Raw genomic sequence first — 144179 nt, 5'->3', positions numbered from 1 at the left:
AAGAAATCTTAGATTTAAACTCAACCATTCAACATCTGGACTTAACAGACATCTGCAGAACATTTCATCCCAACAAAACTGAATACACATTCTTCTCATCAGCCCATGGAACATACTCCAAAATCGACCACCTCCTGGGCCACAAATCTAACCTCAGCAACTTTAAAAAAATAGAAATTATTCCTTGCATCTTCTCAGACCATCATGGAATAAAAGTTGAACTTAATAACAACAGGAACCTGCATAACTATACATAAACATGGAAGCTAAACAACCTTATGTTGAAGGATAGATAGGTTATAGACAAGATTAAGAAGAAAATCACCAAATTTTTGGAACAAAACAACAATCAAGACATGAATTACCGGAACCTCTGGGATACTGCAAAGGCAGTCCTAAGAGGGAAATTTATAGCACTGCAAGCCTTCCTCAAGAAAACGGAAAGAGAGGAAGTTAATCACTTAATGGGACATCTCAAGCAACTGGAGAAGGAAGAACTCTCCAACCCCAAACCCAGTAGAAGAAAAGAAATAACCAAAATCAGAGCAGAACTAAATGAAATTGGAAACAAAAGAATTATACAACAGATCAATAAATCCAAAAGTTGGTTTTTTGAAAAGATCAATAAAATAGATAAACCTTTGGCCAACCTAACCATGAAAAAAAGAGTAAAATCTCTAATTTCATCAATCAGAAATGGTAATGATGAAATAACAACAGACCCCTCAGAAATTCAAAAAATCCTTAACGAATACTACAAGAAACTCTACTCTCAAAAATATGAAAATCTGAAAGAAATAGACCAATACTTGGCAGTATGCCATCTACCAAGACTTAGCCAGAACAAAATGGAAATGTTGACCAGGCCTATATCAAGTTCTGAAATAGCATCAACTATACAAAATCTCCCTAAAAAGAAAAGCCCAGGACCAGATGGCTTTACATCAGAATTCTACCAAACCTTTAAAGAAGAACTACTACCTATACTACTAAACCGCTTCCATAATATAGAAAAAGAAGGAATATTACCCAACACATTCTACAAAGCAAACATCACCTTGATCCCCAAACCAGGGAAAGACCCAACAAGAAAAGAAAATATAGACCAATATCACTAATGAATATTGATGCTAAAATACTCAATAAGATCCTAACAAACGGAATCCAACAACACATCAAAAAAATTATACACCATGACCAAGTCAGATTTATCCCAGGCTCTCAAGGCTGGTTCAATATACATAAATCTATAAATGTAATTCAACACATAAACAAACTAAAAAATAAGGACCATATGATTCTTTCAATTGATGCAGAAAAAGCTTCTGATAATATCCAGTATCCCTTCATGATCAGAACACTAAAGAAAATTGGTATAGAAGGGACATTTCTTTTTTTTTTTTTTTGTAGAGACAGAGTCTCACTGTACTGCCCTCAGGTAGAGTGCTATGATGTCACATGGCTCACAGCAACCTCCAACTCCTGGGCCTACGTGATTCTCTCGCCTCAGCCTCCAAAGCAGCTGGGACTACAGGTGCCCGCCACAATGCCCGGATATTTTTTTGTTGCAGTTTGGCTGGGGCTGGGTTTGAACTGGCCACTCTTGGCCTATGGGGCCAGTGCCCTACTCACTGAGCCACAGGTGCCGCCCAGAAGGGACATTTCTTATACTAATAGAAGCCATCTACAGCAAACCCACAGCCATTATCGTATTGAATGGAGTTAAATTGAAATCATTTCGACTTAGATCAGGAACCAGGCAAGGTTGCCAATTGTCTCCATTGCTCTTTAACATTGTAATGGAAGTTTTAGCCATTGCAATTAGGGAAGAAAAGGCGATCAAGGGTATCCACATAGGGTCAGAAGAGATCAAATTTTCACTCTTCGCAGATGATATGATCATATATATGGAAAACACTAGGGATTCTACTACAAAACTTTTAGAAGTGATCAAGGAATACAGCAATGTCTCAGGCTACAAAATCAACACTCATAAATCTGTAGCCTTTATATATACCAATAATAACAAAGCTGAAAAAACAGTCAAGGACTCTATTCCTTTCACAGTAGTGCCAAAGAAGATGAATATTTGGGAGTATACCTAACAAAGGATGTGAAAGATCTCTACAAAGAGAACTATGAAACTTTAAGAGAAGAAATAGCTGAAGATGTTAACAGATGGAAAAACATACCATGCTCATGTCTGGGAAGAATCAACATTGTTAAAATGTCCATACTGCCCAAAGCAATATAAAATTTTAATGCAATTCCTATTAAAGCTCCATTGTCATATTTTAAAGATCTTGAAAAAATAATACTTCATTTTATATGGAATCAGAAAAAAACCTTTAATAGCCAAAACACTACTCAGCAATAAAAACAGAGCAGGAGGAATCACGCTACCAGACCTGAGACTATACTATAAATCGATAGTGATCAAAACAGCATGGTTCTGGCACAAAAGCAGAGAAGTAGATGTCTGGAACAGAATAGACAACCAGGAGATGAATCCAGCTACTTACCATTATTTGATCTTTGACAAGCCAATTAAAAACATTCAGTGGGGAAATGATTCCCTATTTAACAAATGGTGCTGGGTGAACTGGCTGGCAACCTGTAGAAGATTGAAACTGGACCCACACCTTTCACCATTAACTAAGATAGATTCTCACTGGATAAAAGATTTAAACTTAAGACATGAAACTATAAAAATACTTGAAGAAAGTGCAGGGAAAACTCTGCAGGAATCAGCCTGGGTGAATATTTTATGAGGAGTACTCTCCAGGCAATTGAAGCAGTATCAAAAATACACTACTGGGACCTAATCAAACTAAAAAGTTTCTGCACAGCCAAGAACATTGTAAGTAAAACAAGCAGACAGCCCTCAGAATGGGAGAAAATATTTGCAGGTTATACCTCTGATAAAGGTCTAATAACCAGAATCCACAGAGAACTCAAACGTATTAGCAAGAAAAGAACACGTGACCCCATCTCAGGGTGGGCAAGGGACTTGAAGAGAAACTTCTCCAAAGGAGACAGACGCACAATCTACAAACACATAAAAAATGCTCATCATCCTTAATCATCAGAGAAATGCAAATCAAAACTACTTTGAGATATCACCTAACCCCAGTAAGAGTAGCCCACATAACAAAATCCCAAAACCAGAGATGTTGGCGTGGATGTGGAGAAAAGGGCACACTTCTACACTGTTCGTCAGAATGGAAGGATGTTTGGAGAATACTTAGGGACCTAAAAATAGACCTGCCATTCGATCTTATAATTCCTTTACTAGGTTTATACCCAGAAGACCAAAAGTCACAATATAACAAAGACATCTGTACCAGAATGTTTATTGCAGCCCAATTCATAATTGCTAAGTCATGGAAGGAGCCCAAGTGTCCATTGACCCACGAATGGACTAGCAAATTGTGGTACATGTATACTATGGAATATTATGCAGCCTTAAAGAAAGATGGAGACTTTACCTCTTTCATGTTTACATGGATGGAGCTGGAACATATTCTTCTTAGCAAAGTATCTCAGGAATGGAAGAACAGTATCCAATGTACTCAGCTCTACTATGAAGCTAAATTATAGCTTTCACATGAAGGCTATAACCCAACTATAGCACAAGACTATGGGGAAAGGGCCAAGGAAGGGGAAGGGAGGGGGGAGGTTTTGGCGAAGGAAGGGTAATGGGTGGGGCCACACCTACGGTGCATCTTAGAATGGGTACAGGCAAAACTTATAAATGCAGAATAGAAATGCCTACATACAGTAACTAAGAAAATGCCATGAAGGTAGCTACATTGAACAGTTTGATGAGAATATTTCAGATTGTATATGAAACCCGCACATTGTACCCCTTGATTGCACTAATGTACACAGCTATGATTTAACAATAAAAATAAATAAATTTAAAAAAGTTATATTTACTTTGAAACCTTAAGACTCAGCAAGTTACCTGTTGGCTATACTGGAAAACTTGTGCAGTATTAAATGTTATCTATAATTTCTTAGTAAATGATATAACTGTAAACACTGCATTCTACTTTGCTGAATCTGCTGCCAGCAGAAGCCAAGTGTCCCACTTGTCTGAACTTAAAAGAGGCCATTTTCAGTGTAAGGCTGGCTCTAGGAAGCCAGAAGCTATTTGCTTTCCAGTGAAAGAGACCAGACATAGAAACAGTACACATGGACCAAATTGCCACAGGGGTTCAAAACACCCACGAATTAAAAAAAGAAAAAAAAAAAGTGCTGAATCGTGACCTCCAGAAATTCCTGACTGAAGGATCATCAGAATGTGTGCTGTTCCAATATGTCAATGACCTCCTTTCAGGACACCCTACCCAGGAGGGCTGTGCCCAAGGCATGGACTGTCTTTTATGACATCTAGAGGTATGTGGCTATAAAATGTCTAAGTGGAAGTCCCAGGTCTGCCAGCAGCAAGTACATTATCTAAGATTTACTATTCAGCAAGGGGAAAGAATCTAGGCATGGAACAGAGGCAGGTCATTAATCGCCTCCCCACCTCCAAGAGCCAAAAGCAGGTTCAGGAATTCTTAGGCCTGGTCGGCTTCTTTCCTCTTTAAATCCCCAACCTTGAGGTCTTAGCTAAGCCCTTGTATGAGGCAACTAAAAGAGAGGAGGGAGAGCTCTTAGAGTGAGAAGGAAAACAAGAACATGCCTTCTCCCAGCTAAAGATGAGACTGATAGCTGCACCTGCATTAAAAATACCGGACTTGACCAAGCCCTTTACTCTATATGTCTCAGAGAAAAATAAAATGGCTGAGGGTGTGTCAACCCAGCTTGTTGAGTCCTGGAGAAGGCCTGTAACCTACCTCTCTAAGCAGTTAAATGAAGTGGCAAGAGGATGGCCACCCTGTTTACGGGCTCTAGCCTCTACTGCTCTCCTTGTGCAAGAAGCCAATAAGCTGACTCTAGGGCAGTATCTCAGAGTGAAAGTACTGCACTCTGTGGTCAATTTAATGGACACTAAAGGACATTTTTGGCTCTCTAATGCAACACTCTGAACCAAGCCACGCACCTTCCAGTCAGTGGAAGAGAGACTAAGCATGACTGTACAAAAGTTATAGATAATGTGTACTCTAACAGACCTGACTTGCATGACCAGCCCTGGACAGATGCAGACTAGAACTTGTATGTAGATGGAAGCAGTTACCTGACAGCACAAGTTGAGCGGCAGGCTGGGTATGCAGTGGTCACCTTAACAGAGACTGTGGAGGCTAAGCCCCTCCCTCAAGGGACATTGACTCAGAAGCCTGAGCTAATTGCCTTGACTGGAACCTTAGAACTAAGTCAAGGGAACAATTTAAATGCTTTTCTGACTCTCTGAGTACACAGGACATTGTACAAGGAGAAGGAACTATTAAATTTTGGGAAAAAAATGAAGACATTAAGTATCAGCAGGAGACAACTTCAGTTGTTAGAGGCAGTATAGAAACCCCAGGAAGTGGCAGTTATGCACTGTTGTGGACATCAAAGAAATGCTTCCACCATTGCTAAAGAGAACACTAGGGTTAGTACTGAGGCAAAAAGGGCTGCATCCCAGCCTTACCAGGTGTCACGAGTAGCTCCCCTCATCCCATGGGTTCCGGAGCTCACCCCTATCTACTCCCGGGAGGAAAAGGAATATTTAGCAGCAGAAAGGAGCCAGGAAACAGAGAGAGGATAAATAAAGATGCCAGACGGACGAGTAGCAATCTCCCAGATTCTAGGAGCCACCGTACTGACAGGAGTATTCAATGAAGTTGCTGGGCAAGTACTTCTACATCTCCCACCTGCCAGTCCTGGCCAAAACTGTCAGTCTACAGTGTGTCACCAGCAGCCAGTTCAATGCATGCCATGGACAAGAAGTACCCCCAGGAATCCAATTGTATAGAGCAATGCCCTTTGAGGAATTTCAGTTTTTTGTGTCTGTACCTCTTGTCTCTCCGGAAGATCAAGAGGACCAAGTCTACATCTAGAACCAGAACCTGGTCCCCCTGAAACCAAGGTAGAAAAAACTTTACACCATCATCCTGACATCCAACATGCCCTGCTCCAGCCACATACTGGGACCTGGCTGGTCAACGCACAGATGAAGCCTGAGGAAACTCCTCGAGGAATTTGCCTTAATTAAACTTTGAACTTTAGGAAAAAAAAAAAAAAAGGGTTGTGTGCCACTCTAAGTAAAAAATGCTATTTTTACATTGATCACTCAGGAATAAAAGAATCAATGGCCCTTGTGCGAGAGAGCTTGCACAAGCGTAAATTAGAAAGAGAAAATAATCAGAGCTGGTATAAGTCTCTTTTGGCTAACGACTCTGATATCAGCCCTGGCTGGTCCCTTGGTGTTATTACTCCTACCCCTGACTGTGGGCCCTTGCATTATCAATAAGCTCATCACTTTTGTATAGGACCGTGTAAGAGCCGTACAACTGCTGGTCTTAAGAGGCCAATATCAGCCCCTTTCAGACAGAAAGCTAGAGATCACACACACAGTACTGGACCCATGATTGGGTCCTTGAATTTACAAGAAGAGGGGGGAATGAAAGAACCAGACCAGCGCCATCTTAGGAGTTAAGTTTCACTCCCCCCCACCATTTCACTCAGTAAGTTTAACTTTCCAGGCAAGCCCAGGCAATTTCCCCAAATCATGAGACAACTGCCCACCAATCAGGGATTCCTCCCACCTGACCAATCCAGAAGCGACCCCTTTGTTTCAAGCTGTGCATGCCCACCTGCTTCACGGGATCATAAAACCCCCCTGCTCCAGAGCTCGGGGCTTCTGGCTTAGATCCGTTGTAGCGGAGACCCCAGGAGCCCAAGTTCGAACTTGCAATAAATGGCCCTTTTGCTTTTGCATTGGACTCGGCTCCCTGGTGGTCTTTGTGGGGGATTTCAAGATCTGGGCACAACACTAGCAACTCAGTTTTAGGGATCCCTTTGGTCAAGAGGGGGTCTAGTCAGTCAATCACCAGGGAAGGAGGGGGACCCTAAAATTTTATTTTAGTTCACAAGGTTTGTAGTCTAGAAGCAATAGACTATTATATATATATATATATTTTTTGACACATGAAACAATTTTATTTACTGAACATATGTATCAAAACACTTTATGTAAATAGTTTGTGTTTACAGAATTTTGCCAGAAGTATTAAGTTCCTTTCCATGACATTTCATAATTCTTTTTTTTTTTTCTTTCTTTTTTTTTTTTTTTATTGTTGGGGATTCATTGAGGGTACAATAAGCCAGTTACACTGATTGCAATTGTTAGGTAAAGTCCCTCTTGCAATCATGTCTTGCCCCCATAAAGTGTGACACACACTAAGGCCCCACCCTCCTCCCTCCATCCCTCTTTCTGCTTCCCCCCCCCATAAACTTAATTGTCATTAATTGTCCTCATATCAAGATTGAGTAAATAGGATTCATGCTTCTCCATTTTTGTGATGCTTTACTAAGAATAATGTCTTCCACTTCCATCCAGGTTAATACGAAGGATGTAAAGTCTCCATTTTTTTTAATAGCTGAATAGTATTCCATGGTATACATATACCACAGCTTGTTAATCAATTCCTGGGTTGGTGGGCATTTAGGCTGTTTCCACATTTTGGCAATGGTAAACTGAGCTGCAATAAACAGTATAGTACAAGTGTCCTTATGATAAAAGGATTTTTTTCCTTCTGGGTAGATGCCCAGTAATGGGATTGCAGGATCGAATGGGAGGTCTAGGTTGAGTGCTTTGAGGTTTCTCCATACTTCCTTCCAGAAAGGTTGTACTAGTTTGCAGTCCCACCAGCAGTGTAAAAGTGTTCCCTTCTTTCCACATCCATGCCAGCATCTGCAGTTTTGAGATTTTGTGATGTGGGCCATTCTCACTGGGGTTAGATGATATCTCAGGGTTGTTTTGATTTGCATTTCTCTAATATATAGAGATGATGAACATTATTTCATGTGTTTGTTAGCCATTCATCTGTCATCTTTAGAGAAAGTTCTATTCATGTCTCTTGCCCATTGATATATGGGATTGTTGGCTTTTTTCATGTGGATTAATTTGAGTTCTCTATAGATCCTGGTTATCAAGCTTTTGTCTGATTGAAAATATGCAAATATCCTTTCCCATTGTGTAGGTTGTCTGTTTGCTTTGGTAATTGTGTCCTTAGCTGTACAGAAGCTTTTCAGTTTAATGAAGTCCCATTTGTTTATTTTTGTTGTTGTTGCAATTGCCATGGCAGTCTTCTTCATGAAGTCTTCCCCCAGGCCAATATCTTCCAATGCTTTTCCTATGTTTACTTTGAGGATTTTTATTGTTTCATGCCTTAAATTTAAGTCCTTTATCCATCTTGAATCAATTTTTGTGAGTGGGGAAAGGTGTGGGTCCAGTTTCAGTCTTTTACATGTAGACATCCAGTTCTCCCAACACCATTTATTGAATAGGGAGTCTTTCCCCCAAGGTATGTTCTTGTTTGGTTTATCAAAGATTAGGTGGTTGTAAGATGTTAGTTTCATTTCTTGGTGTTCAAATTGATTCCAAGTGTCTATGTCTCTGTTTTTGTGCCAGTACCATGCTGTCTTGACCACTATGGCTTTGTAGTACAGACTAAAATCTGGTATGCTGATGCCCCCAGCTTTATTTTTGTTACTAAGAACTGCCTTAGCTATACGGGATTTTTTCCAGTTCCATACAAAACGCAGAATCATTTTTTCCAAATCTTGAAAGTACGATGTAGGTACTTTGATAGGAATGGCATTGAATAGGTAGATAGCTTTGGGAAGTATAGACATTTTAACAATGTTGATTCTTCCCATCCATGAGCATGGTGTGTTCTTCCATTTGTTAATATCCTCTGCTATTTCCTTTCTGAGGAGTTCATAGTTTTCTTTATAGAGGTCCTTCACCTCCTTCGTTAGGTATATTCGTAGGTATTTCATTTTCTTTGAAACTATGGTGAAGGGAGTTGTGTCCTTAATTAGCTTCTCATCTTGACTGTTATTGGTGTATACAAAGGCTACTGACTTGTGGACATTGATTTTATATCCTGAAACATTACTGTATTTTTTGATGACTTCTAGGAGTCTTGTGTTGAGTCTTTGGGGTTCTCTAAGTATAAGATCATGTCATCAGCAAAGAGGGACAGTTTGACCTCCTCTGCTCCCATTTGGATTCCCTTTATTTCCTTGTCTTGCCTAATTGTATTGGCTAGAACTTCCAGCACTATGTTGAATAGTAAAGGTGACAGAGGACAACCTTGTCTGGTTCCAGTTCTAAGAGGAAAAGCTTTCAGTTTTACTCCATTCAGTAAAATCTTGGCTGTGGGTTTGTCATAGATAGCTTCAATCAGTTTTAGAAATGTGCCACCTATGCCTATACTCTTCAGAGTTCTAATTAGAAAAGGATGCTGGATTTTATCAAATGCTTTTTCTGCATCTATTGAGAGGATCATGTGATCTTTATTTTTGCCACTGTTAATATGGTGGGTAACGTTTATGGACTTGCGTATGTTAAACCAGCCTTGCATCCCTGGGATGAAGCCTACTTGATCATGATGAATGACTTTTTTGATGATAAGCTGTAATCTATTGGCTAGGATTTTGTTGAGAATTTTTGCGTCTATGTTCATGAGTGAGATTGGTCTGAAATTCTCCTTTTTGTTTGGGTCTTTTCCTGGTTTTGGTATCAGGGTGATGTTTGCTTCATAGAATGTGTTGGGGAAGATTCCTTCTTCCTCAGTTTTTTGGAATAATTTCTGCAGTACAGGAATAAGCTCTTCCTTGAAGGTTTGATAGAATTCTGGAGCGAAGCCATCTGGACCAGGGCATTTTTTGGTTGGAAGATTTTTTATTGTTTCTTTGATCTCAGTGCTTGAAATTGGTCTGTTCAGGAGCTCTGTTTCTTCCTGGCTGAGTCTAGGGAGAGGGTGTGATTACAAATATTGATCCATTTCCTTCACATTGTCAAATTTCTGAGCATAGAGTTTCTGGTAGTATTCAGAGATGATTTCTTGTATCTCTGTGGGATCAGTTGTTATTTCCCCTTTATCGTTTCTGATTGAGGTTATTAGAGATTTTACTTTTCTATTTCTACTTAGTCTGGCCAATGGTTTATCTATTTTATTTATTTTTTCAAAAAACCAACTTCTTGTTTCATTAATTTTCTGAATGATTCTTTTGTTTTCAATTTCATTGATCTCTGATTTGATTTTGGAGATTTCTTTTTTTCTACTGAGTTTAGGCTTAGATTGTTCTTCTTTTTCCAATTCCATAAGATCTCTTGTGAGATTGTTGATGTGCTCTCTTTCTGTTTTTTGAATGTAGGCATCTAAAGCGATGAATTTTCCTCTCAAAACTGCTTTTGCAGTATCCCACAGGTTTTGGTAGCTTGTGTCTTCATTGTTGTTATGCTCAAGGAAGTTAATGATTTCCTGTTTTATTTCTTCCTTCACCCATCTGTTATTCAACAGAAGATTGTTTAATTTCCATGCCTTTGGATGGGCTTGAGCATTTTTGTTAGAGTTGAGTTCCACCTTTAGTGCCTCATGGTCTGAAAAGATACAAGGTAAAATTTCAATTCTTTTGATTCTGTTGATATTTGTTTTGTGTCCCAGGATATGATCAATTTTGGAGAATGTTCCATGGGGTGATGAGAAGAATGTATATTCTTTATCTTTGGGGTGGAGTGTTCTATATGCGTCTATCAAGCATAGTTGTTCTAGGGTCTCATTTAAATCTCTTTGATCTTTGTTTAATTTCTGTTTAGAGGATCTGTCCAGCTCTCTAAGAGGTGTGTTAAAGTCCCCTGTTATGATGGTATTATCAGATATCATATTGCTCAGACTGAGTAAGGTCTGCTTCAAGAATCTGGGAGCATTTAAATTGGGTGCATAAATATTTAGAATGGAAATGTCTTCTTGTTGTAGTTTTCCCTTGACCAATATAAAGTGACCATCTTTGTCTTTTTAGACTTTAGTTGCTTTAAATCCACATGTATCTGAAAATAAGATTGCAACTCCTCTTTTCTTCTGAATTCCATTTGCCTGAAAAATTGTCTTCCAACCCTTGACTCGGAGCTTTAATTTGTCTTTTGAAGCCAGGTGTGTTTCTTGCAGACAGCAAATGGATGGCTTGTGTTTTTTAATCCAGTCAGCCAATCTATGTCTCTTCAGTGGGGAATTCAAGCCATTAACATTTATTGAGATAATTGATAAGTGTGGTAGTATTCTATTCGTCTTATTTGGTGAGAGTCCATTGCTTAGTTTTATCTTTTGCATCAGTGTGGAGGTTAGGTTCTGTCCTTTGATTTCTGAGTTCTTACTTTGCTGCTGATCCATTGTGGTGGTCAGTGTGCAGAACAGGTTGAAGTATTTCCTGTAGAGCTGGTCTTGTTGTGGCGAATTTCCTCAATGATTGTATATCTGTAAATGATTTGATTTCTCCGTCAATTTTGAAGCTTAGCTTAGCAGGGTACAGAATTCTGGGCTGAAAATTGTTCTGTTTAAGTAGATTAAAGGTAGATGACCATTGTCTTCTTGCTTGGAAAGTTTCATTACAGAAGTCTGCGGTAACTCTGATGGATTTGCCCCTGTAGGTCAACTGGCGCTTACTCCTGGCAGCTTGCAGAATCTTTTCTTTTGTCTTGACTTTGGACACGTTCATCACAATGTGTCTTGGAGAAGCTCGGTTAGAGTTGAGGCGACCCGGGGTCCGATATCCCTCTGAAAGCAGTGTGTCAGAATCTTTGGTGATGTTTTGGGAAATTTTCTTTTATAATATTCTCTAGTATGACTTCCATTCCTCTGGGGCATTCTTCTTCCCCTTCTGGAATTCCTATAACTCGTATGTTGGAACGCTTCATAAAGTCCCATAATTCTGACAGTGAACGTTCTGCTTTCTCTCTCTTCTTTTCTGCCTCTTTTACTGTCTGAGTTATCTCAAGAACTTTGTCTTCTACCTCTGAAATTCTTTCTTCTGCATGGTCTAACCTGTTGCTGATACTTTCCATTGTATCTTTAAGTTCCCTAATTGACTGTTTCAGTTCCTTCAGGTCTGCTATATCCTTTTTATATTCTTCATATCTTTCATCTCTTATTTGATTCTGTTTTTGATTTCCTTTTGGTTATTTTCCACTTTATTAGCAATTTCCTTCATTGTTTCCATCATTTCTTTCATTGTTTTCAACATGTGTATTCTAAATTCCCTTTCTGTCATTCCTAACATTTCTATACTGGTGGAATCATCTGCAGTAGCTACATCATGGTCCCTTGGTGGGGTTGTTCTAGACTGGTTCTTCATGTTGCCTGGAGTTTTCTGCTGATTCTTCCTCATGACTGATTTCTTTTATCTGTTTCCTTGCCCTAATTTTCCTTTCACTTCCTCTTGCTCTTTAAGTTCTTGTGCCTGTGGACTAAGGGTTACAGGACCAGAAGGGTGAGAAGTTTGAAGAGCAAAAAAAGGGGATGAAAGAAAGGAGGACCGAGTGATAAGAAAAAAAGAAAGATAGAGAAAGGAGAGGGGGTGGGTATAAGGAATATTGACAAAAAGAAGAGAGGCACAGAAAGAGGGAGACAGGGCAATATAGGTGTACAGTAGGGTACTTTGACACAACCTTAAAAAACCCCACCTTCTGGGGGTGCCCAGTTGCGTGGTTCCCTTGAGGTCAGCAGCTCTTTGCTAACCTGATCAGACACAGTACCCCACCTCCACCAAGTAGAGAGGAAAGACAAAAATGCTATAAATCAAACCAAAACAAGCAAACAGAAAACTTTACGGGGATAAAATTGGGTGAAAAACCAAATTATATCGGTAGAAACACTAGCAAAAATGAAGTTGAAGTTATTAAAAATGGCAGCAATGGGAAATTATAATTAAACTAGGAAAATTGAGAAAGAAAAAGGGATCTGTGTGGAAAAGATTGAAATTAAAAAAACGAAAGAACATCAGCAAAGTCAAAATAAACAAACAAAAAAACCAACCAAACAAAAAAAAAAAAAGAAAAAAAAATACACAACCAAAAACAAAGCAGTTTGTATATGTTATTGAATATTGTCTGGGCAACACGTGGTCTTCTGGGGTATGAGATGTTAGTCACAGTTCTGATACGACTGGAGGCTGCTGATTTCTCAAACCCCAGCAGGTAGACACCCTAAATCTCTCTTCAGCCTACTTAAAAGGCACTTTGAACTTGAAAACTTGCTGAGCAGAAGCTTTCCCAGCTTTCTCGCTGGAATCGCTGCTGAAGTGGCTATCCACTTACTCAGTGTGCCAAAACCGGTCTCACTCTGCCCCTGAGGGTTAGGGCTGCAAGGCGGCTCAGACCCCACCCTTAGGCTACTTGGTTGCTGGGTTACCAGCTCCCACCCGTTTCTAGCTCTGCGACCCTGAGGGCGGAGCTTGCCGGGGCAGATCACTGACAATGGATCCGTGTGACCCACCGCCAAACACTATTAGCTCCGTCTGGCTCAGCGGCTCAGACTGGGGCACTAGACAACGGCCAAAGTTCTCTGCACTCCCGCTCAGGCCTTCCCCAAGGCAGTTCAACTCAGTGCCAAGTCCAAGGACATCAAAACAGTTCACAGGTAAGGCCTTTCTGGTTTGCAGTCTCGCTGCTACTGAACTTACAGTTGTGGGCGGGTTTAGACGGATTGAACACACGCGACCACTTGCCGGTTTTCCACGGTTTTAGTCCTCCTCTTGGGGTCCAGAAGTCTCTCGCTGACTCCCTGTATCTTCATAGGAGTGATGATAGGCAGTTCCCACCAGCCAGAGTGCCTGGAGTCCTATCTCCCCAGACTCACGGTGCCCAGATGCAAGGAAGCTGCTACTCGGCTGCCATCTTGCTCCCTCACTGCTCTATATATATATATTTTTTTTCCTTTGAGACAGAGTCTTATTATGTTGCCTTCAGTAAAGTGCTCTGATGTCACAGCTCACAACAACCTCAAACTCTTGGGCTTAAGTAATTCTCTTGCCTCAGCCTCCCAAGTAGCTGGGACTAAAGGTGCCCACCACAATGCCTGGCTATTTATTGTTGCAGTTGTCATTGTTGTTTAGCTGGTCTGGGCCAGGTTCAAACCCGCCAGCCTCAGTGTATGTGGCTGGTGCTGTAACCACTGTGCTACCAGTGCCAAGCCCGCAATAGACTATATTGAGAGAGGGTACCTGAGAAGGGTGAGGTCCAGGAGAATAGGTCTTCTCAAGGAGATGAAGGTGCTAAGAAAATTTTACCCCAAAATATGATTCCTTGGTATAAAGATTATTTTGAATTAAAGGCTATTCATAATCAGGGAACTTTGAACAAAGACTTTCCTCTATCTTAAAGGGCTGCTAGACTACTTATCACATGCTAATACACCTGTGATAAGGTTATTTGAAGCACAATAACTGTCCCTCAGGTTAATTCACAAATCAATCTGTTTTCCCTCAATCTACCCATCCCCCCTTAGCAACCACTTACTGCAGGTATTGAGAGACAATACCCAAGAATGGTGAGGTCTAGAAGAACACATCTTCTCAAGGAGACCACAAGGATACACATACAGGGTCCTCCCCACAGTGACTCAGCTCTTGGGAATTTGTAAACTTAACTTCCTGAACTTGGAAATTTCCAAGTTCTGTGAAATTCTGTAGTTCTGTAGGGGCAGGAATAGCATCTCCTGCTTGATTCGAACTGGCCAATGGGAAGGGTACCTGTGGGATGGAACTTTTTGACTGTCAATAAAAAGGGAAAGACCAAGGCAGTCGTTGGAATTCTTCTATGCTATAAGCTCCCGGCTGGTGAATAAATCCCTTCCTCTTATAAATGTGGTGTTCGGGTGCTTTTCTCTCCATTGGCCCTTGTTTTCCTGCAACATTTTTGGTTCCCTGACTGGGAAGCGAGATTACCCTTGGAGAGAACACGCACCTGGTAGTTGCTGCCAATCCTCTGGACACCCACGTGGGGGCCCCTGATTGGCCTGGCCGACGTGAACTACTGAGTGAGCCAGGGAGGCAATTTGGCCTCCCTGCGTGGACGCCATGACTGGGCTGAGAAAGGACCCCATCAGCGGGTCTTCAAGGAGTCAAACACCGGGAGGAACTGGCATGTGGGAACAGGTACCTACACAGGGAGAGGTCTAAGGCAAGGTATGATCGATCTGGGGATTCCTCTACAGTTTTAGTGAGAGAAGGAGCCTGATCAACTCCTCGGGCATTAGATCACTGGCATGTCTGTTGAGAGGTGTGTGAGGGTATGTGGATGTGGTGTAACTGAAAGAACTCTGAGGATGGAGTTGGACCTCCCTTCACAGGGTCTAGGGGAGTGTTGGTTTGCCTCCTATGGCTACATGGCAGCTTCAGTGGGAATTGTGTGCATGTGAGTGCTTTGAGAAGTGAGTTGGAATTGTGTGCATGTGAATGCTTTGAGAATGACTGAGATGGGTGTAACAATAGGCGGGGTTTCACCCCCTCCCTGCCATTCATGAGGTAAAATGAATGTGTGAGTGTGCCCTTCTTTCCTGCTCCAACTTTGCCCCCTGGCTATTCTGAGAGAAACTGGAAGTTCCGGGCTTTCTGCTTTCTGTCTTTGGTGCATGTGGCCATGTGGGACTTGGGGGAAAATGAAAAGACATTAGAAAGAATGTTGTAGTTTTGTTACTGGAATGTCTTCAGTGAGTGTTTGGTCACAGCAATTAGAGAATTGAGCCCACGGGCCACAGATCAGTGATAAAATGGCATTTTGTTAGACTGAGGAGCATGCAGAGAGAGTGGAGAGTGCCAGAGCTATTGGCAGAGGGGTTGTGCCTTGGAAAGTGTTGCAGTTCAGGAGTCCAGTGAACTCTCAGTGGCCCTTGAAAATCTGGGGAAGAGAGTGTAAATCTCATTCTGGACAAGGCTGTATCCATATAAGCAACAGGTCTCCAAGGTGAACAGCCTCTGGAAGGGGAGAGGAGGCCCAAATCAGAGGTTTCCTGCATAAGTCCTTTTTCTAGGGGTAAATAATTGGCCCTGAGAGATATTTTGGCCAGGACTTGGTAGATGGAAAAATACCTTTACAAACTGAAGGGGTGTTCTAGCAAATGAATGAATGCAGTGCCTCACCTTGGACAAGGTTATTAGGTCTTTGCTGCAGTTTTTGTCTGGGGAGGGGATTAGGGTGTGTGCTCCTTAGTCAGGGTGGAGCTGTCCAAAAGATTTTGGGCTGCTTTGTCCATTACCTTGCTGGGGCTCAGAGGGTTTGTGCCTGGACATGGGAGTCTGATGTCTAAGCTCACCTGAGCCTGAGAAATGGGGGTTCCCTGTCCATCCCTGAGTAGGAAAATCCTGTATCAATGTTACATCTCATAAAATGTCTCTCATTTGTAAAATGTAATAATTTGGTTGTTTAAATTATTGGGGAAACTGAATCTTTGTCAAAGGATAAGATTCTTGCTTTTTAAACCTTCTAATTATCAAGTTGGCCAAGTGAATGGGTGTCTTCATAGTAAACTGAGATCCTGTTTTGTGGGAAGTGAGTTTTTGAGAGTAAGAGAAATTAGACAGAAAGGAGAATGGCATTGTGAAAAGAAAGAGTCTTGTGTGATAAACTTTGCCCTGAAACAGAATGGTTGTGTAAGAAAGTGGAAGGCAGGGCAAAAGTTAAAGAAAGTTTAGAATGTTTGTAGATGGTCTGTGCAGGTTAAATGAAGCTCATAAAAGAGAATTTGTGAAAGAATTCACATGTGATCCAGTTGACTATGTATTTCCTTTAAAATATTTTGGCTTGTAATTTTGTTTAAACAAATGTTTTAGGCCTTTGATATTTGACAAACCCTCCAAAATAAGAACTCTAAATCTGGGGCTTGGCACCCGTAGGGCAGTGGTTGCAATGCTGGCCACACGCACCAAGTCTGGCAGGTTCAAACTTGGCCCAGGCCAACAAAAAAAAAAAAAAAAAAAAAAAGAACAACTCTAGATTTGGTCTTCTTGAAATATTAAGACCACTGAAAGTCATGGGAAAACAAATTAAACTCATTTGATTTATTAAAAATGTATAGGAAACAGTGTCAAGTATGAAATGGTGATTAATTTTGTATGGATTATGTTTATATATATGTTCCAATATTATAAAGCATTTGTCTCTTCTAGTGTATAAAACATTGGTCTGTCCTAACCTATAAAGCATTGGTCTGTCCTAACATATAAGACATTGGTCTGTCCTAACATATATTGTCAGTAATAATTTTAATTCATCTAAAAAAGAAAGTGTTTTTTATGTAACTGGCTGAGATCAAAGTTTATCCTAAAAAGAAAAAGAAATATTAAGAGAGGCTGACAAATTCTCTCGAATTCAAATTCCTGATGTCTTTGAAAATTGAATACCTTTGGACTAAAAGCAGATTTTTAGAATTTTCATTGGAAAGTTAACATGTCTATGAGTATTGCTAACCTAACTTCAATAGAACAGAAATCAGTTACGTGGAACTGGGCTAGTTTGTAATGGCTTTTTGTTCGAAATATTGTTGATTCTTTCTGTGTTCTGTTTTCCAGAAGTCAAGAAAATAATTTTCTGTCTTTTGAGCTATTTGTAGCTTTTCAAGCAACGTATGTACTTATAAGCAGAGTTTGAAACATGTATTTTTCTCTCTCCTTCATTTCTCGGGAATCTGAAAGCCATTTGTAAGTATTCTTAATTTGTGACAATACAGTTGTTTGCATAAGTTCAATAAGAATCTGTTTTGTTCTATAGGACATGATGATGGCCCTGGTTATTTTACCAAGGCTTTGGCTGGAATAGCATTTCCAGAGGTGTCTAGACTGCATTAAGGAGTTAAGGTTGACTTTTAAGGCCAATAAAAAAAGTCCTTTGGAAAACTGGCCAGATACCCATCAGTAACATTTCCTGATCTATGATAAGTAACGAAGGTTGCTTGCTGACCTTTCCAGGAATAGAATTGTGGTTGGGGACCTCAAGAGGAGAGGGATTTACCCAATGCATACAGGTATCTAATGGCACAGATGAAACCTGGGCTCTGAAAGGCTTTCAAAAAGTCCAGCCTGAGATTCCTTATAAAAGCTTCCAGCAAAGCCAATTTTAAAGAAAGAAGAGCCTAGATGGCTAATAATTATTCTTATTGCACTTTATGCAAATAATCAGACCCCGTATACTGAAGGTACAGTTTATTTTGGCAAATAAGTTAGTTCTACTATAATTTGCCTTTAGTAAAGAGAGAAATTGGAGAGAGAAAAATGATTCAAAGAGAAAAGAGGCTGTGGGCTACCTGTATTAAATCTCAGCCTTGTCTGCACTGTCAACTCATAAAATGAGACATAACTGTTTTACTAAATTGATCTGTTAAATGGCACTAACAGACTGGCCGAAGAGTACAGAATTATATACAGTAATTATATTTACTCTGAAGTCTTAAAACTCCACAAAGGTCGCCTGTTGGCTACCCTGGAAAAACTTGTGCAGTATTAAATGTTATCTAGAATTTCCCAGTAAATGGTATAACTGTAAAACTGCATCCTACTAATCCATATACTCTGCTGAGTCTGCTGCCAGAAGAAGCCAAGTGGCCCACTTGTCTGGACTTAAAAGACGCCTTTTTCAGTATAAGGTTGGCTCTGAGAAGCCAGAGGCTGTTTGCTTTCTAGTGGGAGAGACAAGACATGGAAACTTAGATCCAGTACACATGGAACAGGTTGTCACAGAGGTTCAAAACTCCCATAATTTTTGGAGAAGCTCTGGCTCGTGACCTCCAGAAATTCCTGGCTAAGGAATTAGAATGTGTGCTGTTCCAATATGTCAATGACCTCCTTTCAGGACACCCTACCCAGGAGGGCTGCGCCCGAGGTATGGACTGTCTTTTATGACATCTAGAGGTATGTGGCTATAAAGTATCCAAACCTAAGGTCCAGATTTTCCATCTGCAAGTACGTTATCTAAGATTTACTATCCAGCAGGGGTATAGGTATCTAGGCATGAAATTGAGGCAGTTCATTAATTTCCTCCTCAGCCCCATGAGCCAAACGCTGGTTCGGAAATTCTTAGGTCCAGTTGGCTTCTGTTGCCTTTGGATTCCCAACTTTGACATCTTGGCTGTCTTGGCTAAGCCCTTGTGTGAGGCAACTAAAGAAGAGAAAGGAGAACCCTTAGAATGGGAAGGAGAACAGCAATGTGCCTTCTCCCAGCTAAAGATGAGGCTGATGACTGCACCTGCATTGGGACTTCCAGACTTGGCCAAGCCCTTTACTCTGTATGTCTCAGAGAGAGATAAAATTGCTGTGGGTGTGTTAACCCAGCTGGTTGGGTTCTGGCCAAGGCCTGTAGCCTACCTCTCTAAGCAGTTGGATGGAGTGGCTAAAGGATGGCCACCTTATTTACAGGCTCTAGCCACAACTGCTGTCCTTGTGCAAGAAGCCAGTAAGCTGACTCTAGGGCAGGATCTCAGTACCCTAATCTATGGTCCCTTTGATGAACACAAAGGGAAATTTTTGGCTCTCTAATGTAAGAACACCCTGAACCAAGCCATGCTCCTTCCAGTCAGTGAAAGAGAGACTGGAACATGACTGTATGGAAGTTATAGATAATGTGTATTCTAGCAGACCTGACTTGTGTCCAGCCCTGGACAGTTGCAAACTGGGACTTGTATGTAGACTGAAGCAGTTACATGATGGCACAAAGTTAGTGGTGGGCTGGGTATGCAGTGGTTGCCTTAACAGAGACTGTAGAGCCAAAGCCCCTACCCCAAGAACATTGGCTCAGAAGGCTGAGTTAATTGCCTTGACTCAAGCCTTGGAACTAAGTAAAGGGAAAAATTTGAATGCTTTTCTAACTCTCCAAGTATGTGGGACATTGTACAAGGAGAAGGGACTATTAAATTCTGGGGAAAAAGATATTAAGTATCAGCAGGAGACAACTTCAGTTGCTAGAGGCAGTATGGAAACCCCAGAAAGTGGCAGTGATACACTGTTGTGGACATCAAAAAGATGCTTCCACCATCGCTAAGGGGAACACCAGAGCTGATACTGAGGCAAAGAGGGCTGCTTCCCAGCCATACCAGGTGTTGTGAGTGGCTCCCCTCATCCCATGGGTTCTGGAGCTCACCCCTATCTACTCCCGGGAAGAGAAGGAATGGTTGGCAGCAGAGGGGAGCCAGGAAGCAGAGGGAGGATGAATAAAGATGCCAGATGGACGAGTAGCAGTCCCCCAGATTCTAGGAGCCACTGTGATGACAGGAGTATTTGATGAAGTTGCTGTGCCAGTACTTCTACCTCTCCCACCTGGCAGCCCTAGCCAAAACTGTCAGTCTACAGTGTGTCACCAGCAGCCAGTTCAACACGTGCCACAAACGAATGGTACTCCCTGAATCCAGTCGAATGGAGCACCGCCCTTCGAGGACTTCCAGGTAGACTTTACTAAAATGCCCAGGTTTAGAGGGAACAAGTACTTGCTGATGATGGTCTATCAGACTTGAAAAAGGTAAAAGCCTTCCCCACCGGGATAAAAAGGACTCCTAAAGTAGTAAAAATATTGCCCAGAGAAATCGTCCCATGATTTGGGTTGCCACTGTGTTTTAAATTTGACAATGGGCTAGCCTTCATAACAGAGCTAGTGCAAATAACAAGCTAAAGCTTTGAATAATTTATAGGCCTCAAAGCTTAGACAGGATAAAGTGCATAAACAGGACCATAAGAGCAGAAATTGGTAAACTCTGCCAGGAATCAAAGCTTAACTGGATGCAGGCCTTGCCACTGGTGTTGTTCAAAGAGGCCTCTGTCAATTCTCTGCAATTTAGCAGGAACTCCTAAAAGAACTGGGAAAGACTGAACTGAATAGACAAAAACCCTAGAAAGAGTAACAAGGAAAATCTTCACTGGGGTAATTAACTGTGTTCTGTTTAGTCTTTTGTGTCTGTACATCTTTTCTCTCTGGAAAATCAAGGGGACCAAGTCTAGGTCTGGAATCAGAACCTGGTCCCCCTGAAACCAAGGTAGAAAGGACTTTAAACCATCATTCTGACCACACGCACAGCAGTGAAGGTGGAAAGAACCCTCACCTGGAGTCATCATAGCTGGCTGAATAGGGCTTCACTGCCCCTTGGAAAGTAAAAGTAACTTTTAAGACAATCAACATGCCCTGCTCCAGCCACATACTGGGAGCTGGCTAGTCAATGCACAGCTGAAGTCTGAGGAAACTCCTCGAGGGACTTGTCTTAATTGGACTTTGAACTTTGGGAAAAGGGAGGAAATATGACAGGGAAAAGTAAAAACTTGTATGTATATTAGCCTACCACCATGGTACTATTAAGGCCTGAATAGGGAACCCAAGAAGTCACAGTCCCTAAAACCTCAGTGGTGAAACGTAATTAATATTGGCACCTGCAGAAACAAGCTGATATTAAGACCCCAAATTAAAATATTTTGGAGTCTCAAAAGGGGAAAATGAGAGAGGATACCCAAGAAGGGTGAGGTCTAGAAGAACAGGTCTTCTCAAGGAGACCACAAGAATACACATGAAGGGACCTCTCCATGGTGACTCAGCTCTTGGGAATTTGTAAACTTAACTTCCTGAAATTTGGAAATTTCCAAGTTCTGTGAAATCCTGTAGTTCTGTAGGGGTGGGAATAGCATCTCCTGCTTGATTCAAACTGGCCAATGAGAAGGGTACCTGTGGGATGGAACTTTTTGACTGTCAGTAAAAAGGGAAAGACCAAGGCAGTCGGGGAGTGCGGCCATTTGGAATTCTTCTATGCTGTAAGCTCCCGGCTGGTGAATAAATCCCTTCCTCTTATAAATGTAGTGTTAGGGTGCTCTTTCTCTCTGTTGGGCCTTATCTTCCTGCATAAGTATACTTTCCAGTTTCTCTCCCCCTTCCCTTCTAAAAAGCATCTTTAAAAGCCACTATCACTGAAACTTTGGGAGATCATTCTTATGGTTCTCCCCATGTGCATGGTATTTGAAAAATAAACCTTTCTCTTATTAATCTACTATAACTATGAGTTGATCTTTTCAGCACACCAACTTAGGGGAAAAGGGCAGCTTTCCCTAAGACTCCCTTTCAGAGACACAAGTATACACCTGTTGGGTCCTCTGCCCAATAACCCAGGTCTTGGGAATTTGCAGACTTGACTTCCTGGAACCTGGAAATTTCCACTTCTGTGAAATTCTATAGTTCTGTGGGGGCTGGAACACATCTCCGGCTTGATTCAAACTGACCAATGAGAAAGGTACCTGTGGGTTGGAAATTTTTTGACTGGAGATAAAAAGAGAAAGATGGAGCCAGTCCAGGAGCACAACCGTTTATAATTCTTCTATGCTGTAAGTTCCACTGGCTGAAAAACAGAGCTTTTCCTCTTATAAACATGGTGTTTGGGTGCTCTTTCTCTCCATTGTGCAACAATATCAGATAGCCTAGATGTGTAGTAGGCATCTGGGTTTGTGTAAATCACTCTATGAAGTTTGCAAAACAAAATCACCCAAGAGAAAAGATGTTTGGTTTTGATAGTGAAATACAGAAAAATCATTAATTTATAGTTTTTCAGTAAGAGCTAAAAATCAAATTCACTCTGTGCTCTCTGCTTTTTCAGCCTAGCAGGGTTTTAGTGGGCACCCTGTGGACTTCCATTTTCACAAACCACTGAAAAGAACAGAAAAGAAATGCTCCTGGTTAAGCAGTAGGATGTGTTCCCTGTTCTAGGAGGGGAAGTCCAGAGGAGATACCAATCAAGTTTCTTTGTGGCCTGCAAAGAACTGGTTTGTGCCTAGAGGTGGGGGTTTGTGATCAGACTGATTTCTGAGCTTACCCAGGCCTAGAAAATGGGGGTTCCCTGTCCAGCCCTGAGCTGGGGAATCCTATATCAGCAGTACCTCCCAGGGCATTTGTGTGAAACCCCTAGCACAATGTCCAGCATGTGGTGGTAGCTCAACAAATATTCATTCCTTTCCTTTTTACAGTTCCAAACGATTTTCAGAAATATGAAGAATTTCAGATTAAAGCTAAGATTAGGAGAATATGATGAAACAAAACCAATCCTTCTTACAAATGCTAGTGAAGATCTGAATGTGTGCCAATTTTGCCATATGCCTGCTACATGAACCCTCTAGATACTTATTTATTTATTTATTGAGACAGAGTCCCACTCTGCTGCCCTGACTAGAGTGCACTGGCTTCAGCCTAGCTCACAGCTTATCCTGTCTCTGATTGTGGAAACCGCTCAGATTCTTCTTTACCTCGGGCTTTTTTCGAGAACGAAGTTCCATGGCAACAGCCCTCTTGGGGCCCCGAAACAATCCTACTGAAAGGGGGGCACTGGACTGGCAAACATCTCACAGACCACCAAGGCTTGTATGAAAGATCTTTATTGGCCAGGGATGCTGCAGAGCAGCACCATGGAGGAGAGAAAGGAGAGAGAGCTAATAGAAGAGCGCACTCTTTTTATTTATTTATTTATTTATTTATTTATTTATTTATTTATTTTATTGTTAAATCATAGCTGTGTACATTAGTGCAATCAAGGGGTACAATGTGCGGGTTTCATATATATATATAAGCTCGGTTAGGGGAAGTCTTAGAATGGTGGAGGGATGGTAGAATAGCCAATAAGGAGTTATTGCTTTATTGGGAAGAGTTGTTAGGGGCAGGCCATAAGTTTGAAATTTTCAGTGGGTAATTGGGATACGGAGATAAGTTTTGCGATTGGGAGATAGGAGATGTTTAGTAGGCCACTCCCTGTGCTTGGAAAAGAAACTTGTAACTTAAAGAGTGAGACAGCTAGTTTTGGTTTGTTGAAAGCAGGTAGGGGCTTTCTCTGGGGCAATTACCTAACACCTACTGGGATCGCCTGGAACAACAGCTCAGTGGGCGCACGCGGTTACCCAAGGTCGGGGGGCGGAGGCGGGGGACGGCAGGCGGCAAGCGGCGGGAGACGCTGTAGCTACAGATGCGGCTGACAGGAGAACAGCGGCTGCGGAGGGAGCACCGCGGGCGCTATGGGCTTGACCCTCCTCCGGCTCGGGCTCGACTGGCGCCCGCCGTCCCCTCAGGGCCGCTCTGAGCCGGCTGTCACTAGCGCCTTGGGAGGGACTGGCGGAGGCCCGGGCACGCGGGCCGGGTCGTTGCCCTCTGACTGGCTGCTACCCCTCCGGGCATGAAAAAGAGCCGCACCTGAATGCCGCAAGAACAGCACAGCCTGGACCACCACGACAACCTGGACATCACCGGTGAGCCGGAGAGTGAGCACGCGGAGGGGCACCCGGGACGGCTGCACCCCGCGCCGGGGTCCTACAAACTCAGCGAGGCGCAGAGGCGCCTCTGGGAGTCCGACTGACTCGCTTCCACCCTGACTCCTTAAAAGCCGCAGCCACCACCCCTCCTTTAGGATTCAGTCTCCCTGGGAGCGCCCCCTGCCGCGAGTTTCTAGCTGCGTTTGCTGCGAGCTGCAACTTGTGCACTCTCCTCCAGGACAGTGGACCCAGGGTCACCTTTCTAAGTCTCTGGTTCAGCCGGGTCTCCTGAAGGTACAATTCTTCCCCTCTGGCGTTTTCCGAGTTCTTGTAGACTCCGCCTCCCGGGATTGCGAGCTCGCTTGGCCCTCTCTAGAGTCTGAACCTCTGAATCAGCCCCTGAGGATTCTCCGACAGCGCCGAACACGCCTGGCACCTGAGCTGCCCCCTTTTGGCATTGGTCAAATCCCCGCCGCTCTGTAAGTCCTGCATGGTGTGGCGTTCCCCAGACCGACACCGCAGCCCCAGCCCTCCTCACTGTGCTCCTCCCCAGCGTGCGCATAACCCCAGCACACCTCAAGCGTCCTGGGGTTCATTCCCCTCTGGCCTCTGGTGCTTCAAGAAGGAGGGGTTGATGGCATTTGAGCCAGCTAGCATGCGGAATGCCCAGAGCTGTCGCTTTTGAGAACTCCAGGCATCAGGGCAAGTAGAAAAGCACCCCGTCGATAGCTATTTTATCAGGGCCGATTCTACCATTCTCAGAGACTAATAAATCCAATCTGGCAGCTGTTAGGTTTGCCAGGATTGACACTGAAGCGTGTGAAGGCATAGCTGTCTTGTTTTTAGGGGATTTGCTGTCTGTTTTCCAGTGGGAGAATGTGTCAACCTCTCCGGGTGGTGTTTTTATGCAACTGTTTCCCACAACTGTTAGCTTTTGATAAAACCAGGTAAGCTGGAATGGTAGGAACGTTAATTTAGAAGTGTTTAGGAGAAACCAAAATTTAGGAGAAATTATGTTCCAGGTTGATGGACAATCTAGAAACGAAGGTCCAGTTTAAAGGAAGCTGAGAGCAGAACAGGTTTCTCAGCCTTAGGTGGATGGCCCTTAGGAACCAAGGCGGGAAGAGAAGGGATTGCCTTAAGCACTTGTCCCTGGCTGGTACCTGCTCAGGTTCTGGGTATGGGAGGTGGCTTTGCAGGAGGTGAGGCCAGCTTGCTAATCACCAGCATCCAGGTACCACTAAGGTGGGAGTGGTTGGGTCTACACATTTCTTTTGCCTTCTTAGAGGAAGAAGCACCAGCTGATGCTCACCTAGGCTGTGGCCTTCAGGATCACGCTACAGGGGCAGCACAATCAATCTAGCAGGTTGCCCTGGACCCTGGAGATCTCACAGTAGTGACTGTCCTCCCTCTGGGGGACCTGATGGCCCAGGGTCCCCTGGCACCTCCAGAACTCTGTGGATTGCTGGTGGAGCCAGAGGAACCAAAAGAGTCACTCAGGAAAGGCTGGAACATGGCCCTGAGGGCAGCCAGCTTCTGCCTGCTGTAGTTGTTTTCTCTCCTGAGCAACTTGACATCACACTCAGTGGACATGGCAGCCATTCATCTGTCTTCAGCTAATGGCTTATGAGCTGGTAAAAGGTAGTAGCTTTTTTCAAGTCCTCCATCTCTGAGATGCTCCCTGCTTTGGAGTACAACATGTGATGGGAGCTGAGAGGAAATTCACAGAGGCAGAAGTCCACTGCTTAGAGACAGAGAAGACTCATTACTGCCTCAGTGATGGTTAACTGTGCTTGGCAGACAAGAGACATCTACAAGAAGATGGCTGAAGACCTGGGCCAGAAATTGGAGAGTGCCACTAGCTTTTACAAAGAGAGACATCTTCTTCCATAAGTGACAAAGTGAAGATAGCTAGATGACCCTTGTGTCCACTGAATGTGATGTCACGTTGTTCTGGAGAGAAAACAACTACAACAAGCAGAAGCTGGCTGCCTTCAAGGTCACATTCCACCCTTTCCTGAGTGGCCCTATTGCCTTGGAGCTCCACCTGTACTCCACATGGGACTACATGTGCCAGGGGACCATGAGCCATCAGGTTCCCCATGAGGGAGCAGGGTCACTGCTGTGAGGGCTCAGTGGTCCAGGGTGACTTGCTGGTTTGATTGCACCTGTGTCCTGAAGGCCACAGCCTCGGTAAGCTTCAGCCAGTGCTTCCCTTTCTGAGAGAGCCTTTGATTGACCTCTTTTTAGTTAAGTTCTTTTATTCATATTGAAATTACTCTTAATAAAGTTTGAGAGGTAGCATCATAAGTTGAAACCTAGTATTTTTTCATTACAGAGGGTTATTAAAAGCCATGTCCATTTCTGTTTGCTGTGAGTGGTTATTAGAAAATAGTACAGTTTGTTTGAATAGGTTTCGACTGAGAATGACAATGCAAAAATAGTCATAAATGCTACCAATTAAAGTTCATATTTTTAGTTTAGTCTCACCCTAATCAAGGGAAGTTGACATTTTGCATCTATTGTTTCTCATCTTGAACTCTAAAGAAAACTGTATTGCTTTAGGATTTTAGTACTTATTATTTAAACATTTAAAAATTATATGTAATCAAAACCCATTTTTCTCTTGAAGGCAATCTGTTACACACACACCACAAACACCACAATACAGACATAAGCAAACTTAGTTGTTATGTTAAACCTGAAGAAAACGTAGAAATAAAGATAACCTTATTGAAATAAGGTTTTAAAATAAATAAAATGAGAAGGAAAAAATCCTGCACACTCAATTTGTACATATCCCAAAGACTCCTATATTATCTACACACTAAAATATGATGGCATCAGAATCAGGACAGGAACTCAACAGGCCACTCTGCACCCCACATGTGCAGATACAGAGACTGGGGTGATGGCACACACCCCACCTCAGGGCAAGGGTCAAAGGCAAGGATGAGGCATGGCATCAAGTGGCCCAGACCCAGTCTTGGGGCAGCTGCCCCCACCCCAGGCTTGAAGGGAGCAAGGAGGGGTTGGTGTCATCTGAGCACAAGATGCAGCTTTCCAGGTCTCTAGAATCCTGCCCACACCCTTCTCTCCTGCTTTCCCCCTCTTCACTACTGGGGCCCCAGGCACCAGCACCCAGAGGGCCCAGGCAGAGTAGATGATTCAGCCTCCCAGGACACAGCAGGCCTCTGTGGCACTTGGCAGACACCCATGGCTCTGTGCAGTGGAAGCATGGGTGTTGCTGTATCCCTGTGCATCTCTAGCATCTGTGAACATCTTTGAGCTTCTCCCGTATCTTTAGTATGGTGGCAGGTGCTTGTGAGGCAGCAATGGCAGAACAGCTTGAGGAAGCCTGAGGATCATGGAGCTCACATTCTGTAGAGGAGTTAGGGGACAGTCAGGGCCCAGGGACACTAAGGTATTCGCTCTACAGACACTTGGGGCAGGGCCAAGGTGTGTGGGGTGACTGTAGACCACTGGGAGTGGACATGTGACCTGAGATCTGAAGGCAGAAAGCAGGAAGGTGGGAGGCAGAACATCCCAGGCAGCAGAATAGATGGGAGCTCAATGTGGAGGAAGCTAAAATTGGAGGAAAACAAAGAAGGGTAAGAGAGAGGGGCACACAGGGCCGGATGCACAGGTGATACCCCTAGTGCCTTAAGAACTCCTGGGTGGGTCCCAGTGTGTGGTGGTGAGAGGGGAGAAGACACAGTGACATATCGCTAGAGATCCCTTTACTTATGGGAAGGATGAGTGTGAATGGGGGAAGGACTTGGGGAGGGTCTTGACAGGGCCTCAAGGAAGCTTGGGGCTGCTCCGAGAGGTCACTAGGATGGAGAAGTGAGATTTGGGTGGGTGCAGGGCAGGAAAGACATGTGAAGGATGATACCCTGGGGTGGACTCCTACTGCTTCATGTGGAGCCAAGAGTGACTTAAATCATCCCTTCAGAGTTCCCAGCCAGTGTGGGGAGGCATAAGCTAGAAAGTCTCCTGCATATGGTTGGCATACTCAATACTGGAGCTACACACTCTCTCACTGTCACTGCATTGGCCAGGAAGAATTGGGAAGGTCATAAGAACTCCCTGCAGAAGGTGGCCCTCAGCTGAAGATTTCAGGGTGTGTGTGGGATATCTATAGTGTTCTGGGTATCTAGGTACTTGGGTATCTCCTGAAGATCTTGTTACAATGCATATTCTCAGCCATCAGGTCTTTTGTGGGGCCTGAGACCCAATATTGTGCCTGGTGATGCCTTGGCTAGGATCAGACATGGAATTGACGGAGATTTAAATAATTAGGGGGTGGGAGTGGTGTGAATTTGAAGGGGCTGGGCATTTCTGGCAGGAGGCCCAGCACAACACAGGCTCAGGGTCAGAAGCATCCTAGATGGGGCATGGGGAGTTGTGAGTTTGTGCAGTTGGCATGCTGGGGCCCAGAACAGGGCAGGGAGGGCAGATCCATGAGGCACAGCCCATGCACATTTGTGCAGGGGGAGCTTGCTTTGCTGGTTCTTGTCTCAAATGGTGCAGATCCACTCACTTGCTCAGCCCTGGGGTTCCTTCCTTCCTGGCAACTACTATTCCTTCTGTCTATACCTAATCCATCCCCTTTCCTCTATAGATCCCACCTTCTAAGTCTCTGTTCTCTGTTCTCTCTTTTTCTCAAACATCCTAGTGCAAGACACTGTGGACTTTGCTGGAGCCATTTCTCCTGGATTAGGCCTCTTCATGGGACCCCCTTCACTCTTGGCCCCTCATCTCTCACCATGCAGCAGCCAGATCAGACTTTTAAACAAAAATGTCAGGCCAGCACCTGACAGGAGTGTGATGAGTGTGCAGCAAACTGCCCTGGCTGTGTCTCTGGTTCTGGGGCATGAAGGGCAAAAATCCCATTTGCCTTGTTTGGTGCTTGATTTGTGTCTGGCATATTATAAAAAGCTCCCTTTTATACTCCTAAAATGTTCCAAGTGAAATCACCAATTGTGAAAATCACAAAATGATAACTTATTTCAGGACAAACTTTTCCAGAAATAGCCATTCATTGTTTTTAGTATTTATTATTATTTTGTGAGACAGAGTTTCACTCTGTCCCTTGGGCTAAAGTACTGCCAACATCAGACTAGCTCACAGCAACTCCAGCTCCTAGATTCAAGTGATACTCCTGCTTCAGTCTCCTGTTGTGAACTATGTTTGCATACAGTTTGAAGTGTAGGTTGAAATCTTTCTTTTTTCTTCCTCCTGTGGATATTCATTTGTTCTAGGAAGTTTTGTGAAAACATTATCTTTCCTTTATTGAATTGCTTTGGCAGTTAAATATTACCAGATATCACTTGGTCATACATGGGGATCAATTTCTGAATTCTCTATTTTGTTCTAGTGATCTGTATCTCCTTCCCCACACCACACTGTTTCTTCTAGTGTAGCTAAACAGTGATTCTTAAAATTATGTAGTATGAGTTTTCCAATTGCGTTCTCTTTCAGAACTGTTTAGAGTAAGCTTATTCATCTCCACAGTCTAGCTATAATTCTGATAGCAATTGGCATTAAATTTATAGATTAATTTGGGCAGATAAATGGAAAACTCTTTTCATTTATTTAAACCTCTTATTTCTTTTATTAGATTTTTTTATTTTTATTTTTCAAGGACACATAATAGTTGTACATATTTATGGAGTATATGTGATATTTTCATGCAAGTATACAGTGTGTAATGGTTAAATCTAGGTAATTGAGATATCCACCACCTGAAACTTTTTATCATTTCTTGGTGTTGAGAGCATTCCAGTTCTTCTCTTCTAGGTATTTTGACATATACAATAAATTATTTTTAATTATAGTTTGCTGTGCTGTGCTATCAAATGCTAGAAATTATTCGTTCTATCTAACTGAGAAACCAACTTTTCTTTGTGCTCCTCTCCCCTCTACCCTTCTCAGTATTTGTTAATCACATTTTATTCACTATTTCCATGAGATTGTTTTTTTTTTTTTTTTAGCTCCCACATCTGAGTAGGAATATGTGAAATTTTTCTTTCAGTACCTGGCTTATATGTCTTTCAGTTATATGCGTGTTGCTGCAAATGACATGATTCCATTTTTTTAATGGCATAATAGTATTCTATGGTGTCTAGATTTTCTTTATCCATTTATCCATTGATCGACTTGATTCCCTATCTTGGCTACTGTGATTAGTCCTGGAGTAAAGATAGTAGTGAATTTATCTCTGTGATCTATTGATTTACTTTCTTTTGGATATAAACCCAGTAGTGGGATTGTTGATCACATGGTAGTTCTAGCTTTACTTTTTCCATAGTAACTGTACTAATTTACATTATTAATAAAAGTATATGAGTGTTCCACTCTCTCTGTGTCCTTGTCAGCATTTGTTACTTTCTGACTTTTTTATAATAGCCATTTTAACTAGAGTGAGATGATACCTTATTGTGGTTCTGATTTGTATTTCTCTGATGATTAGTGGTGGTGACCGTTCTTTCACAAACCACTTGGGCTTTTTTTTTTTTTTTTTGAAACAGAGTCTTAAGCTGTCATCTTGGGTAGAGTGCTGTGGCATCCCAGCTCACAGCAACCTCCAATTCTTGGGCTTAAGTGATCCTCTCGCCTCAGCCTCCCAAGTAGCTGGGATTACAGGAGCCCACCACAATGCCCGGCTATTTTTTGGTTGCAGTTGTCATTGGTGCTTAGCGGACCCAGGCTGGATTCAAACCTGCCACCCTAGGTGTATGTGGCCAGCGCCTTTGCTGAATGAGCTATGGGCGCCGCCACCAATTGCGCATTTGTATATCTTCTTTGGAGAAATGTTCTATTCAGATCTTTTGCCTATTTTTAAATCATATTTTCTTTTGCTATTAAGTTGTTTGAGTTCTTTAAATATTTTAGTTATTAATCCTTTTGTTGAAGAGATTGCTTGCAAATATTTTGTTCTAGTCTATAGGTTGCATTTTTTTCACTGTGTTAATTATTTCCTTTGCTGGGTAGAAAGTCTTTAGCTTGATGTTCTTTTTGTCAAACTTTGCTGTGGTTGACTATGCTTTTGAAGTCTTTCTTAAGAAATCTTTTGATTACCAATGTTCTGAAGCATTTTCCCAATGTTTTCTTATACTAATTTCAGAGCCATAGGTCTTTATTTAAGTTCTTAATCCATATTTATTTGATTATGGTATATGGTGAGAGATAGATGTCTAGTTTCATTTTTTTGCATATGAATATTCAGTTTCCCCAGCACCATTTATTGAAGAGGATGTCCTTTCCCCAATGTATGGACATTCCCCAAAATGTCCATAGCACATTTGTTGAAAATGAGTTGGTTATAAATGCATAGATTAATTTTGGGGTTCTCTTTTTTGTTTCATCTGTGTCTGTTTTTGTGCCAGGAGCATGCTATTTGGTTACTATAGCTTTGAAATATATTTTGAATTCAGGTAATGTGGTGCTTCCAGATTTTATCTTTTAGCTCAGGATTGCTTTGGATATTACAGATCTTTTGTGTTCCATGTGAATTTTAGGATTGTTCTTTCTATTTCTATGAAAAATGTCATTGGTCTATTCATAAGAATGTCCATGAATCTGTAGACATCTGGTGGTATGGACATCTAAACAATGCTACATATTAATTCTTCTAATTCATGAACATAAGATCTCTTTCTGTTATTTAGTGTCCTCTTTAATCTCTTTCATCAGTATTCACTCCTGAAAATGGGATGTTAATATCCTTTACTATACATTGTGTTATAATCTGTCTCTCCCTTTTGATCTATTAATATTTTCTGGATATGTTTAGTTTTATGTTGGCAGCATATATATTTACAATTGCTATATCTTTTTGTTGAATTGACCCCATTTTTGTCATATAATTTCATTTCTTTTTACAGTTTTTAACTTAAGATCTACTTTTTCTATATAAGTATAGCTGTTTCTGCTCTTTTGGTTTCAATTTTCATGTATATCTTTTTCCATCCCTTCACTTTCGGTTCATGCATGTCTTTTTAGGTGAAGGATAAATGAGTTTCTTGTAGGCAGGATATTGTTGGGTCTTTAAAAAATGAATTATTCAGCCTCTCTATGTCTTTTAACTGGAGAATGTAGTCCATTTTCATTCAGTGTTATTACTGATAGGTAAGGATTTATTACTGCAGTTTTGTCATTTGTTTTCTGGTTGTTTTGTAAGTCCTCTTTTCCTTTCTTTCTTTCTCATTGTCTTCATTTGTGGATAAGTGATTTTCTCTGGTAGCATGTTTTAATTTATTCTTACTTTTAGCACATCAATTATCAGTTTTTGTTTTGTGGTTACTATGTTTCTTACAAAATATTATTATAATAAGTGCATAAATATGTAAAATACTACATATCAATAAAATATTTAATTTTAAAAAATAGTTACTGTGAAATCTCTGAGAGGTCACATATTTCCCTCCCTCTAGGATTGATCACTGGTAACTTATTTAGTCTATTTGGTGAGGTTATATATATTTTTTAATTATTATTTTTTATTAAATCATAATTTAAGGGGTTCAGTGTACTGCTTTGATACACGATGTGAAATGCTTACATTGAGCTGAGTACCATATCCATCACAATTATACTCACTTCTTAATAGTTTTGAAATTACTTACCAGAAACTCTATGCCCAGAAATTTGACAATGTGAAGGAAATGGATAAATATTTGGAATCACACCCTCTCCCTAGACTCAGCCAGGAAGAAATAGAGCTCCTGAACAGACCAATTTCAAGCACTGAGATCAAAGAAACAATAAAAAATCTTCCAACCAAAAAATGCCCTGGTCTAGATGGCTTCACTCCAGAATTCTATCAAACCTTCAAGGAAGAGCTTATTCCTGTACTGCAGAAATTATTCCAAAAAATTGAGGAAGAAGGAATCTTCCCCAACACATTCTATGAAGCAAACATTAACCTGATACCAAAACCAGAAAAAGACCCAAACAAAAAGGAGAATTTCAGACCAATCTCACTCATGAATATAGATGCAAAAATTCTCAACCAAATCCTAGCCAATAGATTACATCTTATCATCAAAAAAGTCATTCATCATGATCAAGTAGGCTTCATCCCAGGGATGCAAGGCTGGTTTAACATACGCAAGTCTATAAACGTTATCCACCATATTAGCAGAGGCAAAAATAAAGATCACAAGATCCTCTCAATAGATGCAGAAAAAGCATTTGATAAAATCCAGCATCCTTTTCTAATTAGAACACTGAAGAGTATAGGCATAGGTGGCACATTTCTAAAACTGATAGACGCTATCTATGACAAACCCACAGCCAATATTTTACTGGATGGAGTAAAACTGAAAGCTTTTCCTCTTAGACCTGGAACCAGACAAGGTTGTCCTCTGTCACCTTTACTATTCAACATAGTGCTGGAAGTTCTAGCCAATACAATTAGGCAAGACAAGGAAATAAAGGGAATCCAAATGGGAGCAAAGGAGGTCAAACTCTCCCTCTTTGCTGACGACATGATCTTATACTTAGAGAACCCCAAAGACTCAACCACAAGACTCCTAGAAGTCATCAAAAAATACAGTAATGTTTCAGGATATAAAATCAATGTCCACAAGTCAGTAGCCTTTGTATACACCAATAACAGTCAAGATGAGAAGCTAATTAAGGACACAACTCCCTTCACCATAGTTTCAAAGAAAATGAAATACCTAGGAATATGCCTAACGAAGGAGGTGAAGGACCTCATAAAGAAAACTATGAAATCCTCAGAAAGGAAATAGCAGAGGATATTAACAAATGGAAGAACACACCATGCTCATGGACGGGAAGAATCAACATTGTTAAAATGTCTATACTTCCCAAAGCAATCTACCTATTCAATGCCATTCCTATCAAAATACCAACATCGTACTTTCAAGATTTGGAAAAAATGATTCTGCGTTTTGTATAGAACCGGAAAAAACCCTGTATAGCTAAGGCAGTTCTTAGTAATAAAAATAAAGCTGGGGCATCAGTATACCAGATATTAGGCTATACTACAAAGCCATAGTGGTCAAGACAGCATGGTACTGGCACAAAAACAGAGACATAGACACTTGGAATCGAATTGAAAACCAAGAAATGAAACTAACATCTTACAACCATCTAATCTTTGATAAACCAAACAAGAACATACCTTGGGGGAAAGACTCCCTATTCAATAAATGGTGTTGGGAGAACTGGATGTCTACATGTAAAAGACTGAAACTGGACCCACACCTTTCCCCACTCACAAAAATTGATTCAAGATGGATAAAGGACTTAAATTTAAGGCATGAAACAATAAAAATCCTCAAAGAAAGTATAGGAAAAACACTGGAAGATATTGGCCTGGGGAAAGACTTCATGAAGAAGACTGCCATGGCAATTGCAACAACAACAAAAATAAACAAATGGGACTTCATTAAACTGAAAAGCTTCTGTACAGCTAAGGAGACAATAACCAAAGCAAAGAGACAACCTACACAATGGGAAAGGATATTTGCATATTTTCAATCAGACAAAAGCTTGATAACTAGGATCTATAGAGAACTCAAATTAATCCACATGAAAAAAGCCAACAATCCCATATATCAATGGGCAAGAGACATGAATAGAACTTTCTCTAAAGATGACAGACAAATGGCTAATAAACACATGAAAAAATGTTCATCATCGCTATATATTAGAGAAATGCAAATCAAAACAACCCTGAGATATCATCTAACCCCAGTGAGAATGGCCCACATCACAAAATCTCAAAACTGCAGATGCTGGCGTGGATGTGGAGAGAAGGGAACACTTTGACACTGTTGGTGGGACTGCAAACTAGTACAACCTTTCTGGAAGGAAGTATGGAGAAACCTCAAAGCACTCAAGCTAGACCTCCATTTGATCCTGCAATCCCATTACTGGGCATCTACCCAGAAGGAAAAAAATCCTTTTATCATAAGGACACTTGTACTAGACTGTTTATTGCAGCTCAATTTACAGTCGCCAAAATGTGGAAACAGCCTAAATGCCCACCAACCCAGTAATGGATTAACAAGCTGTGGTATATGTATACCATGGAATACTATTCAGCCATTAAAATAAATGGAGACTTTACATCCTTCGTATTAACTTGGATGGAAGTAGAAGACATTATTCTTAGTAAAGCATCACAAGAATGGAGAAGCACGAATCCTATGTACTCAATTTTGATATGAGGACAATTAATGACAATTAAGATTATGGGGGGGGAAGCAGAAAGATGGACGGAGGGAGGGGGGTGGGGCCTTGGTGTGTGTCACACTTTATGGGGTCAAGACATGATTGCAAGAGGGACTTTACCTAACAATTGCAATCAGTGTAACCTGGCTTATTGTACCCTCAATGAATCCCCAACAATAAAAAAAAAAAAAAATAGTTGTGAAATTACCATTGCATCATGCACATTTGGTAAGGTCCCCCTAAATACTCTTCCTCCTCCCACATATCCCCTCCCCTACCCCTCTCTCCTTTTCCCTTCTACTTTCTGGACTATAGTTATGTTTTGCCACTCATATGTAGGTAATTATATATTGATTTCATACTACTATTGAGTACATTGGATACTTTTTCCCCCATTCTTGAGATACTTTACTAAGAAGAATATATTCTAGCTCCATTCAGGTAAGCATGAAAGATGTGAAGTCTCCATCTTTTTTATGGCTGCATAGTATTCCATAGTGTACATATATCAGAATTTGTTAATCCATTCATGGGTCAATGGGCACTTGGGCTGTTTCCATGTTCAGCTATTATGAATTGGGCTGCAATAAACATTCTAGTGCAAATGTCTTTGTTGTAAAATAATTTTTTTTTGCAGTTTTTAGGTAGGGCTGGGTTTGAACCCACCACCTCTGGCATAGGGGGCCAGCACTCTACTCCATTGAGCCACAGGTGCCACCCTAGAAAATCATTTTTAATCATCTGGGTATATACCTAGTAGAGGAATTGCAGGATCGAATGGTAGGTCTACTTTTAGTTTCTTGAGTGTTCCCAAAACTTCCTTCCAAAAAGGTCGTAGTAGCTTGCATTCCCACCAGCAGTGCAGAAGTGTTCCCTTCTCTCCGCATCCACGCCAACATCTGTAGTTGGGAATTTTGTGATGTGGGCTAATCTTACTGGAGTTAGATGATATCTCAAAGTGGTTTTGAATTGCATTTCTCTGATGATTAAGGATGATGAGAATTTTTTCATGTGTGTGTAGGCCATGTACCTGTCTCCATCAGAGAAGTTTCTGTTCGAGTCTCTTGCCCATATAGAAATGGGGTTATTTGTTCTTTTCATATTAATTAGTTTGAGTTCTCTGTAGATTCTAGTTACCAGACTTTTGTCAGAAGCATAACCTGCAAAAATTTTCTCCCATTCTGAAGGTTGTCTGTTTGCTTTACTTACTGTGCTTTTGGCTGTGCAAAAGCTTTTTAGCTTGATCAGATCCTAGTAATGTATTTTTGGTGTTGCTTCAATAACCCAGGGGGTCCTCCTCATAAATTATTCTCCCAGGCCAATTTCTTCAAGTGTTTTCCCTACACTGTCTTCTAGTATTTTTATAGTTGCATGTCTTAAGTTTAAATCTTTTATTCAGAGAGAATCAATTTTTGTTAATGGTGAAAGGTAGGGGTCCAGTTTCAGTCTTCTACAGGTTGCCAGCCAGTTCACCCAGCACCATTTGTTAAATAGGGAGTCTTCCCCCCAGTGAATATTTTTGATAGGCTTTTTGAAGATCAAATGATGATAAGTAGCCGGGTTTATCTCTTGGTTCTCTATTCTGTTCCACAAATCTACTGCTCTGTTTTTGTGCCAGTACCATGCTGTTTTGATCACTATAGATTTATAGTATAGCCTGAAATCTGGTAACGTGATATCTCCTAATTTGTTCTTATTTCTGAGTAATGTATTTGCTATTCGAAGTTTTTCCTGATTCCATATAAAACTAAGTACTATTTTTCCCAGTTCTTTAAAGTATAACAATGATGCTTTAACAGGGATTGCATTAAATCTATAGATTGCCTTGAGTAGTGTGGACATTTTAACAATGTTGATACTTCCCAGCTGTGAGCGTGGTATGTTTTTCCATTTAACATCTTCAGTTGTTACCTTTTTTTTTTTTTTTGAGACAGAGTATCACTATGTCACCCTTGGTAGAGTGTTATGGTGTCACAGCTCACAGCAAACTCAAACTCTGAGGCTTAAGTGATTCTCTTACATCAGCCTCCCAAGTAGCTGGGGCTATAGGCACCCACCACAACCTGGCTATTTTTTAGTTGCAGTTTAGCTGGCCCGGGCAGGGTGTGAACCTGCCACCCTCAGTGTATGTGGCTGGCACTGTAACCACTGTGCCTTAGGAACCCAGCCAACATCTTCAGCTATTTCTTTTCTCAGAGTTTCATTGTTCTCTTTATAGAGATTCATTGTTCTCTTGCTACAGGCACCCAGCCAACATCTTCAGCTATTTCTTTTCTCAGAGTTTCATTGTTCTCTTTATAGAGATCTTTCACATCCTTTGTTAGGTAAATTACCAGATATTTCATCTTCTTTGGCACTATTATAAATGGAATAGAGTACTTGACTATATTTTCAGCTTGACTATTGTTGACATATATAAAAGCTACTGACTTGTAAGTATTGATTTTGTATCCTGAGACGCTGCTGTATTCCTTGATCACGTCTACCCTGTTTCCCCAGGTGTGCTCCCAAAGATTCGCTAGGTCTTATTTTCAGGGGATGTCTTATCTTTCCTGTAAGTAGGTCTTATTTTTGGAGGATGTCTTATTTTCAGGGAAACAGGGTAAGAGTTTTGAAGTTGAGTTCCTGGGATTTTCCAGGGATAGGATCATATCATCAGCAAAGAGTGAGAGTTTGATCTCCTCTGACCCTATTTTGATCACCTTCTCTTACCTGATAGCTAAGATTTCCATTACTATGTTGAATAGCATTGCACACAGTGGGCATCCTTGCCTTCTTCCTGATCTCAGTGGAAATGTTTTCAATTTTACAACATTCAATACAATATTGGCTGTGTGTTTTCTGTAGATGGTCTGTATCAGTTTAAGAAATTTCCCTTCTGGGTGGTGCCTGTGGCTCAGTGTAGGGCGCCGGCCCCATATACCGAGGTGGCGGGTTCAAACCTAGCCCCGGCCCAAACTGCAACAACAACAAAAAAAATAGCTGGGCGTTGTGGCGGGAGCCTGTAGTCCCAGCTGATCAGGAGGCTGAGGCAAGAGAATCACGTAAGCCCAAGAGCTGGGGGTTGCTGTGAGCCATGTGACACCACGGCACTCTACCGAGGGCAGTAAAGTGAGACTCTGTTTCTACAAAAAAAAAAAAGAAAGAAAGAAATTTCCCTTCTATGCCCATTTTCTTATATGTTCTAATCATGAAAGGATGCTGGATATTATCAAAGGATTTTTCTGTGTCATTGAGAGAATCATATGGTCTTTGTTTTTTATTTTATTGATGTGATGTATTATATTTATAGACTTGTGTATGTTGGAACAACCCTGTAACCCTGGAATAAAACCAACTTGATCATGGTGTATAATTTTTTTGATGTGTTGTTGAATTCTGTTTGCTAAGATCTTATTGGATATTTTTGCATTGATATTCATTAATGATATTGGTCTATAATTTTCTTTCTTTATTGGATCCTTTCCTGGTTTGGGGTGATATTTGGGGTGATATTTGCTTCATAGTATGTGTTGGTAAGTATTCCTTCTTTTTCTAATCTTTGGAAAATGTTGTGTATATAGGTACTAGTTCCTCTTGAAAGGTTTGATAGAATTCGGAGTGAAACCATCTGATCGTGGACTTTTCTTTTTTGGGAGACTTTGTATTGTTGATGCAATTTTAGTGATTGATATAGGTCTAGTCAAGTTTTCTAATTCTTTCTGATTGAGTCTAAGAAGGTGGCATGCTTCCAGATACTGGTCCATTTCCTTCAGATTTTCATATTTCTGTGAATAGACATTTTTGTAGTAATCATTGTGGATTTTTTTAATTTCTGAAGTGTCATTATTTCTCCTTTATTGTTTCTGATAGATGATATTAGAGATTTTATTTTTCTGTTTCTGGTTAGGTTGGCCAAAGGTTCATCAATTTTATTACTCTTTTTAAAAAATCAACTTTTTGTTCCGTTGATCTTCTGAATCATTCTTTTGTTTTCAATTTCATTTAATTCTGCCCTAATTTTGGTTATTTCTTTTCTTCTTCTGTGTTTTGGGTTGGAATGTTCTTCCTTTTCCAGTTGCTTGAGATGATAAGTTGCTGGCTTCCTCTCTTTCTGTTTTCCTGATAAAGACTTCCAATACTATAAATTTCCCTTTTAGGACTGCCTTTGCAGTATCCCATAGGTTTTGATAATTTGTCTTCATTATAATTTTATTCCAAAAATTTGATGATTTTCCTCTTAATCTCATCTTCGACCCAGCTATCATTCAGCCTAAGATTATTTAGTTTCCATGAATTTGTTTAAGTATGAAGATTCCTGTTGCTGTTGAGTTCGACTATTATTCCATGGTGGTCTGAGAAGATACAAGAAATAATTTCTATTCTTTTAAATTTGCTGAGGTTAGACTTGTGTCCTAGGATATGATCTATTTTGGAGGATGATCCATGGGCTGATGAGAAGAATGTATATTCAGTTTTATTAGGATGAAATGTTCTGTAGAGGTCTGTAAGTCCATTTGTTCTAGGGTCAGGTTTAAGCCTAATATTTCTTTGTTTAGTTTCTTCTTGGAGGCTCTATCCAACCTTGCCAAAGGGGTGTTAAAATCTCCAATTATAGTGCGAGAGGATATCAATTTGTTCATATCCATTAGGGTTTGCTTTATGAATTGTGGAGCATTCTGCTGGGTGCATAAATGTTAATTATCAAAATCTCTTCATGTTGGGTGTTTCCCTTGACAAATATGTAGTGACCATGCTATTTTTCTTTATCTTTGTTAGTTTAAAGCTAATTATATCTGCAACTAAAATGGCAACCCCTGCTTTTATCTGATTTCCATTTGCCTGTATTATACAAGTCCATTACTTTGCCCTGAGTCTATTTTTATCCTTTAAGGTAAGGTGACATTCTTGTATACAGCAGATATCAGGTCTGAGGTTATGCATTTCATTAGCTTGACTATGGCGCTTTAGAGGACAATTTAAACCATTCACATTAATTGAGAAAATTGATAAGCCTGGTTGTCTTTTGGGTGTAACGATTTTTGGATGTCCAGTGGACATTTTTAATCCTTTCACCACTCTGTAATTTGGGTTTTGTTCAAAAATTTCTGGGTGAGTTTACTTTGGAGGTAGAGTATTATTCTGGTTGTTGTGGAGGATGGGTCTGAGAGTATCCTGGAGAGCTGGTTTAGTTATGGCAAATTTCTTCAACATTGGTATGTCATTAAAGTACTTGATTTCTCCATCACAAATGAAACTCAGTTTAGCTGGATACAGGATCCTGAGCTGGAAATTGTTTTGTCTTAGGAGATTGAAGGTTGACGACTATCTTCTTCTGGCTTGAAAAGGTTCGGCTGAGAGATCTGCAGTCATTCTGATATTTCTCCCTTTGTAGGTGGTGCTTTTCTTAAGTCTGGCTGCTTGCAGAATTTTCTCCTTCATCATAATTTTGGCAAAGTTAATCACAATGTGTCCAGGAGATGCTTTATTTGGATTGAATCTTGCTGGGGTTCTGAAACAGTCTACCATCTGGATTTCTGTATCTCTTGCAATGCTTGGGAAATTCTCCTCCATAATCTCTTGGAGGAGAGCATCTGTACCTTTAGGATCATCCTCTTCTCCTTCAGGAATCCCTATAAGATAAATGTTTGATCTTTTGGAGTGATTCCACAACTCTCTCAGGGAATGATCAGTTTTTGCTCTCCATTAGTCTGCTTCTTTGAGTGGGAATGTTCAAAAGCTTTGTCTTCAGTTTCAGAGATCCTTTCTTCTGCCTGGGATTCTACTGTATTTTGGAGCTCTTCAACTAACTTTTTCATTTCCTTGAGATCTGCTCTCTCTTTTCTCATCATGTCCCTATCTTTGGTGACTTGGTATTTGAATTCATAAATTTCTTGAGACAACTTTAGAGCTACTCTTTGGAATTCAATTTATATCATTCCTTCCATTCTATTTATCTTATTTGCCATCTATATGCCGAATTTGATGTCTGACATTGCTGCCATTTGTCTATGCATGGCATCTTCAGTTGTATCTCCTTTGTCATTTCTTGGGTGTGGGGGAGGGTTGATCTACTCTGATTATTCATATTGCCAGAGTTCTGTTGGGTCCACACTGTGTTTATTTTCCACTGATTGGTTATTAGAACTAGTAGGGTGAGATTGAATTGGGGTTCCCAGGTAGTAGAGATAGCCCCTTACCAAAGTGCTAAGCTTTGTAATTGTGGCTTATCTTCTGCATCCTTACAAAGGCCCCTTTCAAAGTTTTGGCCAGAGACTCTGAGGACCTACTTGGTGAGATAGTGCAAGCTAGCTCTGTTTTGATTTCATCCCAAATTCTACCCCAGTGGTTTTCAACCTTCCTGATGACATGACCCTTTAATACATTTCCTCATGTTGTGATGACCCCCCAACCATAAAATTATTTTTGTTGCTACTTCATAACTGTAATTTTGCTACTGTTATGAATTGTAATGTAAATAGCTGATATGCAGGATGTATTTAGGCAACCCCTGTAAAAGGTTCTTTTGACTCCCAAAGGGGTTATGACCCACGGGTTGGGAACTGCTGCTCTACCCCATCCTTAGAAGCCACAGTATTAGGTTTAAATCTTGACTGTGAAGAGATACAAACATCTGTGGTGCCCAGCCCCCACCCTTCAGTTCTTTTCCTCTATAGAACTTTGAAGGTCAACCTCAGCATGTCCCCAAGTGGATAGCCACAGAAATGGATTCCAATTAAATTGTCTTGGGCAGTGCAAACCCTGCTCAACAGAGAGGGATTCAAGGGTCTCCAAAAGCACAATTGGAGCCAGGGATCCACACTCCTGCTTGCCAGACTCAGTCCACACTGTTGTCCACTTCTCTGCTCATAGGCCCAGTTGGAGTCAGGGGCCATGCCCCTGCCCACCAGTCTCAGTCCATACCCAGCTAGCCTCTGCTTGCCAGACTAGTTGGAGTCAGGGGACCATGCCCCCACCTGCCAGTCTCAGACCACTGCCTGGCAAGCTTTAGCTTGCAGGCTCTGTCAGAGTCAGGGCACCGCGCCCCACCCACAGGTCTCAGTCTTCATTCAGTAAGCATCTGCTCACTGGCCTCTCTGGTGACAGGGGACCACACTCTAGCCCTCAGGTCTTAGTTCACACCCAGCATGCTACTGCTTGAGGGTCCTGGTGGAGTCAGGGGACCACGCCCTTGCCCTCAGTTCTCAGTCCACACCTGGCAAGCCTCTGCTCACTGGGCCAGGAGGGGCTGGGGACCAGCTCTGTCTGCCGAACTCCATCCACACAGGGCAACCACTCTCCCACTGTGGGTGCCATCAGAGCTGGGGGTTCTGCACCCCGTCCTGCCAGACACAGCCTGAACCAAGAGTCAACACCAGCACTGGCTGGGCATAGTCATAACCAGGGGACTGGTCTTCCTCCTGCCAAGTGTCTCTTTCTTCCCCTCTTTCTTCTCCATTAGTCACAGATTCCATCCTGGTTGGCAGTCCACACTATCCCTAGATCTCTAAGGATAAGACCAAACACTCTGAGCTCTGCAGAGGGCAGAACTTCAGATCATCATGTGAGGGGGGAAGGGTGGACTAGGAGTTTGGAATTGTGGGGGAAAATATCTGTTGGATTTTATGCCTGGTGGGGTGGTGTCTAGGTTTATAAGTGGGACCTCCCTGGAGAAAGAGACCTAGTGTTTAGCTGCTCTCTCCAGTGAGGTAAAATGAGAGATCTTTTGTTCCGTGCTTGCTTGCAGATAGCCTGCAGCAGGTCTCCTGCTTGGGGATGGGGTATCCTGTCCTGTAGTTGGTAGGCTTTGTACCTGTAATTTGTTTCCCTGAATGCTCCTCCTTGGAGTTACAGTTTGCCAAACTTCTTTCATGGTTCAGGTCCCCACCTTTGGCTTGATAGACTCTGATTTCATCCAGCTTTTCTCCCTCTGCTCAGGAGCCTCTGCCGAGGGTTGCTACCAGTTGGCCATCTTACAACACAGTCTGAGGTTATATTTTCTGAATTTTCTGGATTCTTGAGGATGTTCATCCATATCTAGGCATTGAAAAGTTGGGTATTTTATTCCAGTCTTTCCAGTATGGCCTTGTTTATACCTGACCTTCAGAGGACCTTCCAAAAACTTAGAAGGAACACTGTTACCTAAGCTTGTGGTCACTGCAGCTGTTTCTGTACCACAAAGCAGGTACTTTGCAACTCTTGCAGACTCCTTCAGAACTAGACCTCATGGACTTGGGGAAGATAAGAAAGAAACATCTGGCTTTCCAAGTTTCCTCTCTCTTTTCTCTTTCTCTTAAGTGGAAGGAGTTTCCCTTTGTGCTGGCCTTCCTGGGGATGGGGAAGGGGTGATATAAGCTATTGTATGGCCAGTCTACGTGTTCCAAGCACACAGATTCTTTCTCCAGGTTGCACTGACTGTGGTTGGGGGTGGAGTGGTATAGCCAATGTGAGACTGTCCTTCCTACCCTCTTCAGTGTCTTCTTTTTTGTTATGCTAAAACAAGGTACTGTGATTTCTCACCTGGTGTTTTAATTCTTATGAAGGTACTTTCTTGTGTGAACAGGTGTTCAATTTGATGTGCCTACAGGGAACACAATTTCTGGAAAGTTATATTTGGACATTTTTTTCTGCCTCCCTCATTAGCTTCTTGTCATTTTCAGCATAAAAATACTGTACATGTTTTCTTTGATTTGTGCTAAAAGATTTTATTCATATTTTTTTTAGCAATTGTAAATTATATTGATTTTTTTATTTTCTCTACTTGTGGAAAATATATGTTATTTTTTTGGTGTTGCTCTCATAACTCATGACCTTGGATTCACTTATTAATTCTAGAAGGATTTTCTTTTCTTTCTTTCTTTCTTTTTTTTTTTTTTTTGAGACAGAGCCTCAAGCTGTGGCCCTGGGTAGAGTGCCATAGTGTCGTAGCTCGCAGAACCTCCAAACTCAACAACCTCTAAATCAAGCTTAAGCAATCCTCTTGCCTCAGTTTTTCTATTTTTAGTAGAGACGGGGTCTTGCTTTTGCTGATGCTGGTCTCGAACTCATGAGCTCAAGCAATCCACCCACCTAAGCCTCCCAGAGTGCTAGAATTACAGGTGTGAGCCACCATGTCCAGCTTTTTCTTTCTTTCTTTTTTTTTTTTATAGCCTCCTGGGGATTTTGTACATAGACAATTATATCCCTTGTAAATAGGTATAGATTTATTTTTCCCTTTCCATGCTATATGTAATTATTTTATTTTGTTTGCCTTATTACACTGGCTAGCCTCATAGTAACATACTGAATTAAAGAATACTGAAAGTGGACCTTTTCCCCTTTGTCCCCATTTTAAAACATTCAGTGTTTCTTCACTAAATACAGTGTTAGCTTTTTGTTTTCAATAGATACTTTTTATCAAGTTTAGATCATTTTCTCCTTTTCCCAGATAATTTTTATCAGTATATCATTTTGAATTTTATAAAGTGTTTTTCTGCATTAATTCATATGGTCATATAATTGTTCCTTTTTAGCTTGTTAATAGTTTCCCTTTTTAGCTTAGATTACATTGGTTTATTTTCAAATTTTGAACCAGAACAGTATTCCTGGAATAAAGCTGATGGTGACATTCATTTTATACCTTGGTGGATTTGATTTGCTAATAGTTTTCTGAGGAATTTTCCATATGCATCCATGAGACATAGGTTTTTAGCTTTCTTTCTTGTTATCTTGGTTACATTGTTGGTATGAGTGTAATGCTGGCCTCATAAAATGTCTGTTCTCTTCTATTTTCTGGAAGACTTTGTTTAGAATTGGTGTTAATTCTATAAATCTGAAAGAATTCGCCATTGAAATAAACTGGGCCTGAACATTTTCTTCCTGTAGTTCATTTTACTATAAATTCTATTTATGTAATGGTTATAGAAAAACTCAGATTATCTATTTCATCTTGGGTGAATCTTGGTAATTTGTGGCTTTGTGGTATTGACCTTAATATTGGTCAGTTCACCTAAATTGTCAACTTTATGTACACAGAGTTCATGGTGTTTCTTATACATTAAATGTGTATGCAGTGTGTAGTGAGATCACTTCTTTCATTTCTTATCTTGAGAATTTGTGTCTTTTTTCCCCAACATAGTGGGATTTTATTGATTTTATTGATATTTAGAGAGGATCTCCAGGTTTTATAGATTTTTTCCCCAGTTTTCTGTTTTCAGTATCATTGATTCTTGCTCTTTTGTTAACTTTTTTGCCATTTCAATGCTTGTGGTTTATTTTGTTCTACTCTCTGTTTCCTCAGTTAGAGCTTAGGATATTGACTTGAGACATTTATTTTCCAATGTAAGCATTTGGTATCATAAATTTATTTCCTGCTCAGTCCTGCTTTTCCTTCATGGACAAATTTTGACAAGTTGTTTTTCCCCTTTCATTCAGTTTAAATTATTTTATCATTTTTTTGTAACTTATTTTTTATTATGTGGAATATTGAGAAGTATGTTGTTAATTTCCAAGATTAACATTTTTCTGTTATTTTTTGTTACTCATTTCTAGTTTGATTCCATTGGTATAGTCAGAGGACATAGTGTACATGATATCAGTTTAAAATTTACAATTTTTTTCATGACAGTATATGGTCCAAATTGTTAAATGTTCCATGTGTGCTGGAAATGAATGTGTATACTGCTGCAGTTGGGTGGAGAGTACTATAAATATACGTTACATTTGGTTGGTTGATGGTACTGTTCAATTCTTTTGTACTCATGCTGATTTCCTACCTAATGGTTCTATGAATTGCTGAGAGAGGAATGTAGAATTCACCAGCTATAATAGATTTATTTCTCCTTTTAATTCTGTAAATTTGGGGTTTATATATGTGGGTGTTCTGTTGTTTTGTGCATGTAGGATTGTTGTCTTTTTGGTGGAGGAAGCATTTTATAGTGATGGTATATCACTCTCTACTATGAAAATATTCTTTGCTTTGAAGATTATCTTTAGTGTTTGGCTTCTATCATTTAGAATATTTCAGGGTTCATCTGTTTTGTACTGTATGTCAGTATCTCATTTCTTTTTCTGGCTGAATAATATTCTGTTTTACAAATAAAGCACAAACAAATAAAGCATCTGTTGATGGACACTTGGGTTGTTATTACCTCTGGCTATTGTGAATAGTGCTCTTATGACATTTATATACAAGGTTTTGTTTGAAACTCCATTTTTAGTTCTTTTGGATATATACCTAGGAGAATTGCTGACTCATATGGTAATTTTCTGATTAACTTATTCAGGAACAACTGTTCTCTACAATAACACCATTTTATATTCCTCCCCTTCAAATTCTCTACATCATTGTCAAACATTGTTATTTTGTTTTGTAAATTACAGTAATGCTCATGGGTGTGAAGTGATGTCATTGTAGATTAAATTTGCATTTCTATAATGGCCTATGTCATTAAGTATCTTTTAATATCCTTGTAGGCCATTCATACATATTGTTTGGAAAATGTCTATTTAAATTTTTGCTCATTTTTGAACATTTTGTTGATGAGGTATAAGGTTTATATATGCTAGATAACAATCCCTATAAAATATATATGATTTGCAATTTTTTCTCCTGCTATGTGTGTTGTCATCTTTCTGCTTTCTTTATAGTGTCCTTTGGTGACAAACACTTTTAATTTTGATGAAGTCCAGTTTACCAATTTTGTTGTTGTGTTATTGGGGCCATAGCTAAAAACTGATTGCCAAAGTTAAGGTCAACAACTTACCCATATGTTTTTTTCATCAGAGGTTCTAGTTCTTATATTTAGGTCTTTGATCCATTTTGAATTATTTTTGTATATGTTGTGAGGTAAAGAGTTTGATGTTATTCTGTTGAATGTGGATGTGCAACTGTCCCAGAAAAGAGGGACTATCTTTTTGCAATCGCATGCTGTTGGCACAAACTCACTGAACATAGATGTATGGAGTTATTTATGGGTTCTCAATTCTATTTTATGTGTCTGTATGTCTAACCGTATGGCACTACAATACTGTTTTAATTACTATAGCTTTTTAATAAGTTTTTGAAATTGGGAAATGAGAATTCTCCAACTTCCTTTGTATTATAAGACTTCTTATTTCTGTAAGCTCATTGACAATGTTCCCAATTTTATTTCTGGTTATAATAATTTGAGTGTTTTAATTTTTTCCTGGATAGGCTACCTAAAGGTAATTCTGTTGATATTTCCAAAGAACCAACTTTGTTTTCTATTTTTTTTCTAGTGTCTATTTACCTCCACTCTAATCTTTATTATTTTCTTTATGTGTTAGCTTAGGTTTTAGTTTGCACTTACTTCATCTAGTCCTTTAAGGTATATAGTTATTAATTTGAGCTATTTTAACTTTTTTAGCTTATTTTTATTTTTTCCAATGTCTTTTCTTTCCCATGCTGAAGTGCAATGGTATGATCAAAGGTCACTGTATCCTTAAATTCGTAGGCTCAAGTGATCCTTCTGTTTCAGCTTCCTGAATAGCTAGGATAAAGGTATGATCTTCCATGCCCATCTAATTCCTTTAATAGTTTTAAAGGTAAATTCTTACTGTGTTGCCCAGACTCATCTTGAACTCTTTGGCTTACGTGATTCTGCCACCTTAGCTTCCTGAGTCACTTGGATTACAGATGTGAGCCACCATGCCCAGCTTCAGATCTTTTTAAATAATGAAGTGTTTTCAGCTATAAATTTCTAGGCACTGCTTTAGTTACATTCATACATTTTGGTATGCTGTGTTAATTTTCTTTCTTTTTTAAATAAAATCATAGCTATGTACATTAATGCAATTATGGGGTACAATGTGCTGGTTTTATATACAAGTTGTGTTCATTTTCATTTATCTCAAAGTACCATATTATGTCCCTTGTGATTTTTTTCTTTGATCTTTTTATTTTAAAAAAATGTTTCATTATCACATATTTGTGAGTTTTCCAGTTTTTTTTCTCTTATTGACTTCTGTTTTCATTCTGTTTTAACCTTAGAAGATATTTCATATGACTTTAACTTTTAAAACTTGTTTAGACTTGTTTATGGCCTAACACTATGGTCTATCCTAGAGAATGTTTCATGTGCACTTAAGAAAAATGTGTATGCTGGTGATGTTGAGTGAAGTGTAGATGTTAGGGCTTTTGGTTCATATTGTAGTTCATGTCCTCTATTCCCATTTTGATCTTCTGTCTTATCCACTGTTTTATCCATTATTGAAGTCAGTAATAGCTTTCACAAAACAGTATAAGAATATAGAGACTTTAGGAAAGTGGTAAAACATAAAATGAAGTAATAAAGGAGATAAGAGCCTTTGGGGCAAAGATTGTTGCTGTTAATGGAGAAATTAGGATGATGGCTAACATTTTCTTTGTTTTTTAATATAGGGTCTTTCTCTGTCACCCAAGCTACAGTGCAGCAATGTGATCATAGCTCACTCCAACCTCAAACTCAAGTGATTCTCCTGCCTCAGACTCCTGAATAGCTGGGACTACAGGTATATGCTACCACGCCTAGATAATTTTTAGATATTTTGATAGGTAGGGTCTCATTATGTTGTCTAGGCTGATATAGATGTTTCACTTCACTCAACACCACCAACATATACATTCTTCTCAAGTGTGCATGAAACACTGAAGCAATACTCTTGTCTTGGTCTCCCAAAGTGCTGAGATTACATGCATAAACTACTACATCCAGTTTGAAGAAGAAATAAAAGTTTCCCAAGGGAACAAATTACCTCATATGAAATAAACTGGTTTGGGATCTGCAGATTTCTGCCACAGGTGTCAGGCAGGTTACATTGATGATGGAAAAGTTTGAGCAGTAGGTGGCTCCAGTTAGAAGTGACAGATTTGTACAACAGATTGGGGCACTTAATTGGGTGCACCTGAACATTAAGCAAGAGAGGACTAAACTTAATATATTGAGAAGGTATGCTGAACATATGTGCAAAATCCACATCTCACTTCTTTGGGCTTGTTAAAGAATATGTTTCTTTTTAAAAAACCTTATGACCTTTCACCCTGCCACTTAAGAGATTATTATATAGTTAAGAACTTATGCATTAGACACTAACATTTGATGAATAAGCATCCAAATAACAGTGGGAACTACTCATCATTAGTAACGATATTCCCCATCCTGAACTTGTCATTTAGCTCCTGAACATATGATCATTCAAGTTTATCATGCAGATTTCTTTTGCCAGAAAGATAGGCCAGCTAGTTTCTTTGTTAATTCCATATCAAAGGTCTTCAGGTTAGGGTTAAGCTAATTACACTATTCTACCAGTGTTCCTTATAAGGAGATCACTAAAATACCCAGTTGACCAGAAGGCTAATGGAACTTAAGAGATTGTGCCATCTAACAAGAAAACAAGCTTGTTCCTCTCCCATTATAGTATGTATAAAGCTGCCCAGGAGAAAGACAGAATATATGTATTATTTCTGCTGGGTTTACAGGGAGACTTCTGATATAAGAGAAACAGTATTAGGAAAGACAAACACATGGTCACATGAGGGTGTTTATAGTTCTTATTTTGGGGTCAGGTATTTCTCCAAAGGGCTTGACTCTTGAAAGTGACAAAATAAAAAACCTTTCTCTGTTGAATTTTCAGAATGATGATTTGGGAAGCAAAAGTGAGAGGAAGTACTATTAAAAATGCATTAAAGGGATGAGCCACAGAATTTCTTTGCCTGCTTGTTTAGTTGATCTAAAAATTTGACTTTACCATTACTTTTGTTTTGCAAAATTGCTTGGGTTATTACTAACAAAATATTGTGTGGAAACAAAGCAAAAAAAAAAAGTTTGTACTCTCCAACACTAGTAAAAAACTTAGATGAACAGGCAGTACTTTAATTCTCAGGGACTATGGCACTAGCTGCACTTGGAACTGGGAATCAGTTTATTGGACGTAAATTGTTTTGATTGACAAATATCTGAAGAAAAGTACTGTACACTTCGGAATTTTAAGAACAAGTTTCATTTAAGAAATTTATAAAATATCTCAAACAGAATGTCTGTCAAAGGCAAGCTTACAGTAATACTCTAACTATTTACAATAAATGATCAATCTTCTCAAAAAATAATCTAGATCATGAAAAGGAAAAATGTTCAAATTTCACTTTCATAATAGTACAGTAACAAACATAACTAGTGCCTAATATGTAGAGGTACTATTTCATGTGTTTAAGATACATTATAAATAAAATGGTTAAGAACTCCTTCTCTCTTTCCTATCTTTATTAGCTTGATCACTCTTAGTAGGCAAGGAGACAGAAAATTAACTTCTTTAAAATTGCTAGATGAGGTATCTATCTGCTGGAATAAAAGACTACAACTTGGTAAGGACATCAGCCAGCTGGGAAGAGAAAGAGTGCATTCATGATTAGAATACAGACTATGGTCTTCTACCAGTGATGTACAATATGGAAAGGTATCTTGTGGTCTTGCCTCAGTAAAGCAACAGCAGATAAAATCTGAGTGCCAAGTCTTGGGACTTGTCACCTGACCTCCTGATAAATTACTAAAGCCACCTAGGTGAATTAATTTCATCCAGGAGGTACCTGATCCTCAACAGCAATGCCAATCATAATCTTAAAAGATTCTCTGTAAAAGAAGGCAGGAAGGGAGATGATTCTAAGGATCTTTTTAAAGAAAGTGTCTGTGTAAAACTTAAGCAAATGAAAGACTTGCTTTATAATACCAAATATTATACAACCAGAGTAATTACATGGCAGTATTTTAATTCTCAGGGACTATGGCACTACCTGCACTGAGGCAATGTCAATCACTTTCTCTCCATGTGTTACCTTATCTTCTCCAATTGCAGATGCATTTTCTAGGCTAGGCTGCTGGCAGTTCTAGAGTCACAGTGCAACTTGTTTATCATGTCCCATTTCTAAAGTCCTACAGTGTATTCTCATTTTCCAAATCCTTCTGTGAAACACTTAATACTAGGCCAGAAAAATACTAGTACCTCAGATGAGGTATGTGCCAACCCTGTTCAGAAAAGGATGTGTATTAAAATAACAGAACATAGAGAAGGAGTGATAAGCAGCCATATGCAATATCTTTAAAAAATGTCAATTTAGCACATGAAGATATTTAAAACCAGTAGGAAAGTGGTGAATTAACCAAATGACATAAATCATTAGCTATTCACCCAGAAGGAAAAAAATTATAGACTGTGTAAATTATTGTATCAAATGATATCATTGGAAGCATCACATATATAGAAGCCTTTACTTTGTATTCAACATGCAGTGGTAAATATTTTGCCATACCAGTACAGTAACAGATTCAGGAAGCAATGGTGGTGATCGGATCAGAGAAGACTCCATCTACAGCTTGATTTAGTCTTCGCAGAAATTAGTCTATCATGGACATTTACACGAATAAGTCTGATGGTGTGCTCAGCAGATGGGATGTTTACCCCCACAGTATAGAGCACTATAGAGGGTCTTTTTACATCTATTATTTTCCTACTGGAATGTCAAATAGCTAGGCCACGGCAAGCACCCTCAGATCAATAAAAAGGTAACAAGGTCCATCAAATGGAGTATTGGCCAGAGCTGAGAAGATCCTTGTTTTGTCCACTGTGAGAATGACCATTTTCATTTTGGGGTCTGCATAACAGCACTGAGTTTGAACAATCACAGCATCCTAGTGGTTTCAGCTAGCCAAACTATCAGTGAACCAGGCCTAATTAAGAGTAACCTTAATGAACAGAGGGTTCTACTAAGCCAGTAGTAGAACAGAGATGAACAGAGATGAACAGAGGGTTCTACTAAGCCAGTAGCTTTGCTTCAGGTGGTAAGTGGATAGGTGTTACTATTTCATGCCATTGATGGCCCCAGAGATAGTGAAGATGAGTAAAATAGCCAGTTGGTCAGGTAAGCTAATGGAACTTAGAGAGTGTGCCATCTAACAAGCAAACAAATTTGTCTCTCTCCCATTATGGTACAAAGCTGCCCTGGTATATTATTTCTGCTGGGCCTCCAGGGATCCATTTAACATACAACAAATGGTATTAGGAAGGACAAACATGGAGGCAGTTTCTGGAGCTAGATAGCTGCAATCTCAAACATTCCATTTTGATTTCACCAGTGAGGCTTGTTGGCTCCTTCTTATTTTGTTGATTGTTGCATTCAAGATGACACACCCCCCAAAGTGCAATTTTAGGCCAGAAGCCTCTACTTATGCCAGATGTCTAGTGTATAAAAGAGCCCAATAGTAAATTAATAGCTGCTTTTCAAAAGGAGTGAACCTGGTGACCATGCCAGGGCAACAAGTCAATCCTCCCTGTCCCCATTCCCAAAGGCTGCCTCTGTTTGCCACAGGTTTCAATAAACAAAATCAACAACACAGAGATCTGAAGCCCAAAATGATCATTAGAACTGTGGGACATCAAAGCTACCTTCTTTAACTCAACTCTTCCTGATTAGGAGAATTCTCTCTATGACTTATAAGGAATATAGTAAATAACATTAATTACTCCTGTACTTGCAGTTATAAAAGTAACCATGGTACCTTCCACTGGGTCAAAAGGCCCTATCCATAGGTTATATATATATTTTCCTACCCTACTTAGAACCCCATGAAACCTAGTGAAATCTAGGCCCCCCCTATCCTTACATTAAAGCATGGCATCTAAGGTGACCTAACAGATCATATTCATTTTTTTCTGGTAGTTTGTCAGGGAAGTCTTTTATTTTGGAGAACTGGATGAGGTATATACATCATGGGCATCCACATTCCTGTAGTCAGTCACAAAGATTCACTTAGATGAAAAGGAGATTGGGATTTAGACTAGTTATGTGTCCACAGGAAAAATGAAATTGTTATTACTGAACAAATTACTGGACTATGTGAGTTATTTAACTCTTGCAAGAAATAGAAGCCTGTGTGAATTCATTAATGTACTCTAGGAGTTGCCTTTTGTACAAAATTCTTCCTGTATTCATATTCATACGGTTTCTCACTATGTGAATTCTTTGATATGCTGTGAGTGTTGATTTCTGGAACTGTCTTCTTACATTAACTACAATCAAATGCTTGTTCTTATGAGTATCTCAATATCACATGGGGTATTCTTTTTGTCAGAGGATTTTGCTGTCATTACATCAATAAGGCTTTTCCCCCTCCTGGAATTTTCTGACATACATCTAGGACTGACTTTGTATATAATTTCTCATCTTCACTACATTCATAAGATTTCTACCCACTGTGAGTTCTCTGATGCATTCTAAGGTTGGATTTCTGGCCAAAAGTTTTCCCACACTTATTGCATTGAAAGGGTTTCTCCCCTGTATGAATTCTCTGATGATCACTAAGGATTGCCTTTCGGACAAATTTTTTCCCACACTCATTACATTTAAATGGTTTCTCCCCAGTGTGAATTCTCTGATGCACTCTGAGGGTTGATGTCCGGGCAAAAGTTTTCCCACATTCATTACATTTAAATGGTTTCTCTCCCGTGTGCGTTTTTTGATGTTGAATGAGATGGTCTTTTCGCCAGAAAGATTTTTCACATTCATTACATTGATAAGTTTTCTCCCCACTATGAGTTCTCTGATGTATTCTGAGGTTTGACTTTTGGCCAAAAGTTTTTCCACATTCATTACATTGAAAGGCCTTCTCCCCTGTGTGAATTCTGTGGTGATCTCTAAGAGTTGACTTCTGAACAAAAGTTTTTCCACATTCACTACATTGATAGGGTTTCTCCCCTGTGTGAATTCTCTGATGCCCTCTGAGGGTTGACTTCTGGACAAATGTTTTCCCACATTCATTACATTTATAGGGTTTCTCTGCTGTGTGGATTCTCTGGTGTGTACTGAGGTGTGACTTCTGGGAGAAAGTTTTTCCACATTCATTACATTCAAATGGTTTCTCTCCTGTATGAGTTCTCTGATGTTGAACAAGATGTCCTTTCTGACAGAAGGATTTCCCACATTCATTACATTTATATGCTTTTACCTCTGAGTGAGTTCTCTGGCGTACTTTGTGGGCTGATGTTTGGTAGGATTTCTTATCATGATATTCTAAAGACTTATCCCCAGTTTGTTTTTTGTCATTACATACCAATGGATTTACTCTTTTGACAGTTTTCTGAGGTTGGCTGAGGTGTGATTTACTGTTAAAATTATTTCCATTTGCATCACATTCATAATGTTTCATAGTAATTTTAAATCTGTCATATTCTTCTACAGCTGACTTCTCAAAGGAGTTATATTGGTGAAAATAAGGGTATTTCTCTCCTATGCCAGTTATCCTGTGGTCAAAGAGAGTTACTTTATCACAGTTTTTCCTAAGTTCATCATCTTTACAGGATTTTTCACCAGTGTGAGAATTCTTATGTGTAACATAGTCAGTCTCACCATTAAAAAAATTTCCAATTTCATTACACTCAAAGGACTTCTCCAAAGTTTGAAATTTCTGAAGCTCAGAAAGATCATAACTGAGGACTTTCATGTTTTTACTATATTTATACAATTTCTCTTCAGTCTGAGTTTTCTCAAACTTAATCTTGAAAGGTGAATTCTCACATAAATTATGGCAACCTAGTTTCTTTGGTGAATGTCTCCTGTTATTAATGATAAATTCGGAAGTACTCTGCAAACTTACTCCCCATGAGTCATATTTGTAGTATATTTTTGTTGAAGGAACAGGAGCTATATGCAGATTAAATGGTTTTCTCAAAAGTACTACTTCCTCTGTAGTTAATATTTTATTTTTGGCAAATATTTCTTGCTGTAAGTGTTTGATTTTCTTGTTCTTCTTGGTCAGGTCATCATCTGTGTAATCTTCTAAAATGGAGAAAAATTGAACACATCTTACTAATATTACATCTCTCATTGCTGTGGCTTATAGACACACCACCTATGTTGTACTTTATTCTTTGATTTCTCAAGACTAAATAATTCATATGTATGTGTGTGAGAAAATATATCCCTACAACATCCCTCTTTTAATAAATAATACTGACATAGTGCAAAGGGAGAGGAAACTGGTAATGAAAACATATCTCCATCTGGCATGTGATTGATAAGATTTACCTATCTGCGTAGATGAAGGAAAGAAAAATAAATACTATAGTTTTACAGACGTGGTTATTTCACAGAGCAGGAAAATCACAGTTTTTGAATAGGATGGATATTGACAAAGACCGTAAACTTATCTACACTAACAAGAAAATTAGAAGGCAATAGTATTCATGGAATAGGGGCACAAAGAAAGGGTTTAGGTTGAGAGAGTAAATTCCCATGTGGGTCCTAAGATTATCTAGATTATAATGGTTATAATACTCAATTATCTGCATTATTCCAATTTTATATCCTTCAGCAATTGTTTTTACTTCAGATTAGTAAGAGGATACAAATGATTAGGTTACATCTTCTGTGTTTCATGGGTAAAGTTCAACTTGTAGTGGAGCCCTTTACCTAGGGGGTGTGTTGTAAACCTTTACATTGTAAACCTTAGGTGAGAGCTTATCAGTCACCTTCCCTCCTCCCCTTTCCCTCTCTGCCCCCCATTTGAATTTATTTGTGTTTTTCTTCTTGTACGGGCATGTAGTTGTTTATCTATTGTTTTCATATTAGTATTGAGTACACTGGATAGTTGCTTTCCCATTCTTGTGATACTTGACTAAGAAGAATGTGCTTCAACTCCTGTACCCCTCATCAATTCTTCAACATCAAATTAAATTTACAATGGTACCAACTTCCTTATGAGTAAATGAAGAAGTTTAGAGTTCAGATGCTAATCTATCTTAACAGCTGTGATTCACAGAAATACAAATGAGTATAAAACTGATGAAAATCCATTCTTGCAAATCAAATAGATTCACTACTCTATTCTGGCTGTTATACCTTTGATTTATTCTATTAGAATTAAATGGTAAGTAAACCTGACCTTTCCATTAGAAGTTTACACATTTCAATCTGACATGAGGAGTACAACTTTAAATGAAGTATCATGTAAGGCCTTACTATAAACATAACATTTGAGGAACATCTGAATCCTTTGGGAATTTTAAATGCCTATCTTTGACAGTTTTATACTGCAAATATCTGCCACTTGTAGTTTACCTATTAGCATTTTAACATTGAAACACTATATATCCACATAAAAATTTCACATGCAACTGAACTGTACTGACTAAACACTCATGGAATCAGAAGCTATGTTATGAACCAGAACACAAATGGCTGTGCAAAAATGCCTATCTATCCCTACCTTATTACAATTTCTTTATGCTTGGCATTCAACACTCTCCACATACAGTAGACCCTTTTTAAGTTGACCACCCAAAGAACTGTAAGAAACTGGTAAACATAAAGAACTAGGCCTACTGTATTAATATGTACATGGAGGGCATGTTTAGTCTATGAAAATCCGATCAACTTAAAGAGATGGTCAATGGAGAGAAGTAGTGAACTATGGAGGTTCTACCATACTTATTTAATTATTCTCTGATTTTCTTGATATTTTTGCCAATATATCAATTCCTAAAAAATGGAGTTGAGTTTTGCCTATTTATCACCTTTACATAAATGTAACCAGTGTGCATATCTTGTTTTCTTTTGCTTAAAATTAGGTTTGTAAGCACTATAAAAGATTTTATGCAGCTGTATAATTCTCCCTAAAGAATACAATGATTTCTCCATTGATGAGGCAAATTTTTGGCAAATATAAAAAATATTGCCATTAATTCTTTATGCATGCTACAGAATATGGTTAGAAAAGGAATTGCTTGGTTACGATGTACAGAAAATATTTCCTGGATTAAAAAACCCTCCTGACACGACAATGGTTTTACCAGTTAGTGTGTAAGTGTCTCTAATATTCCAAAATCTCACCAGGATTTAGTATTGCCAGATTTGTTAATCTCACTTTATACTAGATCTCTCATTCTACTTCATACCTCACTTCCTATTTTATTATGGATGCCATGAAAGAATTGAACACATTTTCAAAGATTTAATGGCCATTTTGAAAGTTCTTGATGAAAGTCTTTTGCCAGTTTTCAATTGACTTGCCCACCTTTACCCACCTTGATTTCTAAAGTTCTTTGTTTTCAGGAAGTTCATATTTTCTAGGTTACTTGCAGTGTCTACATACTGTGATACTCCATGGCTTATCTTTTCCACTCTTTTAATGCTATCTTTTATGACCAAAGTGCTTACTTTTAATGGAATCAAATTCATTAATCATTTTCTTTTAAATGGTGTTTTTGTGTCTTTGGGCTTACTAACAAAAGTCTTGTAACATAAAGATGTTCACCCCACAAGTTACTTTCTAAAGTCTAACTACCTTTGTAGAATTCTGTATGCTACCGTTAATAAACTCACTTGGATGATTCTGGTTTGAGAATTCCTCTTCTGAGAACCAAGGCTCTTCTCCTTGCTCCAACCTGAAGATTATGTTGGGTTTGAAAATGCAGTAGCCTGTAAATAGGAAACAATTGATGACGGAGGCTAGATATATGAGCTTTATGGTCTCTAAAAGAGAAAGAAGATACAGCTTTAGAAATAGCATCCTGAAGGTGCTCATTTGTATCTATCACTTGCAGTGGACAATACTTTCTTCTTAGTCCTTAAAAGAATTTTGTTACTTTACACTTGAATAAAAAGTCTAAATAACATTAAATGTTAAGTGTTCATGTTCATGCTTACCAAGGAAATGCCTTCTATATAGAGTTACAAAGCTAAGTTATGCTCATATGCTCACCCACTGAGACTAGGTTGCTGTAGTTCTCCAGCATTACATCTCTGTAGAGATTCCTCTGAGCAGGCCCCATTTGTTGCCACTCATCCTGGCTGAATTCCACATTCACATCCTTGAATGACACTGATGCCTGTAACAGTATATGTCTGTTCAATCTGAACAGTTCAGAATAGGGTGACACAGATATTTATCCATGGAAAATTATTTTTATCATTTTTACTGTAAAGAACTTAAAACAGACAAGTGAATAAAAAAGATGCCTATTCTACATCTATTTTATAATTTGAAGGTACTCACTAAAAATGCTATAACACAATTAATCTGTATATATTGATGAATTATACAAATGTACTATCAATAGATACATGAGTAAAATTTTTTAAATTCTTATTTTTGTAGACAAAAACTGTAAATTAACTTCCTGTAATTTTTATTCCACACCCTAACAGACTATCTGGGCACACTCTAGAATGAAGGTCTGAAAATTATGGCCTATGCACCAAATCTGGTTTGTCAGTTATTTAAAATATTTATTACAACACAATCATACTCATTTTGCATTGTCAATGGCTGCTTCTGAGCCGAAATAGCACTGAGAAGTTCTATCAGGTACCTTCTGACTATCAAGACTGAAAATATTTACTACCTAAATTTGTACGGGAAAAATTTAACAACCTCCAGACAATCTAATTGAAGGAAAGACTGACACCATAAAAACAACAACAAAGAAAACACATTTTATATACAGAAATCTGATGTTGAAAGTAAAGGAGGGAAAAAGATATACCATGTAATCATTAACCAAAGGAAAGTTGATGTTCTATTAACATCAAAAATAGTAGATTTTACTGTAAGAAAAGAATTATAAAAGCTAATGGGTAACAATTTATAATGAGAAAGTAGGCCTTTACAGAAAATAAATTGGTATACACCTGTAAAAAGCTTTCAATATAATAATCTCTCATTATTCACAGATTATATCTTAGTGAATTCAACACTAAAATTTATTCGTAACCTCATATTCAAAAGTTGGAGTTATTTTGCGGTGATTTGCAGACATCTACACAAAGGTAAAAAATTTGAGTTGCCTGACATGCATGTTTCCAGCTAAGGCTTAACAAGGTAACATTACACCACCTTTTTTCAGTTCTGATACTCTTCTCAATCTATTTAGTGTCATATTTACTTTTTATGCTTTTTCTTGGTGATATCAATTTTTTGAACAGTCTGCCTATATAATGCTGAAGTACTGTCTAGTTACCTAAACACAAAAAAGCTGTTTTATGCCTCATGGAGAAAATTTCTATGTTAGATAAATTTGTTCAGGCATCAGTTATGGTGCTGCTGATCATCAGTTCAGTGTTCATGATTCATAATATTAAATTAGGTATCTTTAAACAGAAACACACATAAAACAAGATTATACATTGCAAAAAACAAGTATTAGGGAAAATACCTAATACTGTATTTTCCCTCTGAGCAATGGTTCAGTATTTATTAGTTCAGTATTTATACTGGCTTTATGGAACATTACTACTAAGAATAATGAGAACTGACTGTATATAAACAAAAGTTGATGGAAATGAGATAGATCTACAATTGTAATTAGTGATTATAATGCAACCCTCTCAGTAATTCATAGAACAGTAGATTGAAAAAAACAATAGGATGGTTTGTACAGGAGTCAGCAAGCCACAGGTTCAAAGGCCAATCTAGTCCACCATGTTTTTGCTTTTGTTTTTGTAAATTAAAAAAAACACCATCACTATCATGGTTCTTTTTGTAAATAAAATTTTATTGGAATACAGCCACATTGATTTGTATATGTAGTACCCAGGGCTGCCATAACACTACAACTGCAGAGTTCAGTAGTTGCAACTGAGGCTATTATCTCCCACAAAGCCTAATATCTGCCATTTACAGAAAAATCCTGAGGACCACTGATAGAGGAGATTTAAATGACATAATTAACCACTGCATAACATAATACTCAGGTACACTTTTTACATTAAAAAATCCAGACAGGATGTATCACTAAATTAGAAAAAATTACAATCATGAAGCAGGATAGCTCTGGACATTAGTTCAAAGATAATTGAAAAAAGCAATGCTAACATCCCTACTAGAGCATAGCTAGGAAAACTGAAATTTAATGTCTTTTTTGAAAGTATCAGGAGAGTGACAGGCCCATGCAGGGAGAATTAGGGCCTGTTCATTTGTTTACTATAACAGATGATACCAAACTTCATACAAGAGAATAAGGAAGATGAAACTACAAAATTTTAACAACTTGTTAACAGTCAAGTATGTGCTAGTATAAGTGTGCTAGCGCCACTCCTAGGGGGATTTCCACCTTGCTACAGTATCAAAGGAAAAATCAAGTCAGAAATTAGAAAATATATTGAGACTACTAAAAATGAAAACAGAAAATACAAAAATACATGATATGCAGCTAAAGCTATGATTAGGGCAAAATTTATAGCTACACTACCTACATTAAAAAAGATTTAAAAATCAATAACCTAAATGTATACCTTAAGAAACTAAATAAAGGTAGGAACGCTGCTACTGACCTTACAGAAATAAAAAGGATAGTAAAGGAATACAATGAACAACTGTACACCAACAAATTAGATAAAGTAGACGAAAGGAAAAATTCCTGGAAACACACCAATTACTAGAATTGACTCAAGAAGAAAAACACTATCTCTACAGACCCATATAAGGAAACTGAATCAGTCACAAAATCCTACCTGTATAGAAAAGGCAAGACCAGCTGGCATCACTGGTGAATTCCACCAAACATTTAAACAACTAACACCAGTACTTTTCTAATTCTTCCGAAAATAGAAGAGGAAGGAATATTTCCTAACTCACTCTATGAATTACCTTGAACCATAGCCAAAGAATGCATCAAAACAATAATTCAGGCTGGGCGTGGTGGCTCCTGCCTATAATCTCAGCACTTGGAAGGCTGAGGTGGGTGGATTGCCTGAGCTCAGAGGTTCCAGACCAGCCTGAGCCAGAGTGAGACCTCATCTCTTAAAAAAAAAAGAAAGAAAGAAAGAAAACAAACAAACAAACAAAAATAATACCTTGAACCATAGCCCAAGACTGCATTAGAAAACAATAGTTCAATATCCCTTATAAGTACAGATGCATAAGTTCTCAATAAATTACTAGCAAACCAAGTCCCTCAGAAATAAAAAGGACTAAACACATGACCAAATACAATTTATTCCAGGAATGCAAGTTGGCTTACCATAAGAAAATCAATGTCAAGCATCACATTAACGAAGGAAATAAATTGCATGATTATCTCGAGTGATACAGAAAAACATTTGAGAAAAGCCAACATCTCATGATAACAACAAACATGCAATATAGTAGGAATAGAAAGGAACTTCCTCAACATAATATAAAGTATTTCTAAAAAAAAAAAACACAGCAGACATCATATAGTAGGCAAAAAGACAGGTAGATTTCCTCCAACCATCAAGAACAAGACAAAGATGCCTCCTTTTATCATTTCTATTCATTGTACAGGAAGGTCTAGCGAGAGGAAATGGGTAAGAAAAGGCATACAAATTGGCAAGGAAAAAGTAACAGTATCAATATTGATAGACCAGATGATTTAATGTGTAGAAAATATTAAAGTGGGAGGCCAAGGTAAGAGGATTGTTTAAACTCACAAGTTCAAAACCAGGCTAAGCATGAACAAGACCCATCGCTACTAAAAACAGAAAATTAGTCAGGTGTTGTGGTGGGCACCTATAGTCTCAGCTAATCAGGAGGCTGAGGCAGGAGGATGGCTTGAATCCAAAAGTGTGAGGTACCGTGAACTAGGCTGATGCCATGGCACTCTAGCTTGGCATCAAGGGCTGAGACTTGGTTAAAAAAAAATACTAGAGAATACACAAAAAACTAGAAAGAGCTAATAAATTAATTCGGCAAGATGAACATACAAAAATCATTTGTATCTCTATACACTAGCAATGAACAAGGGAAAAATTAAGAAAACATTTCCATTTACAATAGAGTAAAAAAATTTAAAATATTTAGGAATAAATTTAACCAAAGTGCTTAACTTACATATGATTGCTAGAAAACACTGTTAACAGAGAAATGAAAGAAGAACCTAAAAAAGTGGAAAGACACTGAATGTTCATGGATCGGATGATTTAATATTGTTAAGATGGCAAATGAAAATGATCCACAGATTCAATGACATTTGTATAAAAATCCCAATGATCCTTTTGCAGAACTTTTCATTGTACAATTTATATGAAATTCTATTGGAACCTGAACATTCTAATGAAAAAAGAATAAATTTAGAGGGATCATATTTCCTGAGTTGAAAACTTACTATAATGCAACAGTAATCAAGATACTGTGGTACAGGCTTAAAATAGAAACATGTAGATCTATGGAATAATTGAGTCTAGAAAAAAATTCGTACATCAACCATTTGTTAGGAAATTAATAGTTTTTCCAACAAATGATGCTGGGATAATTGAATAGCTGTATCAAAGGAATGAAGTCAGACTTCTACCTCATACCATATTAAAAAATTACCTTAAAGTGCATCAAAAGCTTAAATAGAGAGTATAAACTACGTAACTCCTAGAAGAAATAAGGAGCAAATCTTCACGACATCAGATTTGGCAATCTTTTCCTGGATATGACACCAAAAACACAAGAAACCAAAAAGAAAAATGAAGTTTTGTGCAACAAAGGATACTATTAAGACAGTGAAAAGAATAACTCACAGAATAGAAAGAAATATTCACAAATCATATATTTAATAAAGGTCCCAGTCACCAGAATACATAAAAGAATTCTGAATAACAAAAAGACAACCTAATTACAAAATGGGCAAAGGACTTGGATAGATATTTCTCCAAAGATGATAAATAGCCAGTAAACATAAGAAAAGATGGTATCATTAATTGTTAGGGAAATGCAAATCAAACCCAAATGACACACCACTTCACACCCACTAAGATGTCATAATTTAAAAAAAAAAGGAAGTAACATGTGGTGATAATGTAGCAAAAGTAGAACCCTAAAATACTGCTTGCTGATGGGAATGTAAAATGGTCCGTTCACTGAGGAAAACAGTTTGACAGTTACTGAAAAAGATAAATGTAGAGATACTCTATGACTCAGAAATTCCATTCTGAGATTTATTTCTAAAGAAAACATGTGTCCACACAAAAACTTGCAGACCACCAATCCTAATAGCAAGAATGCAGAAACAACTTAAACGTTTATTAATTAATGAATGGATAAACAAAATGTGGTACATCCACACAATGCAATATTATTCAGCCATATAAAGAAATGATGTACTGATACATACTACAACGTGGATGAACCCTGAAAACAGTATACTATGTGAAAGAAACAAAGACCACATATTGTATAATTTCATCTATCAGAAATTCTGAGAATAGGCAAATATAGAGTGTTACAATGTAGATTACTGGTTGTTTAGGGCTGGAACTATACATAATGACATGGAATTTCTTTCTGAAATGATGAAAATGTTCTAAAATTGACAGCAACAATGACTGCACAGCCCTGTGAATATACTAAAAACCACGGACTATATACTTTAAGTGTGTGAACTGTGTGGTATGTGAATTATATCTCAATAAAGCTGTTAGCATTCATATGTAAAAGCTACCCACAAAAAACTCCAAGAGTCTTCTGGAGATTCTTCTAGACCAATGTTTTTCTAGACCATTTTTATCTCACAGCACACTTGAACCTATAGTTAAACTCCCACAGTACACTTAAATTATGTTGATCCAAAAAAAAAAGATTAAAAAAAGAAAGAATATACTTACTGTGCTTTGAATTTCTTTTGAAAATAATTTAATTAATGATCTTTAAGATCTTCTCTTGGCATACCAGTTGAAAATGATTGTTCTAGACCTTAGAAAAGACTGCCTGAAAGGTATATTTTTTCAAAAATTTAAGGAAGAATTACTAGCAATCTTAATCTCTTTTAGAGAACAGAAAATGAGTAATTGTTTCTCAACTCATTTTATGAAAGTATAACATTGCTGCCAAAATCTGACAAGACACTATATGACAGAAAAAATGAAGGCCAATATCTCTCCACTAATGTAAACACAAAATGTTAATCAAAATATTAACAAATTGGATCCAGAGATATATTAAAAGTATAACAGATAACTTTACATAAGCAGGTGAGAATTATCCCAGAAACGCAAGTTTGGTTAAACATTGATAAATCTATCAATATAATTCACCCTTCTCACAGAATAAAGGAATAAAATTATACGATTGATTATCTGACTAGATGTAAGAAAAGCATGTGACTAAATTTAATACACATATATTATAAAAAAAATCTTAGGAAAAATAAAAGCAGAAAGGGTACTTCCTTATTCTAATAAAAGGGCATGTACAAAAAAACCTATAGTTAAAGTAAGATTCAATGGTGAAATATTGAGTACTTTACCCCTCAAGTGAAGTATAAGAAAAGGATTTCTATTATTACCACTTGTACTCTATATTTTACCAAAGTCATAGTAGTAAGGCTAAAAATAAATTAAAGATATAAAGATTACAAAGTAAGTAAATTGTATTTATTGCAAAATACATTACTGGGCACATTTAAAACCCCAAAGAATCTAGAAACAAGCTATTAGAATAAATGAATTTGGAAAAACACCTAAATAAAAGATCAATACTAAAAAATCCATTGCATTTTACTAACTAAAAATACACTGCAAAATGACATTAAAAAATTACCATTTGCACTAATATCAATATAGATCAAATACCTAGTAATAAATCTAATAAAAGATGTCAAAAACTTCACCTTTATTCTGAAAAACTTCCTAGCTGAATTTTCTGTGGAAACTGATAAAACTGCATGAAAATGCAAAGGATCTGAAACAGTAAATTCTGGAAGAAGTAGAATTTGGAGGCCTATACTATTGTACATGCTATTTCCTGATTTACTTTAAAGCAACAGTCATTATGACAATGAAGTACTAGCAAAAAAATAAAATAACTGAAAAGAATACAGTCTAGATTTTGCTTCACTTATATATAGTCACTTGATTGACAAGACAGAGGATGAGTTTTTCAATAAATGGTGCTAGAGCAACTGGGCATGCATATGCAAATGTGCACCTTGATATTCACCTTGCATCAAGCACAAAAGCTAATTCCATGCACGTGAAGCTAAGTACGCAGTCACACTGTAAGACAATATCGTAATGATCTTGAAGTAAGACTGTGGCTCAGTGAGTAGGGCGCCGGCCCCATATGCCGAGGGTGGCGGGTTCAAACCCAGCCCCGGCCAAATTGCAACAAAAAAATAGCCGGGCGTTGTGGCAGGCGCCTGTAGTCCTAGCTGCTCGGGAGGCTGAGGCAAGAGAATCGCGTAAGCCCAAGAGTTAGAGGTTGCTGTGAGCTGTGTGATGCCACGGCACTCTACCTGAGGGCGGTATGTGAGACTCTGTCTCTACAAAAAAAGAAAGTATCTTTCAAACATGACACACAAAAACTACCATTAAGATACTGATTCCAGGGCGGCGCCTGTGGCTCAGTCGGTAAGGCGCCGGCCCCATATACCAAGGGTGGCGGGTTCAAACCCAGCCCCAGCTGAAATGCAACCAAAAAATAGCTGGGCGTTGTGGCCGAGGCAAGAGAATCCCTTAAGACCAGGAGTTGGAGGTTGCTGTGAGCTGTGTGATGCCATGGCACTCTACTGAGGGCCATAAAGTGAGACTCTGTCTCTACGATAAAGAAAAAAAAGAAAGTGTACATGCTCTTTGTAATACTCCTGTGTCTAGAATTTCTTCTCCCACAGAACTACTGCAAGTCTGGACATGGCAGATAGCCCACAATAAAGAAAAAAAGAAAAAAAAAAAAGATACTGATTCGGATCTTTATGAAACTTTGTTATCAAAATACATTATTAAAGGAAAATGAATGGGCAAGCTACAGAATCCAAAAACGTTAGCAGTACATAACATCTAGCATATTTACATATTGCTCACTGATAAAAGGGAAATAATGGGATGCAGGGAAAATTGTGCCTTGATTTGTAGCATAAGACTCGCTTCCTGCTTGAGAGCCCTAGAGGATTGAGAGAATGGCATGTGAGTAATGTACGTGAAGGAAAGCAAAAAACAGGCCTCCAAGAGAGAATTTATATGTGAGGTGTGACATTAATAGTTATGGTAAAGATTCTCTAGATTCCAAAGGTTTCTTGATGTGGGAGGCAGAGGTTGTAAGAATTAAATAAAGATCTGCAGTTTTGCAAAAATTAAGGTAGAGACATTCTATCTGACTTTCTCCATGTCCTACCTGATCAGTGCTAATGTCGGACAAACAGCTTTTGTCTACTTCCTCCCATTTTATGATAATAAATACACACTTGAGGTTTACTTGGAGTGCTCCTCCCACTGTTCCTCAGTCCCCTGACATGGACGTTGTGTCAAACCTCTTCTTTCCTTGGTCAAACCCCCTCATCTGGTCAACTCAAACCCCTTCAAAGAGACACACAGCAAAACTGATGAATCTAAAAAGTATTGTGTATAGAGAAGCTGGATTTCCCCTCCTCTTGAACAAAGAGCACATACTATATGATTCTATTTATATAATGTTCGAAAACAAAGTTATTGTTTTTGTTTTCTAACGTGAGGTCAGAGTAGTTTGCCTCTATAGAAGGGTACAGTGGTTATTTACTGGCAATTGGCAGGAAGGTAATTTCAAGGGTGATGAAAATATTCTCTATCTTAATCTTGGTGCTAAATTAGTTACATGGATATACACATGTAAAAATCCATATAGTCACACGCTTAAAAGAGTACACTTTACTGGTACTGAAACTGTGCCTCAGTTAAAGAATTAAATAAATAAAAGTGCATATAAGAGAAAAATTTAACAAAATCTGTATAGCTGATAATTTAGGAAGATAGGAACATAGCATTACATTATTTCTATCTTTCTGGATTTTAAAAATTTCTCAATTCCTTATATCTTTATATTATGTACAGAAAATCAACCAGAGTGCTGTGAAAAATTTTAAAGATCATTATTTTTGAAAGAAGTTCAAAGCACAGTAAATATATTCTTTTTTGCTCTTTTATTTGATCAACATAATTTAAGTGTGCCACAGAAGTTTAACTATAGGTTCAAGTGTGAGATAAAAAGGATAAAAAACACTGCCTTATATGAAGAGAAAATTTAAACATAAACACGCATAAAGGAAAGATGATGTGATGATGGACATTGACAAGCCAACCTAACAGCCCTGACAAGGAATCAAACCTGCTGATACCTTAATCTCAGACTTACAGCCTCTACAATGCTAAGAAAATAAATTTCTGCTTAAGCCATCAGTATGTGATACTTATATTAGGGCAGCCCTAGCAAACAAGTACCCCCATTTTAATGGTCACAACATCTAACTCCATCCCCATCTCTTTTATTCCCTAAGAGGAAGTCCAAATGATAATGTGAAAGATTCTCACTGGACCTTGCATGCCTTCTTTAGTCTGCTCCGAAAATGCTGTAACCTTCCTTAACTCTGCAGCAATAAAATCCCACCCACTCTTTAGGACACAAGCCTTTTTACCTCTCCACTTTTGATCAACTGAGCCTACACCATCCATCTGTCCTTTCTTTGACACACTGACAGTGACTTGGGGTAATAAAAGCACCACTCTGGCACTATGCCCTCAACTTCCAATGAGGAAACAGTGGAAGCAACATATTCCATTTATTTCACTACAGTTACTGCAAAGATTTGCACTGTCACCTACATAAAAACAACAGACATTTTTCTTGACTTCGATGACTTTAACTTTCATGAGGAATCAGTTTGAACTTATCTCCTCATCAATATAAATCTTTAAACAAATCTTATGTGTCTCTCTACAATGGCTATCAGAAAGAATGAAAACTGACCCACACTTAAGAAAATCTGTAACATCAGAGGACTGTACATCTTTCCATATACCCACTCTGCTGTGCTACTTATTCACCTGCTTTTCTATATCTTTCCTGAATGATTCTGATCCATTTCTATTAATATTTCTACTTTACTTTCTTAGTGTCTGGATTCTTAACTAACTATAAAATCCATAATAAAAAGTGTTAATGAATAACTCACCTGAGATAGGTTCATTTTCTGCTGCTCTTGCAAGAGTGTGGACAACTGTAAAGGATAAGCTGGGGGTAAGGAACGAGTCATGAGTGTTCTGGTTAGCCTCAGTATTAATTGGCATCAAAATCTCATCTTATTAGCTAGGGAACAGTCCTCCCTCTGGAAAATTACATGTTGCTTTGACCCTTCAGAAGGGACAGGAAGCACCATAAAGAGATAGCAACTCCCGAATATGTACATCTCTAAAGTGGATATAACCTTACTGTTTTTTCAATCAGGTGATTGTAAATTATTTTCCTATTGATTTATTAAAAATGTATGTCCTCTTTGGCTAATTAACAAAAAAATTAAAACAGAATATTACACCAACAGAAAATCAATAGCACATTGGGAAAAAAAGATGGATGCTTAAAGACAGACTACTTTAAAATCTAACTTGTTGCAGTTTCTGAAAAAGACTTTTAATAAAACACTTCTGGTGATTAACTTGTGACAGAGTGATCAGCATTGTCCTTTGCTCCAAGCTCTGTCCTGAGTCACCATGAACAAAACATTCATCTCAGACACAATACTGTTTTAACTTTTTAAAAAAGATAAAAATAGAAATCTTTCCTACATTATCATTCTGTGATCATGTGATGTTTAGGACAGAGGAAACCTTAGTATATGTCTAGATGCTCCATGTGTCAGATACAGTGTGAGCAACTACAGTGAGAGAGTCAGAATCCAGAAAGAGTGAGGGAAGGGTGAAGAAAAGGGAGACTGTATGAGGAGGATTAAAGACATAATTTCCTCAGCACTGGCTGGTTATACCTTCCTCAAACACCATGAAGAAAAGCCCTCCAGCAACATGGGTTTTCCTGTGCAGTCTGACAGTCACTCATCCCTCTCAACCCCAGCTCACCATCTCTTGCATGTCGGTCCACAGAGTTCACTGTCACACAGTCTGGGATGGTTTGTGGATTTGGCGACATCACCAAGTCTGGCTCTCTCTGGGTCAGGGGATTAAGAACTGTTTCTGTCTGGTTCCACTTGGTTGGAAAAAGAAAAGAACTGCTTCTGGTGCAGGAAATCAGGACCTGCCCCTTTCTGAGTTCTCCTCCATCTGTTCTGAAGCTCTGGTGAGGTCTCTCTCAAGACCTATTCTTCCAAGTGGGACTCTTATCCCTGGGCTCTCTCCTTCCTGCCATACAAAGTGCAGAAGCTAGGACTTAGGCCTGGGTAAGAAATTCATTTTAGTTGAAATCTTCATGGAAAGTGGTGTTCTCCACCTCAGCACTATTGAGATTTGGGGCTGGATAATTCTTTGTCACAGGAAGCTATCCTACACACTGAACAATGTTTAGGAGTATTTCTAAACGTTCACTAGACACCTCCCCTCTTAGCTGTGAAAGCCTAAAATGTCTCCAAACATTCCAAAGTTTCCTAAGGAACAAAATCACCCTGGTTGAGAACCACTGACATAAGGCCTGAACCTGATTCTCTAGGAATTCATTAGACTTGTGCTATCCATTACTATAGCCACTAATCACATTTTCTGCCAAGCACTTGAAATGTGGCTAAATGCCACACATTGAAACGACATTGTGGGGTATATTGAGAAAAACACAGTATGTTTTTAAAATTAACTTCAAATTTATTTTTAGATTTGCATGTAGCTACTAGAACATTTAAAATTCCACATGAGGCTCATATGATCTTTCTATTGGACAGCACCATCCTAGAGTATCAGACTGTGCCTTCTGGAGATAAAGACAGCCTGGACAGTGCAAGAAGTGGCAGGAGCCTCAGTCTGACCCAAAGGCTCTGCAGATAGGCCAGATATCCCAGAACAAACATATTTGCCACATAGTAAGAGTCTGTCCACACTTGACTTCACAATCACAGTCCTAGGGATTTGAGGTCAAGTCACTCAGCTAATGTTTTGAAGGCTGCGATGCTGAGTTAGGCAGAATATTAGAAACAGCCTCATCTGGAAAGTAAACCATCTGTTTGTACTGGCAACCTAGTTCCCTTACCCTTTGTGACTTTGGTTCTTTATCATTTTACTCCTCATTCTTCTTTTTTGAGAATGCAGTCGCATCACCATAGCTCACTGCAACCTGAAACTCGTGGGCTCAAGCGAACCTTCCCTCTCAGCTGCCCAGGTGGCTGGGAGTACAGGCGTCCGACACTGCTGCCTGGCTAATTTGTCTATTTTCAGTAGAGACTGGTCTAGCTCTTGCTCAGGTCTCGAATTCCTGATCCCCCACCTAGGCCTTCCTCATTCTTCTTTTTAAATGATGCAACTGCATCTTCAAATAGGGTGGCTGTGAGAAAAAGAACAAAGGTCCTCCACATAGGACATAGCTAACATTTTTACATGTTGTTAACTAGCACTTGGCTAAATACTTTACAGGTGATGACTTATTCTTCTAATGTTCATGAGCAGTTTTTACTAACCTCATTTTCAGATGCCCAATGACAGAGCCAAAATTTACCGGGTTCTCACCACAGATCACTGGCCGCCCGCGGTTTGTGGCACGATAACAAACGTGCATTCCCGTCTTGCTGCTGGGATGGGACGGCCTGAGGTCTGCCTGCAGTCTGGCTCCCCCACCTGGGCCCGTACCCGTCATCTTTTGACAAGGACTCAGCCCCAATTTCGCTCCTGGAACTCAGCATTTCTGAGCCCGAGGGGCGGGACTAGCCCGGACACCAGCAATTACGGTGGAGGCGTCTACCTTGGGGAATTCCCCGGAATGTCCAGTTCCCGCCGCTTACACACAAGCGCGTACCTCTATGCTGGTCCGTAAGCCGTGCAGAGGCCCACTTCCCACAGCCCTTCCCTGAGGTACAAACCCTCTGCAAAGCTGGTCCAGGAGGAAGCTGGAAAATGAGGCTGACTGCACATGCGCAAAGGTCACACTATTCATACCCAGAAAGCTGCGCGAGAAACCTTACCATCCATAACTACATTTCCCACAAAACACAGCGCAAGCGCGCCACTTTCTGGCAGGGAGGCGGGTACAAGGGGGTGCGTTGGTGCTGGATTTGAAAGATTTAGGGAATGATATGTTATTGACAGTCTGCCAGGACTCCAGCTTTATAACATTACAGCATATGCAAGGAGAGAGAGAGAAAATATGAATTTGTTAGGTTTAGGTAGTGATGATGTGTTATTGACTGTCTATCCTGAAACCCAGAGCCAGGGGTTGTCAGAGCATCTCTGGTATGGCATACCAGAAAATGCAATGTGTGGGCCTCGAGCAGATCCTGGTTTCAGAAAAGAAGATTTACAATATATGGACTGGACTTTAGAAATGTTAGGAAAAGTAATTGTAAGTAACATTGAGATCATGTAGGTAATTTTATTTTCTTTTTAAGAGGTGCATATTAGAGTATTTAGGATATTATATTTGTAATTTCCTTTTTAAAATAAGAATTAGACATGGCAAATATGGGAAAACGTAAAGAATTTTGAAACCTATAGAAATTAAGTATTTTTAATATTTTCTACATTTTGTAGATAATTTTGTAATATGAACTTTGTATTTTGTTTTTTTGACATTAATATATATGAAACTATACCAACTTTTGTCTGAATGAAGACTTAAGTAATGATCAGAAAAGAACTGATAATGCATGAAAGAAAATGTCTATATTTAGAACACATAATATTGTTAAAATACTTAAAAATTTACCCCGGTGCAGTAGAAGTGCAACTCCGGGATAAAGAGAAAGTGAGAATGTAGCTATGTTTTAGAGCAGGCTTTTAAAGCAGTGGAAAGAAATTGTTCAGTAACCTAGTTAGAACAAGGAGATGGGTGCTGGTACAAAGTCAGGACATATCTGCAGCCCTGAAATTACAATAAATTTCACAAAGATTCAAGCTATAAGCAATTCTGAGAGCAATTTCTAAGTTTTAAAACCTAAAATTCTACATTTAAGTCGTTAAGGAAAACAAATGATTTTAAGAGAATAAATCCCCAAATTTCTTTCCAAGGAGACACTTGCCCTTCACTCCTATTGAAAGCCTGGCGACCTCAACCCTGCACCTGCAGAGGCAAACCACCCCTTTAACCAATGAATGTTTACACAGAGAGATTTTGAGGCTGTAAAACATTTTTTTAGTAGGGTAATCCATCTACTTGGTGAAAGGTAATTGGTGGTTTCCAATTTTTGACAATTATGAACAAAGTCACTTGTAACACTCACTACAGGTTTTTGTGGAAAATAAATTTTCAATTGACTAAATCTTTTTCTCTTTGAATTGTCTTCTGTGTCTATTCTTTTGCAGATGCACTGTTTGTATTACTCTTTATAGAAAGCCTTGACATCTCATAGTGTAAAACTTCCAGTTTTGTTATTCTTCATAAGTGTTTTTCACTATTCTATTTCCTTTGCCTTTCCTTAAACCATTGCTGAGATTTGGGAGAACTGACATTTTAACAATATTGAGTCATTCATTCAATTCATGAAAATAGTATGTTTTATGTAAATTTTGATTTCTTTCATCTGTATTTTGTACTTTTCATATATATATAAAATTTTGCATATGTTTTGCATATGTTTTGGTAGATTTGTACATAAGTCTTTCTTTTTTATAGTAAATAGATCTTTAGAAATTGTCAAATTCCAGTTGTTCATTGCTAGTATATAGGAATATGACTGACTTTTATATACTGACCTTTTATCCTGAAAACTTATTAAACTTGTCAGTTAAAACAGATTTTTTTTTTCCTTTTTGAAAGACAAGGTCTCATGCTGTTGCCAGTGCTGGAGTGCATTTGTGAGATCATAGCTCACTGTAGACTTGAATTCCTAGACTCAAGAGATCCTCCCGCCTCAGCCTCCTGAGTTGCTGAGATATCTTGCATTTTCTTAATACACATAATTTGTCTGCAAATAGTGACCATTTTGTTTCTTCCAGACTACATGACTTTATTTCTTTCTGTTGCCTTACATTATTTGGTAAGACGTAAAGGGTGATGTTCCATAGGATTACTAAGAGATCACTGCTAGCCTGTTTTGTGCTGTTATCACAATAAGTGAGGCTGGTTAAGAACATTTATTCTTCAGTTTTGGAGCCTGACGTCTAAGATTAAGGTACCAGCGAAAGCAATCAAATAAGAAAAATAAATAAAGGCATACAAATCAGAAGAGAAGAACTAAAATGACTTCTTTTTGCAGATAACAGGATTCTATATGTAAAAGCCAGGAAGACTCCACCAAAAAATAAAAAATTCTGTTGCTGAATACAAAATAGACATACAAAATGAACTGCGTTTCTGCACTAATAATGGCTTATTCAAAAAACAAATCAAGAGGTGCAGCGCCACTTGTGGCTTTGATACAGCCTTCTTCCTGTGCTGCTTGCGCGAGCCGCCGCCGTGATTCCACCCGGACCTGGCTGAGGTGGTGGGCTGTCAGGTAGGGCAAACTGGGAGCCACCGCCGGGAATTGAGTCTGACCTGTCTCAAGGAGGACCCCTGCCGGCGGCCACGTCCCTCCAGGGGCCTCCAATTAGCCAGTAAATGACTCAGCGGTCCGGAGTAAACGAGTGGGGGACCAAAGTCAGGCCCTTGGCGAAGGGCTCTCTGTTTCCCAGCCTCTGCTTCTCAGCCTCAGGGCCTTGACTCTGTATCCCCACATGGTTAACGCAGGGCCTCTGCGGAGCTCGTAACTGGCTATGCAGAGTGCTTTGCATGTACAGTGCATTTTGCCTCCACAGCCTTTTTTTTTTTTTTCTTTTTGGAGACAAAGTCTCACTCCGTTGTCCCAGGCTAGAGTGCCAGGGAGTATCCTAGCTCGCAGCAACCTCAAACTCCTGAGTTTAAGTGATCCTTCCCTCTCAGAGCCTCCCAAGTAGCTGGAACTATAGGCACCCTATATGATGCCGGGCTAATTTCCCACAGAGGAGTGGTTATCTCCATCAGAGGCAACTGAACATTTCATGTCAAGAGAAATTGCTGGTCTCAAGTAAATTATCATTCTCTTTATAAAGAACTGTCATATGGGTTTGTAATGCTATAAAATCAGAGTGTTTATTTACATTTTCTTCTTGACCAAAGCTTTGGACATATTTTCTAGTACTTATTGCCCAAGTATGTGCATTCTTTTGTGGAATGCCTCTTTTAATATTTTCCTCTTCTTGACTATTACTACATTACTACTGGGTTATCTGTACTATTATTACATTATAAACATGCTTTTTTTTTTTACATTATTAGTATTGTTTTTATTGTTAGGGATTCATTGAGGTTACACTGATGGCATTTGTCAAAGTCCCTCTTATAATTGTGTCCTGCCCCCAAGAGGTGTTATTAGAATCAAGTACATTGGCTCTTTTACTGTTGATTGAGTTCTCTATAGATTCTAGTTATCAAGTCTTTGTCAGATTTGTCTAATAGCCCACCTTGTATTAGATCATCTACTGCCTTCATATTAGAATCAAGTACATTGGATTCTTGCTTCTCCATTCTTATGATGCTTTACTAAGATGAATCTGTTTTAACACAATCTACGTTAGTACAAAAAATGTAGTCTCCATCTTTTTTTAATGGCTAAATACCATTCCATGGCATACATATACCACAGCTTGTTAAGCCATTCCTAAGTTGGTGGGCATTTAGACTGTTTACACATTTTGGTGATTGTAAATTGATCAGCAATGAACAATCTAGTGCAATGGCCCTTATCATAAAATGATTTTTTTTTCTTCTGGACAGATGCCTAGTAATGGCATTGCAGGATCAAATGGGAGGTCTAATTTGAGTTCTTTAAGGATTATCCATACTTACTTCCAAAAAGGTTGTATTAGTTTGCAGTCCCACCCACAGTGTAAAAGTGTTCCCTTCTCTCCACATCCATGACAGCATCTGCAGCTTTGAATCTATGTGATGCGGGCTATTCTCACTGGCAATAGGTGATATCTCAGGGTGGTTTTGACTTGCATTTCTCTGATGATTAGGAACAATGAGCATTTTTTCATGTTAGCCATTCATTTATCTTCCTTCGAAAGGTTCTATTCATGTCTCATGCCCAGGGATATGTGGGATTGTTGGCTCTTTTATTGTTGATTGAGTTCTCTATAAATTCTAGTCATCAAGTTCTTTGTCAGATTCATAACATGCAAATATCTTTTCCCACTCTGAAGGTTGTTATTTGCTTTGGTTGTTGTCTCGTTAGCTGTACAGAAGCTTTTCAGTTTAATCAAGTCCTGTTTATTTATTTTTGTTGTTTTTACAATTGCCACAGAAGTCTTCTTCATAAAATCTTTCCCCAGGCTAATATCTTCAAGTATTACCTCACTTTATTTGAGGATTTTTATTGTTTCATGCCTTAGATTTAAATCTTTTATCCATCTTGAATAAATGTTTGTAAGTGGTGAAAGGTGTGGTTAGTCTTTACATGTGGTTATCCAGTTGTCCCAGCACCATTTATTTAATAAAGTATCTTTTCCCCACCATATGTTCTTGTTTGGTTTATCAAAGATCAGGTCGCTGCAAGATGTTAGTTTTATCTCATGGTTTTCTATTCACTTCTAAAAGTCTATGTCTCTATTTTTGTGCCAATACCATGCTGTTTTGGACACTATGGCCTTGTAGTATAGCCTAAAGTTTGGTAGGGTTGTACCCCCAGCTTGGTTTTTATTACTAAGAATTGCCTTAGCTGTATGGGACTTCTGATTCCATACAAAACAAGGAATTATTTTATCCAGATCTTCAAAGTATGAAGATAGTATTTTAATGGGAATTGCATTGAATCTATAGTTTGCTTTCAGTAGTATAGACATTTTCACAATGTTGATTTGTTCCAGCCATGAACATGGTATGTTCTTCTATTTGTTGATATCTTCTGCTATTTCTTTTCTTAGGGTTTTGTAATTTTCTTTGTAGCAGTCCTTCACCTCTTTTGTTAGGAATATTCCTAAGCATTTTGGCTTTTTCGAAGCTACTGTGAAAGGAATTATGTCCTTGATTAGCTTCTAATCTTGGCTGTTATTGGCATATACACGGGCTACTGATTTGTGAACATTGATTTTATATCCTGAAATGTTGCTATGTTTTTTGATCACTTCCAGGAGGCTGTGGTAGTGTCTTTGCCATTCTCTAAGTTCTCTAAGTTCTCATGTCATCAGCAAAGAGCAAGAGTTTGATGTTCTCTGCTCCAATTTGGATGCTTTTTATTGCCTCTTGCCTGATTATACTGGCTAGAACTTCCAGCACTTTGTTGAATAGTAATGGTGATAGAGGACAAGCTTGTCTGGTTTCAGTTCTAAGTGGAAAAGCTTTCCACTCCATTGTTTTACTCCATTCAATATGATATCATCTGTGGGTTTGTTGTAGATGACTTTGTTTAATGTAAGAAATGTGAAACCAATGCCTAAATTCTTAAAGATTCCAATTAGAAAAGGATGCTGAATTTTGTTGAATGCCTTTTCTGTATCTATTGAGAGGATATAGTCTTTGTTTTTGCTTCTGTTGATATGGTGAATTATATTTATGGGCTTGCATATGTTAAACCAGCCTCATATCCTTGTGATGAAACTTACTTGATCGTGATGTATATTTTTTTTAAAGTGCAGCTGTAATCTAATGGCTAGGATTTTACTGAGAATTTTTGCATCTATATTCATTAGTAAAATTGGTCTGAAGTTCTCCTTTTTAGTTGGGTCTTTTCTTGGTTTTGATATCAGGGTGATGTTTCCTCCATAGAATAAGTTGGGGAAGATTCTTCCTCAAGTTTTTGGAATAATTTCTACAGTACTTGTATAAACTATTCATGGTTTGATAGAATTCTGGTGTGAAACCATCTGGACTAGGGCATTTTTTTGTTGGGAGATTTTTTATTGTTTCTTCAATCTCAGCGCTTGAAATTGGTCTGTTCAAGAGATCTATTTCTTCTTCATCTTTGGAGAGGATCCATTTTCTCCACCCACATTGCCACATTTCTATGCATAGAGTTTCTTGTAGTATTCAGAGATAATCTCTTTTATCTCTGTGGCATCTGCTGTTATTTCCCTTTTATCATTTCTGATTGGATTATTAGAGATTTTACTTTTCTGTTTCTCGTTAATCTGGCCAAATGTTTATTGATTTTATTTTTTCAAAGAACCAACTTTTTGTTTCATTGATTTTCTGAATGATTCTTTTGTTTTCAATTTCATTTATCTCTATTTTAATTTTGGTTATTTCTTTTCTTCTGCCCAGTTTGGGATTAGATTGTTCTTTTATTTTTCCAGTTCCATAAGAAAGTTCATGAGTTTGCTGATGCACTTTCTTTGTGGTTTTCGAATGTAGGAATCTAATGTGATAAATTTCCCTCTTAGGACTGCTTTTGCTGTGTACCTCAGGTTTTGGTAACTTGTGTCTTCATTCATGTTATGTCTAAGGAATTTATCAATTTCTTCCCTTATCTCTACCTGAACTCAACTATCATTCAGCATAAGGTTGTCTCATTTCCATGCCTTTGTGTGGAGATGAACATTTGTGTGGAGTTGAGTTCCACCTTGTGGTCTAAGAAGATATCAGGTATAATTTCCTTTCTTCTAATTTTGCTGAGGTTTGATTTGTATCCTAGGATGTGGTCTATTTTGGAGTATGTTCCATGGGCTGATGAGAAAAATATATATTCTTTAGCTTTGGGATGGTTTGTTCTGTATATATCTATTAATCCCATTTGTTCAAGGGTCACATTTAAGTTCTTTGTATCTTTGTTTAGTTTTTGTTTAGAAGATCTGTCTACATTCTGTTAGAAGGGTATTAAAGTCCCTGACTATTATGGTGTTATGGGATATCATATTGTTCAGACAAATCGAGGTCTGTTTCATAAATATGGGAGCATTTAAGTTGGGTGCATAAACACTTAAAATTGAAATGTCTTTTTGTTGTATTATTCCCTTAACCAGTATGAAGTGTCCATCTTTATCTTTCTTAACTTCACTTGCTTTAAATATGCTTGTATCTGAAAATAAGATTGCAACCCCTCCTTTCTTCTGATTTCCATTTGCTTGAAATACTGTTTTCTATCCCTAATTCTTGACTTGTCCTGCATGGCTAGGTGAGTTTCCTGGATACAACATATAGATTGCTTGTGTGTTTTTTCTCCAATCAGCCAGTTTGTGCCTCTTCAGTGGGAAATTCAGTCCATTGACATGTATTGAAAAAATTGGTAAGTGTGGTGGAATTCAATTCATTCTTTTTTTTTTTTTTTTTTTTTTTTAAGATGAGGTCTCACTATGTTGCCCAGGCTGGAGTGCAGTAGCTATTCACAGGCGCGATCCCACTACTGATCAGCACAGGAGCTTTGACCTGCTCCGTTTCCAACCTGGGCAGGTTCACCCCTTCTTAGGCAACCTGGTGGTCCCCTGCTCCCAGGAGGCACCATATTGATGCTGATCTTAGTGTGGACACCAGATCAGCATAATGCACTACAGCCCAGAACTCCTGGACTCAAGCAATCCTTCTGTCTCAGCCTCCCAAGTAGCTGGGACTATAGGCATGCGCCACCATACCCAGGTATTCATCCTATTTTTGAAAGTCTGTTCTGTAGTTTTATCCATGTGCCATTGTGGAAAGTAAGTTTTGACCTTTAACTTCTGGATGTTTACTTTGCTGTTGGTGTGTTGTGATGGTTAGTGTTGAGAATAGGTCTAAGTATTTCCTATAGAGCTGGTCTTGTTGTGGTGAATTTCCTCAGTGTTTGCATATCTGCAAAAGATTTGATTTCTCCATCACTTTGAAACTTAGTTTAGCAGGATATAGAATTATGGGCTGCAAATTGTTTTATTTATTATTAAGAATGTTGAAGGTGAATGACCATTCTCTTCTGGCTTGGAAAGTTTCAGTTGAAAAGTCTGCTGTTACCCTAACAGCTAGCTCTGCCTCTGTAGGTCAGCTGGCGTTTACTCCTGACTGCATGTAGAAATTCTTCCTTCGTCTTGACTTTGGATTGGTTCATTACAATGGATCTTGGAGCAGCTGTTTCAGTTAAAATAACCCAGGGTTTGATATCCTAAAAAGATTGTGTTGGAATCTGTGGGTTAAACTGTCCCACATAAGCCACACAAGGCAAGTCTGTAATGGGTTAAAAATGGCTTTTGCTAACACAAAGGCAAAAAGGGAACTGGGCTCCCCTCTGAGGCATACTCAGAGCCTGTTTCGGTATGATTTCTCTGATGCTATGCTCCCGTTAAGCCCACGTGGTCAGAGACTTACAATCTCTCCGCTGGAGATACGGGCCAGAGGTTGACAGGTGTTAAAAACACATTGTCTTTGGAGCCTAAAGGTCTCTGCCTTGTGGAAGAACAAAGCCATTACTCCATTATGAGGCAAACTAAGTGTGTGCTTGAGGGATTTTGTTTCCTCTTCTTCCCCAGTTCTTCGTGATTTTTATTTGGATACCTTGCTCAAGAATTAACACGTCTGAGAAGAAAGAAAGAAACAGAGGAAATTGTGCTGATTTGTAGACTTGGTGTCTCCTCACAGGTTAAGGTTAGATAGAAAGAGTTAGAGATCATAGATTAAGTGTTTATATGACCACCAGTGTATATAAGGGGATCAAGAATAAAGATCCTTTGCTACACACCATCCCATGCGATGTAGTCTGTTTCTTGTTTACCCTTAATAATTACAGGAGCGAGCTTATACTCATGGCAAAGTTGCTGTTCTTACATGTCTCTGGTCACGCAACAGAATCTTTAGTAAAACTTGGGAAATTTTCATTCATGATATTCTCTAGTAGGGCTTCCATTCCTTTGGGACAATCTTCTTTCCCTTCAGGAATCCCTATTATTCATATGTTTGCATGCTTCATGGAGTCTCATAGTTTTCTAAGTGCTTATTCTGCTTTCTCTCTCTTCTTTTCTGCCTCTTTAACTACCTGGGTTAACTCAAAAACTTTATCCTCTAGCGCTGAGGTTCTTTCTTCTCCATGGTGTAACCTATTTTTGATCCTTTCTACTGCATCTTTACATTCCTTTATTGTCTCCTTCATTTACTTAAGGTCCACCATATTGTTTCTATATTCTACTTATCTCTCAGCCATCTCTTGGTTTTCCATTTTCTCACCCATTCCCTTTATTGTTTTTATAATCCATATTTTAAATTATCTTTTCGTCAAATCCATTAATTCATTATAAGTGGAGTTTTCTGTAGTACCCATGTCATGGTCCCTTGTAGGAGTTGCTCTGTTTTGGTTTTTCATGTTGCCCAAATATTTCTGTTGGTTCCTCCTCATGTATGCTTTCTACGTGTTCACCTCCTTGTCTTCCTTTTTACTTTCACTTCCTCCTTTGCTTTAAATTACCTGTCTGAGAGCTTAAATGTTGAAGTGGCCTCTTGGTATAAGTCTCAAAGGAAGAGAGGCATAAAGAGTAAGCCAGGAGAAATAAGAGGAAAAGAAAGAGAAAAGAAGGAAAGGGGAAAATCAAAGAAAAAGAAAAAGAGGAAGGGGGATGAAATAAATAATTGAAGAACGGGAGTGAAGGAGGACAGGAAGAGAGAATGAGAGTAATAAAAGAAATGGAATTCATCAACATAGTACTAAGGTGATGCCTATAACTCAAAGATTTTGAGGGGTTGGGCTAGGTGAGTTCCTCAAAATCAAGAGCTCTTTAACAGCCTGAGCAAAGCCAGACTCTACTACTGCCAAATATAGGAAGATGATGAACAGAGCAAAAATAAAAAACAAGAAAGAAAAAATAAAAAAAATTATAAAAAAATCTGCAGTGTGGACTTGCCAATAGTTTCTTCCCAGGGTCCAAGGTAGAAGGGCTCCCTAGACCATGATCTCTAGACCTTGAGCAAGGCTACTGCTGTGACCTCCTAGCCAGACCAATGTTGTGCCACTCCAGCACTTAGAGAAAAAAGAAACAAAGAAAAAACAGTAAGAATAAACATAATTAAAAATACAATTGTATTAAACAAAGGAGAGAGAGGGAATAGGAAAAAGGAAAGAAAGAAAACCAAAAAAAAGAAAAAAAAAAGGAGGGGATATCTTATCTGTTGTATGAGCAATTTATGTGGGAAACATTAGAAAAGTAGAAAAGTCTCTATCAAAATATAGGAGAGGGGTGAAATAGAGAGAATAAATGAGGCTGAAATACTGTAACCAAAAATACAAAAGACCTTTCTTCTTCTTCGACAGAATCTTACTTTCTCGCCCTCGGTAGAAAGCAGTGGCATCACAGGTCACAGCAACCTCCAGCTGTTGGGCTTTGGCAATTCTTTTGCCTCAGCCTCTCGAGAAGTTGGGACCACAGCTGCCTGCCATAACACCTGGCTGTTTTTTGTTGCAGTTTGGCTGGGGCTGGGTTTGAACCTGCCACCCTCAGTATATGGGGCCAGTGCCCTACTCACTGAGTCATAGGCACCACCAGAAGCCCTTGCTCTTGAGGAAAGTAAAAACAGAAGTTAAGGATAGAACCAAACAAATTACAAAAAACAAAACATAAAAAACAAAAAAAGCTCAAATAGCCAAAAAGAGCAGCAACCTCAGCAACCAAGAAAAGTAAAAAAAAGTTAAAAATATAGATAGATAGCAGAAGGGACCAACTTTAACAGAATATATACATGCTGCAATATAGTGCCAGGATACCAGGTGGTGCTGTGATTTTAGGAGATGGAGAATACAGCTGGCAATTTCTCTATAGTTTCCTGGCATGGTCCTGATTCCTAACTTAATTGCCCATAGTAATCAGCTGATTGTTTCTCCTGCCATGTTGCGATCTTAAAGCTCTTCAGAATCTTTCAGAGGCAGGTTTTACAGTGTCCCCCGACACCAGTTCTTGGAGCCATTCAGCCTGGCCCAAGAGTAGGAGCCCTATCTAGGCCGATGGAGCAGAGACAGCCATGCTTTAAGCCCCTGCTGAGATAACCACCCTCACAATCTTCCACAGTGGTAGCCCCCTGACTGCCGGGACATTCCTAGTATGGCTGCCTCACCAGCCACCAAATCGATGGTAAATCCAATTAGCCTGTTATTCAAATCTGATTGCTATATACTGTTTGAGTCTGCACACTCTTCCAAGCTCTCCACTCAATGCACAGCTTCCCCTGAAAACTGAAAACTGCAGAAAGGCTTCCTCCTGTTCCCGAACCTCCATGCCTCCCCTTCCCACCAGCTCCCAGTCACTTACCTTCTGAGTCAGACCTCCACATCTCTGGATCACACGCTGTCTCTTGCACGCCACCACCTTGCTGTGCTCCTGGAGCTACGACTCCAGGTAAGGACCATGTACCCAGCATGGCTGGGTTCTCTTTTATCCCAGTCATACCACATTATAAACATTCTTTACATAATGGAGATGCAAGTCCTTCACCAGATATGCTATCAGAGATGTTTGCTTACAATTTTTTTTTGTCATTTTCATAAAATCTTAAAAATCAGAAGCTTTAAATTTCAATAAATTCTAGCTTGTCTTTTTTGCTTTTACATTTCATGTTTCTTTGTTTTATGTCTTAAAAATATATATATATACCTCAAAGTCCAATTTGTACTGACAATATGTCAAAAAATCTGGACAAAGTTGCATAATTTTTTGACAGAAAGTTTGATGTATTATCAATGTTGTTCAGGTCTATAATTTATTCTAAGTTTTTAGTTATTGTGTAAAGATCAAGGAGCATTTAAAATAAATGATTACCATGTTATTTTAGCACCATTTTAAAAAGAATAATTGTATTTTCTATCACAAATTACTGTGGAACATTTGTCAAACATAAATTGATGATGTTCAGTTATAGCTCAGAGAAGTAGAGTAGGAAAGTTTATTGCTTCTATCCATGGCTGAAAAAAACAGCTGGGAATACTTCAAAAACTTTTCTTGAATTTGTAAGATATATGCAGTCACAGTGCCAAAAACTATCTGAAAATCTGGAAAGGTAGTTGGCTTCAGAGAGAGACAAAGATTCAAGCAATTGCTTAACTGAGACAGAGAATGCCAAATGCCTACAAATGACTCTAGGAGAAAAGATCAGCTAGGTAATTTTGGCAGAGATGGAAACTATAATAAGTTAAATGCTAGAAATGGAAACCACAGGAACATAAAGAAGACTGCCTTCCAAAGGTCTAGAGTATATTCTAATACTACCAAAGAAAAAAATCAGTAATGTTGAAGATATATGTTGACCACTCACAGGACTGTAACAGACTAGTTAACATATGAAGATAGCCAGCATAAGAAACTAAGCCTACTGTACTGATACATATATGTATAGGAGATAGTTGATGTAGGGAGGTGTATACATGTATTGTGTGTGTATATATATGTTACATATATACACATATATGGAACTAAGCCTACTATACTGATACATAAGTATACAGAAAATAGTTTGTTGTCTTTGAAAAAAGGCAGTTTAGTAAAGAGAGTCTCTCCTATATGCATATGTCAGAGGCAGCAAGAGAAAGGGAAAGTAGTATGGCACTCTGAACTTCCAGATATTTTCTGTAAAAGGTTTATTTCTTATTAGTACACATGGGGCAAATTGTAACTGATGTCAGAACAGTTACTAAATCAGGGGAATAAAATTCCATTACAATGATGTTGAGTTCCAGTACACATATTAAACAAGTATCTGGTAAGTGGCATGCACATATACATACATACATAGATAAACAACAGACAACTCAGAAAATATTCATGTACTTTTATTACTGCTGTTTATGCAATTTATTTCTTGTTCTTAGACTTCTTATTCTAGTGAATGTCAATATTAATCAATATTGTTATACTTTATTAAAAGCTTTGATGTTACATATGAAACAATAGTTTTGATATAGCAATCTCTAGATAAAAACTATTACTTACCTTTCTCAAATTGATAGATTTCCCCCTCGTAACAAACTCTGATAATAATGTGGAATACTTTGTTGAAAACTTTCACATATTCAAAACTCAATTATCAGATAATTCACAGACTTTTTGGGTGGAGGATTTCCCATGTGTGTTGAAATGTTAGATTTCTTTCTCTGATATTAATCTGACTGGTGAAGAAGAGATGTGGATAAAAGCTATGGTCATTCAGAATGTGTACAAAGTTTCTCCTTTGTGACATTTCTGATAAATAGATGTCCTGAAAGATCATGTACATAGGTTTTATTAAGTGAGGTTGGTGAATTTATGTCACTATTAAGTATACGTCAAATCTTTGGAAGCTTAGCAGAGAACAAGTTTATTTCCTCACTGCAAAAAGTCCAACTGTGTACATGGAGAAGAAAACTCCATTCTACAGAGTCATTCTTTGACTTTGGTTCCTACTATCCTGTACTTTCCCATCATTAGTGCCTGAACCCCAACGTTTCCCTCCATTCATTCTCATGATGGATAGAAGAAAATATTGAAAATTTGAGTGATGCATTTACTGAGACTTGTCTGTCATTGGCCTCCCCCCTACTCCCACCAATACCACTAACTAGAGGTTAACAATATTACCCTATTTGGATAACAGGTTAGTTGAGAAATATATACTACCCTGTTTCCCCAAAAATAAGACAGTGTCTTATTTTAAGATGTGCTCCCAAAGATGCGCTAGGTCTTATTTCCAGGGGATGTCTTATCTTTCCTATAAGTAGGTCTTATTTTTGGAGGACGTCTTATTTTCAGGGAAACAGGGTAAGTGTGACATGAGGGAGAAGTGGATATGGTTATCGATGAACATTTTAATAATCATTGTATGACATGTGGTGATTACTTTCATGTAAGTCAAACTTAGGGTTGACTTATGGTACAAGGATATCCACATCCATTACTTTCATTTTTTCTCTGTTTTGATATGTCATGCAGTCTTCATCCTCTTATAAATTTTCTGCTACACTAACATAGTAGGCTTTTGGCTAAAAATTATCACACATTATACTCTAGCTTTCTCATTGTGTGAGATCTCTGATGATGAATGAGTTCTGATTCCTGGCACAAAATTTTCACATTTTTATTGATTTTTCAGAGATTTTCTATAGCATGTAGCATGAGTTTTCTGAGGATTGAGTTCACAGAGCATTTCCCATATTTATGTTCTTTATGGTGTTTCTTTACCGGGAGATTTCTTTGATATCCAATGAGGATTTCACTGTAGCTGAAAGTCTGCCCTCATAAAATATTCAAGAATGTCTCCCTATGTTCTTTTGTATTTTCCAAAGGTTTATATTGTACAGAAGAAATTCCAATCTTCACTACATTCATATTCTCTCCTGTGTTTTTATAATATATTTTGATGATTGATTTTCCAGTAAGAGTTTTCCCATATTCATTGCATGCTTGTTTAATCCCCTGGGTGGGCTTTCTGATGTTCTCTCAGGCTTGATTTCTGACTGAAAGTTTTCCCACATTTATCACATTTATAGGGTTTCTCCCCTGTGTGTATTCTCTGATGTACTCTGAGGTTTGATTTCTGACTGAATGCTTCCCCACACTGATTACAATTATAGGGCTTCTCCCCTGTGTGAGTTCGCTGATGTTTTCTTAAGACTGACTTCTCACTGAAAGCTTTTCCACATTCATTACATTCATAGGGTTTCTCCCCTGTGTGAGTTCTTTGATGCCCTCTGAGATTTGATTTCTGCCTGAATGTTTTTCCACACTCATCACACTTATAGGGTCTCTCCCCAGTATGAGTTCTGTGATGTACTCTGAGATTTGATTTCTGACTGAAAGATTCCCCACAATGATTACACTTATAGGGTTTTTCCCCTGTGTGAATTCTATGATGTCCTCTGAGTTGTGATTTCTGACCAAAAGCTTTTCCACACTGATTGCATTTGTAGGGCTTCTCCCCTGTATGTGTTCTATGATGCTTTCTTAGGCCTGACTTCAGTTTGAAAGCTTTTCCACATTCATCACATCTATAAGGTCTTTCTCCTGTGTGAGTTCTGTGGTGATTCCTTAGCCCTGACATATGGCTGAAGGATTTCCCACATTCATTACATTCAAAGGGTTTCTCCCCTGTGTGAGTTCTTTGATGCACTATGAGGATTGACTTATAATTGAAAGATTTTCCACATTCTTTACATTCAAAGGGTTTCTCCCCTGTGTGGGTTCTCTGATGTATCCTCAGTCCTGACTTTGCACTGAAAGCTTTCTCACATCCATCACATCTATATGGTTTTTCTCCTGTGTGAGTTCTCTGATGTTTTCTTAGGCGTGATTTCTCACTGAAAGCTTTCCCACATTCATGACATTTGTAGGGTTTCTCCCCTGTGTAAATTTTCTGAAGCTGACTCAAGCGTGAATTCATACAGCAGGATTTTCCACATTCATTATACTCAGAGGGTTTTGCTCTTATGTGAGTTCTGTGATGTACACTGAAAGTTGACTGGTAGCTGACTGTCTCTGTACATGTGTTACCTTCAGGGGATTTACCTGTTGTGGGAGTTCTTTGATGCACGAGGAGGACTGAATTTTGGTTGAAATCTTTTCCATATTCAAAAGGTTCCACCCCTATATGAACTCTCTGATGTTCTCTAACATGCGCTTTTGAGCTAAAAGATTTCCCTTCTGTGTCAGTTTCTTCAGTGATGTTAGTGAAATAATCTCTGTTTTCATTAAACTTGTAGTGACACTTCTCTGGATGAATGCTCTGAGAGACAATAAAAGTAGATTTATCACATCGGTTTTCCTCAAATTTATTGATTTTATAAGATTTTACTTTTTGGTGGGCACTCTTAGATGTAAGAAGGGCAGCCTTTTCAAGGAAAGCTTTTCCACTTTCATTATGGTCAAAAGCTTGCCCCAAAGTCTGAATTTTCTGATGTTGAGTAACTTCCTCCTTATGACCAAGGGCTTTCACTTTTTTACTATAAACACCAGATTTCTCTTGAATATTGCTTCTGCCATCTTTAATACTGAGGAGCCATTTCTCACATACATTATCCTCATGAGCTCTCTCTTTTGACTGATAATGTGGGGCCAAGAGACTGAGACCCAGGTAAGTAGGCCCTGCAGTGTCACATTTACACGGCATCATTTTTGCAGGAAAAAAGGTTATGTTCAGATTACATGGTTTTTCTGAAATTTCTGGGTTTGTAGTCAATGATTTGTTGGTGAATAAAACTTGCCACAAATGTTTATTTTGCTTTTCTGGGCTCTTCTCTGAGATTTCATCAGGTTGAGAGTCTTCTAAAAATAATAAAATTAGAAATACTTTAGGACATTTAACATGCTTATTATGAAATGGGACTTACATATATTTGTTGTATTATACATTTGATTCCTCACTTTATGAATCAGTTTTCAACAGTAAAGTAATTCCAAGTACATTTTCCCTATGTTTCTCTTTTCATGTTTAATAAAATTTTATAGTAAAAAAATAAGAAACTAGAAATTAATATATACATGTTCAGATTCTTAAAACATAATTTTCAAAACTGAATAGAGAAGGGGATATAAAGGAAAGAAAGTTTTGAGAATGGTATATATTTAGAGAGTTGGATTGTGGGAACAGGAAAATCAGAGAATGTAATAAATTCAAAAAGATTATTAACACTAAATATATAACATCAAAAAAGTCAAGGGAGAAAGGTTTTCAGTGGATTATCTGTTACAAGTTTTGCATTAGATAGTAACTAGTCCAGATTCTTACTTAGTCAAATATAGATTAAAATGGTAGGCTTACAGGATTCCAGCTGAAGCCCCAATCCCATTCTATACATCAACACCAAAATAAATTTATAATGGTACCAATTTCCTCAGGTTGAAAGCAATAGTCCTATAGGCTACATTTAATTTTCTTTATAGTAACAAGAAAGCAAATGTGTAAATGGAATTGTAAAATTGATTGGAGTCAGTATTCCCTGCCTGATTGGATTCACTGCTCTTCCTTGGTTCTGGTGACTTAGTTTATTATAGCCATGTTATTGAACAGTGAGTAACTCTAGATCATCAGGTCTAAAGTTTTCTCCTTTAGATTCGCTCATTCATTTGTCCGAAACCAGTCTTGGCTTTGTCTATTCCTTAATTCTTCTTTTCATTTACTTTTTAATGTTGCTAGTTTTTTCTGACTGTGAAAACCTCAAGGATCGTATGTTTCAACCTGGATCTAGAAACTTTAAAAGTATCCTTTATATAGGGTGGACATGAACTTTGTGTGCAATTTAAAGTTACAACTATTTTAAATTGTGCACAAACTTTATGTTCACCCTGTATTTATTTATCATAAATTTCTTGTGTATATTTGAATGCTATTGCCTTGCTGCTACTCACATTCCATGCAAAAATGTCAGCCTTATGATAAGAAAGTTCAAAAGCATTAAATACACTGTCCTAGGACCAAAAGGTAAAAGAATAAAGATAGAATTCAGGAAAATAAAGTTTTACATTCATTAGTATTCTAGCTCCCACTCCACCAGCCCATTGTATTTTTGCCCTAGTCTTGCTGGGGTATAATTTCTCATTAAACAGTTCATTTCCAGCATAATCTTATATTCATAGTCTTTCCCTAAATCACCCTGCATTGCAGCCTTCCATCTCTGTAGACTGGAGGCCTTTCAGAAAGCAAAGCTATTTCCCAAACCACATACCAAAAAAGGGCTTCTGATATCTTTTCACAAATTTAAGCAAAATTTATTTAAAATCTGAAAGTAATTACTATCTGTATTATTCATTTTAACAAGGGATATCTGCAGAATACTGATATGTTGGACACTCAAGATTTTATAAACAATTTACCTTTACCCAGTTTAGGACGCATCATAAAACTGATAGCAAGTGCATAGAAATGAGTATATTCTCTTTCTTTATTGTATGTTAAATAATGGTTCACATTTTAATAAACAGCACCCTACATAAAGTATATTTTATATAGCTTTGCTCTCCTTTCCAAAATTCAATCTCAATTCTGATATATTTCGTACCTGTCTGTAATATAAATTAAGTCACTGGCACTTACATAGCAGTATGCCTCAAAATTACCTAAGAACTCTTTCATACATACTGACTCTAACCCAATGCCAACCTATACCTGATGATTCAAAAGTCCCAGAAATTTGACTTGGGCATTTATTTATACATTCAGGGATGATGTTTTTTGAATGAATCAATATGAAATACCTCTCCCAATTGGTGTTGGAGTTAATCGGCAGTGTTATTATAAGTACTTATATGGCCATTATAGGTGGCAAATGCCTGTAATCCTAGCACTCTGGGAGGCTGAGGCAGGTGGATTGCTTGAGCTCATAAGTTTCAGACCAGCCTGAGCAAAAAGCGAGACCTCATCTCTACTAAAAATAGAAAAACTGAGGCAAAAGGATTCATTTAGCTCAAGAGTTGGAGGTTGCTGTGAGTTATGATGCCAAGGCACTCTACCCAGGGTGACAGTTTGAGACTGTCTCAAAAACAAACAAAAAAAATAAAAGTACTTATGTTACATTATATGTTACATTCCATGGACTCATCATGGGGAAGAATGAAACACAGACCATTCTTTGTAGTGAATCATAATTTAGGGAGGAATGGAGCTCATTCAGTAACTGCCTGGCACAGGATCTCATTCTCTTTTGACCTATAGTTTACAAAAGATAAAGTGTAGGCTAAAGTATTCCAAAATTATACCACACAACTATGAAGAACTTGAGCCAAAACTTGAAATGAGTAATAGTGCTGTCTCCCTTTTTCTAGCTGAGGTTTGTTATTTTATTTATTTTCATTCTAAGAAACTACTTTTTGGTTTTAAAATTTATACCATTTGTTTAATCTTTATTATATCTTTTACTTTGCTTAGATTTCTTTGAAAATTTCCTTGTTTTTTAACATAAGAGACTAAAAATTTTCTTTTAAGAACTGCTTTATATATAGCACAAAGATATAGATAATGGTTATAATACTCATGTTTTTCAGTTAAAAAATTTTCTAGATATTGGATAATTTTGATTTACTCTTTAATCAATTGTTTAAAAATATATATATTCATTCCTGGTAACAAGGTAGATTTTAATACTCATAGTTTCCAATTTATACTTTAATTGAAAAATAGTATCTCTACTTTGTGGAATTTATGAATATTTTCCTAAAATACTTTCATTAATATATTTTGTCAATGCTCCCAGGTCATTTTATTCTTTGTTTTCAGAGTTTATAAAGATACATCACATGCATTTTATAAAATATGCTATTTATAACTTCTAGGGTCAGTAAACTTTTTCTGTAAAAGGCAAGAGGGCTGTGCTAATCCTATGGTCTTTGTTGCAACTACTTAACTCTGCCTTGTAACATGAATACATAAATGAATGGACATAGCTGTGTTCCAATAAATCTTTCCTTACCAAAACAGGCAGCAGGGATAATTTCATCTGAGGGTGATAAATAATGCTTCTGTTTTTCTTTAAAACACTTGCAGTTTTTAAATGTAACTTAATACTTTGGTGCAAAAGTGTTCAAAACTTTTAAATATTTTAAATTTAAAAATATTTAAAATATAATCTTTTTTTAATTTTCTACTTTTTAAATATCCTCTTAAAATTGTCTATTTTAGCATTAGCAAAATGCCCTTTTTATCATCTGTTTCTGACCTGAATTGAAACTTAAGTATCAGTTAGATAATAAAACACTAAAGTATTTTTGTGTTTACTGCCTTGGCGATTCATAACCATATTTTGAACTTCCCAAATTAGTTTTTAAATGTTTCTCTTTGATAAAATCTAATCATGTTTTCTCTTAATAGATTAATTTCATCCCTTTGTAAATACATTAGCTCATGCAATGTATTTTTGTCTCCATTTTGCTGTGGATTTGTATAGCTTTTGTTCAGACAAGAGTTGATAATGCAGGCCTGACATTGCTACCCTTAGAAAGTCTTGCTTCCATGATTAGCGCCTAGCTGGCATCTAGGAACTCAGATTTCAGGAGGGTTTCCAAGATTACTAGAATTGCTAAGAGGGGTTCATTGAGCCAAAACTATTTGTACAAACAGTATGATATGATGAACCCTGTCTTTGTATCTGAAAGTCTAAGATGCTGGTAAACATTAGACAGAGGGTGAGTATATGAGTAGCCAATGATTAAAAACCCTGGGCACCAGCTGGCGCTTGTGGCTCAGTGAGTAGGGTACTGGCCCCATATACTGAGGGTGGAGGGTTCAAACCCAACTCCGGGCAGAACTGCAACAAAAAACTGCCAGGTGTTGTGGCCGGCGCCTGTAGTTCCAGCTACTCGGGAGGCTGAGGCAAGAGAATCTGCTAAGCCCAAGACTTGGAGGTTGCTGTGAGCTGTGATGTCACAGCACTCTACTGAAGTGAGACTCTGTCTCAAAAAAACCCCCAAAAAACCAAAACCCTGGGCACCTAGTTTCTAATGAACTTTCCAGGTAGACAACATTTCATGTAGATTGTCATAATTCATTGCTTAGGGAACTAACTTTGTACTATATGAACTCAGAAGCTTGTGACTATTTTCCTATAAACTTTGTCTCAAGTGCCAATTTTCTTTGCTGATCTTGTTTTATATCCTTTCACAGATAAATTTTAGCTATGAATCTGACTATATGCTGAGTTGTGTGACAACTTCTAATGAATCAATGCACTTTTTGCCATATTCGATAACTCACCTAGGGAGCTCCTGCTTAGAAATTCTTTGCCTTTCTCTAATAACCATGCATCTTCTCCTTGTTCCAATGTGAATATCAGTTCTGGTTTTGTAAAGCAGTACCCTGTAAATGGGAAATAATTGAAGACTTGAGTTAACTGTATAAATTTTCCTGTTTCTGAATGTGAAGGAAAGTACAACTTGGACACATTAAGGTTGCTCATCTCATTGGATATTTTTGGAGGAAGACAAAATTTTTTACGTTCATAAATGGTCAATCTCCTTGAGCCCCTGAATTGCCAGTCTAAATTCTAAAATAGTCAACATCTTAGGTTTCTAACAAGAGATTTCATGAGGACTTCTTAGATTTACCCTTCTATATCAGACATCTGAAAAACAATGAAATTTGTTTGAAAGTATCAAACTAATTTCAAGTAATTTAACTACATCCCAGAAATGATTTAAAAACTTTTCAAAGGATGCAACAAAATCTAGCACCTACCAATGTAAAATTCACAATATCCAGCACCTAATCAAAAATCATGAGGTATGAATAGAAGCAGCAATTTCTCTTGTCAAGAAGTAAAACTGATCAGTAGCAACAGAGTAAGAAATGACACATATGATACAACTAAGTCAAGCCCACTAAAACAGCAGTCATACTTCATATGTTTAAGAAGAAGGAAAAAGGGAAGATATTTTAAAAGTTCCAAACTGAAATTCTAGATATAAAAAATACAATATCTGAAATGAGAAAACAAACCCAACAAACAAGAAAACACTGGATAGGATTAATAAGAATATAGACAACACATAAACAAATTACATAAAGATTAAAACTTAAAAAAAACTATGAAAGAAGACACCTACAGTGAATGAAGACTAGAAATAAATAAGCAGTTATCTATGACCTGTGAAATAATGTCCAGTAGTCTAACACATGTATAATCAGCATTCCAGAAGAAAAAAGGGAGGTTAAAACAATTGAAGAAATAATGGCCAAATGTTCCAATTTTGGTGATGTAGATAATTACATCCAATAATGTAGATAAAATAGAATTATTAAAAATACGAACTCTAAGGAGGAAAAAATGGGAAACAAGAACAGATAGGAAAAATGGTTAGCAAGTAGTCAAATGTTAGATTTATACCCAATTTTGTATATCCATAATGACATTTAACCTACATGACCTAATAATTATTACAATTAAAAGGGAGAGATAGGGTGGAGGGAGGGTGATTGGTGGGATTACACCTGTGGTGCATCTTACAAGGGTACATGTGAAACTTATTAAATGTAAAATATAAATGTCTTAACACAATAACTAAGAAAATGCCAGGAAAGCTATGTTAACCAGTGTGATAAAAATATGTCAAATGGTCTATAAAACCAGTGTATGGTGCCCCATGATCGCATTAATGTACACAGCTATGATTTAATAAAAAAGAAAAAAAATTTAAAAAAGGGAGAGACAAAGAAATTGGACATAAAAGCAATACCTATGTTAGTCTATTTTCTGTATTAGTCTCTTAGGCTCTTATAACAAAATTTTGAAAACTGGGTGACCCAACTACATGCTGTCAACAAAATATTCACTTAAAAATAATAGATTAAAAGTTCATTTTTGCTGAGTCTTATTATTTTTCTCTGTAAAGTTTGAGTTATTTTTATTGTTCTATAATAAAGTTCAGTGACTTTTTACTCCACCCTCTCCATTCTGCTGCTGTGCCCATAAATTGCTTTTTTTAAAAATAAATATTTTATTTTAGAATAGATTTAGTGTCACAGAAAAGTTGCAAGCATAGAGATGAGAATTCCTGTGTACCTTGAACCCATTTCCCACACTGTTAACATCTTAAATTACAATGCCAAGTCTGTCACAGCTAATGATACAATATTGGCAAATTATTTAAATAAAGTCCATACTTTATTCAGATCCTGTTATATTTTTACCCAATGCCTTTTTTTCTGTTCCACAGCTCTGTCCATGATTCCATGTTATGTTTAGTCTTTATGTCTCCTTAAGCTCTAAACTATATTTTTGATATCCTTGATACTTTAAAGCACATTGTAGAATGTGAAGTCTCTGCCATTCTTATCACATATCATCAAAGGTACATGCTATCAATCTTGATTACCTAGCTAAGAGAACTCTCCACCAAAAAAGTAACTTCTTTTTCTGTCAGTGCACACTATACTCTACAGAAGAAAGTCACCAGACTCAGCCTACTAAAGGGGTGGAGATTTCTGATCTACTTCTTTGAATGGGCAGTACTATGTAAATTATTATGAATTCTTCTGTTTGGGAAATTTTTCTATTCTCTCCATTTATTATAAATTTATTTATTTATACAATCACTTATTTATATCAGTACGGATTCATGATATTTTCCACTTTATAAACCAATACTATTTTATTTTATTGCTTACAACTTTGGCTAGGGAGATATTTCAGTTGGCTCCTCTTTGACATACCCTCAACCAGAGTTTGGATGGTTTGTCCCTGCCAAAACTAATGTTAAAATTTGACTATAACGTGATGGTATTGGGAAGAGGGGTCTAGAGGGAGGTGTTTGAGTCATGAGTTCTGATTCCTAATGAATAGATTAAACCCCTCCCATAAGGGTAAGTTCTTCCTCTCATAAGAATGGATTAGTTCCTGTAAGAGCTGGTTGTTGAAGAGTCTGGCTTCCTCAGTTTCTTTCTTTCTTTTTTTATTATTTATTTTTAATTAAGTCATTTGTACATAGATCATAAATACATTTATGCCATTATGGGATTCGATGTGTTGATTATTTGTACAAATTGGAGTGCTTACATCCTACTAATTAACATAGCTTTCACCTCATTTACCCAATTACAGCATTAAGACATTTCTGTTCTACACCTGATAGATCCAACTTGTACTTGCAATGTGCTCCATAGGTGAGGTCCCCCTACTAACCCTCCCTCTATCAACCCACTGCCTTCCCTTCCCCTGCCCTTCCCTCGTTCATCCTAGGCTATAGTTGTGTTTCATTTTTCATATGCAAGTGTGAGTGATTATAAATTGGTTTCACAGTAGTACTGAGTACATTGGATATATATTTTTTTCCATTCCTGAGATACTTTACTAAGAAGAATATTTTCCAGCTCCATCCATGTAAACATAAAAGAGGTAAAGTCTCCATTTTTTTAATGCTGCATAGTATTCCATGGTATACATATACCACAGTTTATTAATCCATTCATGGGTCAATGGGCACTTGGGCTTCTTCCATGACTTGGCAATTATGAATTGAGCCGCAATGAACAATCTGGTGCAAATATCTTTATTGCCAAATGATTTCTGGTCTTTTGGATATACACCTAGAAGAGGAATTATAGGATCAAACAGCAGATCTACATTTAGATCTCTGAGTATTCTCCAAACTTCCTTCCAAAAGGAAGGTACTACCTTGCATTCCCACCAGCAGTGCAGAAGTGTTTCCTTTTCTCCACATCCATGCCAACATCTGTAGTTTTGGGATTTTGTGATGTAGGCTACTCTTACTGAAGTTAGATGGTATCTCAGAGAAGTTTTGGTTTGCATTTCTCTCTTGATTAAAGATGATGAGCATTTTTTAATGTGTTTGTAGACCATGTGCCTGTCTTCTTTAGAGAAGCTTCTGTTCATGTCTCTTGCCCACAATGAGATGGGATCACTGCTTTTTTTCTTAGTAATAAGTTTGAATTCTCTGTGGATTCTGGTTATTAAACCTTTGTCAGAGACATAACCTGCAAATATCTTCTCCCATTCTGAGGGCTGTCTGCTTTACCTACTGTGAGAGTCTATCTCAGTTAATGGTGAAAGGTGTGGGTCCAGTTTCAGTCTTCTATAGGTCACCAGCCAGTTCACCCAGCACCATTTGTTAAATAGGGAATCTTTTCCCCCACTGAATGTTTTTAATTGGCTTATTGAAGATCAAATAACAGTAAGTAGCTGGATTCATCCCTTGGTTCTCTATTCTGTTTCATGTATCTACCTCTCTGTTTTTGTTCCAGTACCATGCAGTTTTGATCACTATCGATTTATACTATAATCTGAGGTCTGGTAGCATGATTCCTCCTGCTTTGTTTTTATTTCTGAGTAATGTCTTGGCTATTTGAGTTTTTTTTTTTCTGATTCCATATAAAATAAAGTATTATTTTTTTTGAGATCTTTAAAGTATGACAGTGGAGCTTTAATAAGGGATTGTATTAAAATTGTATATTGCTTTGGGTAATATAGACATTTTAACAATATTGATTCTTCCCAGCCATGAACATTGTATGTTTTTCCATTTGTTAACATCTTCAGCTATTTCTTTTCTCAGAGCTTTATAGTTCTCTTTATAGAGATCTTTCACGTACTTTGATAGGTAAACTCCCAAATATTTCATCTTCCTTGGCAATACTGTGAAAGGAATAGAGTCCTTGACTTTTTTCAGCTTGACTACTGTTGGTGTATATAAAGTTTACAGATTTATGAATATTGATTTTGTAACCTGAGACACTGCTGCATTCCTTGATCACTTCTAAGAGTTTTATAGTAGAATCCCTGGGGTTTTCCAGATATACAATCATATCATCTGTGAAGAGTGAAAGTTTGATGTCCTCTGACCCTATATAGATACCATTGATTGCCTTTTCTTGCCTAATTGCGATGGCTAAGACTTCCATTACAATGTTGAAAAGCAGTGGAGACAATGGGCAACCTTGACTACTTCCTGATCTGAGTGGAAATGATTTCAATTTGACTCCATTCAATATGATATTGGCTGTGGGTTTGCTATAGATGGCCTCTATCAGAAATGTCCCTTCTATACCAATTTTCTTAAGTGTTTTGATCATGAAAGGATGCTGGATATTATCAAAACCTTTTTCTGCATCAATTGAGAGAATCATATGTTCTTTGTTTTTTATTTTGTTTATGTGATGAATTATATTTATAGGTTTAGGTATATTGAACCAGCCTTGAGACCCTGGGATAAAACCCACTTGGTCATGGTATATAATTTATTTGTTGTGTTGCTGGATTCTGTTTGCTAGGATATTGTTGAATATTTTTGCATCAATATTCATAAGTGATATTAGTCTACAATTTTCTTTTCTTGTTGGGTCTTTTCCTGGTTTGGGGATCAGGGTGATGTTTGCTTCATAGAATGTGTTGGGTAGTATTCCTTCTTTTTCTATGTTTTGGAAAAGGTTAAGTAATATAGGTACTAGATTCTCTTTGCAGGTTTGGTAGAATTCTGACACGAAGCCATCTGGTCCCAGGCTTTTCCTTTTAGGGAGAGTTAGTACAGTTGATGCTATTTCAGAACTTGATATAGGCCTTTTCAACATTTCCTCTTCATTCTGGTTAAGCCTAGGAAGGTGACGTGCTTCCAAGTATTGGTCTATTTCCTTCAAATTTTTGTATTTCTGAAAATAGAGTTTTTTGTAATATTCATTAGGATTTTTTTTAATTTCTGAGGAGTCTGTTGTTATTTCGTCTTTGCCATTTCTGAATGAGGAAATTAGAGATTTTACTCTTTTATTCCTGGTTAGGTTAGCCAAAGGTTTATCTATTATATTGACCTTTTAAAAAATCAGTTTTGATTTATTGATCTGTTGTATAATCCTTTTGTTTTCAATTTCATTTAATTCTGCTGTAATTTTGGTTATTTCTTTTCTTCTGCTGGGTTTGGGATTGGAATGGTCTTCCTTTTCCAGTTGCTTGAAATGTCCCACTAAGTTGTTAATTTCCTCCCTTTCCATTTTCTTGAGGAATGCTTGCAGTGGTACAAATTTCCCTCTTAATTTGTGTGTTCATTATCATTTTGTTCCAAAAATTTGGTAATTTCCTTCTTAATTTTGTCTATGACGCAGTTATTGTTTAGCATAAGGTTATTTAGTTTCCATGTTTTTGTTCAATTATGCAGATTCCTATTGTTACTGAGTTCAACTTTTATTCCATGGTGGTCCACTAAGATGCAAGGAATAATTTCTGTTCTTTTAAATTTGCTGAGATTAGACTTCTGACCTAAGATGTGATCAAGTTTGAAGGATGTTCCATGGGCTGATGAGAAGAATGTGTATTCAATTTTGTTAGGATGAAATGTTTCTGTAGATGTATGTTAAATCCAATTGTTAAATGGTTATTCAAGTCTAAAATTTCTTTGCTGAGTTTCTTTTTTTTTTTTTTTTTTTTTTTATTGTTGGGGATTCATTGAGGGTACAATAAGCCAGTTACACTGATTGCAATTGTTAGGTAAAGTCCCTCTTGCAATCATGTCTTGCCCCCATAAAGTGTGACACACACTAAGGCCCCACCCCCCTCCCTCCATCCCTCTTTCTGCACCCCCCCATAACCTTCATTGTCATTAATTGTCCTCATATCAAGATTGAGTACATAGGATTCATGCTTCTCCATTCTTGTGATGCTTTACTAAGAATAATGTCTTCCACTTCCATCCAGGTTAATACGAAGGATGTAAAGTCTCCATTTTTTTTAATGGCTGAATAGTATTCCATGGTATACATATACCACAGCTTGTTAATCCATTCCTGGGTTGGTGGGCATTTAGGCTGTTTCCACATTTTCGCGATTGTAAATTGAGCTGCAATAAACAGTCTAGTACAAGTGTCCTTATGATAAAAGGATTTTTTTCCTTCTGGGTAGATGCCCAGTAATGGGATTGCAGGATCGAATGGGAGGTCTAGGTTGAGTGCTTTGAGGTTTCTCCATACTTCCTTCCAGAAAGGTTGTACTAGTTTGCAGTCCCACCAGCAGTGTAAAAGTGTTCCCTTCTCTCCACATCCACGCCAGCATCTGCAGTTTTGAGATTTTGTGATGTGGGCCATTCTCTCTGGGGTTAGATGGTATCTCAGGGATGTTTTGATTTGCATTTCTCTAATATATAGAGATGATGAACATTTTTTCATGTGTTTGTTAGCCATTCGTCTGTCGTCTTTAGAGAAAGTTCTATTCATGTCTCTTGCCCATTGATATAAGGGATTGTTGGCTTTTTTCATGTGGATTAATTTGAGTTCTCTATAGATCCTGGTTATCAAGCTTTTGTCTGATTGAAAATATGCAAATATCCTTTCCCATTGTGTGGGTTGTCTCTTTGCTTTGGTTATCGTCACCTTAGCTGTACAGAAGCTTTTCAGTTTAATGAAGTCCCATTTGTTTATTTTTGTTGTTGTTGCAATTGCCATGGCAGTCTTCTTCATGAAGTCTTCCCCCAGGCCAATATCTTCCAGTGTTTTTCCTATGCTTTCTTTGAGGATTTTTATTGTTTCGTGCCTTAAATTTAAGTCCTTTATCCATCTTGAATCAATTTTTGTGAGTGGGGAAAGGTGTGGGTCCAGTTTCAGTCTTTTACACGCAGACATCCAGTTCTCCCAACACCATTTATTGAATAGGGAGTCTTTCCCCCAAGGTAAGTTCTTGTTTGGTTTATCGAAGATTAGGTGGTTGTAAGATGTTAGTTTCATTTCTTGGTGTTCAATTCGATTCCAAGTGTCTATGTCTCTGTTTTTGTGCCAGTACCATGCTGTCTTGAGCACTATGGCTTTGTAGTACAGACTAAAATCTGGTATGCTGATGCCCCCAGCTTTATTTTTGTTACTAAGAACTGCCTTAGCTATACGGGGTTTTTTCCGGTTCCATACAAAACGCAGAATCATTTTTTCCAAATCTTGAAAGTACGATGTAGGTACTTTGATAGGAATGGCATTGAATAGGTAGATTGCTTTGGGAAGTATAGACATTTTAACAATGTTGATTCTTCCAAGCCATGAGCATGGTATGTTCTTCCATTTGTTAATATCCTCTGCTATTTCCTTTCTGAGGAGTTCATAGTTTTCTTTATAGAGGTCCTTCACCTCCTTCGTTAGGTATATTCCTAGGTATTTCATTTTCTTTGAAACTATGGTGAAGGGAGTTGTGTCCTTAATTAGCTTCTCCTCTTGACTGTTATTGGTGTATACAAAGGCTACTGACTTGTGGACATTGATTTTATATCCTGAAACATTACTGTATTTTTTGATGACTTCTAGGAGTCTTGTGGTTGAGTCTTTGGGGTTCTCTAAGTATAAGATCATGTCGTCAGCAAAGAGGGAGAGTTTGACCTCCTCTGCTCCCATTTGGATTCCCTTTATTTCCTTGTCTTGCCTAATTGTATTGGCTAGAACTTCCAGCACTATGTTGAATAGTAAAGGTGACAGAGGACAACCTTGTCTGGTTCCAGTTCTAAGAGGAAAAGCTTTGAGTTTTACTCCATTCAGTAAAATATTGGCTGTGGGTTTGTCATAGATAGCTTCAATCAGTTTTAGAAATGTGCCACCTATGCCTATACTCTTCAGTGTTCTAATTAGAAAAGGATGCTGGATTTTATCAAATGCTTTTTCTGCATCTATTGAGAGGATCATGTGATCTTTATTTTTGCCTCTGTTAATATGGTGGATAACGTTTATGGACTTGCGTATGTTGAACCAGCCTTGCATCCCTGGGATGAAGCCTGCTTGATCATGATGAATGACTTTTTTGATGATAAGCTGTAATCTATTGGCTAGGATTTTGTTGAGAATTTTTCCATCTATATTCATGAGTGAGATTGGTCTGAAATTCTCCTTTTTGTTTGGGTCTTTTCCTGGTTTTGGTATCAGGGTGATGTTTGCTTCATAGAATGTGTTGGGGAAGATTCCTTCTTCCTCAATTTTTTGGAATAATTTCTGCAGTACAGGAATAAGCTCTTCCTTGAAGGTTTGATAGAATTCTGGAGTGAAGCCATCTGGACCAGGGCATTTTTTAGTTGGAAGCTTTTTTATTGTTTCTTTGATCTCAGTGCTTGAAATTGGTTTGTTCAGGAGGTCTATTTCTTCCTGGCCAAGTCTAGGGAGAGGGTGTGATTCCAAATATTGATCCATTTCCTTCACATTGTCAAATTTCTGGGCATACAGTTTCTGGTAGTATTCAGAGATGATCTCTTGTATCTCTGTGGGATCAGTTGTTATTTCCCCTTTATCGTTTCTGATTGAGGTTACTAGAGATTTTACTTTTCTATTTCTAGTTAGTCTGGCCAATGGTTTATCTATTTTATTTATTTTTTCAAAAAACCAACTCCTTGTTTCATTAATTTTCTGAATGATTCTTTTGTTTTCAATTTCATTGATCTCTGATTTGATTTTGGAGATTTCTTTTCTTCTACTGAGTTTAGGCTTAGATTGTTCTTCTTTTTCCAATTCCATAAGGTCTCTTGTGAGATTGTTGATGTGCTCTCTGTCTGTTTTTCGAATGTAGGCATCTAAAGCGATGAATTTTCCTCTCAAAACTGCTTTTGCAGTATCCCACAGGTTTTGGTAGCTTGTGTCTTCATTGTTGTTATGCTTAAGGAAGTTAGTGATTTCCTTTTTGATTTCTTCCTGCACCCATCTGTTATTCAACAGAAGATTGTTTAATTTCCATGCCTTTGGATAGGGTCGAGCATTTTTGTTAGAGTTGAGTTCCACCTTTAGTGCCTTATGGTCTGAAAAGATACAAGGTAAAATTTCAATTCTTTTGATTCTGTTGATATTTGTTTTGTGTCCCAGGATATGATCAATTTTGGAGAATGTTCCATGGGGTGATGAGAAGAATGTATATTCTTTATCTTTGGGGTGGAGTGTTCTATATGCGTCTATCAAGCATAATTGTTCTAGGGTCTCATTTAAATCTCTTATATCTTTGTTTAATTTCTGTTTAGAGGATCTGTCCAGCTCTGTAAGAGGTGTGTTAAAGTCCCCTGTTATGATGGTATTATCAGATATCATATTGCTCAGACTGAGTAAGGTCTGTTTCAAGAATCTGGGAGCATTTAAATTTGGTGCATAGATATTTAGAATTGAAATGTCTTCTTGTTGTAGTTTTCCCTTGACCAATATAAAGTGACCATCTTTGTCTTTTTTGACTTTAGTTGCTTTAAATCCACATGTATCTGAAAATAAGATTGCAACTCCTCTTTTCTTCTGAATTCCATTTGCCTGAAAAATTGTCTTCCAACCCTTGACTCGGAGCTTTAATTTGTCTTTTGAAGCCAGGTGTGTTTCTTGCAGACAGCAAATGGATGGCTTGTGTTTTTTAATCCAGTCAGCCAATCTATGTCTCTTCAGTGGGGAATTCAAGCCATTAACATTTATGGAGATAATGGATAAGTGTGGTAGTATTCTATTCGTCTTATTTGGTGAGAGTCCATTGCTTAGTTTTATCTTTTGCATCAGTGTGGAGGTTAGGTTCTGTCCTTTGATTTCTGAGTTCTTACTTTGCTGCTGATGCATTGTGGTGGTCAGTGTGCAGAACAGGTTGAAGTATTCCCTGTAGAGCTGGTCTTGTTGTGGTGAATTTCCTCAATGTTTGTATATCCGTAAATGATTTGATTTCTCCATCAATTTTGAAGCTTAGCTTAGCAGGGTACAGAATTCTGGGCTGAAAATTGTTCTGTTTAAGTAGATTAAAGGTAGATGACCATTGTCTTCTTGCTTGGAAAGTTTCATTAGAGAAGTCTGAGGTCACTCTGATGGATTTGCCCCTGTAGGTCAACTGGCGCTTACTCCTGGCAGCTTGCAGAATCTTTTCTTTTGTCTTGACTTTGGACACGTTCATCACAATGTGTCTTGGAGAAGCTCGGTTAGAGTTGAGGCGACCTGGGGTCCGATATCCCTCTGAAAGCAGTGTGTCAGTATCTTTGGTGATGTTTGGGAAATTTTCTTTTATAATATTCTCTAGTATGGCTTCCATTCCTCTGGGGCATTCTTCTTCCCCTTCTGGAATTCCTATAACTCGTATGTTGGAACGTTTCATAAAGTCCCATAATTCTGACAGTGAACGTTCTGCTTTCTCTCTCTTCTTTTCTGCCTCTTTTACTATCTGGGTTATCTCAAAAACTTTGTCTTCTACCTCTGAAATTCTTTCTTCTGCATGGTCTAACCTGTTGCTGATACTTTCCATTGCATCTTTAAGTTCCCTGATTGACTGTTTCATTTCCTTCAGCTCTGCTATATCCTTTTTATATTCTTCATATCGTTCATCTCTGATTTGATTCTGTTTTTGGATTTCCTTTTGGTTATTTTCCACTTTATTAGCAGTTTCCTTCATTGTTTCCATCATTTCTTTCATTGTTTTCAACATGTGTATTCTAAATTCCCTTTCTGTCATTCCTAACATTTCTGTATAGGTGGAATCCTCTGCAGTAGCTACCTCATGGTCCCTTGGCGGGGTTGTTCTGGACTGGTTCTTCATGTTGCCTGGAGTTTTCTGCTGATTCTTCCTCATGAGTGATTTCTTTTATCTGTTTCCTTGCCCTAATTTTCCTTTCACTTCCTCTTGCTCTTTAAGTTCTTGTGCCTGTGGACTAAGGGTTACAGGACCAGAAAGGTGAGAAGGTTGAAGAGCAAAAAAGGGATGAAAGAAAGGAGGACCGAGTGATAAGAAAAAAAAGAAAGATAGAGAAAGGAGAGGGGGTAGGGATAAGGAATATTGACAAAAAGAAGAGAGGCACAGAAAGAGGGAGACAGGGCAATATAGGTGTACAGTAGGGTACTTTGACACAACCTTAAATAACCCCACCTTCTGGGGGTTGGGTGCCCAGTTGGGTGGTTCCCTTGAGGTCAGCAGCTCTTTGCTAACCTGGTCAGACACAGTACCCCACCTCCACCAAGTAGAGAGGAAAGACAAAAATGCTATAACTCAAACCAAAACAAGCAAACAGAAAACTTTATGGCGATAAAATTGGGTGAAAAACCAAGTGATAGCGGTAGAAACACTAGCAAAAATGAAGTTGTAGTTATTAAAAAAGGCAGCAATGGGAAATTATAATTAAACTAGAAAAATTGAGAAAGAAAAAGGGATCTGTATGGAAAAGATTGAAATTAAGAAACAAAAGAACATCAACAACGTCAAAATAAACAAACAAAAAAACCCAACCAAACAAAAAAAAAAAAGAAAAAAAAATACACAACCAAAAACAAAGCAGTTTGTATATGTTGATGAATATTGTCTGGGCAACACGTGGTCTTTTGGGGTATGGGATGTTAGTCACAGTTCCGATACGACTGGAGGCTGCCGATTTCTCAAACCCCAGCAGGTAGACACCCTAAATCTCTCTTCAGCCCACTTAAAAGGCACTTTGAACTTGTAAACTTGCTGAGCAGAAGCTTTCCCAGCTTTCTCGCTGGAATCGCTGCTGAAGTGGCTATCCACTTACTCAGTGTGCCAAAACTGGTCTCACTCTGCCCCTGAGGGTTAGGGCTGCAAGGCGGCTCAGACCCCACCCTTAGGCTACTTGGTTGCTGGGTTACCAGCTCCCACCCGTTTCTAGCTCTGTGACCCTGAGGGCGGAGCTTGCCGGGGCAGATCGCTGACAATGGATCCGTGTGACCCACCGCCAAACACTATTAGCTCCGTCTGGCTCAGCGGCTCAGACTGGGGCCCTAGACAACGGCCAAAGTTCTCCGCACTCCCACTCAGGCCTTCCCCAAGGCAGTTCAACTCAGTGCCAAGTCCAAGGACATCAAAAGAGTTCACAGGTAAGGCCTTTCTGGTTTGCAGTCTCGCTGCTACTGAACTTACAGTTGTGGGCGGGTTTAGACGGGTTGAACACACGCGACCACTTGCCGGTTTTCCACTGTTTTAGTCCTCCTCTTGGGGTCCAGAAGTCTCTCGCTGACTCCCTGTATCCTCATAGGAGTGGTGATAGGCAGTTCCCACCAGCCAGAGATGCCTGGAGTCCTATCTCCCCAGACTCACGGTGCCCAGATGCAAGGAAGCTGTTACTCGGCTGCCATCTTGCTCCGCCCTATCTTTGCTGAGTTTCTTATTGGAGGATCTATCCAACATTGCCAAAGGAGTGTTAAAATCTCCGACTATTATGGTGCTGGAAGAAATCAAGTTGCTCATGTCTGTTAAAGCAGGTGTCCTCAAACTGTGGCCCACGGGCCACATGAAGCCATGTGAATTGTATTTGTTCCTGTTTTGTTTTTTACTTCAAAATAAGATAAGTGCAGTGTGCTTAGGAATTTGTTGTTTTTTTTTTTTTAAACTATAGTCCAGCCCTCCAACAGTTAGAGGGAAAGTGAATTGGCCCCTTGTTTAAAAAGTTTGAGGATACCTGTGTTAGAGTATCTCTTATAAATTGAGGTGCATTCTGGTTGGTTGCATAAATGTTAATAATTGAAATCTCAGTATGTTGAGTGTTACCCTTAACAAATGTGAAGTGACCATCCTTATCTTTCCTTACTTTTCTTGGTTTACAGCCTATTGTATCTGCAAATAAAATTGCAACCTCTGCTTTTTTCTGATTTCCATTTCCCCGAAATATAGATGACCATCCCTTCACTCGAGTCTATATTTATCTTTTAAGGTAAGATGAGATTCTTGTATGCATCAGATATCTGGCTTAAGTTTTTGTATCCAGTCAGCCAAACTGTGCCTCTTTAGAGGATAATTTAAGCCATTCACATTAGTTGAGAATATTGATAAGCCTGGTAGTTGGACAGCCCATGCCTTGTCCACACCTCTCGAGAAAATGCCCAGGAATCTGAACTCCATGGGGGATAGGCTTCCAGACCATGGAGTGAGAGTGGAGGGGAGTACTGGGAGTTCAGGATTGCAGTTAGAGAATATATATATTTTGTGCCTGGTGTGTGAGTGCCATGGCATGCTAGTAGGTCCTCTCTGGGGAAGGAGTTCCAGTTTTTAGAGGTTCTGTCCCATGGGATAAAATAGGAGGAGATCTGAACTCCGTTCACTGGTTTGTATAAAGTATACTGTGAGCTGTTCTCATGGGGGAGGGGACTCCTGTCTGCGTGGTGATGGATTTTTTAACAATTGTTTGTTTCCTTGGGGTCACAGCTCGCCTCAGCAGGGTTGATGTGTGTTCTTCAACCTTCTCTCTTGGCTCAGCTCCAAACCATCAGCTTACTTGCTAACCTTCTGTCTTTTAACTCTCCTTCTGGATGGGAGCCTTTGTGGAAACCTGGCTCCAGTCGGCCATCTTGCCTCCGCCCCTCTCTTTTGCTGTTAATTTTATCCACATACTGTTTTCCTAATATACTTTAGTTCTTTTTCCATGTTTTCTTTTAGCTCTTTGATCATTTTAAAGACAACTATGTCAAAGTCTTTGTTCAGTAAGTTCAATTTATGGGCTTCCTCAGGAACAGTTTCTATCAATTTAGTTTCTTCCTTTGAATGAACTATATTTTCCTATTTGTACTATATGCCTTATGAGTTTTTATTAAAAAGTAGGTGTTTGATTATTGTAATGTGGGAACAATGGAAATCAGTTTCTCCCTAATCACCCAGTTTTGTTGTTTTTATTTATTGAGTATTGAAGGATGTTGTCTATTTAAGACTTTTCCAAATTAATTTTTGCAAAGACAATTTTTGTCATCTTCACATGATCACCAAAGTTTCTATTGTTTTAGCTCATAATCAGCTAATACTTTGACACAGATTACCTTCAATGCTAGGAGCTAAAACAAACACACAAAATCCCCCAAACTAATGAAAAAAACCCATCCCCCCCAAACACAACTATGTCTCCAATCTTTGCAAACACGCTCTGGTCTGGGGAATTCTTTTGCCACTTATCTAGGGTTGCACTGAATCTAGGAGTCAACGTGAGGTGAAAGCTTATAGCCTTCTTGGAGCATGCATCTTTCCTGGATATGTGCATGGATTTCTATATTTCCCCATACACATACATGATTTTTAATATCCTATTGTTTTCTATTGTAGACCTCCACTTACATTCTCTTGCTCTAGGTACCTGTGAACTTTTAGTGAACTTTGCAGCTTTTATGAGCAGAGCACACCACTTTTCTTGCCTACACTCTGTAAAACATATGAGTGCTTAAGAGTCCTTCAGGTATATCCCAGACAGGTCAGAATAGATGCACACAATAATTTATAAATAAGATGTGCTCTGCTCTCTTTGGTTTGGAGGAAGACCTGGGAACTGGGCTGCCACCTGCTTACAGCCAAGACCACCATTATATTGGGGAAGAGCTAGGTCAAGGGCAAGTTAAAACACAAGACTTTTCTACCATTTTGAAGATGGCTTTTTCCTGTTTTCTTGGTTGCTGTAAGCTTTGTTTTCCAATGGTCCTACAAAGTTCATTTAGTTAGTTGGTTGTTTTTTAGACAATTCTAGGGGGAAAAGAAAACTTGGAATTTTCTAGTTCAGTGTTTGCTGACATCATTATTATTCCTGAATTTTAAGAGTTCTTTGTATATTCTGAATACAAGGTCAGTATCAGATATTTGATTTTAAATTTATTTTCTCCAAGAGTATGTCTTGTGTTTTCATTCTTTTAACAGTGTCTTTGCAGGGGAGTTTTTAATTTTAACACATTGCTGACTAGTCACAAGTTATCCATTAACAAGGATAGTTTGTGCATAAAATTGCTGGTCAACAATGTTAAGATTTTAGAGGTGCTAAGTGATTCTAGATTATAAGCAGCTAAGAGGAGGGGAGAAAGAAAAAAATTGGCTGAATTTGGGACAACAGGGAATTGAGACTGGAAAAAATGAATCAGGAAACAGCTGCTATGTTAACACATTGTTGACCAATAATTTTACACAGAAATTACCCACATTATTGGGTAACTTGTGACCAGTCAGCAATGTGTTAAAGAAGTCTAACATATCAATTTTTCCTTTCATGGATTGTTCTTCCAGTTTTATATACAACAAATGACCACCAAGTCCAGTTTACAGATTTTCTGTTTCCTTCTCAGTTTTTGTTTTGCATTTTTACATTAAAATCTGATTCATTTTGAGTGAATTTTTGTACAAGATGTAAGGCCTGAGTTCGTTTCACCTCCCTTTTTTTGCATACTGATATTTAATTGTTCCAGCACAATGGATGAAAGTCTTTCATTTCTCCTTTGAATTGCCTTTGTGCTTTTGTCAAAATTTGCTTGTTATATTTGTGTGAATCTATGTATTCCACTGAATATCCTTCACTAATACATACTATCTTAACTACAACATATACTGTTAAGTGTTGAAAGTTGAAAATGTGAGTCCTTCAATGTTGTTCTTTTTCAGATTTATTTTTTGGCTGTTGTAGTTCCTTGATTTTCTATAAAAATTTATTTTAGAATAAGGTTGTTAATAAATACTTCCTGGGAAATAAAATCCTGCCTTTATTCCCTAAGTGAAAGTGTTCTATCTCCTTCCTATAAGTATGATGATTCGCTTTAGGTTTTTCCTATATATCCTTAATGAGATCATGACCTTCTAGTCCCAATTTTTTGAAAAAAAATTTTTTTAATGAATGGATTGTATATTTAAATGTTTTTATTCTTCCATCAATATGACCATAAGGTTTTTCTTATTGTCTGTTAGTGTGATGACTTATGTGGATTGATTTTTGAATGCTGAACCAGACTGCATTTGTAAAACAAAACTTATTTGGGTATATTATCCTTGTTATATATTACAGAATTCAGCTTCATAACATTTGTAAAAGACTTTTGCATCTATGTTAATGAGAAATATTAGTGTGTAGTTTTGTTTGCTCATATTTTCTCATTTTCCTATAGTAATACTGGCATAAAATGGTTGAGAAATGTTTTCTCCTCTTCACTTTTCTGGGATTAGTTTGTGTAGACTTGGTATTACCTCTTAAATATTTGGCAGAATCCAGTGTTGAAAGCATCTGGGCCTAGTGTTTTCTTTTTTAGAAGGTTTTACACTCTTAGTTCACTTTTAAAAAGAAATAGGGGATTATTTAGATTATTTCATAATGAGCACATTTAGAAGTTTGTGTTTCAAGAAATTGGTCTATTTCATTAAAATTATTAAATTTATAGGCATATACTTATTTAAGTATTCATTTATGATACTTTTAGTGTCTATGGTATCAGTAATGATGATCCCTATTTCATATTTGATACTGGTAACTTGTATCTTCCTTCTTTTTGTTAGCCCGTCAGGTTGATTTTTTTTTCTGAGAACTAGTCTGGTTTTCCTATTTTCAATACCACCGATTTCTGCTATAATTTCTGTTATTCCCTTTTCTGCTTTAGGTTTAATTTTCTTTTCTTTTTATAGTTTCCTAAGGTGTAAGCTTGGGTTATATACTTTAGATCTTTTCTCTTTTACGTGTACTTAATGCTTAAATTAACAATGGAATACTGCTTTGGCTGAATTTCACAAATTTCTTGAATTTCAAAAAATTCATTTCTGAATACACAGAAATGCTCCAGCTATCTTTCTGTATCTGATTTGTCTAATTCTGGCATGATCTGATACTTTTGTTAAAGGGTGCTTTATGACCTACAGTGTGTTCTCTTTTCATGATGTTCACGCACTTGAGAAGAATGTGTATTTTCCTATTATTGCGGTCTATAAATGCCAGTAGAACCAAATTTGTTGACCGTGCTACTCAGCTCATCTATATCCTTAATAATTTTCTGCTTACTTCATTTATTAATACTGACAGAACAGTATTTTAAGTCTCTAAAACTTAACAGTGGATTTGTCTATTTCTCTTTTTGATCTATCAGTCTTTTAACTCATAATTCGAAGCTCTGTTGTTAGGTGCACAAATGTTTAGGACTGTTATGTCTTGTTGGAGAACTGACCCGTTAATATGTAATGTCCCTTTATCATTGACAACCTTCCACGTTCTGAAGTCTTGTCTGAAACATACTTGACTTTTTTTTTAACCACCCATTTCTCTCTTTTTTGCCTTCTCTACTTTTACAGAGCATTTTATATAAATCCAGTTTATCTCTTGGGTATCGTTTATATAACACTTTTTTTTTGGTATTTAAAATCTCTTAATGAAAACATCTTCATCATTTTTAAACAATTTGCATTTTTTAATCTGAAGCTATTCTGGCATCAGGACTTAATTTTCCTGCTCCTTAGGTTTCAGGTGCCACTATATTACTAATTCTCTAGTGCTCTTGAGCCATGTGTTAGACATGTCTGCCTCTGTTGGAAATCCTTATGGCAGCTTCAGGGGCTTGATGCTTATCCAATGTTTGACCACTTTCAGTTTTGCATTCACCGAAGGGGATGTTCTTATGAACTTAAGGGGTATGTGCTTTTTCTAATCCAAGCATCTTTATTGTATCCTTTTCCCAGTATGGACATCTTTTTCTACTCTTCTAGTAACAATATGCAGTTATGAGTGTTCTGTGGATCCCCACCATACTTTTCATGATCTGCAGGTGAAGACAGACAAAGTAGACTTCAGAACATGGAAGATTACCAAAGATAAAAGGACATTATATATCTGGAATTATCTGGAGTTCTTGACTTGGTAAATCTGTGACAAATCCAATCTGTACAAATGAGAGACTCCACATCTTTTGTCAGTCTGTAGTCTGCCTAATGGCCTCTGAACTACTGTGCACAAAATCCCTGCCATAGTATGGTGATTATTCTCTTTAGAGGCAGTGCCTGCCAAATGCTTAGCCTGAATCTTATTGCTGAGGGGAAGTGCAAGCACCAAGTGTAACATTCAAACTCTGCCATCTCAGTGATCATGACGTGGGAATTGGAACATTTTAATTCTGGCCATATAATACTTCTAAAATCTTTTTAGTGGTTGCCCTAGCATTTACAATATACATTTATAAGTAATCATTCACTTTATCTTAACACTGTAACTATACCATACTACCTCACATACGTGTATTGTAGATATCCTGTCAGAGAACATTACTCATGGCCCTTGTCATTCTTTGTGGTACTGCTATTGTTAATTTCACTTGCTCATATGTTATAATGACCTAATGCACTATTATGGTCACTATTTTCAATTGTATACAAGATATTGTACGTATTATGGGTCGCCTTTATAGCAGGCTCCCTTTGATAGCATGGCAGCTGAGGGAGACACTGTTTCTTAATGCCACGTGTGGTTAGGAATCCAAATTCTCCACTAAGCCTCTGCTGCCAGACATTATGGTGTAGGGATATGGGCAACTTTTTACTGTCAGTTCATAGTGAAAGTCCTGGCTCACAATGAGTCCTCATCTGAAATCACACCATTGGAGTGACTTGGAGAGGTAAATTACTTTGATATTATAGGACAAGGGTGGAAGTCAGCCTTTGTTGATGGGAGATGGCTATAGTTTTTTCCATGATGTTTAGCTACAGTAGGGCAGATGTCTAAAATTTTGTTGTTCTCTCCCTTTCCTGTTCCTTAAAGGAAGTAGGCTTTATTGGCATTTTTAAATGTGTACCATTTCTGTTTCTGGGTTGCTGGTTTTCTCCAGCACACAGGTCTAAATATGTTAGGCACAAATAAAGCTGAGGAAACAAGATGTCATCTCTTGGGTTCTGAGGTCCCCAGCCAGTTTGTTTCCTTCTCTCCACTGTTTACAATACACATATAAAGTCTTCTTTTATGTGTTTTGTAAATAGTTTAGTGTGATTTTTCAATATGCAAAATATGTACAATGTTCAAAAACCCAAACTGTATAAAAAGGTATACTTAAAGTCTCATTTCCATTCCTGTCCCCGTTCCTCATTACCCTCCTATTTCATTTGAGGGAAACAAAGAAGTTTACTACCACACAAAGAGGAACACTGTGTTGTGTTACCTTGAAGTGCTCAACAAATGGTTACAAAATAAATTAAACAAATGTCAAAAGATAGTTGTCACTTTCTTGGGACAGAGACAAATGATGTAAACCAGCCCTGACTGCTTTCTTTAGAACTGCTTTAGCTAATCTATAACATTCTGTAGCTAACTAAAATACTAAAAATCTCCACCTAGTGGTGAATTATAACAACATGAGTTGTATGAAGACTTCCTAATGATTTGTACTGCACATGCTGGATTTGCTTCAGTGTGAATATGTGATGTTACAATGTAAGAGCTCTGCATCACTCACTGGGAAGAGATAAAAGGTCAACACCACCAGTAGGCAATGTGGCATAGCTTTATTCTCTAAAGAACTCCTACACTGCCCAGGAGTTTGAGTGTCTAGAGAACTAAATGTCCAGGGAATGCCTGTGCAAGGAGTGAATGCCTTGTGTAAGTAACCTCTAATAAACTCATCTAACTTACCAAACTGGACTTCTCTGAGTCATTCTTTGATCTCTCAGCTCTATCTCAGTTTGGGGGTGGGGAGGTTGTGGTTTTTCTACACTGTACTGGGGTTTTCCTGAAATATTATTTTTCTTCTTTTGATTTTTATTCTAGCATTTTATTTTTGCAAACACAAACAATTATATTCCTGTCTTTCTTCCTTTCTTACTCAAAAGATAGCTTTCTATGCACATCTTTCTGCTTCCTCTTTTTTCGACATAATATATTTTGACTATCACCCCTTATCTGTGTATAAGCTGTCATCCCTACTATGGCTGAATAGTCTTCATCTGTGTTTAGATTTAACCCAAGTTTAGTCAACTAGTCAATGATGAACATTTGGGTTGTTAACAATCTACTGCTATTACAAATAATGCTGCAAGGAATAGCCCTTGTGCATATGTCATTTTGCAATGTGCAGGCATTCCTAGCACATTTTTGGGTAAAATACAACACATCTGTAAATTGTTTTAGTGTGAAAAATTACATTTATTAAAGATAGATGATTGTATAGTTTTACTTCAAACCTCAATGGATATTCATTGTTTGAAAACTTGAAAATATGACCTCAATAATATAGATTCTCTCGGTCCTCTGTCACATCTTGTACCATGTTCCTGCTTGCTCTCTCTGTTCCAAATGTACTGAATTCTTTTTTAGGACCCTGTGCTCACTATTTTCTCTTCTACTGGGGCTCTTCATATTTGTTCTTTTCTTGGCATAGAATATTTATATTTCCTTATTTAACTTACTCCTAGACTTTCCTTAAAGCTTTTCTCATGTATCAGTGAATCTTTTTGAGTTTGAGAATTTTCATTTTAAAAGCAAAAAGAATAGTTTAGTGAGCTCCTACCTTGATATATCCTTCACCCAGCTTCAACAAATTATCACAAGTATTTTCTAGAAAACTTTCCCTGAACTAGGAAACTGTTCAAATCACCCTATAAAAATTAAAAGTGTGGTATTAAATAAGTTAAAAACTGCACAGGTATCTACCAAATGGTGGATATAAGGTAAACCATTGTTGAGTTATAACTGCATTTCTTGTCACATACTGTACAAATCAGGGTTCAGAGAACCATTAGAAAATATATAAGATTTGTTCTAGTGATCTAATACATAATTTGTATGATGCAGCCAAAGCACTCCTAAATGCTTATATTAGAAAAGGGGAAAATCTGAAGTCAATAGTCTATGACTTCACATTAAAAGAAAATAAAAGGTATATATATCAGAAAGAAAGATATAAAGCTGACATTTCTCATAGATAACATGTTGGCCTATATAAAAATTCTAAGAAATTTACAAAAATCCTCCTGGAACTACTAAGAGAGTTCAGGAAAGTACAGCAAGATCTCAGTATAAAAGAGCAACATACAAAAATCAATCTTATACCTATAAACTAGAAACATGTATGGGAACAAATGAAAAACACAGGCTCAGTGCTCGTAGCTCAATGAGTAGGGCGCCAGCCATATACACCAAGGCTGGCGGGTTCGAGCCTAGCCTGGGCCAGCTAAACAACAATAACAATTGCAATAAAAAAATAGCCGGGCATTGTGGTGGGCTCCTGTAGTCCCAAATACTGGGGAGGCTGAGGCAAGAGAATCGCTTAAGCCCAAGAGTTTGAAGTTGCTGTGAGCTGTGATGCCATAGCACTCTACCAAGGGTGACACAGTGAGACTCTGTCTCAAAAAAAAAAAAAAAAGAGGGGCGGCGCCTGTGGCTCAGTCGGTAAGGCGCCGGCCCCATAGACCAAGGGTGGCGGGTTCAAACCCGGCCCCGGCCAAACTGCAACCAAAAAATAGCCGGGCACCTGTAGTCCCAGCTACTTGGGAGGCTGAGGCAAGAGAATCGCTTAAGCCCAGGAGTTGGAGGTTGCTGTGAGCTGTGTGAGGCCACAGCACTCTACCGAGGACCATAAAGTGAGACTCTGTCTCTACAAAAAAAAAAAAAAAAGAAAGAAAATTAAAAACACAATGCCATTAACAATCAATCAAATGAAATACTGTGTATAAACCTAACAAAGCATGTTCAAGATGTTTATATTGAAAACTACAAAACACTGAAAAAAGAAATCAAGATATAAGTAAACAGAAAGATACATTATGTTTATGGATTATTAAGACTCAACAGAGTGAAGATGTTAACTGTCATAAAACTGCTAAATAGGTTTAATTTAATTCCTATCAAACACCCAATAAGATTTTTTTCTTTTTTGAGACAGAGTCTCACTATGTTACCCTCAGTAGAGTGCTGTTGTGTGACAGCTCACAGCAACCTCAAACTCTTGGGCTTAAGTGATTTTCTTGCCTCAGCCTCCCAAGTAGCTGGGACTACAGGCATCTGCCACAATGCCTGGCTATTTTTTGGTTGTAGTTGTCATTGTTGTTGGTAGGCCGGGGCCAGGTTTGAACCCACCAGCCCTGGTGTATGTGGCCGGTGCCCTAGCCACTGAGCTACAGGTGCTGAGTAGAACAAGATTTTTTTTAACACAATGGCATTATTCAAATATTTATATGCAAAAGCAAAGTAACTGGAATAGCTAAAAAAGACTGAAAAAATATATAATGTAGGAAATATCACTCTACCTGATGTAGAGAACATAGAAATAGACCCATGCAAGTATAGCCGACTGATTTTTAACAAAGGTAAAAATGCAATTCAGTGAAGGATAATAGTGCTGGATGGAGCAAATGGATATCCATAGGCCAAAACAAACAAAAATCTCAAACTTCATGTCCTTTGCAAAAATTAACTCAAAATGCACTGTAATTTAAATAGAAAATACAAAATGACATAATTTTTTTAAAATGGGGAAAATATTTGGGTGATAACTTGGCAAGGTGTTTTTAGATATGACAAAATTGTTTAAAAATCAATAAATTGGACTTCATCAAAATAAAAAATACTGTCTATAAAAGACCCTATAAAGAAGATGAAAAGACAAGACTGGTATAAAAGTATGCAATCCACATATTTGACAAAGAACTAATATCTAGACTTTATAAATTCATTTTTTTAAATTATTATTAAATCATAGCTGTGTACATTAATGCGATCATGGGGCACCATACACTGGTTTTATAGACCGTTTGACACAATTTCATCACACTGGTTAACATAGACTTCCTGGCATTTTCTTAGTTATTAAGACATTTATATTCTACATTTACTAAGTTTCACATGTACTCTTGTAAGATGCACCGCAGGTGTAATCCCACCAATCACCCTCCCTCTGCCCATCCTCCCTCCCCTCCCTCTCCCCCTTCCCCATATTCTTAGGTTATAACTGGGTTATAGCTTTTATGTGAAAGCCATAAATTAGTTTCATAGTAGGGCTGAGTACATTGAATACTTTTTCTTCCATTCTTGAGATACTTTACTAAGAAGAATATGTTCCAGCTCATCCATGTAAACATGAAAGAAGTAAAGTCTCCGTCTTTCTTTAAGGCTGCATAATATTCCATGGTGCACATATACCACAATTTATTAATCCATTCGTGGATCGATGGGCACTTGGGCTTTTTCCATGACTTAGCAATTATGAATTGAGCTGCAATAAACATTCTGGTACACAGGTGCACGGCCCACAGACATATGAAAAAATGCTCATCATCTTTTTTTTTTTTTTGTAGAGACAGAGTCTCACTGTACCACCCTTGGGTAGAGTGCCGTGGCGTCACACGGCTCACAGCAACCTCTAACTCTTGGGCTTACGCAATTCTCTTGCCTCAGCCTCCCAAGCAGCTGGGACTACAGGCGCCCGCCACAACGCCTGGCTAATGCTCATCATCTTTAATCATCACAGAAATGCAAACCAAAACTACTTTGAGATATCATCTAACTCTAGTAAGATTAGCCCATATCACAAAATCCCAAGACCAGAGATGCTGGTGTGGATGTGGAGAAAAGGGAACACTTCTACACTGCTGGTGGAAATGCAAATTAATACATTCCTTTAGGAAAGATGTTTGGATAACACTTAGAGATCTAAAAATAGACCTGCCATTCAATCCTGTAATTCTTCTACTAGATATATATCCAGAAGACCAAAAATCACATTAGACTTTATAAATTCTTAAAAGTCAATGGTTAAAAAAAATCTCCAACTAAAAATGGGCAAAAGTCAGCCAGATCCAGTGGCTCATGCCTTAATTCCAGTATTTTGGGAAGCCAAGGCAGCAGGATTCCTTAAGGCCAGGAGTTTGAGACCAGCCTGGGCAACAGATTGAGATCCCATCTCTACAAAAAAAATTTTTTTTTAATTATCTAGGCACAGTGGCACAAACCTGTAGCCCCAGCTGCATGGGGGGCTGAATCATTAGGATTGCTTGAGCCCAGGAATTGAAGGTTGCGGTGAGCTGTGACCACACCACTAGCCAGGGTAAATGATATCCTTTCTCAAAATTAAAAAAAAAAAAAGATTTTAAAAAAGGAGAGCCAGAGATGGAGAGAAAAGGTTTATAAAACATATATCTACTAAAGGCCTGAACTTCATCAATGTAACAATAAGACAAATTCCCTAAAAAAACAAACCAAAAATGGGTTAAATATTTGATCAGATACTTAATGAAGATTTATGAATGGCTACAAAGCACATAAGAAAAGGTTCAACATCATTAGACACCAGAGAAATATAAATTAAAATCCAATAAGACATAACTAGAGACCAACCAAAATGGTTAAAAATAATAAGACTTACCAAGTATCAGTAATCAAAGAGTAATGAGAACTCACAGATAATGCTTCGGGCATGAAAATAGAGTGAGTTTGGAAACACTTGGTAGTTTCTCATAAAAGTTACACACCAACTTACTTACCAGAAGACATAGCAAACCCACTCCTAGATATTTACACAAGAGAAATGAAAATATGTTGACACAAAGACTTGTAAGTGAATGTTCACAGCAACTTTATTCATAATACGCCCAAACTGGACAAAAGCCCATGTCAACCAACTGATAAAGGACAACAAATTGTGGTATATGCATGCAAAGGAGCATGGCTTAGGAAAAACATAACTACTGATACACGAACACATGCATGAGTCTTAAAAGCATTATATTAAAGAAGCCAGACAAAAGGGAATATATACTCTATAATTCCATGCACATGAAGTTTGAGAAAAGGCAAAATTATTGTAATAGAAAGCAGATCAATAGTTTCCAGAATACAATGGGTAGGTATGGAGGGAAGGAGAATCACAGCAAAGAGCTACTGTGGTCTTTAGGGGGTGCTGGAAATATTCTAAATCATGACTGGATGGTGGTAAGCAACTGTACACATCTTTCAAAACTCACTGACTTGTATACTGAAAGGTGCTGAATTTTATTTTCTGTTAAATACACCTCAATAAAAGTGATTAACATGAAAAAAGAAAAAAACACAATTATACTGTAGAGGGTGTCACATGGTAAGGTCTGCTCACCCACGGAGACAAGATGGCTATAGTTCTCCAGCATCACATCTCTGTACAAGTTCCTCTGAACAGGGCCCATCTGCTGCCACTCCTCCCAGGTAAATTCTACAGTCACATCCTTGAATGATACTGATGCCTGTAATGGCACATTTCTGATTAATCTGAGGGTTCAAAATTTGGGACAGAAAAAACTAACCCATCATGTTTACTGTTGACAGTTTAAAACAAACTACAAATAAGAATGCCTATCAAGGTTCTAATGCTATCTTATACTTTCAGAATACTTAATTAACACAAACACTTTCATGCTCTGATTTATTTATATTTATTTTTAAATTATACATGTGTACTGTAACAATATACTAAAGAAGCTTAGTGCCTTCTTTGTTTTAGGTGCAATTATTATAAACAGAATTCCTGTATACATTTCTCATACATCAGTGGATTATGATGAGTACTCTGTAGAGCCCATACCCCAACCTGGAGATCTCTGCTGAAGAGGTATGTGTAAGCCAAGAGGTATTCCACAAAACCAGATTCACATTTCGGAAGCAATGATCTAGAACAGGGTTTCTTTGGCTTGGCACTCCTCACATTGTGGATCAAAGCAGGCACTTTTGTGAAGGACTGTCCTGTGCATTTTAGGGTGTTTGGTAGTATCCCTGTCCTCTACCCATTAGATGCCAGTAGCATCCCCAGTTGGGATAATCAAAAACATCTTTGGGGGGGCAAAATTACCTCCAGTTAGGAATCACTGCTCTATGTGAATAGTGGACTTAAGCAACGATAGACCGAAGTTAAGAGACGATCTATATTGATACAAAATGGCAGCGATAAAAGAATGGAAAGCTAATCATCATGGGAAACACAATCTGTTCATTGTTTTCTTATGTAGCTATACACAGAAATGCTATACTATATGCAGAGATTGGAAAAATAAAGAAGAATAAAGAGATTGGCCAGACGGTTGTAGTGAGGCAGACGTTCTTCATTTGCACTCAAAATACCTGTGGAACATAAAGACTTACCCCCTCCACTTATGGTTACATGATTTTGAAATAGAGAAGGAAGGTCTAAAGAAAATAAGAATCTAGGAGACATTAGTCCTAGACAACAGACCCAAGTTAAGAGATGATCTATATTGAGGCAAAATGGCAGAGATAAAGAATGGAAAGCTAATCATCATAGGAAACACAATCTGTTCATTGTTTTCTTATGTAGCTGTACACAGAAATGCTATACTATATGCAGAGATTGGAAAAATAAAGAATAAAGAGATTGGCCAGATGGTTGTAGTGAGGCAGACATTCTTCATTTGCACTCAAAATACCTGTGGAACATAAAGACTTACCCCCTCCACTTATGGTTACATGATTTTGGAATAGAGAAGGAAGGTCTAAAGAAAATAAGAATATAGGAGACATTAGTCCTCAAATGGTAACTGAAGTCATAAGAGAAAAAGAGCTGGCTCAGAAAGGACACAGACTGGGGAGAGAAAAGGACCATGTAAGGCATTCAAGGAAACAGCAATATTTAAGAAGTGGGCAGAAAAAGAACAGGATGTGAACACGAAGAAAGAAGTTTTAAATGATGAAAAGAGACATCAGAGAGATCAGACTACTGAAAAATTAAGAAAAGAGGCTTGGCACCTGTAGCTCAGCGGTTAGGGCTCTGGCCACATACACCAGGGCTGGCGGGTTCGAACCCGGCCTAGGCCTGCCAAACAATGACAACTACAGCAACAACAAAAAAAAAGCCAGGTGTTGTGGCAGGTGCCTGTAGTCCCAGCTACTTGGGAGGCTGAGGCAAGAGAATTGCTTAAGCCCAAGAGTTTGAGATTGCTGTGAGCTGTGATGCTACAGCACTCTACTGAGGACAATATAGTGAGACTCTGTCTCAAAAAAAAAAAAAAAAAAGAGAGAGAACTGTAAACATGAATGACTCCTCTAGTTCAAGATAACAGACAAAGCACACACAAGTATATCCCCTGCCTTCAAAAACACACTTAGGTAAAATACAAAACCCACTATAAATCTATGACAAAGGAAGCATACAGGGAAATGTCCCAGGAAAAGCTGGAAAATCTGCTCAAATTCTGGAAGATAGAGGGTAAGATAGTAGTAGATAGCGAAACACAGCAATGTTGCCCACCATCTAATACAAACGTAGAGAGGATGGAAGGAGTTGAGTGCTGACGAGAGCCCAGAGAGATGTCCACCCTCAATGAACCACAGTTAGAAACAAAAAACTCAGTGTGCCATAGGGAGAGTAAATAACTGAAAACCCTTAGGAGGGCTTCATTTTGTGTCTGTTCTGCGTAATTTGCAAGAAATTTTCATGAGACTAACTCTCAGGAGAAATGCTTCAGGAGCTCTAGGCAGCCAAAGGGAGAAGCATGGGCTATTGTATTTAAGTTTGGGGATACTTCTACAAATGATGCCAAATGATTGTTCATTGATGGGATATAGATATAACTTCCATCGTTTTATACTGATCTTGTATCCAGCTAATTGCAAACATTAATTCTAATAGTTTATCTGCAAATTCTACTGGATTTTTTTGTATATTCAATCACGTCACCTCTAAGAAATGAAGTTTTATTTCTTCCTTTCCAATCCTTGTACTTTTTTCTTTCTTTCTCTTTCCTTTGTTTCTCTAACCAACACCACTAGTTAAAATTTCCAACACATTATTTTCAAATTCAGGTGAAAGTCTTCCATATGAAATTATAATGTTAAGTTTTTAAACATACTATCAATCAAATTAAGAAAGAGCCCTTCTATTCTTAGTATGTTAAGAATTCATCATTAATTGGTACTAATTTTTCTCAAATCCTTTACTACATGTAATCATATGATCATGTATGATTTTTCTTCTTTACTCTTGCTGTGATGAATTACATAAAGTTTTGATTAGCTCAAACTTACATTCCTCAAAGAACAAATTTGGAAGACTCCCATGACCTGATTTTAAGACTTACCGTTAAGAGACACACATCAATACAGTGTGGTATTAGCAAAAAGATAAACATAGCTCATTAGAAGCAAAGAGAATCCAGAATCAGATGCACATATACATCCAATTAATTCATGTCCAATTGAGGTGTCAAGGCAATTCAATGGCAACAGTACATTCTTTTTACCAAATAGTGCTGACAGATGCATGTGCAAAGATGGAGGGCACAAATATGGTAAATGTATGTTCACCTACTCCGATATTTAGAGTATGATGCCAGTATACTCTAAATTCAAGCTAAGACCCTTAGACCGTAAAATTATGAATCCAGGTTACAGATTGGGCCAAGAATCTATAGATTCTTGAATGTCTAGTATATATTTTGACCTTTTCTCATCACCAGGTTTTATGCTAAAATAAAATTTAAAAGCCAATCAAAAAAGGAATTATTGATATAACAAAGGAAATAAAGACTTTGAAATCCCAAGAGACTAACATCTATCAGCTCATACACATTTAAAAATGTAAATGAAAATAAACAACTTTCTATGAAAATGTAATGGAAAAAAATTATATTAAGAGAAATACAGATCCAGTACAGGCTTATGATAATTAATAAATTGACTAATAAATTTATTCAGTAATCAAAATCTTTTCACAAAAGGTCCTCACAAGGTCAAAATTTATAGGCGAGTTTCACAAAAATCTACATAAAACACAATTTTCTCATTTTCTAAATTATTTTTTTTTTATTGTTGGGGATTCATTGAGGGTACAAAGAACTAGGTTACCTTGATTGCATTTGTTAAAGACCCTCTTTATAATTGTGTTCCACTCATTTTTCTAAATTATTAAAAAGGGGGGGGGAAGGAGCCTGAAAGTACCCATTTCCTTTTATGAGACTATAAAACCATGATACCATAATTAGATAGGAAAACAAAGAAAGTGTAGTCTATTCGAACTTGTGAATATACAAAAAAAATCCTTAATATTAGCAAAAAGCCCTAGGAAAATATGTAGAAATTTACATTTATTAGCAACTAGGGTCTACACAGGAATTCAAGTTAATATTAGAAAATCCATTAAATTATTCACAAAGTTTATAAAGGAAATAGCTATAGCTTTATTTCAATAGATAAATGAAAGATATTCAATATAATTTAGTGCACTTCATGACATAAAATCTTGGCAAACTGGTAACTGGAGGAAACCTACTTACTCTACTTTCTCAAAAGGTGAGAGCAAACATGAGTTCATGGTAAAACTGTGGATATTTTCCCTAAAGACTGACTCAATCTATTTCTGTTTTCATTTCCTATTTAATAGGAGGACCCTTACAAACCTCATAAATCATTACAATAAAAAGAAGGGAATGAATAAAGAGCTCACCTGAGATGTGTTCATTTTCTGTAGCTCTCAGGAGAGTGCAGAGCACTATGAAGGCTCAGCTGGGGGGATAGAAAGAGGATAGGGTCACAAGGTCTGGCTTGCCCCCAAGCTCCTAGATTCGCTTCCCCAAAATCTCAGGAACCCTATTGGTGAGTGGTCTCCCTAAGTGATAATAGGGTCCCATAGGCCTTGAAAAGGCATTAGAACCACTATGTATATGTACCACTGGTTTCTATGTAATTCTGAAATGATTATGGGGATTAAACCTGCTGTTTTTTAATGAGTGAACATAGACTTTCTCAATTGATTTAATAATGCATATGTCCTTCGAACATAAAGAAATAAAAACAGATTAGCAGAATTAAAGTATACCAAAGGATAAGGCCCTATTCTTCCATTACAATTAATTTAGCTGAAAAACTCAGTATGCATCATTTATGTATTTTTCTTAGTAGTATTGTTTAGACTACAATATCCCTTCAATACTACTACAATACCCTACTACAATATTCCTTGGTAATACACAGGAAATCTTGCAAAAGAGATGAGATGCTTTAAGACAAGGATTTTTAAATATTTGCTTTAATTAGGGTGTATTTCTCAAATGGTCCTTTTGGTAAGATGCTTTTGGTAATTCACCTGTGAGAGTGAAATGCACTGTTTTCCTCCTGGCTCTGTCACAAACCAGGTGTCCCTGGAAAGTCACTGAGCCTTTCAAATCAAATGCTTTTAAAGCTTTCAAGAGTTAGAAAGAGGTAACCTTAGAAAACCTTTCATGTATCATCACTCCAGGTTTCGGTGAGGTCAGGACCAAGTCCCCAGCAACACACGTGACAGTAGTGCAGTATCTGTAAAGAGTGGAGAACAAAGGGGGGCTATTTGGATTTCCCACCCTTTGCCTGATTACCCCTTTCTCCGAGACCTCCCATCACAGCTTTGCAATGACCTGGCCTTTCCTGAGCAGTCTACGCCTGGGCCTCCCCAGTTCAAAGCTGGGCCAAACCTCCCCATCATCCAGTAGCTTCTGGGGATGGTGTCACCACAAAGTCTGGCTCATTCTGGGCAGAAAGATCAGGAACTGCTGCTGGCCATACAAATCTAGGATCCCCTCCTTTCTGTGTTCCTCTGCTTCTGTCCTGAAGCTCTGGAGACAGGTCTAGACCAGAGGAGTTTCTCCTCCAGGTAAAACTCCTGTTTCCTATCCTCAAGTATGCCTTGTTCTAGGAGCCAGGACCTGGACCTGAGAAACAAAGTCATTCCACAGGCAAAAATCTGACTCTTAGAAGGTATCATAATATTAGAGTTAAAAGACAGACAGCCTCACACTGCAGAAAGGGCCAGGAACCTCTCCCACCCAAGGGATCGAAAGGATACCAGAAATCCCAGAACACATTTGACACATGGTGAGACAACAATTACAGCCACTTCCCACCACAGCCTTGTGTATTCGGGAACATGTCACTCTGTTAAAGTGCTGTGAAGACTGCAATACTAGTTTTAAACAGGTGTGATGCACGTGTTACACACGCCCGAGTTCGCACACCTGCCCTTGAATCTGAGCTCCCTCACCACCAGCTTGTGACCCGAGTACATCGCTCCATCAACTTGAGCCTCAGCTATTTTTGATCTGAATGGTTATGTCGACTTCATAGAGTGGTTATGCGGTTTCCTTCAGGCGTCCAGAAAGAAAAGAAGCCTGACAAAAGGGAATATATACTCTATAATTCCATATACGTGAAGTTTGAGAAAAGGCAGAATTATTGTAATAGAAAGCAGATCAATAGTTTCCAGGATTCAAGGGGTAGGTATGGAGGGAAGGGGAATCACAGCAAAGGGCTTCTGGGGTCTTTTAGGGGTGCTGGAAAGTGTCTTCTAAATATAAACAGGAACTGTTAGAGCTTAGTGCCCTGCACTTAGCTTGTTGGCTATCCAGGTGATGACTTTCTAAGTTTCAACACAACGCCATGTCGTTGTTAATGCCCTCATTTTAAGCTGGGAAACCAGACTCCTACCCAGTTTCCTTCCCTAGGCCCTGCTTACAATAGTCTTAAGACTTTACCGGGGTCTTTCTGGCTCCAGAGCTCGTGGTCTGGCCTCAGGCCCACCGCCCGCGTTTTCAGGAACGTCCGTCGCCAATTTTATAAACAAGCTTTCCCTGACCGCCGCCGGGTGGGCAGGTTTCACGGTTCTCACACCAGGGCCCGCATGGAGCACCTGCTCCTGACCAGCATTCAGCTCCAACCGCGCCCTGGAGCCTGCGGGGTCGGGGGTCCTCCCTGCCGGCCTTCCCCAGAAGGAGGGCCTGCCCTATCGCGTTCACTGACGTTGCTGAGCGGGAATCCCAGGCACTTCTCGCTACTCCACCCGGGCGCAAGCGCACCCCTCACAGCTGGCCACCCGAGTTCTCACCCCGGCGCGCACCCTCTGTTTTGAAATTACGTCCCGACGTTGCCAAACCACTTCCCCAGCCGCCGAGAAGCCAAAAGAGGAGGCGGGACTATGGCTGCACAGGCGCAGAAAAAGAAAGCAGCTCCTTCCCAGAGTGCTGTGCGGTGAACCAGACCAAATCAAGACTACATTTCCCACAACCCCCTGTGTTCACTTCTGAAGCCACTGCTGGGCGTTTCTGCGTGTGAGAACGTTCGGCGCGGAAGCTTTCAAGAGCCCTCTGCTCAGAATCTCTAAAATCCCCAAGAGGTTAAGGGTTAAACTTGAACGCTAACCTCAAATGCAAAAGGGGGCCTTCGACTGGATCCTGATTGCAATAACAGCATTTCTTTCTTTCTTTCTTTTTTTTTTTTTTTTTTTTTTTTTTTGCAGTTTTTGGCCGGGGCTGGGTTTGAACCCACCACCTCCGGCATATGGGGCTGGCGCCCTACTTCTTTGAGCCATAGGCATCGCCCATATCAGCATTTTTTTTTTTTTTTCTCATAAGACTTTCGGACACAATTAGAGAAACAATATAGAATGGCGAACCGTTACTTTTGTAAACTATTTTTAAAAATGGAGTTATGTAGCGAAATTGATTTCTTTTTTTTTTTTTGAGGTAGGGTCTCGCTCTTTCGCCTAGGCTGATCTCGAACTCCTGCTCTTATGAGATCCTTCAGCCTTGGCCTCCCAAAGTGCTGATATTATAATCTAATCCGACAAAATAATTGATTTTTTTAAAAGGCATTACTACGGAAGTATTTAAGATTGAAATGATATAACTTTAAATTTACTTTATAATTTTATAAACTTTCAACCTGGAACCTTCATTCTGTCTCAGAGCCCAGCATGGGAGTTGAAAGGCGGGTTGAGTCAGGTGCTGCAGGTATTAGAGGTATATAGAAAAGCTGTTTGCTTTTATATCTTAACATTGCTTTTTGATGAATTCTCTGATTATTTCAACACATTTCTATGTTAACTATCTTAGGTTTCCATATTTATATGACAAGTTTGCAGGTCTTTTGCTGATTATTTAAAAACACAAAATTGCTGGTTGAACTATATTAAATCAATCACAACTTCATCAGAAAAGTGGTCACTACATATGTTCATTCACAAACATGTACTGAAAACCTGCTGTGCGATACACATCATTCCAGAAGCTAGGATAGTAACATGATATAAAAGAGATAAATTTTTCTCCCTATATGAAGTTTATGATTAGGGTTGTTGTGGGGAAACTAGAGGAGAGTAATAAATGGGGCTGTAGTAGATGGAGTTGGTGGAGCATCCTGTGAACAGTGACAATAAGAAGCCATTAATACCTGCATGTTAGCCAGCCTGTATATAGTAAGGGAAAGGAGTATTACCAGAACCTGGCAAAAATGCCAACCAGTAGGATTTGTGGTCTTAGGAAGTCAAACATTGGAATAGCTAATTCATGGTTCACCACAGAGAGCAAAAGGAATGAATAACAAACCTCATATATTTTCTTCCTTCAAATGTCCTATCTCCTGTGTTAAACATCTGTAAACACCATTCTATATCTATTCCTACAATACCGTGCATATCATCTCCACCACATCCTTGTCACCGATTTTCCAGTCTTACGATTCTGTAGCTACCAGTTATCTACCAGTCAATGCATTGAACTATTAGATGTGAATCAGTAGAAATCTAAACTCAGTATGAGTCTCTCCTTCAAAGGTAATAACCAAGTACACCTCCTCTTAAACTCTGCTCACTGAGAAGATTTCTTTTCACCACACATTTCAAAACCACCCCTATGTGAACTGAAATTGTAGCAGCCATCACTTCCAATGATGCCACCACAGGTTGTAGACCCAATTTGAAGGTTCTATCCGGGACTGGCCCTACCTGGAGGATGTGAGAACAAGGAGTGCATGCTGGCTCTATCTGGAACTGACCCTGCCTGGAGGCTGTGAGACTCAGGAGGGCAGGCCCTCCTTGGTTATGGCTGGGGCACCAGGGCCAAATTTCACGCAGGGGGCGGCCGCTGAAAATCTCTCAGCCCCTGGTGAAAGACTGACTCTGCCCCACGCCCACCCCGCCCCCACCTCATCCTGCTAACTAGCCTTTTAATCTTCTCTCTCTCTTATATCCCCTATGTCTCCTAGTGCCCTTAATATCTCTGGGTGGGAGTTAGTTAACATTGTAGTATTGCAGTCAAAACCCTCTCTTTCCAGCAATTAAAGAGTTACTACGAAGTTTGTTAAAAACTATTTTTTCTGACTGAAAAAAAAAAAACTGTGGTTGCTATGTTACAAGTAGTTTTGAGATAAGGTGCTGGCATTTTGCAGAAGACCCAAGGTCAATTACTCATTTAGAACTAGAGAAAAAAAGAAAAGGTCTTCTTTAGACTGTAGCCACTTCTCCCCTCCCCTGACCCCACCACAGGGTTAGGATTTGCCATCGGGCCCTTCAGTGATAATTTTATTAAAGATTCAGGAGCACAAGCCTCTTCATGAAGATAACCTTGCAGTCAAACCTTATCTGAATGAGTACTTAAGGTAAATTTTCATCTATTGAGGGCTCCTAAGTATTGGATCACTTTTTAAACTGTCCAGACAGCTCCATTTGGGAATTGTCCCTCTCAATTTCTGTCACTATAAATTAGTTTGATCTTTTTAAAAGTCTTTTTCAAAAGGAATCATACAGTGGATACTCATTTATATCTGGATTTTTTTTCAACAGGACAATGACTTTGTGAGTCATCCTTTTGTTGACTACCAGTGAGCAGGAGCAGACTTACCCAGGGACAAACTGCTAATGAGATCAAGGGTTACTCACTAAGCTCAATGGGTTTAGTCCGTATCTGAATTCTAAGAAATGTTCCAATACCCAAGTTTCTAGACTCCCCCAATAGATGTCTCACATCTCATTGACTATGCCTCCTTGAATTGTAGATTAAATAATTATTGTAATTTTTAAAAGAAATACTGGCCCCAAACTCCCCAAATTTAATGAAAAATATTAATTTACCTATTTGAGAAGATTAATCAAGTCCAAGTAGGATAAATACAATGAGACAGAACTAGATACTTCATAGCCAAATAGTTAACAGCCAAACACAAACAGAAAAATCTTAAAATAAAAACTTAATATGTATAGCAGAGCATCAATATGATTAATGTCCAACTTCCCATTAGAAACAATGCACCTAGAAGGCAGTGGAAAGGCATATTCAGATGCTGAAAGAAAAAACTTCCTTTTTTTTTTCTTGTAGAGACAGAGTCTCACTGTACCACCCTCGGGTAGAGTGCCGTGGCGTCACACGGCTCACAGCAACCTCTAATTCTTGGGCTTAAGTGATTCTCTTGCCTCAGCCACCCGAGCAGCTGGGACTACAGGCGCCCGCCACAACGCCCGGCTATTTTTTGGTTGAAGTTTGTCTGGGGCTGGGTTTGAACCTACCACCCTTGGCATATGGGGCCAGCGCCCTACTCACTGAGCCACAGGCGCTGCCCCAAGAAAAAACTTCTAATGAAGAATTGTTTACCTAGCAAATTATCTTTCAATATAAAAGTAAAATTAAAGGAATTACTAGATAAAAAAGACTAGGATAATTTCTTGATATCAGATCTGCCTTATAAGAAATACCGAAGGAGGGGAAGGCAGAGCAAGATGGCGGCCGAGCAACAGCTTCCTTGCATCTGGGCACCGTGAGTCTGGGGAGATAGGACTCCAGGCATCTCTGGCTGGTGGGATCTGCCTATCATCACCCCTGTGAGGATACAAGGAGTCATCAAGAGACTTCTGGACCCCAAGAGGAGGACTAAAACAGTGGAAAAATGGCAAGTGGTCACGTGTGTTCAATCCTTCTAAACCCGCCCGCAACTGTAAGTTCAGTAGCAACGAGACTGCAAACCAGAAAGGCCTTACCTGTGAACTGTTTTGGTGTCTTTGGACTTGGCACTCAGTTGAACTGCCTTGGGGAGAGCCTGAGCGGGAGTGCGGAGAACTTTGGCCATTGTCTAGGGCCCCAGTCTGAGCCGCTGAGCAAGACGGAGCTAATAGTGTTTGACTGTGGGTCACAGGGAGCCATTGTGAGCGATCTGCCCTGGCAAGCTCCGCCCTCAGGGTTGCAGAGCTAGAATTGGGTGGGAGCTGGTAACCCAGCGACCAAGTAGCCTAAGGGTGGACTCTGAGACGCCTTGCAGCCCTAACCCTCAGGGGCAGAGTGAGACCGGTTTTGGCTTACTGGGTAAGTGGATAGCCACTTCAGCAGTGATTCCAGCGACAAGCACTTTCCTGGGAAAGCTTCTGCTCAGCAAGTTTACAAGTTCAAAGTGCCTTTTAAGTGGGCTGAAGAGAGATTTAGGGTGTCTACCTGCTGGGGTTTGAGAAATCAGCAGCCTCCAGTCGTATCAGAACTGTGATTAACATCTCATACCCCAGAAGACCACGTGCTGCCCAGACAATATTCAATAAAATATACATACTGCTTTGTTTTTGGTTGTGTTTCTTTGTGTGTGTGTTTTTTTTTTTTTTTGGTTTGGTTGTTTTTTTTTGTTTACTCTGATGTTGTTGATGTTGTTTTGTTTTTTAATTTCAACCTTTTCCATACAGATCCTTTTTCTTTCTCAATTTTTCTAGTTTAATTATAATATCCCATTGCTGCCTTTTTCAATAACTAGAACATCATTTTTGCTAGTGTTTCTACCACTATTATTTGATTTTTCACCCAATTTTATCCCGTAAAGTTTTCTGTTTGCTTGTTTTGGTTTGATTTATACCATTTTTGTCTTTCCTCTCTACTTGGTAGAGGTGAGGTACTGTGTCTGATCAGGTTAGCAAAGAGCTGCTGACCTCAAGGGAACCACCCAACTGGGCACGCCCAGAAGGTGGTTTTTTTTTAAGGTTGTGTCAAATTACCCTACTGTACACCTATATTGCTCTGTCTCCCTCTTTCTGTGCCTCTCTTCTTTTTGTCAATATTCCTTTTACCTGCCCCCTCTCCTTTCTCTATTTTTCTTTTTTTTTTCTTATCACTAGGTCCTCCTTTCTTTCATCCCTTTTTTGCTCTTCAACCTTCTCACCCTTCTGGTCCTGTAACCCTTAGTCCACAGGCATGAGTACTTAAAGAGCAAGAGGAAGCGAAAGAAAAATTAGGGCAAGGAAACAGATAAAAGAAATCACTCATGAGGAAGAATCAGCAGAAAACTCCAGGCAACATGAAGAACCAGTCCAGAACAACCCTGCCAAGTGACCATGAGGTAGCTACTGCAGAGGATTCCACCTATAAAGAAATGTTAGGAATGACAGAAAGGGAATTTAGAATACACATGTTGAAAACAATGAAAGAAATGATGGAAACAATGAAGGAAACTGCTAATAAAGTGGAAAATAACCAAAAGGAAATCCAAAAACAGAATCAAATAAGAGATGAATGATATGAAGAATATAAAAAGGATATAGCAGAACTGAAGGAACTGAAACAGTCAATTAGGGAACTTAAAGATGCAATGGAAAGTATCAGGATCAGGTTAGACCATGCACAAGAAAGAATTTCAGAGGTAGAAGACAAAGTTCTTGAGATAACTCAGATAGTAAAAGAGGCAGAAAAGAAGAGAGAGAAAGCAGAATGTTCACTGACAGAATTATGGGACTTTATGAAGCGTTCCAACATACGAGTTATAGGAATTCCAGAAGGGGAAGAAGAATGCCCCAGAGGAATGGAAGCCATACTAGAGAATATTATAAAAGAAAATTTCCCAAATATCACCAAAGATTCTGACACACTGCTTTCAGAGGGATATCGGACCCCAGGTCACCTCAACTCTAACCGAGCTTCTCCAAGACACATTGTGATGAACCTGTCCAAAGTCAAGACAAAAGAAAAGATTCTGCAAGCTGCCAGGAGTAAGCGCCAGTTGACCTACAGGGGCAAATCCATCAGAGTGACCGCAGAATTCTCTAATGAAACTTTCCAAGCAAGAAGACAATGGTCATCTACCTTTAATCTACTTAAACAGAACAATTTCCAGCCCAGAATTCTGTACCCTGCTAAGCTAAGCTTTAAAATTGATGGAGAAATCAAATCATTTATGGATATACAAACATTGAGGAAATTCGCCAAGCAAGACCAGCTCTACAGGAAATACTTCAACCTGTTCTACACACTGACCATCACAATGGATCAGCAGCAAAGTAAGAACTCAGAAATTAAAGGACAGAACCAAACCTCCACACTGATGCAAAAGACAAAACTAAGCAATGGACTCTCACAAAATAAGATGAATAGAATACTATCACACTTATCAATTATCTCAATAAATGTTAATGGCTTGAATTCCCCACTGAAGAGACATAGATTGGCTGACTGGATTAAAAAACACAAGCCATCCATCTGCTGTCTGCAAGAAACACACCTGGCTTCAAAAGACAAATTAAAACTCCAAGACAAGGGTTGGAAGACAATTTTTCAGGCAAATGGAATTCAGAAAAAAAGAGGAGTTGCAATCTTATTTTCAGATACATGTGGATTTAAAGCAACTAAGGTCAAAAAAGACATAGATGGTCACTTTATATTGGTCAAGGGAAAAATACAACAAGAAGACATTTCAATTCTAAATATTTATGCACCCAATTTAAATGCTCCCAGATTCTTGAAACAAACCTTACTCAGTCTGAGCAATATGATATCTGATAATACCATAATGACAGGGGACTTTAACACTCCTCTTACAGAGCTGGACAGATCCTCTAAAAAGAAATTAAACAAAGATATAAGAGATTTAAATGAGACCCTAGAACAACTGTGCTTGACAGATGCATATAGAACACTCCACCCCAAAGATAAAGAATATACATTCTTCTCATCACCCCATGGAACATTCTCCAAAATTGAGCATATCCTGGGACACAAAAGAAATATCAACAGAATCAAAAGAATTGAAATTTTACCTTGTATCTTCTCAGACCATAAGGCACTAAAGGTGGAACTCAACTCTAACAAAAATGCTGGACCCCACCCAAAGGCATGGAAATTAAACAATCTTATGTTGAATAACAGATGGGTGCAGGAAAAATAAAACAGGAAATCATTAACTTCCTAGAGCATAACAACAATGAAGACACAAACTACCAAAACCTGTGGATACTGCAAAAGCAGTTCTGAGAGGAAAATTTATCGCTTTAGATGCCTACATTCGAAAAACAGAAAGAGAGCGCATCAACAATCTCACAAGAGATCTTAGGGAATTGGAAAAAGAAGAACAATCTAAGCTTAAACTCAGTAGAAGAAAAGAAATATCCAAAATCAAATCAGAGATCAATGAAATTAAAAGCAAAAGAATCATTCAGAAAATTAATGAAACAAGGAGTTCGTTTTTTGAAAAAATAAATAAAATAGATAAACCATGGGCCAGACTAACAAGGAATAGGAAAGCAAAATCTCTAGTAACCTCAATCAGAAATGATAAAGGGGAAATAACAACTGATCCCATAGAGATACAAGAGATCATCTCTGAATACTACCAGAAACTCTATGCCCAGAAATTCGACAATGTGAAGGAAATGCATCAATATTTGGAATCACACCCTCTCCCTAGACTCAGCCAGGAAGAAATAGAGCTCCTGAACAGACCAATTTCAAGCACTGAGATCAAAGAAACAATAAAAAATCTTCCAACCAAAAAATGCCCTGGTCCAGATGGCTTCACTCCAGAATTCTATCAAACCTTCAAGGAAGAGCTTATTCCTGTACTGCAGAAATTATTCCAAAAAATTGGGGAAGAAGGAATCTTCCCCAACACATTCTATGAAGCAAACATCAACCTGATACCAAAACCAGGAAAAGATGCAAACAAAAAGGAGAATTTCAGACCAATCTCACTCATGAATATAGATGGAAAAATTCTCAACAAAATCCTAGCCAATAGATTACAGCTTATCATCAAAAAAGTCATTCATCATGATCAAGTAGGCTTCATCCCAGGGATGCAAGGCTGGTTTAACATATGCAAGTCCATAAACCTTATCCACCATATTAACAGAGGCAAAAATAAAGATCACACGATCCTCTCAATAGATGCAGAAAAAGCATTTGATAAAATCCAGCATCCTTTTCTAATTAGAACACTGAAGAGTATAGGCATAGGTGGCACATTTCTAAAACTGATAGAAGCTATCTATGACAAACCCACAGCCAATATTTACTGAATGGAGTAAAACTGAAAGCTTTTCCTCTTAGAACTGGAACCAGACAAGGTTGTCCTCTGTCACCTTTACTATTCAACATAGTGCTGGAAGTTCTAGCCAATACAATTAGGCAAGACAAGGAAATAAAGGGAATCCAAATGGGAGCAGAGGAGGTCAAACTCTCCCTCTTGTTGACGACATGATCTTTTTTTTTTTTTTTAGAGACAGAGTCTCACCTTATCGCCCTCAGTAGAGTGCCGTGGCGTCACACAGCTCACAGCAACCTCCAAATCCTTGGGCTTAGGCGATTCTCTTGCCTCAGCCTCCTGAGTAGCTGGGACTACAGGCGCCCGCCACAACACCCGGCTATTTTTTTGTTGCATTTTGCCCGGGGCTGGGTTTGAACCCGCCACCTTCGCCATATGGGGCCGGCGCCCTACCCGCTGAGCCACAGGCGCCGCCCGTCGACATGATCTTATACTTAGAGAACCCCAAAGACTCAACCACAAGACTCCTAGAAGTCATCAAAAAATACAGTAATGTTTCAGGATATAAAATCAATGTCCATAAGTCAGTAGCCTTTGTATACACCAATAACAGTCAAGATGAGAAGCTAATTAAGGACACAACTCCCTTCACCATAGTTTCAAAGAAAATGAAATACCTAGGAATATACCTAACAAAGGAGTTGAAGGACCTCTATAAAGAAAACTATGAAATCCTCAGAAAGGAAATAGCAGGGGATATTAACAAATGGAAGAACATACCATGCTCATGGATGGGAAGAATCAACATTGTTAAAATGTCTATACTTCCCAAAGCAATCTACCTATTCAATGCCATTCCTATCAAAATACCAACATCGTACTTTGAAGATTTGGAAAAATGATTCTGCGTTTTGTGTGGAACCGGAAAAAACCCCGTATAGCTAAGGCAGTTCTTAGTAATAAAAATAAAGCTGGGGACATCAGCATACCAGATTTTAGTCGGTATTACAAAGCCATAGTGGTCAATACAGCATGGTACTAGCACAAAAACAGAGACATAGACACTTGGAATCGAATTGAAAACCAAGAAATGAAACTAACATCTTATAACCACCTAATCTTCGATAAACCAAACAAGAACATACCTTGGGGGAAAGACTCCCTATTCAATAAATGGTGTTGGGAGAACTGGATGTCTACATGTAAAAGACTGAAACTGGACCCACACCTTTCCCCACTCACAAAAATTGATTCAAGATGGATAAAGGACTTAAATTGAAGGCATGAAACAATAAAAATCTTCAAAGAAAGCATAAGAAAAACACTGGAATGTATTGTCCTGGGGAAAGACTTCATGAAGAAGACTGCCATGGCAATTGTAACAACAACAAAAATAAACAAATGGGACTTCATTAAACTGAAAAGCTTCTGTACAGCTAAGGAGATAATAACCAAAGCAAAGAGACAACCTACACAATGGGAAAGGATATTTGCATATTTTCAATCAGACAAAAGCTTGATAACTAGGATCTATAGAGAACTCAAATTAATCCACATGAAAAAAGCCAACAATCCCATATATCAATGGGCAAGAGACATGAATAGAACTTTCTCTAAAGATGACAGACGAATGGCTAACAAACACATGAAAAAATGTTCATCATCTCTATATATTACAGAAATGCAAATCAAAACAACCCTGAGGTATCATCTAACCCCAGTGAGAATGGCCCACATCACAAAATCTCAAAACTGCAGATGCTGGCGTGGATGTGGAGAGAAGGGAACACTTTTACACTGCTGGTGGGACTGCAAACTAGTACAACCTTTCTGGAAGGAAGTATGGAGAAACCTCAAAGCACTCAAGCTAGACCTCCCATTTGATCCTGCAATCCCATTACTGGGCATCTACCCAGAAGGAAAAAAATCCTTTTATCATAAGGACACTTGTACTAGACTGTTTATTGCAGCTCAACTTACAATCGCCAAAATGTGGAAACAGCCTAAATGCCCACCAAGCCAGGAATGGATTAACAAGCTGTGGTATATGTATACAATGGAATACTATTCAGCAATTAAAAAAAATGGAGACTTTACATCCTTTGTATTAACCTGGATGGAAGGGGAAGGCATTATTCTTAGTAAAGCATCACAAGAATGGAGAAGCATGAATCCTATGTACTCAATTTTGATATGAGGACAATTAATGACAATTAAGGTTATGGGAGGGGGAAAGCAGAAAGCGGGATGGAGGGAGGGGGATGGGGCCTTGGTGTGTGTCATACTTTATGGGGGCAAGACATGATTGCAAGAGGGACTTTACCTAACAATTGCAATCAGTGTAACCTGGCTTATTGTACCCTCAATGAATCCCCAACAATAAAAAAAAAAAAAAGAAATACTGAAGGAAATCCTTTGGGCTTCAATTAAATGTCACCACATGGTAACTCAAATCAACTGGAAGAATGAAGAATACCAGAAGTAATAAATATCTGAGTTATAAATAAAAGTATGTATAAATATATTTTCTTTCTTATTCTCTTAAACTCTTTAAAAACTTAAGAATGTATAAGGTAATAATTATAACCCTGTATTGTTGGACTTGTCAGGCACTAGGTATAATAGAGATGAAAATAGTTGCATAAGTGGGGAAAGGAGGAGATTAAAGAAAATATTCTATATTTTTGTGGGAATTAAGGTAGTATTAATTTGAAGTTGCTGGTAATAAGTTAGGATGTATATTGTATCATTATGAGAAAACTTGTACTTATAAAAAAGATGCATATTGTAATCTCTAGAGCAAACAATAGATAGTTCAAAATATACTAAAAAACAATAAATGAATTAAATGGTATACTGAAAGATTTATTAACACAAAAGAAGGAAATAAAGAAAGAAGAGAAGAAAAAATGATGGAAGACATAGAAAACAAGTAGCAAAATGGCAAATGTAACTTCAACCCTATCAATAACTATTCTAAATGTAAATGGTCCAAATACCTCAAATAAAAGGCATAGATCGTCAGAATGGACAATAAGCTAAGATTCAACTACTGATGCTCCTCGGTGTATAACAAGGTTATGTCCTGATAAATCCAGTGTAAGTTGAAAATACATGTTGAAAATATACTTAACCTATCAACCTATCAAACATCAGAGCTTAGCCTAGCCTTCTTAAATGTGCACAGGTACACACATTAGCCTACCATTAAGTAAAATCATATGACACAAAGCCTATTTTATGATAAAGTGTTGGCTATCTCATGTAACTTATTGAATACTATCCCAAATGTAGTGCTTTTAGAGCACCATAAAGTGAAAATATCATAAGACAAACCATGGCAATTGGAGACTGTCTGTATATACTGTCTGCAAAATACATAAATTAGATCAAAGATATGATATGAAAGAAGATAGAAAAACAGCTCAGCACCTGTAGCTCAGCGGCTAGGGCACCAGTTACATATACCAGAGCTGGAAGGTTCAAATCTAGCCTGGGCCTGCCTAACAACAATGACAACTACAACCAAAAAATAGCTGGGTGTTGTGGTGGGCACCTGTAGTCCCAGCTACTTGCGATTCTGAGGCAAGAGAATCACTTAACCTCAAGAGTTTGGGGTTGCTGTGAGCTGTGACACTATGGCACTCTAAAGAAAGAAGGATAGAAATGGATATGTCATGCAAATAATAATGAAAATATTGTTGGAAATTAATACTGAACAATGTAGATTTAAAAACAAGAAATTTTACTAGAGGCAAAGAAGGACACGTCCAAATGTTAACATGTCAGTATGTCAGAAAGATATAAAAATTATAAATGCATGAAAACATAACAATGTAGCTTCAAAATACACAAAGCAAACTCTGACAGAATTTAAAGGAGAGATAGATAATTTGATAATGGTAACTGGAGATTTCAGTCCCCTATTGTCCATAACTGAAAGAAAAAAAGAAAAAATAAGCAAGGTTATAGGAGACTGTCAATACAAAAATAGTCACTCAATTAACTTAAATGACATATATAGAACACTCCATTTAATGGCTACAAAATATACATGCTTTTAGATAACACATGGCGTATTCTCTTCAGGATAGATCATGTGCTAGGCCATAAAATAAATAGCAATAAATTTAATGTGAGTGAACTAATATAAAATATGCTCTCCAGCCACAGTGGAATGAAAGAGATATCAAGAATACACCTGATACTTGCTCAACCATTTGGAAATCAAATAACATATATCTGCATAACATATGAATCTATGAATATGTTAGAAGCAAAATGAGAGAGCACTTTGAAGTGAATGAAAATGGGGGAAAAAGCACATTGATATTTAGATGTGCCTACAGTAGTGCGAAAAAGGAAATTATAGTATTAAACATGTCTACTAGAAGAGAAATCTCCAATCAATAACCTAAATTTCTACTTTAAGAAACTAAAAGAGCAAACCATATTTCAAGAAAGCAAAAGAAGGAAACCGTAGACATTAGAACAGACAGCAATCAAATACAAAACAGAAAAACCAATAAAACAAAAGATAAGCTCTTTAAGATAAAAAAATTGATAGTCCTTTATCCCCCCAAGAAAAAATACAAGATCTACCAAAATAAGAAATAAAAAGGCAGCCATTACTAACCATACAGATATCAAACAACTGCAATATTATAAACAACTTTATGCCATAAATCATACAATTTATAAGGTATAGACAAATTCTTATCAAAGACCTAAATTTCTAAATTTAGGTGACTCAAAAAGAAATAGAAATCTCAATAGATTTATATAAAAAAGAAAAGCAAATTAATAATTAAAACCCTGTCAAGAAAGAAAAGTTCAGACATAGATGACTCAACCAGTGAAGCCATTGAATAGTAAGGACAAAATAATCCCTCACAATTTCTTTTCAAAAATGTAGAAGGAGGAAATACATCTTTCATCATTCTATTAAAACAGTTTTACCTCAATATCACTGACAAATGAAGATATTATATGTTAAGGAAAGATCAATATCTCTTATGCATATAGATGAAAAACTTTACCAATACAGTAGTAAATCAAATCCAGAACCTATAAAAATGATTTTACACCATAACTGATTGTGAATTAGCCAAAAATGTAATGTTTATTTACCATCAGAAAATCAATTGATATATTTTATATTCAAGAAGAAGGTACAAATGTCGTTAAAACATCTCAATAGATTCAAGGAAAGACATTTGATAAAGTGCAACATTCATGATAAAAACTCTCAATAAACTAGAAATAGCAGTCTACTAGACTAGTAAAGGGAATCTATAAAAACACACAGAATGAAAGACTGAATATTCCCCCATACAGATAAGAGGCCAAGGCAAGAATGTCTGCTCTCACTGCTTTGTTTCAACATTGTACTGGGGTTTCTAGTAAGTACTCTAAGGCAGTGAAATGAAATTGAAAGTATCTATATTGGTAAAGAAGCTGTCAAATTGTTTTTATTTGAAGATGGCATGATCCTATGTGTGAAAAGTCTCAAGGAATACACACACACACATACACATATATTTACTAGAACTAACAAATTTCCAGAGGTCACAGGATGCAGGATCAATATACAAGATCACTTGCATTTCAAAATAATCAGAAAAAAAAATCAGAAAATGAAACTAGGAAAACAATTTCATTTATAATAGCACCCCAAAATATTTAAAAATAAATTTAATCAAATAGTGTAAAGCCTATTTGATTAAAAATACAAAATACTGCTGAGAGAAATCAAAGAAATAGAGAACAAAATAAAAGGAAAAAACTTCATGTTTATGAATTGGAATCTCAATATTGCCAAGACAGAAATTCTGCCAAATTGGTATATAAATGTAAAACAAGCCCTATTAAAGTGGAATTTTTTTTGGTGGAAATTGATAAGCCTAAAATTTAAATCTAAATGCAAAGAAGTTAGAATAGATAAAATATTTTGCAAAAGAAGAATAAAGTCAGATAACTTAAACCATCCAGTTTGCAAATTTACTATAAAGCCACAGTCATCAAGATGATGCAGTATTGGCACAGGGATAGGTACATAGATAAATGGAAGATTATTGACAGTTTTAATAAACTTTTATACTTACGATCAACTGTTGGTTGACTAAGGTGCCAAGAGCAAGACCATTCAATAGTATTTTTACCAATTGGTACTGAGACAATTGAATATCCACATGCTGAGCAAAAACAACATCAGTGTACCATACCCCTAAAAGTAATACAAAGAGAATTATAGACTTAAATGCAGAGTTAAATCAAGAAGGAAGCATAGGAAAAAAATAAAATATTTATAAATATTGAAATATATATTTTTTCCAGTGGAATCCTAATAAATATATTTTTTAAATTCACCAGGTATTTCTGATGTAAAGTCATCTCTTGTAATAACCTGAATGGATCTGTGGTGATTGGTGGTTGCTCTGGATCATGAAATAGACATATATACCTTAGTAGGGTACCCATCTCTAAATATGTGTGTATATATGATTACATACACATACACTCTGTATGTGCACACACAGAGAGCATCAAAAAAGGTATACATATTTTAAGAGCTGTTATTTATGTATTACTTTTCAAAGTTGAATTAAAGGTACCATTACTGGTCAAGTGTATGTAGCCATGCTACACACATCCATTTTATCTGCAATTCATACACTTTTAGGGAATGGTTGGTTTTATTTGCAACAAAATCTCTTAAAATAAGTATACATTTTGGGCACCTTCTGTATATGTAAAATTTTATGACTCATGCCCAGAAAATAAGTTTTATGACCTCGCATCAAGCAGAGCTAGTTGCTACAATACCAACTGCATAATTCATAAAACAGAAAATTAATAAATTAAACTTTATCAGAATCAAGTCTATGCACTTAACACATTGTTGAATTGCAATTTTACATAGAAACTGTACATGTAACTAGGTAATTTGTGACTGGTTGGCAAGGTATTAAAAAGAAAACAGTAAGAAAATTATATACAAGCCAAAGACTTAGAGAAAGTATTTGCAAATTGTATATCTGATAGAGAACTTGTATCAAGAACACATTAATAAATCACAACTTTTTCTATCTTTTGGAGGCTCCAATCATTTGAATGTTAGATCTTTTGTCATTTTTCCACAGATTGCTGTTCACTTTTCCCCAATCTATCTTTTCTCTTTTGTTTCAATGGGACAAATTTTATTGAACTTGTCTTTTAAGTTCTCTCATCTCTCCTCTGTCATCTCTGTTCTTCTATTGAGTACACCCAGTGCAATTTTATTTCTGCTATTAATTTTTCTTTCTAAAATTTCCATTTAGTTCTTCTTATACTTTTCATTTCCTTGACACAAATTTCTATTTTCATTTTTTCCAAGAGTGTTTGTAATTGCTTGTTGGCACATTGTTGTAATAGCTGCTATACAATCCTTGCCATATAATGCCAACATCTGTGTCAACTAGGTGTTGGTACTTGAAGATTGTATTTTTTTGTCCAAGTTAATTTTTTTCATAGTCCTTGGTATGATGAATAATTTTGGACTGTATCCTGGATGTTTTGGGTATTATGTTATGAGATTGGTTACTATTTATGTCTTTTATTTTAACAGAAAGTCAACATGTTTTGGTTCATATTGTAGTTTTGGCTTGCTTCTGTGGACTGCTCAGGAAGTTAGAAATGGCTATAAAAGTTTGGCTGATTTGCTGAAACATAGACCAGAAGGTGGCCTACAGCAAAGTAACTTGAAATATCAGATGTGCCTTGATATACTATAGAGCAGCAGTTCTGAACCTGTGGGTCACGATTCACAGGAACTGTATTAAAGGGTCGCGGCATTAGGAAAGTTGAGAACTACTGCTATAAAGGGAATGTAGAATTCAAAAACTTGGGAAGACTGGAATTTGTCATTTAAGACTTAACTGTCCTGGAAGGGTCCAGAGGACATATCTTTACTGCTACTGTAAGAAAAATTTGTGAGGAGGAGCTCCCATATCCCTGAGGAAGTTTCCTGGTAGGCCAAACTGCAGAGTGACTGTGGTCACTGAACTGGAAAATCTAAATGCAATGGGACTAATTGGATTGCAGAGTGGTAGGGGATAAGTCACAGCACTCTATTGTGAAAGCTAATGTAGTTGTGGGTACCATAATGGATGGCAGAGTCAAAGTAGCAATCAGAATAGTCTGACTATGATTCTGGCTAGTTGATCATAGTGTTGCTAGAAGTGAAATAGATGAGAAATTTAATACATTCTTGATCTTTGTAAGCAAAGAATTCTAGATCAAGTGAACAAAAGGCTAACTCGAATAAAAACCAACAACAGAGATTCAAGACCTCTCAACCAATTCACATAATTAAGCTTCTTTAAAGACAGACCCAGAACTCCTTGAATGAAGAGATCTTAAGAAAGGACCCAGTCCAGACTCCCCTGGAAGGACACAGGTCCACTACAGGATATTTATATGATTAATCTTTCTCCTAGGCTTCCCCAAAGATAAGATGCAGTCACAGATGCAAACAAAGAGTGGAGTAGGAAGAGAACAAAGTTAAAACCAAAATTCTACAGATAGATTAGAGAATAACAATGAAAAATAGTACAAAATAAGTACAATTTATGGCTAAGTCAGAAACAGGAGAATAAAGATAAAGATAGGAGAATTAGCATAGAAAGTTTAACACCTGACAAATGGAAATTTTAAAAAGAGAAAAAAGGAAAAAAAAAACCTGTAGGAGGAAATTATCCAAAAAGTAATGTAGGAATTTTCCTTAGAGTTCAGGAATATAAATCACATCATGAATATAGGTGCACCAGAGACAAAGAGGTCTTAGAACAGTGGTTCTCAACCTTCCTAATGCCGCGGCCCTTTAATACAGTTCCTGTGGTTTGCAACCCACAGGTTGAGAACCTCTGTCTTAGAAATTTCCAGGGAGAACACAGAAGCCACATAGCAAGTTGTTGATCAGTATGTCATTAGAATTCTTAATAGCAAAATAGGGAACTTGAATTCAACACAGCAATGCCTTCCAAATTCTGAGGGCCAAGTATTATGGAATTCCTTATTTACGAATAGGTCAATCAAATATGAGATAAAAATGCAGGCATATTCAAGCATTTAAGACCTCAAAAACTTTATCTCCCATATACCCCTTCTGAGACTGCTGTTGGGAATGTATTCCTCCAAAATGAGAGAGGAAACCAAGAAAGAAGTAGACATGGAATCCCAGCAAGGGAGAGCATAGGAACTCCTGAGGGTATTGGCAAAAGCACTTTAAGGTAATAGGTGGCTTAGGGAGAAATCAGTACCAACCAGAGGTAGAAGGTAGAAGACCAAAAGTGCCACGAAAGATTGCTTTAAAAGATTGTAGCTCAGCGGTTAGGGCGCTGGCCATATACACCAGGCAGGTGTGTTCAAACCCCGCCAGGACCTGCTAAAATAACAATGCAACAAAAAAATAGCCGGGCGTTGTGGTGGGCGCCTGTAGTCCCAGCTGCTTGGGAGGCTGAGGCAAGAGAATTGCTTAAGCCCAAGAGTTTGAGGTTGCTGTGAGCTGTGACACCATGACAGTCTACCCAGGGTGACATAGTGAGACTCTGTTTTAAAAAAAAAGAAAGAAAAGAAGGAAGGAAGGAGGGAGGAAACCAGTATGTTGCCTGATGTATTGTCTGTGTAGTAAACAAAATGGAGAAAGGTTTTTATAGATAAATTGTATCTTTGAAAGTTACCCTTAGGCACATTGGGGGAAAATGTAATTTTTCACTTGAAGAAAGACATACAACATAGAAGACAAAAATGCAATTGTATTACTTTATTTGGTGCAATGAAAAAAATTACATAGTCATAATACTAACCTAACTGAAACATGAGGCAAACTACAATAGGAAGAAGGGAAAAGGAAGCCGTGTTTGTTGGGGGCTTTCGGGGTGGTGGTTTGGGGGAATATGACAAGACTGTATAGTTTCTTTCTGCTGCTCTAATACATTATTCCTACCTCACAATTCTGGAGTTCAGAAGTCCAAATTAGATCTCACTAAACTAAAATCAAAGGCTCAGCAGAGGTGTTTCCCTTATTGGGGTCCTAGAAAAGATTTCATTTCCTTGCCTTTTCTAATATTTAGAGACCACCTGAATTCATTTGCTTTTGGCCCCTTTATCTATCTTCAAAGTACATCATTCTAACCTCTGCTTCCATCATCTCATCTCCTTCCTCTGACTCTACCTTTCTCCCTCCCTTTTATAAGAACACTTATGATTATATTGGACCTTGGTCAGTCCAGGATAATCTCCTTACATCTTAAGATCCTTAACTTAATCATACCTCCAGAGTCCTTTTTGCCATGGAAAGTGACATGTTTGTGGGTTCCAAGGATTAGGATGTAGACATTGTGAGAGGGGCATTATTCTGTTACTGTAAGAGCTAGTGTGCTACTAAATGGATGGATGAGCATGTTACTTGGAAATAGTAAACACCAGAAGATCATTGGTGGTAGTTATCTCAGGGAAAAGTAGCCAGGGATGGGAAGGCAGATCAGGTGGGAGTTCTTGTTTTTATCTGCTTTGTGTATCTATTTGATTTTTTTTTAAAAAACATATGCATCTACTGTTGTGATAGAGTGAAATAATAGGCCATTGCAGTGGCTCACACCTTTAATTCTAGCACTTTGGAAGACCAAGGTGGGAGGATCATTTGAGGCCAAGAGTTTGAGACTAGCCTGGGCAACATAGCAACACTCTCATTTCTACAAAAAAAAAAAAAAAAAAAAAAAAAAATTAAAAATTAGCAAGGTGTGGTAGTGGGCACCTATAGTCCTTGCTACTCCAGAGGCTGAGGCAGGAGGATCATTTGAGTCTAGGAATTTGAGATTGCTTTGACCTATGATGATGCCACTGCATACTAGCCCAGGTAAAAGAATGAGACTGTCTCAAAAAAAATTAAAAAAAAAAAAAAAGAAAGAATAAAAAGGCAAATGCCACAGCGAGACCCAACACCTTACCTAATAAATCAAAACCTTTAGGAGAATCCAGCATTTTTAGCCTAATTTGCCTTGTGTTCCTTGTGTTAGATACAGAGCCAGGCTAGGAACTGCTGGGGACCTTATATTATGCTGTCACCCTATTCTTGTCTACCAGCATGTGAGCAGATAGAAAGTAGAGTCCCTGCACAGGACTTCTTTTGGGCTTCTAGTTGCCCACATCTATTGTATTATATTTTCAAGTCCTCTTTCAAGTTAGCATTTGCTAAATGCTCATGGAATGGATGTGTGAACACAGCACAAGCCCAAAAAGGAAGATTAGCCAAGTTGTACCCCTTGCTCTCTATAATTACAAGGTGTCTGGGTTACCAGACCTGTGACTTACCAAGTAATCACCCACAGGCTGGTGTTGGTCTACAATAAAAATTTTTCACTGGTTTCAAAGGAAAAAGAATCATAAGGAATATGTAGCAGGAAGTTTGCATAAACCTAAATAAAATTAATTGAAAAAACTATTTTATTTTGAGGTAATTTTCTTTACCTTTTTTCTTTTATGCTATGCTATGATGATAGCAATAATGAGAGTAGTTGATTTCTTTTTAATGGGAAAAATGAAAAACTGAGAATCTGATATGCTAGACTCTTAAGTTTTTGTTATTGCTGAAATTGTAAAAATCAAAACCCGGGCACCTTGAGCATAGGCTGACTCTTGAGGTCTACAACATTTTTTTCATCCTGTAGGGTTCAATGGCTCTCATTCTATGCTGCTGTATACAGGCAGTACCCAGGCTGCAAGCGAGATAGGTTCTGTAGGTTTATTCTTAAGTTGAATTTGTATGTAAGATAGAACAGGTACATTTACCTATTACCTGTAATAGCCTCTGTTCATAAGTGCGAGTTATATGTCAGTTGAATGTCTGTAACTCAGGGACTGCCTGTACTGAGGTTACTCATCCACTGATCAATTCTCCTCTAACTTTATGGACAATGATTTTACTTTCTTATGGCACCTTGCCCAATAACTATTTGATGACTAA

General features: G+C 38.1%; 2 protein-coding genes and 1 pseudogene across 9 annotated transcripts; all 3 read right to left on the bottom strand.

Moving 5' to 3' along the window:
* Positions 1–50315: 50315 nt before the first annotated feature.
* On the bottom strand, positions 50316–71152 carry ZNF510 (zinc finger protein 510). Of its 3 annotated transcripts, none has more exons than XM_053578289.1 (7): positions 71076–71152; positions 69161–69430; positions 68263–68321; positions 58101–58227; positions 57722–57817; positions 52138–55177; positions 50317–52088 (listed from the first exon to the last, which is right to left on the bottom strand). In XM_053578289.1, exons 2-6 carry the CDS (start codon positions 69228–69230, stop codon positions 53589–53591), a joined length of 1941 nt encoding a protein of 646 aa, XP_053434264.1. In that variant the 5' UTR covers positions 69231–69430; positions 71076–71152; the 3' UTR covers positions 50317–52088; positions 52138–53588. The 3 variants fall into 3 exon arrangements, with proteins under 3 accessions (XP_053434276.1, XP_053434264.1, XP_053434270.1); XM_053578295.1 differs by lacking the exon at positions 71076–71152 and adding an exon at positions 71034–71068 and having other exon boundaries at positions 69161–69439; XM_053578301.1 differs by lacking the exon at positions 71076–71152 and having other exon boundaries at positions 50316–52088; positions 68263–68307; positions 69161–71067.
* A 12724-nt stretch (positions 71153–83876) lies between these two features.
* ZNF782 (zinc finger protein 782) lies at positions 83877–124100 on the bottom strand. 6 transcript variants are annotated; one of them, XM_053578244.1, is made up of 6 exons: positions 124020–124100; positions 122359–122446; positions 121599–121657; positions 117264–117390; positions 91776–91877; positions 83877–87355 (listed from the first exon to the last, which is right to left on the bottom strand). In XM_053578244.1, the coding sequence occupies exons 3-6, from the start codon at positions 121611–121613 to the stop codon at positions 85503–85505; spliced, it is 2097 nt and encodes a 698-aa protein (XP_053434219.1). In that variant the 5' UTR covers positions 121614–121657; positions 122359–122446; positions 124020–124100; the 3' UTR covers positions 83877–85502. The 6 variants fall into 6 exon arrangements, with proteins under 6 accessions (XP_053434219.1, XP_053434236.1, XP_053434202.1 ...); XM_053578261.1 differs by having other exon boundaries at positions 122369–122446; XM_053578227.1 differs by having other exon boundaries at positions 124008–124093.
* LOC128576261 (39S ribosomal protein L30, mitochondrial-like) lies at positions 107950–110493 on the bottom strand (annotated as a pseudogene).
* Positions 124101–144179: the final 20079 nt, after the last annotated feature.

This window comes from Nycticebus coucang, chromosome 2 (genome assembly GCF_027406575.1).
Source record: "Nycticebus coucang isolate mNycCou1 chromosome 2, mNycCou1.pri, whole genome shotgun sequence".
Lineage (NCBI taxonomy): Eukaryota > Metazoa > Chordata > Mammalia > Primates > Lorisidae > Nycticebus > Nycticebus coucang.
This window is presented reverse-complemented; position numbering and strand designations above follow the sequence as displayed.

What these genes read in the sequence shown, in the direction of transcription:
- ZNF782 (XM_053578244.1), bottom strand. An exon ending in TAGCCATCTTGTCTCCGTGG is followed by an intron (nt 91,878 to 117,263) that starts GTGAGCAGACCT and finishes TCCCATTTACAG; the next exon opens with GGTACTGCTTTACAAAACCA. An exon ending in TCTAAGCAGGAGCTCCCTAG is followed by an intron (nt 87,356 to 91,775) that starts GTGAGTTATCGA and finishes TATTATTTTTAG; the next exon opens with AAGACTCTCAACCTGATGAA.
- ZNF510 (XM_053578289.1), bottom strand. Translation starts at nt 69,230, where the DNA reads ATGTCGCCAAATCCACAAACCATCCCAGACTGTGTGACAGTGAACTCT. An exon ending in GGACCGACATGCAAGAGATG is followed by an intron (nt 68,322 to 69,160) that starts GTGAGCTGGGGT and finishes CCTTACCCCCAG; the next exon opens with CTTATCCTTTACAGTTGTCC. An exon ending in CAGCAACCTAGTCTCAGTGG is followed by an intron (nt 57,818 to 58,100) that starts GTGAGCATATGA and finishes TCCTATTTACAG; the next exon opens with GCTACTGCATTTTCAAACCC.